Source organism: Anolis carolinensis, unplaced genomic scaffold, assembly GCF_035594765.1.
Source record: "Anolis carolinensis isolate JA03-04 unplaced genomic scaffold, rAnoCar3.1.pri scaffold_21, whole genome shotgun sequence".
Taxonomy (NCBI): Eukaryota; Metazoa; Chordata; class Lepidosauria; order Squamata; family Dactyloidae; genus Anolis; species Anolis carolinensis.
Window position 1 is genome coordinate 140,485 of NW_026943831.1, and position 103,902 is coordinate 244,386.

Sequence of the window (103,902 nt, forward strand, 5' to 3'; positions counted from 1 at the left end):
CACACTTGCTGCTTTGTTCCAAGATTTAGAGGCTCCCAAGATGACTACTGCGAGACGTCTTCGAGAAATTTCAGAGGTTTTTTAAAAGAAACTTAAGATACGAATATGTGAATTATTGTATGAGTTCCATTCCTGGGTTATAGAGGCTGCATGGCCATCTGCGCAGACAAGTTTGGCCATGTTTGAGTGTTGAATGAAAAGTAATGCCCCCCCCCCAAACCAATCACTCGCCACTTCTCTCTTCGTCGAGCCCCCGGCCTCCTCCCTTGCAGCAAGGAAGGAGTCCGGTGCTTTGAGGAGGAGAGAAGCGGTGTTTCACTCTCCAAAGCGCCGGGCTCCTTTCTTGCAAGAAGGAAGGGGGCTGGTGCTTTGGGGAGGAGAGAAGCTGCGTTTCCCTCCCTCTTTTTGCAGCGGGAGTTTGGGCGCCTGAATGCGCCTCAACTGCGCCCCCTAGAGGATGGCGCCTTCCGCAAATGTGCAGTTCGCTTACCGCTTGAGCCGCCCCTGTTGTCAGTAGTTTAGAACTTGTGGACAACATCAAAAAAGTATTGCTATATAATAGACCTTATGACAATCCAAAAGTGTGACAGACAGCAAGCTGTTCACCCACCATGCTCAGCAGAGATGGTGCATAGGGAGTGTGAGATCTGCAATGAAACGCAGAGTCTGGTCACTTTGGGCTCCTTTTCTCAAAGGAAGACGAAGGAATGCATTTTGGAGTCATGATATGTATTGCAAGTAGTCAGGTTCTGCTGTATGCAAAACAGGTGTCTGATCCTTGGCATTGTTCTTAAGGAAAGAAGAACTTTTGGCCTTTTGGCGTTTTGGAACAATGTGTTGGCAGATTTGCAAGGAAAGCAGGGTCTGGCCTAAGCAGGTGCTTCTCCATGGAGGGAGAAAAGGATATGGCAATATTTGGATGTATGAGGATGAATGCATATACATGTGTGTGAATGCTGAGTAAAAATGGCAGATCCTGGGGAATGGTGGTGGATGGACACTTGAAGCATAGGAGAATGTTTTAAATAAAATAATGAATAAATAAATAAGAAGAAGAATCAACATCTGCCAGGAAACTGAGATGAAGCCAGAATGTTTCAGGCTGGCCAAACAATCTGTCAGTCAGAGCCGGCCCTAGGTAATTTTCAAGTGTAAGCAAGCAGTATTTATGCCCCCCCCCAAAACCAATCACTTCTCTCTTCATCAAGCCCCAGCCTCCTCCCTTGCAACAAGGAAGGAGGCCAGCACTTTGGGGAGGAGAGAAGCGGCGTTTCCCTCCCTCTTTTTGCAGCTGGAGTCGGGGCGCCTGAATGCGCCTCAACTGCGCCCCCTAGAGGATGGCGCCTTCCGCAAATGCGTAGTTGGCTTATTGTTGCTCCCTGGATCTGGAATTCCCTTCCGGAGGAGATCCGGCAAGCACCCACCCTGGCTTCCTTCAAAAAGCTGCTTAAAACCTGGCTCTTCCGCTGCGCCTTTGGATAACCGAGCCCATAGCTATAGCAGTTGCACAGGCCATCTCTTTGACTTGAAACATTGCACTATATTCCTCTGCCCCAAAGTATCTTAGAATATAACATTGTATATTAGTTCTAGTGGTCCCTCCAGGCCATCCTCTCCTCCATCCCAGTGGTCTTTTTTCTTTCTTCTTTGCAGATTCATATGTTATTTGAGTGATTATATTCCTTCTGTTTATGTGATTGTTTTAGTCAATTGTTATGTTTTGTTATTGTTTTTAATTCTTATAGCGTTTTATAGGGTTTTCAGTGTTTTATTGTACAATGTTTTATGCTGATTTTATATTGGAAACCGCCCTGAGTCCCTTTCGGGAGAGAGGGCGGGATACAAATAAACTTTTACTTATTTACTTACTTACTTACTTACCGCTTGAGCCGCCCCTAGGTGAGAGTGGGGTTCAGGTGGAGGCCCAAAGCGCCAGGTAACCCTCTCCTTCTCCCTCTGCTTTTGGAGATTCTTTGTGCCCAGCCACACCTTCCAGGTGCAGGTGCAGGTGCGCAACTGCCGCCCGTCCGTCCCAAGTGGGGAGGGCTGCCCGCTGTGGCTGAAGCTGCGTGGCAAGGCCCCCCCGCTGCACAACGCCTCCTCCGCCGTGGACTGCCGGGCCGGGCGCCCCCCCTGCCGCCTCATCCTGGATCTGCCCTTCTGGCAGAGCTGGTACTTCCTGCTCCTGGAGAGGCTCCCCGGCCACACTGCCAACCTCAGCTTCCAGCTCGTGGTCCAGCTCAAAGGTGAGCGAGCGCAAGGGGCAAATTCATGCATGTGTGTCAAGCACCCATGTTTGGATGTGCATGTATGTGCATGCACATGGGCAGAGGCGGTTCAACCACCAGGCCAACTAGGCAGTTGCCTGTGGCGCCATCTTGTTGGGGGCGTCATCGAGGCAACTCCTGTCTCCTGCGGCCTGCCTCCGCAAAGTATTGTACTGCTTTTTCTGTTGATTTGTTGTAAAACATGAGGTTTTAGTGCTTAATTTGTAAAATCTTAATGTAATTGACTGTCAATTATGTAACTATCTCCTCCCGATTTGACACATTCACCTTTCGGCCCAGACTTGTGTTTGATATATCTGTTTTAACATTTTATTGTCCTTTTCGATTGTTTTACCGATATTGCTGATTTATTGTTGTAAATTTGTGTTTTTGTTTTGATTTTATATTGTGATGTTGGGCAAGGCCCCATGTGAGCCGCCCCGAGTCCCTTCGGGGAGATGGGGCGGGGTACAAGAATAAACTATTATTATTATTATTATTATTATTATTATTATTATTAATAATAATAATAATTTGATGTTTAATAGACTTTTCCTTAATCCCTCCTTATTATGAAACATTTTCGCTTATACAACGCTTTTATTTTTCAGTTATTGGTTTTGGGGGGGGGGGGGCGCCAAAATTCTGTTTGCCTACACTTGAAAACCTCCAAGGGCCGGCTCTGCACATGGGGTAACATAGCGGTGATTGCTGTTGTTTTTAGTGAGATGTTGGACACAAAATGCACAGCTTGAAAGCGTGTAGCATCCTCAATTGGGAAAGCCGATGTGATCCATAGGCATCTAGTCTCCAGACTGAGGGAAGTCCTGGTGCCACTCTCTTTTGCTCTTGTCAGGCCTCACCTGGAATCATCTTGTGTCCAGTTCTGGGCAAAATCATCCAAAATATGGATATTGACCAGATGCACCATGACACCAAAATGGTCAAATATTTGGAAACCGTGAATCCCTCTGAAGAGCATCTGAGAATGTTTATCTTGGAGAAAAGGAGCCATAAGAGCAATGTTTCAATATTGGAATATAAGATATGTCCCATTGAGGAGGAATGAGCAAGCTCTGGAAACTAGGGCCTCTTCTACACTGCCATATAATCCAGATTATCAAACACGATAAACCACATTATCTGCTTTGGACTGGATTATATGAGTCTACATTGCCTTGTAGTCCAGCATAAAGCAGATAATCTGGAGCATATCCAGTGTAGAAGGGGACTAGGACACAATGGAGCAATAGATGCTAATTTCAGGAAAGAAGATGCCAGTTGAACATTAGGAAGAACTTCTTGACATTCAGAGCTCTTCAGCTTTAAAATATGCTGATTGCTGGGATTCGGGTAGAGTTTCCATCCCTAGACAATTTTAAACAGATGCTGGATGGTCATCTCTTTGGAGAGATTGGATGGTGTCTTCCTGTGTGGCAGAAGGGGGTTGCATCAGTTTTTGGAGTTCTTTCTAACTCTAGAAGTCTATGACAGTATAGAGTCTGAAGGTACTAGTTGAACATTAGGAAGAACTTCTTGACATTCAGAGCTCTTCAGCTTTAAAAATATGCTGCTGGCTGGGAGTTGGGTGGTGTTTCCGTCCCTAGAGGATTTTAAAAAGATGCTGGATGGTCATCTCTTGGGAGGGCTTGGATTCCTGGCACCTAACATGGGGCTTGAGACCAGACCAAAAAATGGTCTGGCCTCAAGCCCCATGTTAGGCGCCAGAAATGGCCTTTTGGGGGCTCATCCGGGATATTCCTGTGTGACAGAAGGGGGTTGCACTGCATGGCCTTCGAGGTCCCTTCTAACTCTAGGAATCTCTGGCTTATACAGTTTGAAAACATGTCATGGCTGTAGTTGGGATAGCAGAGCGTTTGTGAAGGGCCAAAATGGGGTGGGGGCTATCGGTCCATGTCAGGGAGATCCAGCCATGCTGATGCCCCCTCCGTTCCTTCCCTTCCTGCAGACTGTTCCCGGACGGGGCTGAGCCGGACCCCCTCCCAGTCGCCGGGCTCCAACCTGAACATGCCGCACTCCTTTGGCTCCGTGGGGGGGCTGGCCATTGCGGACACCTTGACCCCCTCCCCCTACAATGGCACGCAGACCCCCCCTCCGGCCGCCCTCTCGGTCCCGGCACCCGGTGAGCGCTGCTGGCCCATCCGGCCCACCTTGCGGAACGAGCTGGACACCTTCTCCGTCCACTTCTACATCTTCTTCGGGCCCAACGTCTCGGTGCCCCCCGACCGTCCGGCCATCTTCGCCATCCACCTCCTGCCGGTGCTGGACAGCGGGGGCATCCTCAACCTGGAGCTCAGGCTGAACGTGGTAGGAAGGCTGACCCACTGACCAGTTGCGGGAGGGTGGCCGGGCTGGGAAGGGTGGAGGTCTGGAGACACCAGGGTTGAGGATGGCTTCCCACTAAACCTCTAGTATCTAGAGATGAGGAGATTCAAAATACAATAGTTTAATCTGCAGAAAACTAAATCTGCAGAAAAACACTAAGAGGTGGGTGTGTCATAGTTGTGTGCCAAGTTTGCGTGTTCTGCATTGTGGGTTTCATAGTTGACCAGAGTGGAGTAAACATGCCCACATTCACAAACCAAACCTTTCTCCCTTTCCTTTTTTCACTTCTCCCTTCTCCAGTTCTGTCCTTCAATTAGATGCCTCTCTCTTCCAAAACAATTATTCTGTGCTTCCCCTCTTTCATCTCTTTCAGGTCATTCTAATCTCTCTGAGATCCCTTCTACACTGCCCTATAATCCAGATTTTCAAAGACAACAATACACATGATCTGCATTGGACTATATGAGTCTACACCAGGCATGGTCCAACTTTCCTACCCGTTGTTAGGAATTGTGGGAGTTGAAGTCCAAAACACCTGGAAGGCCGATATTGGCCCATGCCTGATCTACACTGACATATAATCCAGATTATCAAAGACAACAATTCACATTATCTGCATTGGACTATATGACTCTACATCAGACATGGGCCAACTTTCCTACCCGTTGTTAGGAATGGTGGGAGTTGAAGTCCAAAACACCTGGAGGGCCAACGTTGGCCCATGCCTGATCTACACTGACATATAATCCAGATTATCAAAGACAACAATTCACATGATCTGCATTGAACGGGACTATATGAGTCTACACCAGGCATGGGCCAACTTTCCTACTCGTTGTTAGGAAGGGTGGGAGTTGAAGTCTAAGACACCTGGAGGGCCGAAGTTGGCCCATGCCTGGTCTACAACGTCATATAACTCAATTCAATGCAGATAATCTGTGCCTAGCAACGCTATCCTTGTCACACCTCAGGTTAGCTTCCCCTTGCTAAAGACACCAGGCTGCACACAAGACGTAGTCTTTTGTAGTTTATTAGGAAATAAGCAGAAAAATAGTTCATAAAAGGTAAAAGTTCAGTTCCAAAATATAGTTAAAAAACAAGGCTGTGATCATCAAATCCATAGAAGCATAGGCATGAAACAAGATCCTTTCAAAGGAAGCCAAAGTCCCAGCAACGAGCATATATCCAGGCTACGAGGTAATACAGGAACTCAGCCTTGATACAGGAAAGCAGACCTGGTTCTTGACTCAAGCTAAGAAGTTGCTTTTGACAAAGATCTCTCTCTCAGCAGACTGTTTTAATAGCATAACATGAAGGCATTTCTTTGCCCTTTGACCTCCCTCTTATTTGCTATTCGGAGGCTTCTGCGCAACCCCCGAAATTCCAGCCGACTAGCGTGATCGAGCTCAGTGGCCCCAGTGTCAAGGCCGTCAAGGCCACTGAGCTCGTTAGTGTTATCAGAGCTACTCTCCTCTTCTGCTTCTTGCACCTGAAAACCATCATCAGAAACAACATCATTTCTTCCCATGGAAAAAACTCCCTGCTTGTCGCACCTCAGATTAGTTCACCTTGCTATTGATACCCAGTCAAACTTTTGAAGTTTTTATTCAGCAAAGCAAATATATAAATCAAAACAGGCAGTTGAAAGGGTTTTTCAAAGTTGCAATAAAAGAGTCAATAAGAATCCAAATAGTTCATAAGTCATAAAAAATCCAATAGTCCATAACCATAGCAAAACTAAGAATCCATAAAGCAAGGCTGTAGCTAGTAGATCCCAAAAACAAGGCCCAAAAGTACAAAGATCCAGGAAAACTCTTCCCAAGCATGAAACAGGAACATCCACACAGATGAAGCGAGGATTTGCTTTGACAAAGAGCTATCTGCAACAGACACTTTTAAAAGCACCCAAGAAAAGCATTTCTTTTCCCAGAACTGGCCTCTTTCTTTCCCGCCAGTCTTTCATTCCTTCGGACCTGAGAACCTCTCCAAAACAGACGGTCCTCCCTAGATAAATCAATGCTTGCACTATTGTTATCATGCACCTGAGACGGGACTGAGCTCTCTCGCTCATTAACCAGGACTTGAGAGTTCTCTCGCTCATTATTTCCCATGGGAATGCCAGCCTGTCTGTTATCTATAGTTTCTGGGGTCAACAGTTTATTCTGCTCAAACTGCAATTCTCCAGCCTCTGATTCAGCCTGCATTTCCATGCCATCAACTTCTGACTCTACTGGCTCTTGTATCTGAAACCCAGAATCCCCTTCTTCATCCTGACTCTGGCTAGCCTGTGGCTGAGTCACAACACTGCTCTTCATCTCCCACAGAAGGAACACTCTGCACCTGAATCCCATCATTCCCATTAAAGTCATCTTGAAACTGATCCTGAATCTGAATCCCAACATTATGCACTTGCATCCCAGAATCCTCATTAGAGTCACACAAAGGCAAAGGCTGAGTCACAACAATCCTTCTCACCCCTCCATCCCCTCATCCCTTCTTTCTTTCACTTTCTCAAAACTTAGTTCTTATGACGTTATAATCCCTTTCAGGAGCAAAGCTGGGCTGTTGGGGAGGAAAGGGAAGCCTCCGCAGGACAGGCGAGGGGAGACGGGCAGTGGAGGAAAAGAGCCCTCTTCACTCTTGTTTCAACCTCCCTCTCTGTCCACTCACCCAAATTGCAGCCGTGCCAGGACAAGGCTTCCATCCTTGCAACTCCCTCCACCTTCCAGTTCCAATCAGAACATAAACAGGGTTGTTTTTATGCCCACAGTCCTCTCTGAGAGGGGAGAACGCCACGGTCTTTGCCTGCTTGAACCACGAAGTCCCCTTGGCCTCCGAAGAGAACTCCTCCGTCACCTGCGAGACAGGTAAGGAAGGCCTGGGCCCCTCTCTGCACTCGCACCTCCTGGAAGGGAAGGAGTCAAAGGGCCTCTTGCACTCTAGCACTGATAACACCAGAGTCCAGTAGTTCTATCTAAAAATGTTTCTTGAAGAAAGCAGATAAAAAGGGGGAAAAGGCAATTTCAGAAGGGGTCAGCAGAACAGGGAATGCAAAATAGCAGTAATCCAAAAATACCAAAGTACATAAAATCAGGAGAACCGATATCCACAGCAGTACTTCAAACATAAATTCATAAACCATAAAGCAAGAACTTTTCCGAGGTAAACCCTTCAAGGAAGCAAAGGCATAAACCAGGTAATTTAAGAATACCTGGCATGAACTTGAGAGCAGAGACAGGAGAGCCATCCCTATGGCAGCATTGTCTCCTCTGAAAGGCATGACGCCAGCACTCCTTAATTTAAGCCCGACCAAGTAGCCATATCACGTCGAACACATCTGGGTTTCAAGATCTTCTCACGGAGTCTCTCAGAGCATCTAATTAGTCTACTTTTCACTCCCTCCATTCTCAAGCCTAATCTATCTTCTAGTGAAAACTCCCCATCCGCCAAAGGTCATTTCCCAAGGGACCTGGTTCTTTTACTTTCCAAAACATAGGCCTCATCTGGCTGCAATTCTCTCACATTGAAACAGATTCTTCACATTGAAACACATCAAATCCCTCGTCCTCTAACTTGTCAGAGAAATCAGAAATATCCTCAGCCACTTGCTGAGCTACAACAGGGGCTGCCCTTTCAGCTGGTGGGAGAGGGAGGTAAATAGGCTCCCTAGCAGGCAGGTGTCGGGGGGGGGGTGCCCTTGTGTTCAACACCCTCACCTGCTGACCTTTCTCCGCAGAGCACCTGGCGGGGTTCCTGCTCTCCCTCAACGCCACGGTGCCCCTGGCCCGCCTGCGCATCCCTTACCCACAGACAGGAAGCTGGTACCTGAGCCTCCGCTCCCTCTGCAACACAGACCGGGGGTAAGTCAGACGTACGGGTGAAAAGCAAAGGCAGTCCACCGGAGAGGCCAATTAGGTGGTCGCCTATGGCGCATTATTACCCCACGTTTGCCGGGAGTCCCAGTCTGCCTAGGCTGCTCCGCGCATCGCCAGGCCAAAGCAATCATTCCGCACTGCCTTCCGTGTCCGCATGGTCAATTGGAAGGCCTGCGCACACGCACAGGCCCATCGCCCAAAAAGCATGGTCAATGGGCCTGTGCGCGTGCACAGGTCTTCCAATTGCCCCCGCGGACGGTGTCGCACCTCAGAAGTTGCAAAAAAGAGTTAGTAAATCCAAAAGTCTTTAGTCACAAAGCATGAGTCCATTTCCAAAGAAACATTAATCCATTGGTTGCAAGGATTCAAGAACAGGAGAAATTCCAAGGCATGAAGACACATCCACTCTGATGAAGCAAGAATTTGCTTTGACAAAGAATTGTCTCTAAACACACAGTTTTAAAAGCAACCCAAAAATGCATTTCTCTTCCCTTCAGAGGCCTCCCGTTTTCCAGCTAATCTCAGGCTGCGCCTAGGCATTCCTTTCCCTTGCAAACGATCTGCTCTAGATAGCAATGGCGCTCCTTGATTGTCAAGGTCAACTAATTCATTCTCCTGCACCTGAATAGGAGCCTGAGACAAATCCAGCTCATTATTTCCCATGGGAATGTCTCCCTGGTTGTTATCTATGGCAGGCTGGTTTAGGAGTTCATCCACAGGCTGCGCTTCTTGCCCTTCTGAACCAGCCTGTGTAACTCCATGATTTCTCAGCCCCATGACATCTTGCATCCCATCATCTGGCTCCTGCATCTGAAACCCAAAATCCCCTTCCTCATCTTCTCTCTGGTTCTTCGGGGGGAGGCAAAATTCTGGTCACCTACTCCCCAAAATTACCTCGGGATGGTTCTGGTGAGAAGGAGACCCTGGGACCTCTCAAGGGGGGGCTGAGGTCCTGGCATGTACCTACACCAGGCATGGGCAAACTTGAGCCCTCCAGGTGTTTTGGACTTCAAATCCCATAATGTTTTGTGGGTGCCACAAACTATGTTAAATTGGTTGAGACTCAATGATATATTCATTGAAAAACTAGAGCAAAATGTGCTGCAGGATGATGGTCTTGCTTGGTTTGCAGAGAGGAGGCATAAGACGTGGAGCAACGGCCAAAGGTCAGACTGATGGGCATCCATCTCGTGCAAAGCCTGGGAGCTGGCTGCCCTCCTGGCCATTTTAAGTCCTGTGCTCACTCAGACCTTTCATCCCAGCAGTGATTTGTGTGCTCATTAATTAACTAGGATATTGGCCCTCGGGGAGTGCTTAATGCAATCTCTCTAAATGCAGAGCTGTAAAAAGATTGGCAGCCCACAGGCAGAGCAGACCCACCTACACAACAAAATGAATAGGTTACTTCCGTCCAACTTGGGCCCTCCAGGTGTTTTGGATTGCAACACCCACAATTCCTAACAGGCTGTTAGGGATTGTGGGAACTGAAGTCCAAAACACCTGGAATGCCCAAGCTGGCCTGTGCCTGGTCTACACTGTAGAAGGAATGCAGTTTGACTGACAGGGCTCAATGCATTGAGTCATGCTTGTTACAGTTTGGAGCAATTAGAGACCCTTCCACACTGCCCCTATAACCCAGGATCTGATCCCAGATTATCTGGCAGTGGAGACTCGTATATTCCAGTTCAAACCTGGGATCAGATCCTGGGATACAGGGCAGTGTGGAAGGAAACTCTGACTCAATAGGGCCGTGGTTTCAAATGACAGGAAAGGAGATTCTAGCTGAACTGTAAGGGAGATCTCTTCCACTGTGGTTTTATAAGTTTTTATGGATTTAATATGAATTGTTTTTAATACTAATGACATTTAATATTGTTTCAGTATTCATATATTTTAAATTGTGTTGTAATGCTTTTAATGTTAGCCGCTCTGAGTCTCCTTATGGGGAGAAAAAGCGGGATATAAATAAACATAACAACAGCAACAACAACTCACTGCCTATTTTTCGATCTTGGCCTGAATGGCCTTTGTCCTGATGTCTTGCTCTTGGGCTGCAAGGATCAGGCCTTCTGTCTCCTTCTTCAGGGTCCCATTCGTGAGCCAAAGCCAGGTCTTCTCCTTGTCAGCTTTTCCTTCAATTTTGTCAAGGAACTTTCCATGCAGTGTTTTGTTGTGCCAGCTGTCAGCTCTAGTTTGTAGTGCGGTTTTCTTGTACTGGTTTTTTGTCTGCTGTACTTTGAGGAGTTTCTGATTTTTGACTTCAATCAAAGCAGGTTCTTCACTTTGCTTGACATATTCTGCCAGGGCATGTTCTTCTTCTTTGACTGCTTGTTTTACTTGTAAGAGTCCTCTGCCTCCTGATCTTCTAGGCAGATAGAGCTGGTCAACATCACTGCGAGGGTGCAGTGAATGATGAATGGTCATGAGTTTTTTTGTTTTTCTGTCCAAATTGTCCAGTTCCATCTGTGTCCAGTTTATAATGCCAGCAGTATATCTTATGACAGGTATGGCCCAGGTGTTTATGGCCTTGATGGTGTTGCCTCCATTGAGCTTGCTTTTGAGAATTTTTCTGACCCTTTGTGTGTATTCTTTGCTGACCACAGTTTTCACCTGTTCATGCTTGATGTTGTCCAGCTGTAATATGCCCAAATATTTATAGGCCTCTGGCTGGTGACACTTTATTGTTTGGCCATTGGGCATATTGATGCCCTCACTTTCAATGATTTTTCCCTTCTTCAATGCCACTGTCAAACATTTGTCCAAACCAAACTCCATGCTGATATCAGTGCTAAAAATTCGGACAGTTTTAGTCAGAGACTGGATTTCAGTTTCCATTTTCCCACACAGCTTCAGGTCATCCATGTACATCAGATGTGAAATTTTGTGAGATTTCTTGGAGGTTTGATAGCCGAGGTTTTTTTTTTTTTTGTAAGATTGTTGACAGAGGGATCATGGCAATAATGAAAAGCAGAGGGAACAATGAATATCCCTGGAAAATTCCTCTCCTGATGTTGACAAGTCCATAGCTTTCATTTCCAACAAACAGTTCACTTTTCCAAGGCTCCATCATGTTTTCAGTAAAGGTGCCAGTGTTTTTACTAATCCCGATGGGGTCCAGGCAATTATTATTATTATTATTATTATTATTATTATTATTATTACTACTAGCTGTGCCCAGCCACGCGTTGCTGTGGCTTGTCTGGTGGTGTTGGTGAGAACTTGTTGAGGCTGGATGGCCATTTGTCAGGAGTGCTTGGATTGTGTCCTCCTACATGGTAGAAGGAAGTTGATCTGGATGATCCTTAGGGGTCACTCCAAACCTTAGGACTGTATGATGTTGTTGTTGTTGTTGTTGTTGTTGTTGTTGTTGTTATCAACACAACGACGTTGTATGACACAGCAAACAAGATAGATATGCTGGATTTTGTTTCGCAAAACCACAAGTCAAACACTTCCCAAGTGTCTAGGACTGTGTGATATATTTTCTGATGATGTGTGCAGATCCCAGTAGGGTGGCCTTTTGCAGTTGGCAGATGGTGATTTTGTCAATGTCTATTGTTTCCAAATGCCGGCTGAGATCTTTTGGCACGGCACCCAGTGTGCCCATCACCACCGGGACCACCTGCACTGGTTTCTGCCAGAGTCTCTGAAGTTCAATCTTGAGGTCCTGATAGCGGCTGAGTTTTTCCTGTTGTTTTTCATCTATGCGACTGTCACCTGGGATGGCGACATCAATGATCCAAACCTTGTTCTTTTCCACAACTGTGATGTCTGGTGTGTTGTGTTCCAGAACTTTGTCAGTCTGGATTCGGAAGTCCCACAGTATCTTATTATTATTATTATTATTATTATTATTATTATTATTATTATTATTATTATTATTATTATTGAGAGGCTGGGTGGCCATCTGTTGGGAGTGCTTGGATTGTGTCCTGCATGGCAGAATTGGGTTGGACTGGATGGCCTTTAGGGGTGTCTCCTAACTGTCTGATGCTATGATTTGATGTGTATTATTATTGTGCAAATATTGGATGGCCATCTGTCAGGAGTGGTTGGATTGTGTCCTCCTGCATGATATAAGGAAGTTGAACTGGATGATCCTTAGGGGTATCTGCTAACCTTAGGATTGCATTATTATTATTATTATTATTATTATTATTATTATTATTATTATTATTATGAGGCTGGGTGGCCATCTGTTGGGCTGAGTCGGTTGCTAGGAGACCAAGTGGGCAGAGCTTAGCCTTCTAAGTGGCAGCAATTGGATAAAAACAATTATTCCTCTCCCTGTAATTAGGACTTTATTTTTCTTTTCTTTTTGTTGTATGAACGTAGAGGCATGGATGAGGGGTAGTGTTGCCAAGTTTAGTGTTTCTGGGATGTGTAGTTTTGTTGTTTTGTCCTAGGCCGAAATTTCATTACCCTTTTATATATATAGAAGATTAGTACGGCTGGATGGCCATCTCTTGGGGTGCTTTGATTGATGGTTATGGTGTGTTTTCCAGGCTGTCTGGTCATGTTCCAGAGTATTCTCTCCTGATGTTTCACCCACATCTATGGCAGGCATCCTCAGAGGTTCCAGAATACTTCTGGAACATGGCCATACAGCCCGGAAACACACACAACAACCCTGTGATTCTGGACATGAAAGCCTTTGACAATGCTTTGATTGAGTTTTTCCCGCGTGACAGATTGGGGCTGGTGGAGATGGGCCAGGTGGCCTCTTCCAACCAGAATGGATGGATGCATCAACATGCATCCATTCTGCATTCTTGGAAACCCACAGCAGAAATGTTGCATCCATGTTCCTTGGTTTTCCCCTCACAAAGGGTTTATTGGGCTTCTCTTGGCATTATTTCTCCTCTCTTGCAGCCCCCACTCCCAAGGTAGGATGTACTGGAGGTGGGGGGGGGGCTGTTCCACAGCTGAGATCTTGATGTGTTCAGGATGACCACAGCCCCTTTCTGCCTGCCTGTCGCTATGCGCCTGCTGCGTCCTCCTGCCAAGAGCCGGCCTCTCTCTCTGTCTCTTTTGAGAAGGGAAGCGAGGCTGCAAAAGCGTGGCAGGGAACGTGGGGCTCCATCTGCCCCCTGCCACGGAGGGAATTCTCACTCACTTGCGCTGCAGGCCATGGTTTCCGTGGGCGGAGAAGGCACGAACATGACATGTTCTGCTATGCGTTAAGGCAACGGGGAAGAAGAGGAGAAGAGATTCCTTGGAAGTGGCAGGATGGATCCCCCTCAGTTATCTCATTATTATTATTATTATTATTATTATTTTATTATGTCACAGCAAACAAGATAGATATGCTGGATTTCGTTTCACAAAACCACAAGTCGAACGCTTCCCAAGTGTCTAGGACTGTGTGATGTATTTTCGGATGATGCGTGCAGATCCCAGCAGGGTGGCCTTTTGCAGTTGGCAGATCGTAATTTTGTATATGTCTATTGTTTCCAAATGCCAGCTTTTGGCCCGGCACCCAATGTGCCGATCACCACCGGGACCACCTGCACTGGTTTCTGCCAGAGTCTTTGAAGTTCAATCTTGAGGTCCTGAGAGCGGCTGAGTTTTTCCTGTTGTTTTTTGTCAATGCGACTGTCACCTGGGATGGCGACATCAATGATCCAAACCTTGTTCTTTTCCACAACTGTGATGTCTGGTGTGTTGTGTTCCAGAACTTTGTCAGTCTGGATTCGGAAGTCCCACAGTATCTTTGCATGCTCATTCTCCAATACTTTTGCAGGTTTGTGATCCCACCAGTTCTTTGCTGCTGGCAGGTGGTACTTGAGGCATAAGTTCCAATGGATCATTTGGGCCACAGAGTTGTGCCTCTGTTTGTAGTCTGTCTGTGCGATTTTCTTACAGCAGCTGAGGATATGATCCATGGTTTCATCAGCTTCCTTGCACAGTCTGCATTTTGGGTCATCAGCTGATTTTTCGATCTTGGCCTTAATTGCATTTGTATTATTATTATTATTATTATTATTATTATTATCAACACAACGATGTTGTATGGCACAGCAAACAAGATAGACATGCTGGATTTCGTTTTGCAAAACCACAAGTCGAACACTTCCCAAGTGTCTAGGACTGTGTGATGTATTTTCTGATGATGTGTGCAGATCCCAGTAGGGTGGCCTTTTGCAGTTGGCAGATGGTGATTTTGTCAATGTCTATTGTTTCCAAATGCCGGCTGAGATCTTTTGGCACGGCACCCAATGTGCCGATCACCACCGGGACCACCTGCACTGGTTTCTGCCAGAGTTTCTGCCGCTTCTGTGACTGTTCATTTGGGTTTTGATGATTCCGTAGCCCACTTGTCGATGGATGTCCAGAATCAGCAGCATCCACCGCGGTCCTTTTTATCCTGGGCGACGACCGAGCCAGTATAGACTTCGTTTGGGTTTGATTCTCCATAATGCTAATGGGTTAGGTGCTCTTGGTTGTGCTCCTCAGCTGAGGCCTCTCTGGCTTGGTTGGACCTGCCGGTAGTTACACTACCGCCAGCACAGCCCTCAGTCATCATTGGAGCAGTTAAGCCCCCCCACCACGTCAAGGTGGCACCTGCGGGGGGGATTATTATTATTATTATTATTATTATTATTGCATTTGTATTATTATTATTATTATTATTATTATTATTATTATTATTAGTAGTAGTAGTAGTAGTATCTTAGTGCTGAGCCAAAGCAAAAGGGGAAGCTGCTTCAGGAGCTCCTGGAGCTCTTATTCAAGTTAAAGTGGATTCATTCTACAGCAGGCATGGGCAAACTTGGGCCCTCCCTCCAGGTGTTTTGGACTTCAACTCCCACAATTCCTGGCCCCAAGCCCCTTCCTTTTCCCCCTCAGCCACTTAATCTGTTCCTCTGCGATGTTGAATCCATGGCTCCAAGTCCTGGCCTGCAGAGCAGTGGGATTGGGCAGTAGAAGAGACCCTTCTCCCCAATCTCGCTTTGCACCTGCTGTGCATCCGCACCTTCAACATGTGCTCCTGGCCCCCTTCCCCTCTCCCCCCCCCCAATTGCAGGCTGGAGCCGTGTGGCAACATGACGGCCGAGGTGTACCTGCGCACGTACCTCTCGCCCTGCATCAACGACTGCGGCCCCTTCGGACAGTGCAAGCTCATGCGCACCAACAACTACCTGTATGCGGCCTGCGAGTGCAAAGCCGGTGAGTTGGGAAGGGGGTTTGCGTGTTTCAGGCTGATGGCTACCATGACAGGGCAGTACCAGATGCAAACCTATGGAGCCAGTGGCTATGTGCTTGCTTTCAGGTTGGAGGTTGCTCTGAAGTGTTGGGAATTGACGAGCTGTTAAGCTTTAATCACCCCCTTTATGAGGTAAATTCCCATTAAAATAGCAGAGTAAAATGCAGCAGTGAGACTTACGCGCAGTGTGAGTTTTGGAAGGCCTTTGTGTATTCAGGAAGGCAAAGGAACGCAAAGTTAGCTTTAAAGTTTAAAAGCATTTATTGAGGTAAAAGGAAATCCATTGATGGATAGAAAAGGTTTGGAGCTAACTAGCTAATCTATCTTGTTCTAATACACATAGACGGATCAAAATAACAAAGGTATAGATAGCTACATCTTGCTAGTAGAGGGGACAATATGCGTCCTCTCTGGAACAAAGCAGGAAGCAGGAATGGCGACCAGGCCTTGTGGGTCGCTTCTTCTCTAGGGCCATAAACATTCCAAAAGGCCAAATTGGGGGAAATTACGTCAAATCCCTAGGAGAGATCACATTTCTAAAGCATCAAAGAGTGGGGTTGACCTAAACAGGACATGAGGGAGGAAACAATAGTAAAGCCTAATCAAAGCATGCATGGAACACCTTCCCCTAACTCGTTTCTAGGCTTCCTATCTAACCATAGAGACTTAAGCAGTACAGGATGACATTTTTCCAACATGAAGCCCCCAAGGGCCACTCTTCTACCCTTGGGACCCCTGACGCCTTCACCGACCACCTCATTGGGCTGTGCACTGGACCAATTGTCTCAGGGCTAGCTATAGCAGTCAACTCAAACATTGCAGAGTCTTTTATCAGAAGTCAGACTTAGGGGTTGTTCAAGAGCGATGTGGAAGGATGAGTGTTTTTGTATTGTGCATGTATAATATTTACTGCACAGCCTCTGACCTTGTTGCTACTCACTGTTTTAAGAAAACACTTTGAGTCTGGTTTTCATCCAAACTCACAGTGGAGGCTTTAATCTGGACATGTTGCTTATGTACAGCTATATACACACATCAGGATCCCCTGATCTCCTATCGGTATATACAGAGATATATTCACAATGTTTTGTTGTGCCAGCTGTCAGCTCTAGTTTGTAGTGCAGTTTTCTTGTACTGTTTTTTTGTCTGCTGTGCTTTGAGGAGTTTCTGATTTTTGACTTCAATCAAAGCAAGTTCTTCACTTTGCTTTACATATTCTGCCAGGGAATGTTCTTCTTCTTGACTGATGATGATGATGATGATCCCTCCAGTTCCACATCACCACTTGCTTAACCCTTCAGTGGATGTGTGTGACCACATGTCCATTAGAACTGTATTTTCCAACCAGTAATGCACAATGGGGTTACAGACAATGCATTTCTACTTAACAGTGCATTATCAACCTTTCAGAATCTGTGTGGCGAGGGCTTTGCCTCTCCCCTTTGAGGGGTTCCTACCTGCCTGCCTGGCTGCTTGCCTGGGAGGGCCCCTTGTCTGGGCAGGAGGACCCAGGCCCTGGCCCCTGAAGCCCCCTCCTCTCCTCTGTACCCCTGACTTCTCTGAACATTCCCAGAGGATTAGACTAGGTAATCATATCTCTTCAGCTCTTATTCTTAACACTGGTATGCCTCAAGACTCTGTGTGGCGTCCTCTACTTTATACTCTTTACACATATGACTGCACCCCCGTTTGCCATAGTAGTATCATTGTTAAATCTGCAGATGATACAACAGTGGGGCTTATCTCTGAAGGGAATGAGTCTGCCAATTGGGATGAGGTGAATTAGCTGGTTTCACACAGATGTGGCGTTAGGGGTTGTGCAAGAGCGATTACAATGTGGAAGGAGGAGTGCTTTGTTTGTGTATTGTACATGTATAATATAAAAATGGGGATGGCATTCAATTCTGTTGTACGATGTACAGTGATGATAATTCCAATCTGTCCTTCCCTGGTCCAGGCTGGAGCGGCTGGGGCTGCACGGACAACGCGGACGCCTTCTCCTACGGCTTCCAGCTGCTCTCCACGCTGCTCCTCTGCCTCAGCAACCTCATGTTCGTCCCTCCCGTGGCCATCGCCCTGCGGAGCAACTACCTCTTGGAAGCCGCCGTCTACATCTTCACCATGTTCTTCTCCACGGTGTGTTGGAGGAAAGGGGGTCAGGGCTGTCCTCTATCTCCCAGCATACCCTGGGGTTGGTGTGTTTGTGACAGTGGCCGAAGGGTCACCTGTGTGAGAGGACTGACCTTTTCTGTTGGTCACTCCCCTCCCCCAGTTCTACCATGCCTGCGACCAGCCCGGCATCGTGGTCTTCTGCATCATGGACTACGATGTGCTGCAGTTCTGTGACTTCCTGGGGTCCCTCATGTCCGTCTGGGTGACCGTCATCGCTATGGCCAGACTCCAGCCGGTCATCAAGCAGGTGAGGGAGGGGTGGGGGTGAAAGAGGCAGAGGGGAGGGTCAGCTGAGGAAGTGCTTAAGCGCCAAGATCAAAGAGGAGAGAGGGATGTTCCCCTAAGGCAGGCATGGGTAAACTTTGGCCCTCCTCTAGGTGTTTTGGACTTCAGCTCTTCCGTTGGTAGGCTGTTAGGAATTGTGGGAGTTGGAATCCAAAACAACTGGAGGGAGGGACGAAGTTTGCCCATGCCTGCTCTAAGACTATGGGGACAGAGTCCATCTTCTCCAGCAAGCAAGTCCTGGAGAAGATGATGAGGGTGAGGGCCCTGGGCAAAGCGATGAGCTCCAAGCTACTCCCTGGCACAAAGTGCTGCCATTCTCCTGATGCTGAAACTGCAGCAGGGAAATCTGAGCGGTGCTCCCAATGGCCAGATGCCTTGTAGCCAGAGGCGGTCCAACCGCCAGGCAAATTAGGCTTTTGCCTGTGGCGCCATCGTACCAGGGGCGCTGTTGAGGCCCTGGGAGGATGGTGCCATCCCCGCCTTCTTCTCCTCCTTTCTGGGCCTTCCCGCGGGGGGGGGCATGCAGGGGGCGGGGCTACGGGGAGGCAGGCCACACGGCGGGAAGGCCCAGCCAGGCTGGCTAGGCTTTCCCATTGCGGCCCACTCGGCCTGGCCCCGCCCCCTGCACCGCGCCGCCTACCCCCGCCCCCCACACCGCGCCGTGCAGCCTGGCCCTGCCCCCGCGTGGGCACCAAAATTACCTTTGCCTACTACAGAAAATTACCTAAGGATGGCTCTGCTTGCAGCTCAGAGTTCCTTCAGTTTCGCTTCTCCCTGGGCCCATAACCTATTAAAAAGAAAACAAAAGGTAACATCAGGGCCTGAGCCCGGTGCTTGCTTTGCTCACATACGGTGTTGGTTCCTGGCCAAGGCGAGGGAGGTCTTCCTGGGAAGTCATGTTTATGTATTAATAATAATAATAATAATAATAATAACAACAACAACTTATTTTTGTATCCCGACCCATCTCCCCGGAGGGACTCCGGGCGGCTCACATGAGGAGAAAGCCCGGTACATCATAAAATACAGTATCAATATTTAAAACAAGAACACATAGAACAAGCATATAAAACAAGCATATAAACAGTAAAACGTAATGAACAGTAGACAAAGCACCAGAGGCGGTTCAACCACCAGGCCAACTAGGCAGTTGCCTGTGGCGCCATCTTGTTTGGGGGCGCCATCGAGGCAACTCCTGTCTCCTGCGGCCTGCCTCCGCAAAGTATTGAACTGCTTTTTTGTTGATTTGTTGTAAAACATGATGTTTTGGTGCTTAATTTGTAAAATCTTAGTCTAATTTGATGTTTAATAGGCTTTTCCTTAATCCCTCCTTATTATCAAACATTTTCGCTTATCCAAACGCTTTTATTTTTCAGTGATTGGTTTTTTGGGGGGGCGCGCCAAAATTCTGTTCGCCTACACTTGAAAAATACCTAGGGCCAGCTCTGTAAACACTGTTAGAATATTCAATGGGATCAGGTGATATAATATATACTGTATGTGTGCAGTCATTCCAATCTCTGGAACATAAACATAATCACATTAATAATATTAATGATATTGTAATCCTTCCTTGCCTCTCTCCCCGCTCCCACCTGGGCAGGTGCTGTACCTGTTGGGTGCCATGCTGCTCTCCATGGCGCTGCAGCTGGACCGCCACGGCCTCTGGAACCTGCTGGGACCCAGCCTCTTCGCCTTGGGGATCATGGCCATCGCCTGGGTAAGCGCACAACAAACAAGGAAGGAAACATGCCCTCGTTCCTCACCCCTTTGGGACACCAAAGCAGCTACATTGTGATTGACAGGCTGACAGGAAAGACCCTGTGGCTGGGTCTTTCCGGGGGGTACCTTGGCATCTTGGCCCTGGGCAGCAATGGTGGCTGATCCCCATGGAGTCTTGCAGGCGGAGAGGCATGGACAGGGCCCGTCTCCTTTGCCACTTAATGCCCGCTTTTGCAGACTCCTGTGGGTTGGGAGCGTGCCGTTGGTGAAGTGTCCCCCCCCCCCCCCCGTCCAGATACTAGAACTGCCTCTGCTTGAAGGGGAGAGTAATGAGGTTGTGATGGAGGTCCAACCCTACCATTACACTATGTAACATGATTTTGTTCCTGGGTTATGAATGTCATTTCTTAATTGGTTCTATCATAAGTTGGCCCATGTCTATTATAGAGTCCCAATCAATTCAACCTACTTTGTGTCAGCCACAAAGTAGAACAACTACCGTATATACTCAAGTATAAGCCGAACTGAATATAAGCTGAGTCATCTAATTTTACCACAAAAAAAATTGAAAACTTATTGACTCGAGTATAAGCCGAGGGTGGGAAATGCAGCATCTACTGGGTAATTTCAAAAATAAAAATAGATGCCAAGAAAATTATATAAAATGTAGGCATCAGTGTTAAATGTTTTTGAATATTTACATTAAAATGTAATTTAGGATAATAACAAGACTTCAATAAGATAAGACTGTCCAACCCAGTTTACCTATATCCTCGAGTATAAGCCAACCTGAATATTGTTGGGAATGGATGAGCTGTTAAGCTCTAATCACCCTCTTTATGAGGCAAATTCTCATTAAAATAGCAGAGTAAAAAATTGCAGCAGCGTGAGACTTACGCGGTGTGAGTTTTGGAAGGCCTCTGTGTCATCAGGAAGGCAAAGGGATGCAAAGTCAGCTTTAAAGTTTAAAAACATTTATTGAGGTAAAAAGAAATCCATTGACGGATAGAAAAAGTTTGGACCTAACTATCTAGTCTATCCTGTTCTAACACACATAGAGGGATTAAAATAACAAAGCTCTAGATAGCTACATCTTGACTAATAGAAGACAGAGGTGCGTCCTCTCTGGAACAAAGCAGGAAGCTGGAAGGAATGGCGACCAAACCTCGTGTGTCGCTTCTTCTCTAGGGCCATAAACATTCCAAAGGCCAAATTGGGGAAGTTATGTCAAAGCCCTAGGAGAGATCACATTTCTAGTAACATCAAAGGGAGGGGTTGACCTAACCAGGACATGAGGGAGGAAACAATAGTAAAGCCTAATCAAAGCATGCATGGAACTGGGGAAGGTGTCCCTAACTCTTTTCTAGGCTTCCTATCTAACCAAGACTGTCCAACTCAGTTTACCTATATACTCGAGTATAGGTCGACCCAAATATAAGCTGCCCAGGACCCACACTAGAGTATAAGCCGAGAGGGGCTTTTTCAGCCATAAAAAAGGATGGAAAAACTCGGCTTATACTCGAGTATATAGGTGCTTTCAAAGTAAGGGCCAGACAGTACTTCCGGGGCTCCTTCTCTCCCCGCAGACGGCCCGCAGCATCCGCCGCCGGCACTGCTACCCGCCCACCTGGCAGCGCTGGCTCTTCTACCTGCTTCCCGGCGCCCTGATCGCGGCCTCGGCCGTCCTGCTCTATGCCTTCGTCGAGACCGAGGAGAACTACTTCTACATCCACAGCATCTGGCACATGCTGATCGCCGGCAGCGTGGGCTTCCTGCTCCCCCCGCGGGCCAAGGCCGAGGCCGCCTCGGGTGGGGGTCCCCTGGCCGGCCCGTTGCCCCCTCCCCGCCGGAAGGGCTGCGGCTACCAGCTTTGCATCAACGAACAGGAGGAGCTGGGCCTGGTGGACCCCGGGGCCGGTGTCTCCGTCACCAGCGTCTGCACCAGCTGATGGCCGGCGGAGGGGCTGCGGGGGACTCTGGGCGGATTCTGGCAGGGGCCACGGCCACAAGCCCCTGCGGCCGGAGACACAGCCGCTGCCGGACTCTCCGTGCCCTTCTGCGTAGAAGGCATTCAGATGGAGGGAACAGGGGAGCCCAGATGTGAGGGTTCCTGAGTGAGGCCCACAATCCCGGAGGAGGAGCTCTCGCCCTCTTTCCAGCTGTTCTGTGTCTCAAACACAAACTGATCCTGCAACAGGTGGATCCGCCCCAAGGATGGAGGTGGCCCACTGACCGGTGACCATCCTGGCCCTTGGCTCAAGGGACAAAGCGTTCCCAAACCGGAATGGGACCCAGGACACCAAGGATAGTCCCAGCCTTTGCCGGGTGCGTCAACCTGCTCCCTTGTATTTTGGGAGCAATCTCCCTTCTGTCTTTCCAGACCAGACTCTGGACTGTTTCCCCATTTGCACGATGGATGGAAGGCCTGACCGGCCCTTCCTTCGCCCAGCTCCTGTCTGGGGCAGGAGGCCTGGCTGGGTGGGTAGGGCTGGTGGGCACTTCCAGGCTGAAGCTATGCAAGGCTCCCTGGAGAGGGTTCCGGGAGGCCCTTGGGGTAAAGTGGGGCCTTATCTTCACCCCTCCCTCTTGGTCCCAGGCTCCTTAGCTGCTGGACCCAACCCCTGCTGCACCTGTGTCCGGTGGGGTCTCTGGCCAGTCTCCCTTGACCCCTCTGCCTTGGGTCACCAGGAGCAGCCGAGTGGCCCTTCATGTCCCTGAGGAGGGTCCGGCCAGGGATGTCTGAGAGTGGGTTTCTTCCAGAGGCAGCAAGAGAAGGGATAAGTGTGTGTTTGGGGTGCAAGAGAAAAAGATTTGGGGGAGAAGAAGGGACACCAAGCAGTTCCTGGCTGCAGCGCTGGACGTCCTTCCAAGAGCTCTTCTAAGAGGCATTTGGACACTCCAAAGTGGCCTTTTCCAGGTGCTAGGAGCTGTCATTGGGGTTTCAAGCAACACAGAGATTGTCAGAACAGCCAGCACAAGGGGCACAGCAGGCATTGCGGTAAATGCAGGGGAAATGCCTCCCCATGAAGCAGCAGCCCCATGTGCCCCTGCTCTGGTGCCATCCTTACCACTGAACGTGCCCACAGGACAATGTACAATAAGCCCCAGTATCTATACATATACACATCCACAGATCCTATTTATGCCTTAGATCTGGGCTGGGAATCCTGTGGCGCCTTAGAGCCACCACAGCCCATGCAGAGGGGATGCTGGGAGTTGGAGTCCAGCCACATCTGGAGGGGTGCATAGGATTTACAGCCCAGGAAAAACCATCTAGTAGTGCTTCCCAGACTGCTTTTCCAGCCGTTTTGGACTTCCGCTCCGAAATTCCTGACTGTTAGCTTAAATGACTGGGGCTTCTGGGAGCTGAAGTGCAAAACAGGTGGAGGACCAAGGTGTTAGACCCAGCAGAAATGTTCAATGTATGGTCGGCTTTCACAGCCAGCATCACTGGGGTGTTACAGTAGAGTCTCACTCATCCAACATAAATGGGCTGGCAGAACGGTGGATAAGTGAACATGTTGGATAATAAGGAGGGATTAAGGAAAAGCCTATTAAACATCAAGTTAAAGGTATAGAAGGTAAAGGTTTTCCCCTGACGTTAAGTCCACTCAGGTCTGACTCTGGGAGTTGGTGCTCATCTCCATTTCTAAGCCAAAGAGCCGGCGTTGTCCGTAGACACCTCCAAGGTCATGTGGCCATAGGCATGACTGCATGGAGTGCCATTACCTTCCCACCGGAGTGGTACCTATTGATCTACTCACATTTGCATGTTTTCGAACTGCTAGGTTGGCAGAAGCTGGGGCTAACAGCACTCCCCGGATTCGAACTGTGACCTTTTGGTCCGCAAGTTCAGCAGTTCAGCAGCTCAGTGCTTTGACACACTGCGCTACCAGAGGCCTCTGAACGTCAAGTTACTTTATGATTTTACAAATCAAGTACCAAAACATGTTTTAAGTCTGCCACTTGTTTGGGAGCGTGGCTGCACTTGTGTTGTTGGGTGTGTTGGCCTGCTGAGCATTGCTGCCAAGAGAAGCAGCTGTGGATCTGGACAGGAGGCCGTTGGATAATACAGAATGTTGGATAAGCGAAGGTTGGATAAGTGAGCCTCTACTGTATGTGGTTTCCCAGCTGTATGTACAGCCCAGAAACTACACAACACCCCTGTTAGACCCAGTGATCTCTTCTCCTTTTGGAGGGACCCAGGAATCGAATGCAGCCACTCCAAGGAAGCCTTCACACAGGCAGGCAGTCTCTGGCTGACCCCTTACCTGGGAAAGGGCCGGAGGAGGAAGAAGGTGCAAAGGTACATGCGAAGCCACAAGGGCAAGCAGCCCCTGCCCAGGATGGCAAAGAAGGCTTTGCGGGGCCTCTTTGCCCTTCTTGGGGTTGCTCTGCTGGCAGAGGAAATGTCCAGCTGGAGGAAGTAAGTGTGGGGTTGGCAGACACCCCCAGATGTGTGCAGGCAAACCCACAGTGGCCGAAAAGAGAGGGTTACTCAGAGGCCAGGTAAGAAAGGCCCTTGGGGAGGAAATCCCCTCCCACACTACACTAGAAATCCCAAACCAATGATTTCATATTGTAGCGGAACCTTTGTGCTACGGTCCTTGTTGAGCGCAGTGGAGGGATTGGAGACGGACAACTGGAGTAATTCCAAGAAAGCAGTTTTATTTGGCAAGTGGCCACTAGGGTTCCCCCTCGCACAAAATAAGTGCTATCCCAAGGAGAACCCCAGCGGCGAGCTGAGTAAATATTTATACACACTACAGGGTTCGGGTTATGCCCGCCCACAAGCAAATTCATTGGCTTAGAGTTGTGACGCTGCTTGACTTGGACCCAATCAGCGCTGACCAGCGGTCCGGCCGCACTCTTTCTGTGCCGTGTTCACAATCATTCAGAGCGCCTGCGTGCGCATGCGCTGTTTGTTTATCTTTATCTTTCATTTCTTCAGAAACACATGATTTCCCAGAAATCACATGTTTCTGTGAGTTTATGCACCCGGGTCGCTAGCCGTCGCCATCTCTGCCCATATATGGTATTTCCTGGGGTTCTTTAACCTCCCGCCTCAATATACATATCTCTCTCTCACACGCACACACATGCACAGGCCTCTCTCTCTCTTATGCACAGACACTTGATTTTACACACCCCAGAACTGCCCCCCAGAGCCCTGCCTGATGCTCTTCCACACTACACAGTGAGAATACTTGAATTGCTGCAGCTCCCTCCTTCCCGGGATATACACTTCCATGAGATATCCAGACTTCTCTGCATACAGGGCTCTAGTGCCAACTACAAATCCCAGGACTCTGTCGGATGCTGGAATCGTCACCATCACAAAGCGGCATCTGTGGGGCCACAACCCCCTTTCATTGGCCAGAGGGACGGGTCGGGGCCAGGCTTGTACTCCTCCAGGGAGCCGGCCCAAAGGGCAGCCACGCCACCCAAACACAGAAAGGAAGCGGTTTATTTTTTATTTGAATTTAGATTTGTATCCTGTCTGATCCACAAATAAACTAATAGAAGCTAACACGGACTGCAAATCCATCTGGGTCAAAGGCAGCAAGCCCTGAAGGACCCCAATTTCAAAGGTATCAAACTGCATTCACTGCACAGTGTAGATCAGGCATGGGCCAACTTTGGCCGTCGAGGTGTTTTGGACTTCAATTCTCACCATTCCTAACAGCCTATCGGCTGTTAGGAATGGTGAGAATTGAAGTCCAAAACACCTCGACGGCCAAAGTTGGCCCTTGCCTGTCCTAAGGGGCTCAAAAATGATTGAATTCCACCATAAACATTTATTTTAGCCCACTATGTGTAGGGCCAAATCACGTATTGCACATAATGTTTTCTTAGTGGGACGTTCAGCATCTCCTTTGACCTATTATGGAAGATTCTTGGAAAACACGCCAAACGTTACTTGAAGTGGGAAAAGAAAAATGCAGGTTAATTTTGACCAGCTGGGCCTTCAGGTGGATCATTCCAACTCAAATTCTTGACTGTTCAGTGCAGGACAATAGTAAGGTGCAAGGATAGATTTCAAGTCCTAATTGGAGCCAGGTTATTTAGGGGACTGTCTAGTCAAATGCACAGCTGAACATCCACGTTTTTACGAGGGTTGAATGAAAAGTAATGCCTCCACCTTGGTAACTCCTCAACAGATAGCAGTCCTGGTCTGCGGCAGGTCCTGGCTTGTTCAGGAGACTCTCCTCTACAGTTCCATTTGGCGGACGCCTTAGCATTGAACGGTTGTGTTGTTAAAGTGCGAAGTATGGAACCCTGTGCAGACGGGGAAGCCTTAGTATTGAACGGTTGTGTTGTTAAAGTGCGAAGTATGGACCCTTGCGCAGACGGGGAAGCCTTAGCACTGAACGGTTGTGTTGTTAAAGTATGAAGTATGGAACCCTGTGCAGACGGGGAAGCCTTAGCATTGAACGGTTGTGTTGTTAAAGTGTGAAGTATGGAACCCTACGCAGACGGGGAAGCCTTAGCACTGAACGGTTGTGTTGTTAAAGTATGAAGTATGGAACCCTGTGCAGACGGGGAAGCCTTAGTATTGAACGGTTGTGTTGTTAAAGTGCGAAGTATGGAACCCTACGCAGACGGGGAAGCCTTAGCACTGAACGGTTGTGTTGTTAAAGTGTGAAGTATGGAACCCTGTGCAGACGGGGAAGCCTTAGCATTGAACGGTTGAGTTGTTAAAGTGCGAAGTATGGAACCCTGCGCAGACGGGGAAGCCTTAGCACTGAACGGTTGTGTTGTTAAAGTATGAAGTATGGAACCCTGTGCAGACGGGGAAGCCTTAGCATTGAACGGTTGTGTTGTTAAAGTGCGAAGTATGGAACCCTACGCAGACGGGGAAGCCTTAGCATTGAACGGTTGTGTTGTTAAAGTATGAAGTATGGAACCCTGTGCAGGCGGGGAAGCCTTAGCATTGAACGGTTGTGTTGTTAAAGTATGAAGTATGGAACCCTGCGCAGACGGGGAAGCCTTAGCATTGAACGGTTGTGTTGTTAAAGTGCGAAGTATGGAACCCTGCGCAGACGGGGAAGCCTTAGCTTTGAACGGTTGTGTTGTTAAAGTATGAAGTATGGAACCCTGTGCAGACAGTCGGTCAATGAGACTTAAGCGACGTGCAGTCACTGAATACTTGACCGCAGAAGGTGTCACCCCAAAGGAGATTCATCAGAGAGTGCAAGCTGCTTATGGGGATTATGTTGATGTGAGTCCTGTGCGTTGTTGGGCAAGTTTAAAGCTGTTGAGGTGGAAACATCTGACTTGCGTGGCAAACAAAGAGTTGGACGTCCTGTGACAGCAACCTCTGAGTTTCACAAGCAAAAGGTTGACAGATTGATTCAGGACAGTCGTCGTATCACTCAGACAGAAATTTCAAGCATCATCGGCATTTCACAAGAATGTGTGGGTCACATTATAGCTGCTTGGCTATCGGAAGATCTGTGCACGATGGGGATCCAGGATGCTGATGTCTGAAATGAAAGCGAACAGACTTGAATTTTTCCAGGAACTCCTCTCGCATTACGAGAATGAAGGTGACACCTTTCTCCTTTGGGGTGACACCTTCTGCTGTCAAGAATTCAATGGCTGCACATTGCTTAAGTCGCACTGACCGACGTCTATGCATACCTTGCACTTGAACAACACAACCGTTCAATGCTAAGGCTTCCCCGTCTGCGCAGGGTTCCATGCTTCGCACTTTAACAACACAACCATTCAATGCTAAGGCTTCCCCGTCTGCACAGGGTTCCATACTTCGCACTTTATCTACACAACCGTTCAATGCTAAGGCTTCCCCGTCTGCGCAGGGTTCCATACTTCGCACTTTATCTACACAACCGTTCAATGCTAAGGCTTCCCCGTCTGCACAGGGTTCCATACTTCGCACTTTAACAATACAACCGTTCAATGCTAAGGCTTCCCCGTCTGCGCAGGGTTCCATACTTCGCACTTTAACAATGCAACCGTTCAATGCTAAGGCTTCCCCGTCTGCGCAGGGTTCCATACTTCGCACTTTAACAATACAACCGTTCAATGCTAAGGCTTCCCCGTCTGCGCAGGGTTCCATACTTCGCACTTTATCTACACAACCGCTCAATGCTAAGGCTTCCCCGTCTGCGCAGGGTTCCATACTTGGCACTTTAACAATACAACCGTTCAATGCTAAGGCTTCCCCGTCTGCGCAGGGTTCCATACTTGACACTTTAACAACACAACTGTTCAATGCTAAGGCTTCCCCATCTGCGCAGGGTTCCATACTTCGCACTTTAACAATACAACCGTTCAATGCTAAGGCTTCCCCGTCTGCGCAGGGTTCCATACTTGACACTTTAACAACACAACTGTTCAATGCTAAGGCTTCCCCGTCTGCGCAGGGTTCCATACTTCGCACTTTAACAATACAACCGTTCAATGCTAAGGCTTCCCCGTCTGCGCAGGGTTCCATACTTGGCACTTTAACAACACAACTGTTCAATGCTAAGGCTTCCCCGTCTGCACAGGGTTCCATACTTCGCACTTTAACAACACAACCGCTCAATGCTAAGGCTTCCCCGTCTGCGCAGGGTTCCATACTTCGCACTTTATCTACACAACCGCTCAATGCTAAGGCTTCCCCGTCTGCACAGGGTTCCATACTTCGCACTTTAACAATACAACCGTTCAATGCTAAGGCTTCCCCGTCTGCGCAGGGTTCCATACTTCGCACTTTAACAATACAACCGTTCAATGCTAAGGCTTCCCCGTCTGCGCAGGGTTCCATACTTCGCACTTTAACAATACAACCGTTCAATGCTAAGGCTTCCCCGTCTGCGCAGGGTTCCATACTTCGCACTTTATCTACACAACCGCTCAATGCTAAGGCTTCCCCGTCTGCACAGGGTTCCATACTTCGCACTTTAACAATACAACCGTTCAATGCTAAGGCTTCCCCGTCTGCGCAGGGTTCCATACTTGGCACTTTAACAACACAACTGTTCAATGCTAAGGCTTCCCCGTCTGCACAGGGTTCCATACTTCGCACTTTAACAATACAACCGTTCAATGCTAAGGTTTCCCCGTCTGCGCAGGGTTTCATCCTTCGCACTTTAACAACACAACCGTTCAATGCTCAGGCTTCCCTGTCTGCGCGGGATCCCATACTTGGCACTTTAACAACACAACCGTTCAATGCTCAGGCTTCTCCGTCTGCGCAGGGTTCCATACTTTGCACTTTAACAACACAACCGTTCAATGCTAAGGCTTCCCGGCAAATGGAACTGTAGAGGAGAGTCTACTGAACAAGCCGGGACCTGCCGCAGACCAGGACTGCCATCTGTTGAGGAGTTACCAAGGTGGAGGCATTACTTTTCATTCAACCCTCGTACTTCTTTACGCAAGATGGACAGGGTGGGTGCTAACCTAATCTCCCTGGGGAAGGAATTCCAGAGCTGAGGGGCCACCACCGAGAAGGCCCTCTCTCTCGTCCACACCAGCCGTGCTTGTGACGGAGGCGGGATCTCTCCAGAAGATCTTGGAGATCGTGCAGGTTCGTAGGGGAAGATGCGGACATGAAGACAGGCCGGTCCCGAACCCTTTAGATTTGAACTCATGCGTACCAATAAAATGTGTGATGAATCGCATAGGCAAATTAATCCATTAAACTGCCATGGCTCAATGCAAAACACCTTCGCAGAAGCAGACGAGAAGCTCGGCCTCTCACTGAACATCGAGAAAACCAAAGTGCTCTTCCAACAGGCGCCAGCTCATCCCTCTGCAAAGCCAGGAATAGAGCTTAACGGTGTCACATTAGAAAATGTTGACCACTTCCGCTCTCTTGGCAGCCACCTCTCCACTAAAGTCAACATCGACACTGAAATACAACACCGCCTGAGCTCTGCAAGTGCAGCATTTCTCCGAATGAAGCAGAGAGTGTTTGATGACCGGGACATCCGTAGAGATACCAAGGTGCTTGTTTACAAAGCCATTCCCCTCCCAACCCTGCTCTACGCCTGCAAAACGTGGACGGTCTACAGATGACACTGAAATACAACACCGCCTGAGCTCTGCAAGTGCAGCATTTCTCCGAATGAAGCAGAGAGTGTTTGATGACCGGGACATCCGTAGAGATACCAAGGTGCTTGTTTACAAAGCCATTCCCCTCCCAACCCTGCTCTACGCCTGCAAAACGTGGACGGTCTACAGACGACACTGAAATACAACACCGCCTGAGCTCTGCGAGTGCAGCATTTTTCCGTATGAAGCAGAGAGTGTTTGATGACCGGGACATCCGTAGAGAGACCAAGGTGCTTGTTTACAAAGCCATTCCCCTCCCAACCCTGCTCTACGCCTGCAAAACGTGGACGGTCTACAGACATCACACCCAACTCCTGGAGCGTTTCCATCAGCGTTGCCTCAGGAAAATCCTGCCAATCTCTTGGGAAGACAGGCGGACAAATGTCAGCGTGCTTGAGGAAGCAAAGACCACCAGCATTGAAGCCATGCTCCTATGCCATCAACTCCGCTGGACTGAAGGCCACGTCGTCCGAATGCCCAAAGATCAGTCTCCCAAAGCAGCTCCTCTACTCCGAACTCGAGAATGGGAAACGTAATGTTGTTGGGCAGGAAAAGAGATTGAAAGATGGGCTCAAAGCCAACCTTAAAAACTGTGGCCTAGACACTGAGAACTGGGAAGCCCTGGCCCTTGAGCGCTCTAATTGGAGGTCAGCTGTGACCAGCAGTGCTGCGGAGTTCGAAGAGACACAAATGGAGGGCTCAAGGGAGAAACGTGCCAAGAGGAAGGAGCGTCAAGCCAACCCTGACCGGGACCGCCTTCCTCACTGCGGAAGGAAGAACATGCGGGTCAAGAATAGGTCTCTTCAGCCATCTACGGATCCATCCCCAAGACAACAGAAATGGAGGACCATCATCCTTGAACTACGAGGGATCGCCTAAGTAAGTAAGTAAGTAAGCAATAGTGTCCTGGGAATTGTAGAGTTGGAGAAAAGGCTAAAGAACCTTGAGGAACTACATTTCACAGCATCCCATAGCACTGAGCCAGGGTAGTTGAATAATAATAATAATAATAATAATTTATTCTCTGCTTTCTATCTAAGCCAGGCATGGGCCAACTTGGGCCTTCTTTCCATGTGTTTTGGACTTCAACTCCCAGAATTCCTGGCCTCAGGCCCTTTCCTTTCCCCCCTCAGCCGCTGAGGCCAGGAATTCTGGGAGTTGAAGTCCAAAACACATGGAAAGAAGGCCCAAGTTGTCCCACGCCAGCTCTCAGCAGCTTAACATAGAAACATTAGCATGCAATTTAGAATATATCAGGGGATGATAGGAGTTGCAGTCCCAACTCTATTCAGAAGCCTGAGCGGGGCCTACCTGTCAAATAATAGGACACGGGGCGGGGCTTGTGGTTGCCTCGGAGATGTGTAAAACGGACCAATCGCCGCTCGCTCTGTATAGGGGTGGGATTGCAGTAGCCAATGGGATCTTTCAGAGCCCTTCAGTGGCACCGCCCCTTTTTCCCTGAAGGAAAACAACAGTCTCGCCTCCTATTCATCGGCCCAGCCAATGGCGTCGGGCTTCGGTTTCCCAGGCGACGCAGACGACCAATAGGAGCATCCGTTTCCACAGTCTCACCTCCTATTCGTCAGCAACGGAAACGGTCCAGCCAATAGTGTTGGGCTTCGGTTTCCCAACCGACGTGGACGGCCAATAGGAGCGTCCGTCCCCACAGTCCCCCCTCCTATTCGTCAGCACTGGAAATGGCCCAGCCAATGGCGTTGGGCGTCACTTTCCTAGGCAATGCGCCAGCGGCCAATAAGGGCGTCCTGTCCCATAGCATCGCCTCCTATTCATCGGCCCAGCCAATGGCGTCGGGCTTCGGTTTCCTAGGCGACGCGGATGGCCAATAGGAGCCTCCGTTTCCACTGTCTCGCCTCCTATTCGTCAGCAACGGATACGGTCCAGCCAATGGTGTTGGGCTTCGGTTTCCCAACCGACGTGGACGGCCAATAGGAGCGTTCGTCCCCACAGTCTGTCCTCCTATTCGTCAACAGAGAAAGTGGCCCAGCCAATCGCGGAGAGTCTCGGTTTCCCAGGCAACGCAGGCGGCCAATAGGAGCGTCCTTTATCATGTGACCCGAGATTTCGTCCTACAGTGCAGGAGGCGTCATTCGGAGCGAGATGCGGGCCTTGTGGGCGACGCTGGCGCTGCTCGTGGCTCTGGAGCCGGCCTCGGGCGGCAAATACTCGCGGGAGGCCAACGAGAGCCCCGCTCCCGAAGCCGCCGCCTTCCGCCTGGCCCGCCTCAACCAGGCCTGGGAGAAGGCCCAGCGGGTAAGAGGACGGGGCCCCAAAGGCCATCTAGACTGACGCCTTAAAAGAGTTAGAAACAGGAAGATAGGCCTCTCTGGGTTGCTCGGGCTGCCTGGCCATGTTCCAGCAGCATTCTCTCCTGACGTTTCGTCTGCATCTGTGGCTAATGGCATCCTCAGAGGTCTGTTGGAAGTGAGGCAAGTGGAGCATGTGTATATATATATATCTGTGTTATAATGTCCAGGGTGGGAGAAAGAAGTCATGTCTGTTGGAGGCAAGTGTGAGTATTGCAATTGGCCAGCTTGATTAGCATTGAATAGCCTTGCAGCTTCAAAGCCTTGGTGTTGCTGCCTGGGGGGTGGTGGGGGTCCTTTGTTTGGGAGGTGTTAACTGGCACTTGATTGTTTCTGCAAAGGACATGGGTGACCCTCTCACAACTGCAGAAGTCTATCGTTAAGATAATCTCGGGATCGATGCAAGACAATAATAATAATAATAATAATAAAAATAATAATAATAAAACTTTATCTATACCCCACCACCATCTCCCCGTGGGGACTTGGGACGGCTCACGTTGTTACAAAAGTAACAACACAAATACATTAGCACAATATACAAAGGTTAAAACACAATAAGGTAATAAAACAAAAGTTAAAACAAAAGTTAATACAACAGTAATAATATCAAACAACCACCATTACAATTCAGTCAAACTTCATCGGTGGAGAGACTGCAGCAGCAATATAAAGATAGAATCATTAGATTAAAATACCCAGATAAGAGGGACCTAGTAAAATTCAGAATAGAATTATAATGAGACTGGTCATCCAATGGCTGTCTCTCCAAAGGCCAACCTAAACATCCAAGTTTTCAGTTGTTTCTTAAAGGAGGATAGAGAGGGCGCCAACCTGATCTCCATAAATGCTTTATGTTGTGTTTTGTGATTGTTATTTAGTTTGATAGTAGTAATGGTTTTAATCTATTGTTATATATGGCTAATTTGATATGTGATGTTTTATACATGTTAGGTATTGGATTTTGCCATGGATTATGTTGTGAATTGCTTTGGGTCCACTTAGGGGTGAGAAAAGCGGTACATAAATATAATAAATAAATAAAACATCACCTATCATACAACTGTGGACAAGTCTACATAGGAACCCCCAAACGCAGCATTGCCCAGACACAAATCAAGGAACATGAAGGGCACTGCAGACAGATTCAACCAGAGAAGTCAGCTATAGCAGAATGTTAGATGAACCAACCTGAACACAGAATACTACTTGAGAACACAGAAATGTTGGACTACTCTCACAACCACCATGTCAGATGACACAGAGAAGCCATTGAAATCCCCAAGAAGCAGGTGGTGAATTTCAACAGAGTGGAGGAACTCATGGAAAAGCACACAAACTATCAGTATTTTAAAAAAACTCTAAAATCAGGACAATAAATAAGGAACAACACTCAGAAAACAGAGAAATTCCAGGCAGCAAACCATCAGGGCAAGCTAACACCTCCCAACAAAGGACTCCCCCCAGTTAGGAAGCAGCCAGGCTTCGAAGCTGCAAGGTCATTCAATGCTAATCAAACTGGCCAGTTGCAACATTCGCACTTGCCTCAAACAGACAAGAGTTATTTCTCCCACCTTGGATATTATTCCACAGATATATACTGTATATATACTGTATACACACCACTTGCCTCATTTCCAAAAGACCTCACAACCTCTGAGGATGCCAGCCACAGATGCAGGCAAAACATGAGAAGAGAATGCTACTGGAACATGGCCATACAGCCCGAAAAACTCACTGCAATCCAGCCTGAGAGATAGCTTTTATCCTAGAGCTGTAGCTATATTGAACTCTGGTTTTGCATTGAAGTGGTGTGGGGGACTGTGCCATAGTAATTGGAATGTGAAGGGATGGGGTGTTGTTTTGTGATGTGTGTTATGCTGGGGAAGGCATTTAATTCCGGTGTACAATGTACAGTGACAATAAAGCTAAAAGGAGATAGAGACAGGTAGGTGGAGGCAGGGAGGATAGGTCTCCCTCTCTACCTATCTTTCTTTCTCTATGGAGGGAGGGAGGAAGGAGGGGGAGATGATGCAATCCCAAAGTTGTTGGAGACTCCCAGAAGCCATCCAGTCTGACCCCTGAAAGAACGCGATAGGAAGATAGGCATCTCTCTCTACCCATCTTTGTATCTCTATCTCTATGAAGAGAGAGGTGGTAGAATCCCAAAGTTGGGAGGGGTCCCCCCAAAGGCCATCCAGACTGACTCCCTAAAAACAGGCATGAGCCATGCCTGCCCTAAAAGGAGAAAGAGTCAGGCAGATGTCATGAAAGATGATGTTTGGTTTGCGTGAAAGGGGTATGAATGGGGCCTCATTGGGCTGAAGACACAATTCTGAAGGATTGAAGCCTGGAAAACTACTGAACTCATGAACTGTAATTAAAAGTTGCTGAACTGCTGAGATGACCAGAGACAAATGATTAACTCTGTGGGGGAAACAACATGTTTACATTACCAAAGACAATGGCTCTTTTAAGTCAGGAAGTCAGCACAGTGGCACCTTCTGTATGTTCAAGAATAAAAACCAACGTCACCTGAGGAAGTCAAACAAGGCTCCTTGAGAAGGAAAACCAATTATCACTTAAGGAAAAGTCAACACCTGTCCAAGAACTGATGGAGTCAGCGTATTTTGGCTAGCCCCCACCCTCCAAGCCTTCCGCACACAATTGAGGACATGGCTTTTCCAACAAGCCTTTGACCATATTTAGATTCTTTACGAATATATATGTGGATCTACAGATTCTTTATCAAGCACTTTACAAGAATGAGATCGGTTACTGTTCTTACCTGTAGCATTTGCTGTATTTTACTGCTTTTAATCAGGGGCCAGTGTGAAGTTGTGATTTCTTATGTTGGCTGCTTATTGTTTTGTTATTGTTTTTGCACTTTTTGTATTTTGCACATTTTTCTTACTATTTAGGTGGAATCTCTTTTCCTGCAATTTGAATCCATGGCCCCATTGTGTTCCTTCTCTTCCCCAAGCTAAACACTCCCTCAGACCTTCCTTCAAGGGGTTAATGGCTTCCTGGTCTTTATATGTATATATATTTGTGAGTGTGTACACACACACACATATATCTCAAGAAAAATACAAAATAAAACACACGAATGATATATATAACTCCCTGATCATGTGTCTGTACAGTATCTACTGCTACTACATTGTAGTATTCTTCAGACCTTCTAATATTATTTATTTATTTATGTAAAACATTTATATTCCGCCTTCTCATCCCGAAGGGGACTCAGGATGGAGCACAACATATATAAGCAAATATTGCTTCCTCCATAGAACAACACATTCTAACACTGGTAATTGTAAACCTAATAATAATAATAATGATAAACAACTATATATTATATTTTGGAGAAAACTCCCTGACCCTACTCCAGGATAGTATCATACAACGTGTTATATTATTATCAACACTCTAAACCAACAGTGTATCATACGAAAGCAGATGAAAATGAATATATTTACTTATAGTAAATGAATAACATTTTTGCTGTCTTTACATTTGTATAATATTGTCTTTCTATCAATGTTTTTTAGTGACTAAACAATGCTATAGGCCACTCTTTAAATACCCTACTCATTTTTTCCACAGAGATTCAATTTTTTTAAAAGTCAGTGTGTTGATTTTACTTTAAGAGAATACTTTAATTTGTTCAAATCCTTCCAGTTTCTCTTCTTTCGAAGCGTGTTTGTGATTGCCGTAGAATTCTTTCACTTGGTGCAGTGTTGTAATCCAGAGTCTTCTGTTGTGTAAGAACATTAGAAAAATAGTTCTGTTCCTGAAATAGTTCTGAAAAATAGTATCTGCCCATTTTATAATAGCCTCATTCTTGAGGTGTTGCCAATGTTATTTTGCACTTTATTGTCCATTTCAACCGTGAAATACCTTCCCCATTCCGGCACATTCTGTACTGGGTTTTATGAATTATTCTCCTGTTTTAATATTGTATGCTTCATGTCGATTTTATCGATTGTTTTACTGATAATTGAGGTTTTATTGGTATAATTGTTTTATTGTTGTATCATTGATATTTGATTGTTTTATCGGGCTAGGCCCCATGTAAGCCGCCCCGAGTCCCTTCGGGGAGATGGGGCGGGGTATAAAAATAAAGTTGTTGTTGTTGTTGTTATTATTATTATTATTATTATTATTATTATTATTATTCCTGGTTTAAAAGTGTTATTTCCTGTTTAATGGGGCAGCCCTTACTTTGAAAGTAGCTGTTCTACTCCAGAAATTTTGTTTTCACGGCTGCCACAAACTAGGTTGAATTGGTTGAGATATTCAGGGGAAGAACTAGCAAAATGTGCTACAGCAGGATAATGGCCAGGGTTATTTAGGGGTCGTGCTTGGTTTGTAGAGATGTAGGCATGAGATTCAGAGCAAAGTCCAAAGGTCAGATTGGTGGGCCTCCGTCTCTCCAAAGCCTGGGAGCTGGGTGACCTTCTGGCCATTTGAAGTGCTTCACTCACTCAGACCCTTTCATCCTTGCAATGATTTGTGCGCTCGATAATTAACTAGAATATATTAGCCCTCGGAGAGTGCTCAATAAAATCTCTCTAAAGCGCAAAGCTGTAAGAAGGATTGGGCAAACTTTGTTCCTCCAGGTGTTTTGGACTTCAACTCCCACAATTCCTAACAGCCTACCGGCTGTTAGGAATTGTGGGAGTTGAAGTCCAAAACACCTGGAGGAACAAAGTTTGCCCAGGCCCACTGTAGCTCATTGCCATGAAGGGTCTGGACCCCCTTTTTCTGTGCAAACTGACTTGGCTTTCTTCTCTTTTGGCAGCTCCACCTCTCAGCTGTGAAACTGGCAGAGCTGCACAGCGACCTGAAGATCCAGGAGAAGGATGAGCTGCAGTGGAAGAAGCTGAAGGCCGAGGGCCTGGACGAAGACGGGGAGAAGGAGGCCAAGCTCAGGCGCAACCTGAATGGTAAGAGGACGGGAGGAGGGTTCACAACCATGCCTCCCCCCAAGGCCCTTTGGGGCCCTGCGGTCAGTGGTGTGGGATCATTTAGCCTCCAGGGTTCACAGGGCCTTTGATGGAGGCAGTTTTGGCCACAGGGCCTTGTTGTGAACATTGGCATTGGGTATTTCTCCCAGTTAGCCATTGTTGACTTTCCTCTCTCACAGCTATTGTGCCCCTGGCCTGGGAAGCCCTCCTGTCTTAACTTCATTAACCTGGCCATAATCTCCAAAGGCAAAAGAGGTTTTGTGACCTCTTGCCCAATGATGTGACCCCTCCTGCCTCAGGGAGAGGGCTGCTGCTGCCCCTCCGAAGGAAGGGTGATGTGGGGAGCTCCCTTTGCCATAGTTCCCCTGCTTTTATTCTATTGCTAAAATATTTATTACACTATGTAACACTATGGTTTTTGTTCCTGGGTTATCAATGTCATTTCCTAAATGGCTCTATGATAACAATATGGGGAAAAAGTTTGTTAAACTGCACAAACTTTGTTTTTTGTGGTGGGGGGGACATCATCCTGCAGCACCTTTTGCTCTACTTTTCCAATGAATATTTCATCACGGCTCGGGCTGTGGCGCAGGCTGGAGAGCAGCTGCAATGAATCACTGCAATGAATCACTCTGACCAGGAGGTCATGAGTTCGAGGCCCGCTAGGCCTTTGTTCTATGTTCTATGTTAAAAGGCATTGAATGTTTGCATATATGTGTAATGTGATCCGTCCTGAGTCCCCTTCGGGGTGAGAAGGGCGGAATATAAATGCTGTAAATAATAAATAATAATAAATAATGTCTTAACCAATTCAACATAGTTTGTGCCAGCCACAAAAAGGAAGTTTATGGAATATCACAGCTACTCTCAAAATAAGGTAAAGGCAAAGGTTTCCCCTGACATTAAGTCCAGTCATGTCTGACTCCGGGGGTTGGTGCTCATCTCCATTTCTAGGCCGAAGAGCCGGCATTGTCCGTAGACACCTCCAAGGTCATGTAGCCACTGGCATGACTGCATGGAGCACCGTTACCTTCCCGCTGGAGCGGTACCTATTGATCTACTCACATTGAGCACCAACCCCCAGAGTCAGACATGACTGGACTTAATGTCAGAGGAAACCTTTACCTTTTATCAGATACATTATATCAACATAAAAACCAAACATCAAACAGAAGCATCAATTCCCAGAGCCGACATAATTCATTGGGGGTGAATAAGGGAGGCGGAGTCAGCTATGGCTGGGTAAAGACGTCTTTCCTTTCAGCTCTTGAGAAAACAAAGCGAAAAGCAGTGAAAAAGGGATCGAGGAAGGATCTTTATGGATTAAAAGGGAGATGAGAGTGTTGAGCATACAAGAAACCTGAAAAGGTAATCTATTACCACTTAATTGCTTTGATTTATGAGCTTTGGCAGAAGTGAGGGGAAGCTGGAAGCTGGCCGAAGCAGGCTGAAAGCAGGCTGAAAGCAAAAGCGAAAGTAACATGATGAGTGCGAACGCGTGCGAAGCCGGAGAAGAAAAATAGTCTGTAGCTCAAATAAGCATTAAAATAATTAGCAAGATTGAATATAATCATCTGGAAGCCTCCTTTGAGGAAGGAGTGAGCTTTCCTCATCAGATTAAAAGCGAATCCCCTGGTTCCAAAGGCTCCAAAGGAAATAATGTTACAAGGCCTTGCAAGGCCTTGCAAGGCGTACTAGGGTTGTTTTTTTTTGGACTGCGTCGAAAGGGGGAACTAAGTACTTATAAAAAAAAAAAATTGATAAATACGGAAGGAGCAACTGAAGGGAGGTGAATGAGAAGGAATAAACAAAGTCAGGATATCCCAAAAAATCCTCTTTGGTCACGCACAAGGCCTTCGGACAGATCTTTTTCTAGATTGGAAAGGGTTTCTCAGATCCCCAAGGAAATGAGCATTGTTAAAAGAAGTCCCCCCACCTCAATTAAGGAGGGGAAACAATTAAAACGGACCCCCCCTCAAGCGGAGGGGGCAATAGGAGGAGGAGGCATTTCTACCTCTCTGCCATGTTTATCAGCAGAACTAAAAGGAAGCAGTGAGAGCAGAGAGAGGAAAGAAATGGGGAATGAAATGGGCAGTGGCCAATTGTTAAATAAAATAGCGGAATTGATCAAAGAGGAGAGTGAAAGACAAACAAAGGAAATGAATTTGAATTTGAATTTGATGTTTGATAAAGAAAGAGAAATGAGGAAGAGCGAGATCCAGGTTTTGAAGCAAGAAATTCTGACCAGCAACAAAGAAATAAAAGCACAATTGGAGGCAGAAAGGAAAAGCTCAGATGAAAAATTTCAGACAATAAGAGAAAGTTTGAAAACAGCACATGGAGAGATACAAACAAATAAATCTGAAATCGGGAAAAATAAACAGGAACAACTTGTACTCAAACAACAAACGCAAAAAAATGAAAATAGGCTTTCAGATGTGGAAAGAAAGTTCGTGTATATGCAAGATAATCAAAGAAGAAACAACGCAATAATTAGAAACTACCCAGAAGGGAATAAGAAAGAAGATCTGAAAACCGAGATTTTGAAGTGGTTGCAAAAGATCACGCCGATATTAAACTGGTCAGAATTAGATATCGAGAGAGTTCATCGCCTTCCGAGTGGAAGAAATAAAATAATTCCTAGGAATATAATAATCCGATTTCAAAACTTCGTAAAGAAAGAAAATTTGATGAAAATATTAAAGAAGAACCCAGAATATTTAAAGATGGGCGACTCAAAATTGGAGATATTCAATGACTATTGTACTGAAACTAAGAATTGGAGATATTCAATGAAGCCTATTACGATCCAATTAATGAAGGCCGGAATTTTGTACACTTGGGGATATCCTATCTTTCTCAAATTCCAATGGAAAGGCAAGAGATATAGAATAGACTCATTGGAGCAAGGACATCAACTATTGGAGGAGCTCGGTATAATAAGAAAACAAGAGAGAGATCGAAAGGAGGAGGAGGAGAAGGGTTCGGAAGCAGGAGTAACGGAGGAATTATTTGGCGCCACTGGAGGAATCGGGATGTAAGAAGAAAGCGTAACACTGCAATTAAATTTATTATTGAATTTAAAATGAGCACTCGGGGGGAGGGAGACTCTGGGCCATGGGATGACTTCGCCTTCCCCCTCCCCAATTGGGAAGGCCGGGGGCCATGATTGGGACGAGGAGTCCCGAAGAATGGAAGGGGAGGAAGGGGGGAATGAGGGAAGGGGGGGATCAAGGGGGAGGAGGGGGGAAGGGTGGGCAAGGGTAGGGGAGGGTAAGGGTCAAGGGTTCACATTGGTTCAAGCCACAAAAAAGCTTTTAAAGGGAAATGGAAATGATGTCTCATAAATTAAGAATTTCAACACTTAATGTGAGAGGGTTGGGGACGGTAATTAAGAGAAGGCGGATTGAAGCCCTACTGAAGAAGGACGCGGCGGATGTCATCTTCCTACAGGAAACGCATCAGAATAAACTGGGCTCAAATGAACTAAAGTCGAGCTGGATAAGGAATTATGAGAAATCTTTTGGGTCATCAAAGTCAAGAGGTGTAGCTATAATAATAGCAAAGAAATGCAATTTGGGTATAAATAAGGTATTGAAAGATGAAGAGGGAAGATACATAATAATATATGGTGAAATAGGGGAAGAAAAATATGTATTAGTAAATGTATATGCACCAAATGTTAAACAGCAAGAATTTTACGAAAAAGTATTAGAGCAAATAGAGAATTATCACCAACAGAATGTAATATTTGGAGGAGATTGTAATTGTTATATGGACCCAAAGAAGGATAAAACAATGTTAGCATCAAAAACAAGAAATATCGAAATAACGGACTTAAGTAGAGTAATGAATAAATGGCAACTGAAGGATGTGTGGAGATTGGTAAAAGGGAATGAAAGCAGATATACATATTATTCATCGGTGCATAAGGTGTATACAAGAATAGATTATATTTTTGTCTCCAAAAATATGTTAAGTAAAGTGTTAAATGCTGATATTGGGATAATTAAGATTTCGGATCATGCTCTGGTATCGATTGAGTTGGTGCTGAAATGTGATTATGACAAAATGAAGAGGTGGAGGTTAAATACGAAAATATTGAATTATAAAGAGATAGTAGACAGAATGCAAGTAGAATGGCAAGAAATATGGGGCTTTAATGAAAAGGGGGTGACAAAAGGAGTTCTATGGGACACCATGAAAGCAGTGACTAGAGGGTTATGCATAAAAGAGACAATTAATCTAAAAAAAAGGCAAGAAGAAAGGAAAAGGAATTTAGAAAGAGAAATAGAAGAGATCGAAAAAACATATGTAATAAAGAGAGATATACGAACTTATGCAAGGCTGAGAGCAAAAAAAGAGGAACTGGATAAAATGGAAATAGATGAAGTACAAGAGAATTTAATTTATTTAAGGAGGGAATACTTTGAGTTTAGTGATAGGAACTCCAAGATGCTAGCCAAATCAACACAAAAAAAGAAAATGGAAGGAATGATAAATATGATAAAAGATAAAACAGGTAAATTATGTAGAACTATGAAAGAAAAACTGAAGGTATTTGAAGAATTTTATAAAGAATTATATCAAACTAAAGCTAGCTCTATAGAAGTAATTAGGAAATATGTGGAGGAAAATTGGGAGTGCAAGCTGGAGGAGAGGGATAAAGAGCTATTGGAACAACCCATTAAGAGGATAGAAATAGAGGAAGTTATTAAGAAATTAAAAGTGGGGAAAGCTCCAGGCCTGGATGGTCTAGGGACAGAATATTATAAAAGCTTCAGAGAAGTTTTAACTCCAAAATTATTAAAAATGTATAATGGGATAATGGAGGGAGATAAAATACCAGAATCATGGAGGAAATCACTAATAATATTAATACCCAAACCTGATAAAGATTTAACAGACCCGGGGTCATATAGGCCCATATCGTTAGTTAATCAGGACGCAAAAATTCTGTCTGCGATAATAGCTAATAGAATGAATAAATGCATGTATAAGTATATAAAAAAAGATCAGTGTGGGTTTGTGAAGGGAAGACTAATGTCAAATTTGATAGGGAGAGTACTAAAAAAAATTTATTTGGCTAAAGAGGGGAAGGAAAAAGCAGGGATATTATCACTAGATATTTTTAAAGCGTTTGATTGTGTGGAATGGGAGGCATTAAGGGAAATCCTGAATAAATTCGGAATGGGAAATAGAATAAAAGGAATCTTAGAACAATTTTATTCAAGGAATTCAGCAGAGATAACTATAAATGATGGAGTGACTAAGGAAATAAAAGTGTCCAGAGGAACGAGGCAAGGGTGCCCTTTGTCGCCGATATTATTTGCTATGGTGATAGAAATGTTTGCAAACGGTATAAGGAATGATAAGAATCTAGAGGGGCTAGGAAAAGAGGAGAAACATAAGGTGAGCTTATTTGCTGACGATACATTGCTATTTATAGAAAATATAATAGAGAAAATGGACAAAATAAAAGAACATTTGGAGATATTTGGGAAAACGACAGGATTACAAGTTAATTGGAATAAGTCAGAAATGATGTTAATAAATTATACAAAGGAAGAAGAGAAAGATTTTATAGAGCAGAGTAAAATGGGAATAAGAATTAAGAATGAATTAAAATACTTAGGAATATTAATAACAAAGGATTTAAAAAAAATGGAAGAACTAAATGTAGTAACATTAAGGAAAGAGGTTCAGAAAAAATTAATAGAATATGAAGACATACGCCTATCCTGGTTTGGAAGAATAGCATTAGTAAAAATGAAAATACTTCCAAAGATAAATTTTATATTTAGAATGCTACCACTTCAAATCACAGAAGAAGAACTAAACAGATGGCAACAAATGATTAACAAGTATTGTAATGGAAGTAAAAGAAATAGATTAACTAAACAGTTATGGTATAGATCGCAAAAAGAGGGAGGACTAGCACTACCTAATATTAAAAAATATTATGAAGCAAGCAGATTAAGCTGGGTGATAGAAGGAATGGTTAAAAGAGAGGGAATAGATTGGCTTAGTAATGATTCAGGAAAAGTGGAGGATGAAATTTGGAATATATTTTTTAAACAGTTTACTAAAAAAGAAATGAGGGAAATTAGAAACCCAATGTTGAGCAATATATTAGAAGTGTGGAATAAATATAGGAGGAAGTTAATAGGGGAGGGGTCAATCATAACCCCAATAGTGATGGAAAAAAAATTCCCTAAAAATTTAAAAAAAGTAATGGATAAAAAATTAAGGGAGAAAAAATTAGATAGGATAGAGGATTGGCTGAAGGTGAGAATGAAGAAGGAAATGATGTTGGAAGAGTTTAAAGAAATAAAATTGACATGGTTCCACTGTATACAATTAGAACAATGGTTTAAAAATTGGGAAAAAAACAATAGAAATGGAAGCCAACTTAGTCAATTTGAGCTAACAATACAGAAGGGAAGGGCTGTAGAGGAACAGGAAAACTTGAGAGGTATAATTAGTAGAATTTATAAGATATTAATCGAAACGAAGGAGGGGAAAATAAATAAGAATACCCTTAAGGAGTCTTGGGAAGAAGACTTAGGGATAAAAATAAGCGAAATAGAATGGCAACAGTTATGGGGACAAAGACACTTAAAAAATTTATCAATACGGGTTAAAGAAAATTACTACAAGTTAATATGGAAGTGGTATCTGACACCAGTAAGAATAGCATATATGAATAAAAATAATTCAAAAAATTGCTGGAGAGGGTGCCAAGAACCAGGAACTTATATACACATGTGGTGGCAATGCAAATATGTAAACAAATTTTGGGGGAAAGTTTTTAGGGAAATAGAAGATATAATGAATATGAAAATTGATAAAAGTCCTAGCATAGCATTATTATCATTATATAATAATAAACAATGGAAAAAGGAGGAGAAAGATGCGATAACAAATCTAGTAACAATAGCAAGATTACTTATAGCAAGGAATTGGAAAAAAGAAATGAACATACAAATAGAGGAGTGGTATAAAGAAGCATGGAAATTAGCAATAAATGATAAACTAACATGTATATTAAAGGTTAAAAAAGGTATATGGAAACAAAGCGATTATGATGCTGTGTGGGGAAAATTTGTTGTAAAAGGTTTAAAAAACAAGGAAGGAAAGTTACCGTCACAAGAGGAAATGAGGTTTTGGACAGATGATATGTAAGAATTGTGGCTTGAGACGGGGGGAGGGGAGCACCGTGGTGGGGTGAAAATGTTTAAGCAAACTATAAAAGAGTGTGCTGTATAAAATGTAATAGAACCAATAATTGTATAATAATAAAAAAACATTTATAAAAAAAAAAAAAAAAAAAAAAAAAAAGAAATCCCCAAGAAGCAGGTGGTGAATTTCAACAGAGTGGAGGAACTCATGGAAAAGCACACAAACTATCAGTATTTTAAAAAAACTCTAAAATCAGGACAATAAATAAGGAACAACACTCAGAAAACAGAGAAATTCCAGGCAGCAAACCATCAGGGCAAGCTAACACCTCCCAACAAAGGACTCCCCCCAGTTAGGAAGCAGCCAGGCTTCGAAGCTGCAAGGTCATTCAATGCTAATCAAACTGGCCAGTTGCAACATTCGCACTTGCCTCAAACAGACAAGAGTTATTTCTCCCACCTTGGATATTATTCCACAGATATATACTGTATATATACTGTATACACACCACTTGCCTCATTTCCAAAAGACCTCACAACCTCTGAGGATGCCAGCCACAGATGCAGGCAAAACATGAGAAGAGAATGCTACTGGAACATGGCCATACAGCCCGAAAAACTCACTGCAATCCAGCCTGAGAGATAGCTTTTATCCTAGAGCTGTAGCTATATTGAACTCTGGTTTTGCATTGAAGTGGTGTGGGGGACTGTGCCATAGTAATTGGAATGTGAAGGGATGGGGTGTTGTTTTGTGATGTGTGTTATGCTGGGGAAGGCATTTAATTCCGGTGTACAATGTACAGTGACAATAAAGCTAAAAGGAGATAGAGACAGGTAGGTGGAGGCAGGGAGGATAGGTCTCCCTCTCTACCTATCTTTCTTTCTCTATGGAGGGAGGGAGGAAGGAGGGGGAGATGATGCAATCCCAAAGTTGTTGGAGACTCCCAGAAGCCATCCAGTCTGACCCCTGAAAGAACGCGATAGGAAGATAGGCATCTCTCTCTACCCATCTTTGTATCTCTATCTCTATGAAGAGAGAGGTGGTAGAATCCCAAAGTTGGGAGGGGTCCCCCCAAAGGCCATCCAGACTGACTCCCTAAAAACAGGCATGAGCCATGCCTGCCCTAAAAGGAGAAAGAGTCAGGCAGATGTCATGAAAGATGATGTTTGGTTTGCGTGAAAGGGGTATGAATGGGGCCTCATTGGGCTGAAGACACAATTCTGAAGGATTGAAGCCTGGAAAACTACTGAACTCATGAACTGTAATTAAAAGTTGCTGAACTGCTGAGATGACCAGAGACAAATGATTAACTCTGTGGGGGAAACAACATGTTTACATTACCAAAGACAATGGCTCTTTTAAGTCAGGAAGTCAGCACAGTGGCACCTTCTGTATGTTCAAGAATAAAAACCAACGTCACCTGAGGAAGTCAAACAAGGCTCCTTGAGAAGGAAAACCAATTATCACTTAAGGAAAAGTCAACACCTGTCCAAGAACTGATGGAGTCAGCGTATTTTGGCTAGCCCCCACCCTCCAAGCCTTCCGCACACAATTGAGGACATGGCTTTTCCAACAAGCCTTTGACCATATTTAGATTCTTTACGAATATATATGTGGATCTACAGATTCTTTATCAAGCACTTTACAAGAATGAGATCGGTTACTGTTCTTACCTGTAGCATTTGCTGTATTTTACTGCTTTTAATCAGGGGCCAGTGTGAAGTTGTGATTTCTTATGTTGGCTGCTTATTGTTTTGTTATTGTTTTTGCACTTTTTGTATTTTGCACATTTTTCTTACTATTTAGGTGGAATCTCTTTTCCTGCAATTTGAATCCATGGCCCCATTGTGTTCCTTCTCTTCCCCAAGCTAAACACTCCCTCAGACCTTCCTTCAAGGGGTTAATGGCTTCCTGGTCTTTATATGTATATATATTTGTGAGTGTGTACACACACACACATATATCTCAAGAAAAATACAAAATAAAACACACGAATGATATATATAACTCCCTGATCATGTGTCTGTACAGTATCTACTGCTACTACATTGTAGTATTCTTCAGACCTTCTAATATTATTTATTTATTTATGTAAAACATTTATATTCCGCCTTCTCATCCCGAAGGGGACTCAGGATGGAGCACAACATATATAAGCAAATATTGCTTCCTCCATAGAACAACACATTCTAACACTGGTAATTGTAAACCTAATAATAATAATAATGATAAACAACTATATATTATATTTTGGAGAAAACTCCCTGACCCTACTCCAGGATAGTATCATACAACGTGTTATATTATTATCAACACTCTAAACCAACAGTGTATCATACGAAAGCAGATGAAAATGAATATATTTACTTATAGTAAATGAATAACATTTTTGCTGTCTTTACATTTGTATAATATTGTCTTTCTATCAATGTTTTTTAGTGACTAAACAATGCTATAGGCCACTCTTTAAATACCCTACTCATTTTTTCCACAGAGATTCAATTTTTTTAAAAGTCAGTGTGTTGATTTTACTTTAAGAGAATACTTTAATTTGTTCAAATCCTTCCAGTTTCTCTTCTTTCGAAGCGTGTTTGTGATTGCCGTAGAATTCTTTCACTTGGTGCAGTGTTGTAATCCAGAGTCTTCTGTTGTGTAAGAACATTAGAAAAATAGTTCTGTTCCTGAAATAGTTCTGAAAAATAGTATCTGCCCATTTTATAATAGCCTCATTCTTGAGGTGTTGCCAATGTTATTTTGCACTTTATTGTCCATTTCAACCGTGAAATACCTTCCCCATTCCGGCACATTCTGTACTGGGTTTTATGAATTATTCTCCTGTTTTAATATTGTATGCTTCATGTCGATTTTATCGATTGTTTTACTGATAATTGAGGTTTTATTGGTATAATTGTTTTATTGTTGTATCATTGATATTTGATTGTTTTATCGGGCTAGGCCCCATGTAAGCCGCCCCGAGTCCCTTCGGGGAGATGGGGCGGGGTATAAAAATAAAGTTGTTGTTGTTGTTGTTATTATTATTATTATTATTATTATTATTATTATTATTCCTGGTTTAAAAGTGTTATTTCCTGTTTAATGGGGCAGCCCTTACTTTGAAAGTAGCTGTTCTACTCCAGAAATTTTGTTTTCACGGCTGCCACAAACTAGGTTGAATTGGTTGAGATATTCAGGGGAAGAACTAGCAAAATGTGCTACAGCAGGATAATGGCCAGGGTTATTTAGGGGTCGTGCTTGGTTTGTAGAGATGTAGGCATGAGATTCAGAGCAAAGTCCAAAGGTCAGATTGGTGGGCCTCCGTCTCTCCAAAGCCTGGGAGCTGGGTGACCTTCTGGCCATTTGAAGTGCTTCACTCACTCAGACCCTTTCATCCTTGCAATGATTTGTGCGCTCGATAATTAACTAGAATATATTAGCCCTCGGAGAGTGCTCAATAAAATCTCTCTAAAGCGCAAAGCTGTAAGAAGGATTGGGCAAACTTTGTTCCTCCAGGTGTTTTGGACTTCAACTCCCACAATTCCTAACAGCCTACCGGCTGTTAGGAATTGTGGGAGTTGAAGTCCAAAACACCTGGAGGAACAAAGTTTGCCCAGGCCCACTGTAGCTCATTGCCATGAAGGGTCTGGACCCCCTTTTTCTGTGCAAACTGACTTGGCTTTCTTCTCTTTTGGCAGCTCCACCTCTCAGCTGTGAAACTGGCAGAGCTGCACAGCGACCTGAAGATCCAGGAGAAGGATGAGCTGCAGTGGAAGAAGCTGAAGGCCGAGGGCCTGGACGAAGACGGGGAGAAGGAGGCCAAGCTCAGGCGCAACCTGAATGGTAAGAGGACGGGAGGAGGGTTCACAACCATGCCTCCCCCCAAGGCCCTTTGGGGCCCTGCGGTCAGTGGTGTGGGATCATTTAGCCTCCAGGGTTCACAGGGCCTTTGATGGAGGCAGTTTTGGCCACAGGGCCTTGTTGTGAACATTGGCATTGGGTATTTCTCCCAGTTAGCCATTGTTGACTTTCCTCTCTCACAGCTATTGTGCCCCTGGCCTGGGAAGCCCTCCTGTCTTAACTTCATTAACCTGGCCATAATCTCCAAAGGCAAAAGAGGTTTTGTGACCTCTTGCCCAATGATGTGACCCCTCCTGCCTCAGGGAGAGGGCTGCTGCTGCCCCTCCGAAGGAAGGGTGATGTGGGGAGCTCCCTTTGCCATAGTTCCCCTGCTTTTATTCTATTGCTAAAATATTTATTACACTATGTAACACTATGGTTTTTGTTCCTGGGTTATCAATGTCATTTCCTAAATGGCTCTATGATAACAATATGGGGAAAAAGTTTGTTAAACTGCACAAACTTTGTTTTTTGTGGTGGGGGGGACATCATCCTGCAGCACCTTTTGCTCTACTTTTCCAATGAATATTTCATCACGGCTCGGGCTGTGGCGCAGGCTGGAGAGCAGCTGCAATGAATCACTGCAATGAATCACTCTGACCAGGAGGTCATGAGTTCGAGGCCCGCTAGGCCTTTGTTCTATGTTCTATGTTAAAAGGCATTGAATGTTTGCATATATGTGTAATGTGATCCGTCCTGAGTCCCCTTCGGGGTGAGAAGGGCGGAATATAAATGCTGTAAATAATAAATAATAATAAATAATGTCTTAACCAATTCAACATAGTTTGTGCCAGCCACAAAAAGGAAGTTTATGGAATATCACAGCTACTCTCAAAATAAGGTAAAGGCAAAGGTTTCCCCTGACATTAAGTCCAGTCATGTCTGACTCCGGGGGTTGGTGCTCATCTCCATTTCTAGGCCGAAGAGCCGGCATTGTCCGTAGACACCTCCAAGGTCATGTAGCCACTGGCATGACTGCATGGAGCACCGTTACCTTCCCGCTGGAGCGGTACCTATTGATCTACTCACATTGAGCACCAACCCCCAGAGTCAGACATGACTGGACTTAATGTCAGAGGAAACCTTTACCTTTTATCAGATACATTATATCAACATAAAAACCAAACATCAAACAGAAGCATCAATTCCCAGAGCCGACATAATTCATTGGGGGTGAATAAGTTGACTAATGCCAAATACTATTAGGAAGTTCTTCCTCATGCTTAGGTGGTGGGATCTCTTTCCCTGCCGTTTTCCAGTCAACCTGACATCGATACCAGGAATGTTTCTGGAGCAGATCATTAAGCAGACAACGTGTCAGCTCCTAGAAAGGAATGCCATGCTTGCTAATGATCAACAGGCACATATTTCCCTTGCAGGAGGGGGCCGGGAGGGCTTCTTCGGAGGCCTGGTCCTGGCTTCTGCCGTGAAGGAAGGCTGCCTGGGGTCCATCCTCCAAAGACTTTGTGTTCTGTGTCCCTGTGCCGTCCTATAGCAGTGGGGTGTTTGCCTTTTGTCAGCACCAAGCAAAGTCTTGCGGAGCCTGGAATTGCGGGCATTTGGCAAATAAATAAAGTGTGTGTCTGCATGTGTGTGTATATACAGTACAGTAAGTACAGTAGAGTCCCACTTATCCAACATAAATGGGCCAGCAGAACGTTGGATAAGTGAATATGTTGGATAATAAGGAGAGATGAAGAAAAAGCCTATTAAACATCAAAATAGGTTATGCTTTTACAAATTAAGCACCAAAACATCATGTTATATTTATTTATTTACAGTATTTATATTCCGCCCTTCTTTCTCACCCCGAAGGGGACTCAGGGCGGATTACAATGAACACATATATGGCAAACATTCAATGCCAACAGACAAACAACATACATTAGACAGACTCAGAGGCATTTTTAACATTTTTCCAGCTTCACGATTCCGGCCACAGGGGGAGCTGTTGCTTCACCGTCCAGTAGTGGCTGTACTTCCTCATTCCTTTCCTCGTGTTTTGCTGGCAGTTTTATGGTGTTGTAAATTAGCCTCCTGCATAAAGCGTCCCTAAATTTCCCTAATTGACAGGTGCAACTGTCTTTCGGGGCTGCCTAGGTCAACAGCAAGCCGGGGCTATTAATGGTCGGAGGCTTAACCCGACCCGGGCTTCGAACTCATGACCTCTTGGTCAGTAGTGATTTATAGCAGCTGGTTACTAGCCAGCTGCGCCACAACAAATTTAACAGAAAAAGTAGTTCATTACACATTAATGCTATGTAGTAATTACTGTATTTATGAATTTAGCACCAAAATATCATGATATATTGAAAACATTGACTACAAAAATGTGTTGGATAATCCAGAACGTTGGATAAGTGAGACTCTACTGTAAGTAAATAAGTAACTTTATTTTTCTATCCCGCCACCATCTCCCGGCTGGGACTCGGGGCGGCTAATACAGGACAAAGGCCCGAAAACAATAACCAAAGTACAACAATTAAAACATTACAAAGAGTAAAACCACAATAAAACGACATTATGCAGAACAATACATCAATCCATAAAAGCTTATTTAAAACATAAAATGAGTAACAATATAATAAAATAAGATGGACCACCAATTTGGTGGAGGGGGGATAGCATGGAGAGGCCATTTAGACTAAAGTGCAATAGTATGGTTATAAAGTGCTTTGGGGCAAGAGCACAAAGTGCAAACATATCTCACTTATCCAACGTAAACAGGCCAACAGAACGTTGGGTAAGGGAAAATGTTGGATAATAAAGAGGGGTTAAGGGAAAGCCTATGAAACATCAAATTACATTATGATTTTACAAATTAAGCGCCAAAGCGTCATGTTTTACAACAAATCGACAGAAAAAACAGTTCAATACCCGGTAACATTATGTAGTAATTACTGTATTTACGAATTTAGCACCAAAATATCACGATATATATTAAAAACACTGACTACAAAACATTGACTATTAAAAGGCAGATTGCGTTGGATAATACAGAACATTGGGTAAGTGAAGGTTGGATAAGCGAGAGACTACAGTATGTGTGTGTGTGTATATATATATATATACTAGCTGTGCCCGGCCACGCATTGCTGTGGCGAAGTATGAGGCCCACAGCTGTATAAAATGCACACTGAAGTGGATTATATGGCTGTGTGGAGTCAAGATAATCCAGTTCAAAGCAGATAATATAAGATTCTAAATGGGTTATATAGCTGTGTGGAAGGGCTTTGAGTCTACACTGCCATATAATCCAGTTCAAATCAGATAATCTGTATTTTATAGGCAGTGTGGAAGAGGCCTAAGTGAGGCCTAACTCTGCCTGTCCCCTGGGACGAGTGGGTTGCTAGGAGACCAAGTGGGCGGAGCTTAGCCTTCTAACTGGCAGCAATCGGATAAAAACAATTATTCCTCTCCCTCTAATTAGGACTTTATTTTTTTTTTCTTTTTGTTGTATGAACGTAGAGGCATGGATGAGGGGTTGTGCTGCCAAGTTTAGTGTTTCTGGGATGTGTAGTTTTGTTGTTTTGTCCTAGCCGAAATTTCATTACCCTTTTATATATATAGATATACATATACAAGGCAGACTTAACAGCAGCGTCTTTTTGGCAATCTTTGCTCAGAGGAGGGTTGCATTTGCCTTCCTCTGAGGCTGTGAGAGTGTGACTTTCCCAAGATCACCCGGTGGGTCTCCATAGCCAAGTGAGACTTCCAACCACAGTCTCCTAGAGACTGGGATCGCTTACACCATGCTCTTCGGGGCACGGCCCTTGCTTAACCTGTCGTCCTGGGCTTGCCCTTGGATACAGACTCCTCTGAACCAGCCCAAAGTCCATGAATAGTGCAGGTGGGTGGGTTTGCCCAGAAACTGGCCATTGGCCCACGGCTGGTCCTTGCGTGGCCTCTTGCCGTGTTCTGATTCCAGTAAGGAGGCTGCGGAGGCATCAATAGGCACCATCAGGGCTGAAAGGCCCACTGGGAACCCCTTGTTCTTGCTTGTGTTTCCTCCCCAGTGATCCTGGCCAAATACGGGATGAACGGGAAGAGGGACGCTCCCCCCGGGGCCACCAACTTCATCAAGGACGGCCTGGAGGAGGAGGACCTGCTGGACGACCCCCGGCTGGCCAAGCTCTGGAACAAGGTCTGGGTGGATCTGAATGGGGGGCAAGAAGGGAAAGAAGGGCGGGGTTCTGGGTCTTCTCTTATTTCTACGACTGGGAGCTGCTTCTTGAGAAGCTGACCGAGTAGAAATTAATGAAATGAAACCCAATAGAAGCAATTGCTGATGGCGGAATTGAGCCACAAAACCCAAATGTGTTGTCGATCACAAATGCACAAGAATCTGATCAGTGGGTGACATATTGTTTAGTTGAATGAGGTGGGAAAAGCTATTACTATATATGCATGTATGTGACTAAGTTTCTGTGGGATCACTACTTGTGTAAGTGTGTGTTAAGAGAAAAACACCTGGTCAATTACAAATCATGGTTGAGTAATTGGAACAATCAGGGCTAACAGGCTTGAGCCACTCCCTGAATGGGGGATATCTGGGAAATGTTTGCAATGTCTTTTGGGGACTTACTGAATGCTTGCTGAGAGCCTACTATGAAGATGCATGAATTTAATGCAAGAGACTATGTGAGTTTTTGTTGCTGGAAGTTTTATTATGATTTTTGACTCTGCTACTTAAGAGTAAATTTTGATTTTCTCTTCCATTTTCGTGGCTTGTTTTTATTTTGCTCATTGTGGATACAACAAAGGACTGGATAAGTCTGGAAAGGACTGCATGCAGTTTGTTTTTCTACAAACCCGTAACAAAAGCTTCTACCACAATCCTGTACAGAATTAAGCCTGAATGGTAGATAGGGGGAAATGTTAAGAAAATATAACCAGGAAAATAGTTCCTGCACTTACTTTTATTGAGTTTGTTGGAAGGCTTAAGATTGATATATACAATACAATACAATATAATAAGAGCAAGTAAGGCAAGTATGGACAAACGTTGGCCCTCCCTCCAGTTGTTTTGGATTTCAGCTCCCACAGTTGTGGGAGTTGAAGTCCAAAACTCCTGGAGGGAGGGCCAAAGTCTGCCCATGCTTGTAAAGTCTCCAGGATTGAGGAAGGGATTGTAGTGTGCAAGTTGAACATGAGCCAGCAGTGCATTGCTGCAGCATTAATAGAAGCATATTTCCCAAGTCAAGGAAAGTCATCCTTCCACTATATTCTATGCTGGTTGCTCTTCTCTTGTGCATTTCTTTCCTGAAATGCGGAGCTTAGAACTGAACACAGATTATTATTCCAGGTGAAGAGCGATTTTCCTGCTTTTTGGAAGCGGGTTGGACTGGTTGAGGTCTCTTCCGACTCTAGGATTCTATGACTAAAGCAAAAGAGAGTGGGACTGGGGCTTCCCTTTATCTGACACTCTCCTCCCATTGATGCAGCCTAGAAGTGCAGTGGCCTTGTGAGTTCCCGCATCATCCTCTTGGCTCATGTTCAGCTTGGACTCCTAGATCCCTTTTCTTTCTTTTCACACTCTGAGGCAGTGAGTTCCACTGTTTTTTTATTATTATTTCCAAATTGTACACATTATAACGTAACTATTGGTGTATTAAGCCACCAATTAACAGTAGCAATTTTACATTTTCTAATAATGGTAAAACATATGTATTTTTTTGGAAAGAAAACTTCCTGACCCAACACCGAGATAGAGTCTAATACAGTAGAGTCTCACTTATCCAAGCTAAACGGGCCGGCAGAAGCTTGGATAACCGAATATCTTGGATAATAAGGAGACATTAAGGAAAAGCCTATTAAACATCAAATTAGGTTATGATTTTACAAATTAAGCACCAAAACATGTTTTACAACAAATTTGACAGAAAACGTAGTTCAATACACAGTAATGTTATGTTGTAATTACTGTATTTACAAATTTAGCACCAAAATATCACGATATATTGAAAACATTGACTACAAAAATGGCTTGGATTATCCAGAGGCTTGGATAAGCGAGGCTTAGATAAGTGAGACTCTACTTATTTGTCCTGTGTATGTGTGTGTGTGTATGTAAATTTTACATAAAGTATTTAAAGGTAACCTAATTGTACATTTATCATAATCTTGTTCTTCTTTCTGTATTTTTAGTCACTCAATGCTGTTAAGAACCAGTCTTTAAATGTTCTACCTATATATTCTGCAAAAAAGGCTTCCAATTATTTAAAAAATATTGTATTGTTCTATTTCTAAGAAGACAACGTAGTTTATCAAATTCTGCCAAAGTTTAACAGTTTGGTCAACCATTTGTTTACAGATGGAATAATGCTTTCTTTCCAGTATCTGGCATGAAACTATTCAGACAGCTGTTGTATAGCATTTTGAAAGAAAGCAATACTTTTCTTATTGATGATATCATTTGCCAGTCCCAACAAAAATATTTCTGATGAAAACGATATATTCTGTTGGAAAATTCTTTGGATTGTTTCTTTAAAAGCTCTCTAATATGCATAATGGGCTTTATGACTGTTTCCAAGCCAAGTCTCCCTGGTGCTATATTTGTGCATTTCAGTTTTACTGCCAAAGTGCCATGGGGTGTATTTCTCCCTGCTGAAGTTCACCTTGTTCACTTTGTTACTGGCCATTTTGGGTCCCCCCCCCCCCCCCAATCTGCAGGCCAAGACCTCGGGCAAGTTCTCTGAGGAGGAGCTGGAGAAGCTCTGGAGGGAGTTCAAGCATCACAAAGAGAAGGTCCGGGAGTACGACATCCTCCTGGAGACCGTGAGCCGCACCGAAGGTACCTGGGCTTTTGTGGGTGGGCTCAAGAGGGTTTGAGGTGGGCGGGGGGTGTCCCATTGGGCATTTTCCCCATATTTTTTATTGTTATTATTATTTAACATATAAATTTTAGGCAACACCAAGAAACAATCAGACTGTTCAAAATAAGAGAGTAGCAAGTATACCATTAGTTTGTACCATTAACAGATGAAAGATTGAAGTAGAATACAGTAGAGTCTCACTTATCCAACATAAACGGGCCGGCAGAACGTTGGATAAGCGAATATGTTGGATAATAAGGAGAGATTAAGGAAAAGCCTATTAAACATCAAATTAGGTTATGATTTTATAAATTAAGCACCAAAACATCATGTTATACAACAAATTTGACAGAAAAAGTAGTTCATTACACAGTAATGCTATGTAGTAATTACTGTATTTAAGAATTTAGCACCAAAATATCACAATGCATTGAAAACATTGATGACAAAAATGCGTTGGATAATCCAGAATGTTGGATAAGCGAGTGTTGGATAAGTGAGACTCTACTGTACATTGAAACACTAAATGCTACCCCTGTAACGCTAAGTTAAATAAGCATTAAGTGAGATGTTACTTTGAATTAGTATACTATATCTTCTCTTTTTAAAATTAATAATTCTAAATTTGACTTTGAATACTGTATTATTTCTACATAACTACTTGAGTACGTAGAACAAATCTGATTAATATATCTCATCTCATTTAGAGACTATAAGAATAATGAATCAAAAAACAAGCCTTGATACTGAAGTAACTAATAAGACAACACTAGAGCAACCAGGACTATAGATGATAAAAATTTATAAATTTTGTGGTTCCTGTGAGGGAAGAATGGAAGTACAAAAAAGTCTACTTATATTTTTAGTATTTGTATTTAGAGATTTTCTTTTTTTTCCCTTTTTTTTCTTTTCTTTGATTTCATGTTGTAGACGTTGGTGTTATGTGTTGTGAAAAACTCTAATAAAAATTATTTAAAAATATATATATCTCATCCACTGCCTTTGTCATAAGTTTTTGAAATGGCAAAGAGACCTTACGGACACCCTGTATTTCTATTGCTGGCACAATTAAATGCCTTCTCGAAATGAGATGGGTTTTTTTTTTTCCGTCTCCTCGCTCATGTATTGCTCTGGCTTTTCCTTGTGTGCAGACAGCCACAAGAACATGATCCCGCAGGAGGACGAGGCGGAGGAGGACGACGACAGGAGCCCCTTCCGGGAGGAGCGCCTGCACCGGAAGCACTCGGAGCTCAAGGAGAAGCTGCACAGCATCAGCCAGGGCTTCGAGCGCCTGCGCCGTGTCACCCACCAGGGATACGACCCCTCCAGTGGTACGCACGGACGGACAGACAGACTTCCGCTGAGTGTGCTTTGGACTCCAACTCCCACCATTCCTAACAGCCTCAGGCCCTTTCCTTTCCCCCTTCAGCCGCTTAAGCGGCTGAGGGGGGAAAGGAAGGGGCCTGAGGCTGTTAGGAATGGTGGGAGTTGGAGTCCAAAACACCTGGAGGGCCCAAGTTTTGGGATCATAACAACTCCTTTCAAAGTACGTGCTGTACCATTAAGCAGGAAATAACGCTTGCAAACCAGAATAGGATTTTTTGCAGATGTTATATAGTGTTATCTCATTCCCGCATGTCCCATCTTTCACAGGAGAACTGTTTTGGCTATTGGGGTTCTCAAAGCTCATTTGCTGCTTATCCTGACCATTGTCAGCCAGTGCCCGTTTATGCAATTGGCTGCACCAGCCTCCAGCTGGGTAATGAGCTTCACCTGGCAGCTTCTGGAATCTAGTTCCAATTCCTATATAATAATGTGTAAATAATATGGCAGAATATGTAAAGCAAAGTGAAGAACCTGCTTTGATTGAAGTCAAAAATCAGAAACTCTTCAAAGCACAGCAGACAAAATATCAGTACAAGAAAACCACACTACAAACTAGAGCTGACAGCTGGCACAACAAAACACTGCATGGGAAGTTCCTTGACAAAATTGAAGGAAAAGCTGATAAGGAGAAGACCTGGCTGTGGCTCACGAATGGGACCCTGAAGAAGGAGACAGAAGGCCTGATCCTTGCAGCCCAGGAGCAAGACATCAGGACAAAGGCAATTAATAATAATAATAATAATAATAATAATAATAATAATAATAATAAAAGACCTGGCTCTGGCTCACGAATGGGACCCTGAAGGAGGAGACAGAAGGCCTGATCCTTGCAGCCCAGGAGCAAGCCATCAGAACAAAGGCTATTAATAATAATAATAATAATAATAGAAGACCTGGCTCTGGCTCACGAATGGGACCCTGAAGAAGGAGACAGAAGGCCTGATCCTTGCAGCCCAGGAGCAAGACATCAGAACAAAGGCAATTAAGGCCAAGATAGAAAAATCAGCTGATGACCCAAAGTGCAGACTGTGCAAGGAAGCTGATGAAACCATGGATCATATCCTCAGCTGCTGTAAGAAAATAGCACAGACAGACTACAAACAGAGGCACAACTATGTGGCCCAAAGGATTCATTGGAACTTATGCCTCAAGTACCACCTGCCAGCAGCAAAGAACTGGTGGGATCACAAACCTGCAAAAGTCTTGGAGAATGAGCACGCAAAGATACTGTGGGACGTCCGAATCCAGACTGACAAAGTTCTGGAACACAACACACCAGACATCACAGTTGTGGAAAAGAAAAAGGTTTGGATCATTGATGTTGCCATCCCAGGTGACAGTCGCATTGACGGAAAACAACAGGAAAAACTCAGCCGCTCTCAGGACCTCAAGATTGAACTTCAGAGACTCTGGCAGAACCAGTGCAGGTGGTCCCGGTGGTGATGGGCACACTGGGTGCTGTGCCAAAAGATCTCAGCCGGCATTTGGAAACAATCGACATTGAAAAAATTACGATCTGCCAACTGCAAAAGGCCACCCGACTGGGATCTGCGCGCATCATCCGAAAATACATCACACAGTCCTAGACACTTGTGATTTTGTGATACGAAATCCAGCATATCTATCTTGTGTGCTGTGTCATAATAAAATAATAATAATTTTTCTATTCCACCTCCATCTCCACGAAGGGACTCGGGGCACGTAACACGGGGCCAAGTCCAAAGAACAAAACATAAACATAATTAAAAACATAAGTAAACACTATCAACAAAACAGATAAAATAAAACAGATTAAAACACAATGATACAGTATAACACAATAAAAGTAAAATAAAATGATAATATAATATAAAGCAGACATCACCACTAATGGATATTGGTGCCCTTACATTAAAAGCACATAGCTGTACAACTATTCTTCTATAAGGAAACTTATAGAAGAACTCATGTATTACAATGCATACATGAAGTAATACTATGATGTAATAGTATAAATAGGTAAAGCATGGCAGATCCTAAAGCCAGGTTCTGTACTGACTTCAGGGAAACATGCCCTCATCCAGGCCCCTGCACTGTCTGGCTTCCGCTGAACGGTCGTGTTTTTCTTTCCAGAATTTCAGGAGCCCCGAGTGATTGACCTGTGGGACATGGCCAAGTCCACCAACTTCACAGAGAAAGAGCTGGATTCGCTTCGGGTGAGTCGCCTTAAGGTTCATCTGGACAGTTTTACTAAGGGGATCTTGGGGTGCACCTACACTATAGAAGTAATGCAGTCGGGCACCTCTTGAACTGCTATGGAATCGTGGAGTTATGTCCTGTTTTGTCTTTCAAGAGCAGCCTTAAAACATTGTGGGAAGTAAATGAAAACTGCTTTACTTCAGCAAAACATAAAGTACGGCACACTCAGTGAAATAATGCAAAAAGAAGCAAGGAAGTCTTAGGGTAAATACAGTTCTTAATATCTGATAAATTCCCAAATCAAATAGCAGTCTTACTTCAGACAGAGAAACAGCAATAAATCCTTAGGAGCAGTTTCCCAGATGCAGACTTGGAGCAGGCACAAGGGGAGCAAAGAGTCAATTTGTTACCAGCAAGAGCTGTCTGCACCTGCTTCTGCTTTATAGCCCTGAGTCCCCTCCCAGCTGCTAGGGCAGTTCCTAATTATTCAGCTGCATTTCTGGCAGCTATTCTAGCTGAATAACGTCTCTGCTCTGTTTCCTTTCGCCTCTACTGAAAAGTGGGTACTTGCAAAGTCTCCTCCTCAGATTCCAACTCACCCTCAGATTCATGAACACTTTCCTGCTCCCCTTCCTCTTCTTCAGAGGATGAATCCCTAACAGGTTATACCTGTATTGATTCAAATTTCATATGCCATCAAATCTATGTGCACCTCAATTTTCAAAACTCTGAAACAAAAAAAGTATTTGCTGACAAATGTAATGCCCAGCAACAAAAGGTGCACTCTCTGTAATTTGGCCATTACAGTTGCTTTCTGCTTGGAATTTCCTCTTTAAAAACAGAAATATTAGAGCACCAAAGCTTCCAGCAAGGGGAAAGAAAACATTGGGGTGTGTCTATGCTGCAGAATGAATCCACTTTAATTGCCTTGGCTCAATCCTATGGAGTCGTGGGGGCTTGAGCCTTCTCTGCCAAAGTATGCAGGTGTCTCACCAAACTACAAATCCCAGGATTACATAGCATTGATCTATGACACTTAAATTAGGGATGGCATCCCTCAAATAGGAGCTTCAGATTCTTCTGAAGCAACTTCCCCTTTGGCTTTGGCTCAGCACTAAGATGACCATGTTACGCAGAGCACCTGAAATTGATGATATAGCACACATATTGATTGTAAATTGTATCAAAAGGTGAGAAACGTGTACCTTGGTTCATATATCAAATAAACAGTGTATTGAAAATCTCACATCAAAATAACATATTTTATGTGTGGGCAAGACCCAAAAATAACATATAAACAAGCTCTGTATGTGTCAAGGACAGAACGCCACAAGATTCAAAGTAACAGAGTTTATTAGATTACAGAACTCAAAAAATGCCCGTAAAACACAAGGGCCAGGCAGTTTTTGCCTTTAGGAGCAAAAAGGGGCAAAAGTAAATGTTCAAAAGATAAACCGGATTAAACCGGAGTTTAATCCGGGTAAAAACAAACTGCTTGCGTCAGCCTGGGTATAAACGAAACGAAAGCCAAGGAACAAAAGATACAAAGAATGCAACTAATTGGCAGCAGATTCCTCTCTGCTGCCAACACTGTGCTTAGAGTAACTTGCGTCGCTCCCCCACACACACAGCAGACAGGATCTCCAACACGAGTAAATCAGCCAAGGATTGTAGCAGTTGAGTAGACCAGTTCCGTTCCGTAGATCAAAGCCAGAAGCAGACGTTTGTAGTTTTTCCAAGTCCAAGAAGGGGGGAAGACAAGCCGTAGTCAGTTCAGTCCGAGTTCTCAAAGCAGGAGATGGCGTCCGTCAAGAAGACGACGGAGGGTCAAGCTAATAAGAGTAAGCACAGGTTTGCACAAACAAATGCCCACACAATCCCTCCCGCCGTCTGACCCTGGATTCCAATCAACTTACGTCACAGCACAGGAAAGCACACAAGTCTTCAGGGAAGCGTCCCACACACACACGGATCCCAAGCGTTTGCCCAGATTACCTTGCCCAACGCAATTTGCAATTGCTCCCAAGCCCCATTTTATGCCAGTTACAAATCTTCATCACTGTCAGCTGTCCTCCTTAACCCGGGCGTTTCCTCATCACTTTCCTCGTCAGAGCTGGAACACCTCTGACTACGCCCAACAGCATCTCCAGCTGTGGATCCCGTCCCATCCCTCCAGCTAAACCATGGGTCTAATCCTGAAGGTCCCCATTCATCTTCTGTCCCATCATGGCCAGTGGCACCCACTTCCTCCCTTACCCGAGTCCAATCCATCTCATCCTCCTCTGAGCTAACCAGCCCCTCCTCCATTCTCTCCGTAAACCCTTCGAAAGACTCCTCGTCAGAAGGTGCTGCAAATATGTCTCGCAGTCTTTTTCTCTCTCGCTCCTCGAGAGTATCTGACTCTCGAGGAGTCTTACGCCCACGTCTGTCAGTAACAGAGCCATGAGGCTCAATCATAACACTATCCCCTCTCACAAAGGCCTCCTCCCCCGATGGCGGAGAAGTGGCAGTGATACCCTCCGCTATAGCACCACGACGACTAGAGGTATCAAGTTTCAACAGTGAACGATGAAAGACTGGATGGACCTTTAAACTAGACGGTAAACGCAAACGAAACGCAACAGAAGAAATCTTTTTAACAATAGGAAAGGGACCCAAATACCGAGGCGCAAACTTTCCCCCAGCCTGTTTAATATGTTTGGAAGATAACCACACCAAATCCCCTTCTTCCAACTCCTCCCCTGCCTGCCTGTGGCGGTCAGCCTGAGTCTTCTGCGTTGCCTTAGCTTCCAACAGTAAGCGACGGGCAACATCATGCAATGCAGCCATTTCCGAAGAGCGGTACACAGGGTCCGAAGAGACCACATTGGTCGACGGCGCCACACCTCCCCGTGGGTGAAAACCATAAGTTAGCTCAAATGGCGTATGCTGACTAGACGTGTGCACCGCATTGTTGTAAGCAAATTCCGCCACCGGTAACCACTTTACCCAAGCCGTGGGTTGATCTAAACAAAAACAACGCAGATACTGCTCTAAGAGCCCATTAACCCGTTCCGACTGTCCATCCGTTTGCGGATGGAAAGCTGAAGACACGTTTAACTTAGTCCCCAAACACTCATGGAAATGTTTCCAAAAGCGTGACACAAATTGCGGAGCCCTATCTGAAATAATCACCTCGGGTGCTCCGTGCAAACGATAGATGTGCTTTGTAAATAGTAAGGCCAACGTAGGGGCCGCCGGAATGGTTGAACAAGGAATAAAATGAGCCAGTTTACTAAATAAATCCACCACCACCCAAATACAAGTATAACCCCCAGACTTAGGCAAATCTGAAATAAAATCCATGGAAATGATTTGCCATGGCCTCTCCGGAACAGGTAAAGACGATAACAACCCTCTAGGGCGCCCAACAGGCGTCTTACTCTGCTGACAAACGGCGCAGCTGTCACAAAAGCGCAGAATGTCTTGCCGCATCTTTGGCCACCAGTAGCTCCTGGTGATAAGCTGTACGGTCTTGAACCTGCCAAAGTGCCCAGCCATGGGTTCGTCATGGTGGGCTCTAATCACCTCCAACCTGAGGGTCCCTACTGGTACGTAAACCTGCCCCCTACGCACCAATACCCCGTCTTGATCCTGGAGATGCGGCAGTATGGTACGGTTACCTGCAGAGAGCAGCATCAGTTGCTCCTGAGTCCACACATCATCCTTCTGAGCCTCAAGGATCTGGTCATGTAACCCAAGCTCATTATCTACAACACACAGAGAGGCAGTAGGCAAGATGGTCTGACATACTACCTGCTCATTGGTCTTAAATTCCGGCTTGCGGGATAAAGCATCGGCCCGCAAGTTTGCCTTCCCCTCCACGAACTGCACCTTGAAGTTAAACCTGGAGAAAAACAAAGCCCAGCGGATTTGACGCTGGTTTAACTTCTTTGCTGTTTGCAAGTGCTCTAAGTTCTTGTGATCAGATCTGACCACGATCTGGTGCCGTGCCCCTTCAAGCCAGTGCCGCCACACCTCAAACGCCACCTTAATCGCCAACAACTCCTTCTCCCATATGGTATAGTTCTGCTCGAAGGGTGTTAGTTGCCGCGAGTAAAATCCACAGGGACGCAAGGTCCCTGAGGAATCCTTCTGAGACAATACAGCCCCCAACGCGTAGCTAGAAGCGTCCGCTTCTACCACGAACGGTCTGTCAACATCAGGATGGGTTAGTATGTTGTCCGATTGAAAACTAGACTTTAGTTGTAGAAACGCCTCGTGAGCTTCCCGCCCCCACACAAATGGCTGTTTCTTGCGCAGAAGCTGCGTCAAAGGTACCGTGAGCTTTGCAAAATTCGGAATAAACTCCCGGTAGTAATTAGCGAAACCCAAGAACCTTTGTACATCCTTCTTAGTCTTCAGCTCCTGCCATGAGTTGACGGCGTCAACCTTATGTGGGTCCATTTTAAGTTCCCTACCTGACACTACATGACCTAGGAACTCCACTTCAGGCACATGAAAGACGCACTTGGAAGCCTTGGCGAAAAGCCCATTAGCCCGCAGTCGGTGCAGAACCTGCTTGACATGTTGACGATGTTCTTTCTCGTCCTTAGAAAAAATCAAGATATCATCCAAATAAATCACTAAAAATTGATCAATTAGGTCCCTGAACACATCGTTCATGAACCTCTGGAATACCGCAGGAGCATTACAAAGCCCAAAAGGCATGACTCGGAACTCGTGGCATCCGAAACACGTGTTAAATGCCGTCTTCCATTCATCCCCTTCCCGTATACGGATTAAGTTATAGGCCCCCCGCAGGTCAAGCTTGGTAAAGACCTTAGCCCCTTGCACCCTTGATAACAGTTCCGAGATTAAAGGGAGCGGGTACCTATCCCGAATGGTGTATTTGTTTAGGATCCGATAGTCACAGACCAGCCTAAGTTCCCCAGTCTTTTTGGCTACAAAGAATACTGGTGCCGCAGTTGGAGAACTAGATGGGCGAATAAACCCCTTGGCTAAATTTTCATCTAGAAACTCCCGCAAAGCTTGCCTTTCCGGTACAGTCAAGGCATACAGCCTCCCTGCTGGCAGTTTCGCACCTTCTGCCAACTTGATGGCGCAATCATATGGCCTGTGCGGTGGTAATTTGTCCGCTTCTCTTTTACAAAATACATCCGAGAACTCCCCATACTCAGCAGGCACTCCCTCCATATCAGAATGAGTAACATTTAGAGTGCAACAATCCTGCCTCTTTAAGATCACTTTACGTGTTGCCCAATCTACTTGTGGGTTTACTACAGCTAGCCAATCCATCCCCAGGATCACATCATATCTAGGCAAGCTCGTAATATCCCACACAAACGTTCCCGTTACTCCCTGCACCTCCCACGTTACTGCTGAGGTTTCATGGTTAACCACCCCAGTCTCCAGCAGTCTCCCATCTGCTCCTTCCACCCACACGTCGCATGCCTTGCGCACTCTAGGAATGCCATGCTTCTTAGCAAACTCAATATCTACATAGGAGACCGTAGCTCCTGAGTCCAGCAGTGCCAAAGTAGAAACAAGTTCCCTTCCCCCAACAGATAATGTAATGGGTACGAAAACATGCTTCCTCCCCTCAGTTGACTGCTTGAGGAGCCCTAGTGCGTTGGACTCACGTCGCACTAGGGCTGGCCTTTTCCCGAAAGCTGGGAAGGTTTCACATTACAATTTTTGGCAAAATGCCCAGCATTCCCACAGTACAAACACAAGCCCAGCTGCCTCCTACGGCTCTTTTCCTCTGTAGACAGCTTTTTAAAGACCCCAAGCTCCATGGGCTCTTCCCCCATCACCACAGGTGTCCTGGTTACATGCATGGGTGGCGCACACATTGCTTTTGAGTGTTTACGAGCCTCGAACCTTGCGTCTAAACGCAGCACCTTAGCTACTAAGGCGTCCCAGCTTTCAGCCGGCTCCAAGCGTGCTAATTCATCCTGGAGCATATCACTTAACCCGGCAGTAAATAAAAGCATGAATGCATTTTCCCCCCAATCCAGCTGGTGGCGATACAGGTTAAACTTATTTAAGTAATCCAAAACAGTCCCCTTTCCCTGTTTCAACCGATACAGAGCCCACCCAGCGTTCTCCGTGCGGAGAGGATCCCCAAAAGTATCAGTTAACAACTTTTTGAAATTATTCAAATTGTCCTTGACTGGGTCATTTCCCAAAATTAAATTAGTGGCCCATTGTCCTGCGGGACCGGTCAACAAACTCAAAATAAAGGCCACCTTGCTAGTGTCTGTAGGAAAAGCATGAGCACTGAGCTGAGAAAAATAAAGCTCCACTTGTGCCAAAAAGGTTGGCAACTTGCACCTGGTTCCGTCAAAGCGTTCAGGAGTCAAAACATGTCCTTTCACAGCCTGAGCTGTTTGGCTAACGGTAAAAGCCGTTTGCAATTGGTCTACTTTGGCCCGTAACTCATCCATCGTCTTCCTGACGGGTTTATTGCTGCAATAAACTTTTTATGGGCGTTGGGCAATCTGTCAAGGACAGAACGCCACAAGATTCAAAGTAACAGAGTTTATTAGATTACAGAACTCAAAAAATGCCCGTAAAACACAAGGGCCAGGCAGTTTTTGCCTTTAGGAGCAAAAAGGGGCAAAAGTAAATGTTCAAAAGATAAACCGGATTAAACCGGAGTTTAATCCGGGTAAAAACAAACTGCTTGCGTCAGCCTGGGTATAAACGAAACGAAAGCCAAGGAACAAAAGATACAAAGAATGCAACTAATTGGCAGCAGATTCCTCTCTGCTGCCAACACTGTGCTTAGAGTAACTTGCGTCGCTCCCCCACACACACAGCAGACAGGATCTCCAACACGAGTAAATCAGCCAAGGATTGTAGCAGTTGAGTAGACCAGTTCCGTTCCGTAGATCAAAGCCAGAAGCAGACGTTTGTAGTTTTTCCAAGTCCAAGAAGGGGGGAAGACAAGCCGTAGTCAGTTCAGTCCGAGTTCTCAAAGCAGGAGATGGCGTCCGTCAAGAAGACGACGGAGGGTCAAGCTAATAAGAGTAAGCACAGGTTTGCACAAACAAATGCCCACACAATCCCTCCCGCCGTCTGACCCTGGATTCCAATCAACTTACGTCACAGCACAGGAAAGCACACAAGTCTTCAGGGAAGCGTCCCACACACACACGGATCCCAAGCGTTTGCCCAGATTACCTTGCCCAACGCAATTTGCAATTGCTCCCAAGCCCCATTTTATGCCAGTTACAAATCTTCATCACTGTCAGCTGTCCTCCTTAACCCGGGCGTTTCCTCATCACTTTCCTCGTCAGAGCTGGAACACCTCTGACTACGCCCAACAGCATCTCCAGCTGTGGATCCCGTCCCATCCCTCCAGCTAAACCATGGGTCTAATCCTGAAGGTCCCCATTCATCTTCTGTCCCATCATGGCCAGTGGCACCCACTTCCTCCCTTACCCGAGTCCAATCCATCTCATCCTCCTCTGAGCTAACCAGCCCCTCCTCCATTCTCTCCGTAAACCCTTCGAAAGACTCCTCGTCAGAAGGTGCTGCAAATATGTCTCGCAGTCTTTTTCTCTCTCGCTCCTCGAGAGTATCTGACTCCCGAGGAGTCTTACGCCCACGTCTGTCAGTAACAGAGCCATGAGGCTCAATCATAACACTATGTAATCAAAGTTCGAGAACCACATATGTGGGGCTGATTGGGACAAATTGTAGGGGTGATAAGGAAATAAGATGTATATATTCAGTTTTATCATATTTATTTACTGTATTGTTATAAGTGTCTTATTTTAACTTACTACATAGAGTGTGATCAATTCCTATCTAGCCTTGTTGTTTGGTTTGGTATTGTGATATAGCCTAAGGGCTAATCCATAAAATATTATTACTATTATTAGTATTATATTATGTGAACCTAACACACACCCTAATTTTGTCAAGGTGATTTAGCCAAAAAAGGTGAGCGTTAGATTCGAGAAAATACAGTAGTTTTGTAAAGTCTTTAGCCAAATTGCAATGCCCAGAGTATCCTAGAATCCTAGAGTTGAAAGAGACCCCATGGGCCATCCAGTCCAACCCTAGCCTGCCATTCAGGAAAAGCACAAAGCACCCCCAACAGATGGCCATCCAGCCTCTGTTTCAAAGTCAACAAAAAAGGAGCTTCCACCACATACCCATATGGGTGCAAGTGATGTCCGACTGCATTGACTCCACGGCTAAGTGAAATGCAGCCCAAACAAACAGTCTTTGTGGAGGGTCCTTCTTGGGCCTGTCCAGCAGGGAAGGGCATGGAGCGGAAGGGAGGGTTCTAACTGTGTCTGACCACCTCCCCCCCCCCTCGAAAAAAGGAGGAGCTGAAGCACTTTGAGGCCAAGGTGGAGAAGCACCTGCACTTCCAGAAGCAGCTGGAGATCTCGCACCAGAAGCTGAAGCACGTGGAAGGGATGGGCGACGAGGAGCACCTCAGCCGCCACCAGGAGAAGCACACCATGCTCCAGGAGAAGACCAAGGACCTGGGATACAAGGTGCGGGCGGGGGGGGGGGGGGGTCCCCTCAAATTGCTTCCTTGGGTGAACGGTCAGTGGAAGTGAGGGGCAGCCTGGGCAGAAGGGCTTGGCATCCCATCCCATCCTGGAGAGGGGAGGGACCTCTGAAGGCCATCCAGTCCAGCCCCCTTCTGCCAGGCAGGAAGACACAACCCAAGCCCTCCCGACAGACAACCAGACAGTTCAAAGACACCTCTATTCCTCTGGGATATCTGTAAAATGGTACTTTTGAGATGCACAGAGAGAACCAACATGGGAGCATCAGCTTTCCTATCTGCATCTGCACTGTAGAATGAATATAGTTTGATGTCACTGGCTCAATACTAAAGGAATCATGGGAATTGTAGTTTCACAAGTTCTTTCTCAACCTAAGTGTTCTGGGGCCTCACCAAACTACAACCCCATAGCATTGAGCCAGGGAAGTCAAACTGCATCCGTTTGGCAGTGTAGATGCACCCCTCTGCTGCCCACTTCATTTATTTTATTTATTTCTCACATTTATATCCCGCCCTTCTCATCCAAAGGGACTCAGGGCGGCTTACAGAAATGGCAGCAGTTCGATGCCCATGCAAAAACAATATCAAAACAATGCATAAACAATTAAAAACTATTAAAATACAATATAAGTTACATAAAATCAGATCCGTTCATCCTAAAAAAACCTCATGCTTTGTCCGTAGTTCAGTCCATTTCATCTTTGCCGTTTATTGATTGAAAGCCTGGGCGCACAGCCATGTTTGTAGGGCTTTTCCGAAGCCCAACAAAGTTGGAATTTGCCGCATATCTCTGGGGAGGGTGTTCCACAGCCATTGTCTTTGCTCGTGGTTCTCAATCTGTGGGTCTTCAGGTGTTTTGGCCTACAACTCCCAGAAATCCCGGCCAGTTTACCAGCTGTTAGGATTTGTGGGAGTTGAAGGCCAAAACATCTCGGGACCCACAGGTTGAGAACTTAGGGTCTCAGGTGCTACAAGATCCCTTTGTGTCCTAAAGCAAGCAAGTATACAATGTTCATGTTAAGTCTTCACATCACCTTTTAAAGCCCATGATGCGAAAGACGTGCTCGGCTGCTCCAGTGGTGCCTCTTCCTTAGACAACAGTGGATAGGAACGTATGGAATAACATGGGGTTTCCTCTCTGCTCTCAGGTCAAGAAGCACCTCCAGGACATCTCCGGAAGGATCTCACGAGGCCTTCAGCACAATGAACTGTGAGGTGGCCTTCCTGCCTTTGGATGTTTGTACATTGGTCGAAACCTGATGTGGAGCCTCTCCTGAGATTAAGGTCATGAAGCAGAATCTTGATGCTTTCTCCCGTTGGGCGTTTGGTCTTCCTCCTCCTCCTCCGTCCCTGTTGAGACTTTTGAACACTGGAAGAAGGACCACTCAGTTGGTTTCTCTCTGTACTGGGCCAGATGTGCTGCCTTTGAAATGGGGCAACTGGGAGGAACTGGGAGGGGGCAGCTGGGTGGGCTTTGAACTGTTTTGCAGGCAAAAAGAGGATTTTTGAATGCGTTGATCATGAGTGTTCAACCACTCAGTTTGAATAAAGGACACAAGTGGGACCAGACTGACATAGAATATCTGAATTATAAAATTGGAAGAGACCCCCAGAGGCCACCCGGTCCCTTCCTCCTGGCAGAAATGCTCAGTCAAACCCTCTTGACCCTCTGCCTTGAAACCTCCAGAGAAGGAAGGAGGCTCCACCGACAGCATATTCCGCTCCTAAACACCGTCAGGAAGTTCTTCCTTATGTTCAGGAGGAATCCCTTTCATCCGTGGCTCCATTGTGTCCCAGTCTCTGGAGCAGCAAAAAAACAACCTTGCTCTTGGGTTGCTGTGAGTGTTCCGGGCTGTATGCCCATGTTCCAGAAGCATTCTCTCCTGACATTTCCTCAGAGGTTGTGAGGTCTGTTGAAAACTAGGCAAGAGGGGTTTATATATCTGCCAAAAGTCCAGGGTGGAAGAAAGTCTGTTGGAGGAAAGTATTGATGTAGCAATTGATCACCTTGATTAGCATCAAATACAGAACAACGCAGAAGAAAACAGGAGAATTCCAGACAGAAAGCAATCAGGACCAGCTAACACCTCCTAACAAAGGATTCCCCCAGGCAGTAAGCAGCCAGTCCTTGAAGCTGCAAAGCCATTCAGTGCTAATCAAGCTGGCTAATTGCAACATTCCCACTTGCCTCCAACAGACAAGAGTTCTTTCTCCCACGTTCAGCATTATTACACAGATACAGTAGTCTCACTTATCCAAGCTAAACGGGCTGGCAGAACCTTGGATAAGTGAATATGTTGGATAATAAGGAGGGATTAAGGAAAAGCCTATTAAACATCAAATTAGGTTATGATTTTACAAATTAAGCACCAAAACATGTTATACAACATATTTGACAGAAAAAGTAGTTCAGTGCACAGTGATGCTATGTTGTAATTACTGTATTTACGAATTTAGCACCAAAATATCACAATGTATTGGAAACATTGACTACAAAAATGCCTTGGATAATCCAGAACCTTGGATAAGCAAGTCTTGGATAAGTGAGACTCTACTGTATATAAACCCCACTTGCCTCGTTTTCAACAGACCTCACAACCTCAGAGGAAATGTCAGGAGAGAATGCTTCCGGAACATAGCCATCCAGCCTGGAGAACTCACAGCAACCCAGTGATTCTGGCCATGAAAGCCTTCAACAACACAAGCTTGCTTTTCCTCCTCAGTGGGCCCTCCTTTGCGATATGTCAACCTGGCTCCCGTGCCCCCTTCTTTCAGCCTCCTCTTCTCCAGGTTAAACAGACCCCTCTCCCTCAGCCATTCCTTGCTTTCCAGACCTTTGGCCAATTCAGTCACCCTTCTCTGACCCCGTCCATCTTGTCCATCTCCTTGAATGGTTCTGCCCAGAACTGGACACAGGGTTGTTATTCCGGGTGAGAAGGTCTTGGAAAATTAACTGTACCCAGTCTCTGGGCACATATTTGTTTGGCAAATGCGAATCTCCATGAACATGTGGAGACCACCTTTTGAAAACCTCTAGTCAAAGAAAGGCATGACCTTGTTAGAAGCCAACTCTTTGAACAAGTGATATTCACAAGCATTCATGTAATGGCACACAGGGAACTCAACTGTTAGAAATTGCCCAAAAGATATACACTCCCTTGAAACCTTTTAGTTTAAGATATGCACTCAGAGATAAAAAACAAAATCTTCTTTGAAAAATATAATATCTTGTTTACTCTTAAACATCTTGTATTAATTCACCATACAGGCACATTTCTTATTTAAGTTTAGTTACAGATAGGATGGTAGCTTCTCTGTGTTCACAAGGTATCATTTTTAATCAATAGTCTGCAGTCTTTAGGTATAATTGTATGCACTGAAGTCCATAAGCATACTTCTATATTAAAATCCAAATAGCAACATGCATCCATCTCCACTGAGGTGTAAAGCAGACTGACTACAAAATGGAGTCCTGAGTCTGAACATGCTCGGTACAATCACACGTCTATAATCCCACACCAAAGAGGTACAATCAAACTGGTAAATCAATATACACATAGAATACTGGTTAGCAAATATATGCATTAACAAATAGAGACATAGGAGGTTGCTATTTCTAACAAAGTCTCACCAAAGCATAATAAAGTGGGACCGTTCCTTCCCATGATCTATTCCAGGCATGGGCAAACTTGGGCTCGCCCTCCAGGTGTTTTTGGAATTCAACTTCTACCATTCCTAACAGCCTCAAGAGTCAACAAACAGCCTCAGGCCGCATGTGGCCCACCTCTGACCTGGAATTGCACTTTCGTCCTCCATGGTCCTTGTCAGAGTATTTGCAGCGCAGCAGTAGTTGGATGGGAGCAGTGGAGCGCAGAACGAAAAGACACTCAGAGACGTTGGTAAAACTATTTACAAAGTTTTACTGTATCAACACAAACAGACTTACAGTCAACAGATGGACACAGGACTTGACTCAAACTCTGGGCAGACAGAACTCGACAGAACTGACACAATCAGTTTGCACACACACTTATGTCTGGATACTCCCTAGTTCCAGCCACACATCAAGGTCATCATAGCTTCTTAGCAATTAACTCTTTCCACACTATGGTACATTCTGAATGAGGCAATCAGTAGCAATACAAGCATGGCACAAATTGCATTTAAACACTATCAGTACACAAATCCCACATTAACAGTCCTCACCATTAGACATTCAGTACAACCACTGCATAGGAAGGGCCTTTTTAAGGACAGGTCGTTACAATTGTTCCTCTAATAAGAACCACCGAATGAAGTACAATCGTAGAATTCACAGTCATAGATTTGGAAGAGACCCCAAAGGCCATCCAGTCCAACCCCCTTCTGCCATAAAGGAAAAACACAATCAAAGCACTCCTTTTAGATGGCCATCCAGCCTCTTTAAAAGCCTCCAAATGAGGAACCTTCATCAAACTCCGAGGGAGAGGTTTCTGCGAGTGAACAGCTCTTCTTGCAGCCGGGAAGTTCTTCCGAATGAATGTTCAGGGGGAATCTCCTCTCCTGCCATTTGAACCCATGGCTCCATGGAGTCCTATTTATTTTTTTATTTTATTTACAGTATTTATATTCTGCCCTTTTTTCTCACCCCGAAGGGGACTCAGGGCGGATTACAATGAACACATATATGGCAAACATTCAATGCCAACAGACAAACAACATACATTAGACAGACTCAGAGGCATTTTTAACATTTTTCCAGCTTCACGATTCCGGCCACAGGGGGAGCTGTTGCTTCACCGTCCCGTAGTGGCTGTACTTCCTCATTCCTTTCCTTGTGTTTTGCTGGCAGTTTTATGGTGTTGTAAATTAGTTAAATTAGCCTCCCGCATAAAGCGTCCCTAAATTTCCCTAATTGACAGATGCAACTGTCTTTCGGGGCTGCATAGGTCAACAGCAAGCTGGGGCTATTAATGGTCGGAGGCTTAACCCTACCCGGGCTTCGAACTCATGACCTCTCGGTCAGTAGTGATTTATAGCAGCTGGTTACTAGCCAGCTGCGCCACAGCCCGGCCCGGCTACCTCTGGCGTCTATCTATTTGCATAATAAACGATGATTGGATGGATGTAATGTTTCTAAGAAGCATAACATATATGGATGTGCATGTCCTATCAAAAATCCTACAGTAACAAAAGACATTTATACCTCATTATTCAAAAGGATGCCCCTGTCCCTAATGGTTAATGAATATTATAATGGAGCAGAAGGGACACTCCTGTATTTCTAGTGCAAAAACATGCCTTAGTTTGAATATGGATTGCACTGCAGAGCCCAGGCAGCGCAGGCAGCTGTTCTTGCATCATTGACCCAACAACAACAACTGCAGTTTCTGAAAAGTGCCAACAATGTCTAAAGCCACACTCGTTTCCCATCACCAGGGCTGGGGATCCCTTGGTGGCCCAATCTTCTTAGAATCATAGAATCGTGGAATCCTGAGTGGGAAGAGACCTTGTGGGCCATCCAGTCCAACCCTGTTCTGCCAAGAAGCAGGAAAATCACATTCGAAGCACCCCCGACAGATGGCCATCCAGCCTCTGCTTCAAAGCCTCCAAAGAAGGATGTCGTTTTCCTGCTTCTTGGCAGAACAGGGTTGGACTGGATGGCCCATGAGGTCTCTGTGATTCTAAGGAGCCTCCACCACAGTCCTTGGCAGAGAGTTCCACTGGTGAACAGCCCTTCTCACAGTGAGGAAGTTCTTCCTGATGTCCAGACGGAATCTCCTTCCTTTCCTGTAGTTTGAAGCCCTTGTTCCCTTGTGTCCTAGTCTCCAGGGCAGCAGAAAACAAGCTTGCTCCCTCCTCCCTATGACTTCCCCTCACATATTTGTACATGGCTATCATGTCTCCTCTCCGCCTTCTCTTCCGCAGGCTAAACATGCCCAGCTCTTTCAGCCGCTCCTCATAGGGCTTGTTCTCCAGACCTTTGATCATTTTAGTCGCCCTCCTCTGGACAGATTCCAGCTTGTCAACATCTCCCTTCAACTGTGGTGCCCAGAATTGGACACAGTGTGATTCCAGGTAAAGTGGTTTGACCAAGGCAGAATAGAGGGTTCTGTTCAACATCTTTATAAACGACTTAGACGAAGGGTCAGAAGGCACGATCATCAAGTTTGCAGACGACACCAAACTGGGAGGGAGAGCCAACACTCCAGAAGACAGGAGCAGAATTCAAAACGATCTTGACAGACTAGAGAGATGATTGGCCGAAACTAACAAAATGAAGTTCAATAGGGACAAATGCAAGATACTTCATTTTGGCAGAAAAAATGGAAATCAAAGATACAGAATGGGGGACGAGGCCTGGCTTGACAGCAGTGTGTGCGAAAAAGACCTTGGAGTCCTCGTGGGGAGGAAGGGGAACATGAGCCAGGAATGTGATGCAGCAGCTAAAAAAGCCAATGGGATTCTGGCCTGCATCAATAGGGGAATAGCGTCTAGATCCAGGGAAGTCCTGCTCCCCCTTATTCTATTCTGCCTTGGTCAGACCACACCTGGAATCACACTGTGTCCAATTTTGGGCACCGCAGTTGAAGGGAGATGTTGACAAGCTGGAAAGCGTCCAGAGGAGGGCAACTAAAATGATCAAGTTTAGCCTGCAGAAGAGAAGGCTGAGACATGATAGCCATGTACAAATACGTGAAGGGAAGTCATAGGGAGGAGGCAGGGCCGTAGCCAGAAAAACATTTCGGGAGGAGTTTTGAAAATTTCGGGGGGGGGGGGGGGGTTGAACCCCTAGCACACACCCCTCCCCACTACAAACCTGTCAATATCTGCTTGAAATAGTGCCTGGAGGGACTCTTAATGTTTTGTGTCTCATAGACTTAGCATGGGGATTTGGTTAACCAGTTAAAATTCATGAGTAAACCAGGTTTTTTTAATAACCTGAAAAATTTGGGGGGGGGGGGGGGGGGGTTGAACTCCTAAACTCCCCCCCCCCCTCTACAGGCCTGGGAGGAGGGAACAAGATTGTTTTCTGTTGCCCTGGAGACTAGGACGCAAGGGAACAATGGCTTCAAACTACAGAAAAGGAGATTCCACCTGAACCTCAGGAAGAACTTCCTCACTGTGAGAAGGGCTGTTCAGCAGTGGAACTCTCTGCCCTGGGCTGTGGTGGAGGCTCCTTCTTTGGAAGCTTTTAAACAGGCTGGATGGCCATCTGTTGGGGGTGCTTTGAATGCGATTTCCTGCTTCTTGGCAGAATGGGGTTGGACTGGATGGCCCACGAGGTCTCTTCCAACTCTACTATTCTATGATTCTAGGGGCAGCATGGCTTCTCTGGCTCTAATTGGAGATGTGGCCAAAGGCGGGGCTTTTGTGCAAATGATGCAAAATATATTGCAAAACTTTGGCACAAAACTTTGGTGATTCCCCATTTCAGAGGCTGGTAGTAAACAAAGCTGAAAGAACGTGATGCCGGATATTTGAGGTTTCTCAAAGACCCGCGGATGCCGAGGGACTCCTGCCTGGCAAGCTTCGCTAACCGCCGATGTTTCGGATCAGGAATCGGGACTGTCACCAGGTTGAAGGCAAAAGACTGGCACTTATTCAGTCTGCACAGAAGGGACACTTGTACAGCAAAAAAAGCAGTAAATTATTGTAAAATGGTCCATGCAACCTGTCAACAGATTATTAAAACCAAAATACAATTAAAACGGGAGTACTTTCTGCTAAGTATGACTGAAGAAGAAGAAGAGCAGTGGGATAGAAATAAAGATAATCTATTCGTTTATCTAACTACGGCAGCGAGAATGGCATATGCTAAATTATGGAAACAAGCAAAAATCCCAACTCAGGATGATTGGCTAGATAAAGTAATTGAAATTATGGATATGGATAGGCTAACATGCCTATTGGGAAAAAAAACACAGGAGGATATATTAAAACCACAGACTGGAGACCTTTTATAGAATACATGAAAATGTAAAGGAAGAAGAAAGACTTCTTTCTTCTTCTTTCTTCTTGGAGGCGGCAATGACAAGGCCAGGGAGTATCTGGAATGACTCAAGAGGTTGCCCAAGAGGTTATAAGTTCATGTAATAATCATAATGCTTTATTTACGGCCCACCCTATCTCCCCGAAGAGACTCAGGGCGGCTTACAGCAAAGTAAAACACATTGGCAGACATTTAATGCCGAAGTTACAAATAACAAGTCAAAAAACAGCCTAAATAACAAGACATAATACATTCACACCTTTAACAATCGGTGGTTCTCAACTTGTAGGTCCCTCCCCAGGTGTTTTGACCTACAACTCCCAGAAATCCCAGCCAGTTGACCAGCTCTTAGGATTTTTGGGAGCTGGAGGCCAAAAACATCTGGGGACCCACAGGTTGAGAACGACTGCTTTAAATCCTTTAAAACTCTTAAAATTCGACTAAAATTGTTGGGGCTAAGCTGGTACGGAGCCTCCGGTGGCTCAGTGTGTTAAAGCGCTGAGCTGCTGAACTTGCAGACCGAAAGATCCCAGGTTCAAATCCGGGAAGCGGAGTGAGCGCCTGCTGTTAGCTCCAGTTTCCGCCAACCTAGGAGTTCGAAAACATGCCAATGTGAGTAGATCAATAGGAAGGTAAGGTAACGGCGCTCCACGCACTCTTGCCAGCCACATGACCTTGGAGATATCTACGGACAACGCCGGCTCTTCGGCTTAGAAATGGAGATGAGCACCAACCCCCGGAATCAAACATGACTGGACTTAACGTCAGAGGAAAACCTTTACCTACCTTTACCTCTCACCTGGAACAATTATCCTGAGTCCAGTTCTGGGCAAGTCGAGTCAAGAAGGAAGCGGACAAGATGGAAGAGGAGGGCAACCAAAATGATCCAAGGCTTGGAAGGCCAAGAATCCCTCTGAGGGATCTGGAGATGTTTAGCCTGGAGACGAAGAGGCTGAGAGAAGGGACATGAGCCAAGTTGAAATGCTTGAAGGAAGGATCAAGCTTGTTTTCTGCTGCTCCGGAGAATGGGGCTCAACCGAGCAAGGGGTTCAAGCTCTGCAAGAAAATAGATTCCACCTGAACAAGAAGAAGAAGAAGAAGAAGAAGAAGAAGAAGAAGAAGAAGGAAGAAGAAGAAGGAAGAAGAAGAAGGAAGAAGAAGAAGAAGAAGAAGAAGAAGAAGAAGAAGAAGAAGAAGAAGAAGAAGAAGGGGAGGAGGAGGAGGAGGCTGCGTGGCTCAGAGCGGGGCCAGCTGCCCCCGTCCCACACCCTTTCCTCGGTCTGCAGAGAAGAGGAAGCCCTTCAGAAGGAGAAGCAGCAGCCAGAGGAAGAAAGAAAGAAAGACAGAGTGCTTCCTCCTTCTCTTCTGGTTGGAGGGAGGCTGCAGGAGGCAAGATGGGTCCGGTTCTGGCTCCGTCCGCCCTCCTGGCCCTTGTCCTGATGCTGCTGGTGCCAGGCTCAGCCAGGGGAGAGCCAGGCCAGGAAGAGCCCTTCCCAGGTAGGGGCCCAGGGATGGGCTGGGTGGTGATGATGATGATGTTGGGAGGGCCTTGCTGGGTTTGCATTTGGGAGCCTGACATCGGAGCAGTTCTGCTCTGGAGACCCATTTGTGTCCACTTCGGAGTGGAGAGCATGATCTCTCTCATGCAGGTCCCTCAGAACCTCAGGGAGGTGAAAACACCACGACCGTTGCCTTATTTATGCCCAGAAGGAGGCAGGAAGAAAAAGGGAAACTGTTCTGTGCCTGCCTTGGGGTCGCAAGGTGGGGCTGAGGACCCCAGTTTCCATCCAACCTGGCCCCATGGCCACAGAGTATGCCTCCATCAAGCATTCCTGACAGAGGGCCACCCACCCTCTGCTTGAAGGCCTCCTGGGCGGTCTGTTGCCTTGTCCTCCTTGTCCTCCTTCTTCCTAACCTTTGGGTGGAATCTCTTCTCTTTCCATTGGGATCTTCTCCTCCGGAGCAGCAGAAGGCAAGGCAGGCCTTTGTGGTCTCCGTCCGAGGTGCCTCTTCTCCAGGCCAGAAACACCCGCCTCCTTCAGCCACGTGAATCCCTGTAACTGGGTCTGGAAGGGATTCGCCCTCAACCAGGGGCAGTTTTGAGGCCTGGTCTGAGAAGGGGGAGGGGGGACCCTTTGGTGGGGCTTTGTGCTCCTGAATTGGAACCTGAATTGGAGCCCACCACTTCTGTACTGCCTCAGGGAGAAGGTCGTTCTTCCCTGGATGATAGGAATGGCTTTACAGACAGACAGATCTGCTTTCAGTGAGGATGTTTCACACGAAACGCTGCCAGAGGCTCTGCTTCCAGAGGGTCTTCCTGACCCTGGGAAAGATGTGCAGGAGGTGGAAGGTGTTGGATTGTTGCCCATCACTCAGCGTTTTCAGTTATGGCGACTTGGCGAGATAATGCCAGGCAGAGGCAATGAAGGTTTTCTCAGTGTCTGAAAGATAAACAGAGAGATTCCAGGTAGATAGCTAGTGTCTCCATGGGAATGAGTTTGGTTTCCTAAGCTTGCTCCTTGGGTTGCTCTGTGTGAGAGCAACCTTGCATTTTCTGAAGAAAGTCACCTTTTCCTTGCGTTCCGTGAACATAGATTCTGGCCTTGCCTTTATGTCCTGTTTTCCTGCTTGGAACTGGGGAATCTTGTTTGGATACAGTTCTTGGTCAAAGTTTTGTGGATTTTGGCTTTCCTGTCAGTGCAGGACTTTCTTTATTGCTGCCCCAAGAATACTCTGTCACCTAGATTTTGGAGTGACTTTTGAAGCTTATACTTTGGATGTACTTTTGCTTTTGCCTTTGACGTATACCTTAGAAATACTTTTATACTCTTTGCCTTGGAATGTATTTTTGAACTTGTTTTTGCTATAGAACCCTCTTTTCTTTAATACACATTTATTTATTTATTTACATTATTTATATTCCGCCCTTCTTTCTCACATTGAAGGGGACTCAGGGTGGGTACACATATAAGGCAAACATTCAATGCCATATAATTTAGAACAGAGACAGAGACAGACGCAGAGGCAATTTAAACCTTCTCCAGCTTCCAGCTTACTGAGGGTATGCTTGATTCCGGTCATAGGGGGAGCAGCGGCTTCATCATCTACTGCGATGGCGCTTCCTCATTCCAACAGCGGCTGGATGATTTTTATGGTGGTGTAAATTAGCCTCCCCACATATAAGTGGTACCTAAATTTCCTACTTGATAGATGCAACTATATTTTGGGTTGCATAGGTCAGCAACGAGCAGGGGCTATATTTTATTTTTAATTGTCGGGTGCTCACCCTGACACGGGCTGGCCTCGAACTCATGACCTCTTGGTCAGAGTGATTTATTGCAGCTGGCAGCTAACCAGCCTGCGCCACAGCCCGGCCCTGGATGTGTTACAATCTTCCTGGGAAGCTTCTCTCATGTCCCTGCAAGCTAGAGCTGACAGAAGGGAGCTCACCCAGTCTCACGGATTTGAACCAGCAACCTTCAGGTCAGCCACCCAACCTTATTGTCAGCAGTTCAGCCAGCTTCCTGCCCATTCCTGGCAAGGATGGGGCATCTCCCATCACCAAAGGGATGATGACCATTGCATTGGCTTGGCTGGCTGGCTGGAACAGGACCTGATAGTTTTGTGATCGCATAGGAGTAGATTTTGTTGTGGCAAAAATAGTCCGGCTTTTATTTCCAAAATATCCGACCGCCTAAACGTCCCAGCATATGGTTGCTCTGGGTAAAGGCTTCCGGGTGTTTCCTCATTGATAGAGAAATGCTGAGTGGGCATTGAGGTTTCTCAGTGTGGTTTGTTGGGGCTTTTGGGCTCGCTTTCTTCTGGGAGGAACAAGCGTTGGTTTCCTTGGTGGCGAAACAACTAAATACACACTTCCTTGTTCGGATGTTTGCAGACAAAAGTGCAGCTGTGGAGAGTTTCCAAGAGAAGATGCAGCAATTTGGGGAACAACCCTTTCCTATTCATAAGATGGGATTTCAACAATTACCATCATGTCGATACCAGGCAAGATCATTAAGGAAATGGTCTGCAAACCCTTAGAAAGGAATGCAGTCATTGCTAATAGTCAACACGGATTTATCAAAAACAAGTGATGCCAGACTCATCTGATTTTTTTTTGATAGAGTTACAATCTGGGTTGATGCAGGAAACGCCATGGATGGAGCGTGTCTGGATTTCAGGAAGGCCTTCCTTTGACAAGGTCCCCCATCACCTTCTGGCAAGGAAACTAGTCCAAGGTGGGCCAGGCAAAACTATGCTTAGGTGGATCTGGAAATGGCTAAGTGAACAAACCCAGAGGGTGATTCTCCCCAATGGTTCCTTTTCTTCATCCTGGAAAGAAGTGACGAGTGGAGGGCCATCAGCAGGGTCTCGTCCTGGGCCCGGGTCTGTTCAGGATCTTTATTAATGACTTAGATGAAGGGCTAGAAGGCAGGATCAAAGGAAGGCTTTACTGGAATCCAGATACACTCCATCCCTGGCATTCCCTGCATCAACCCAGCTTGTAACTCTATCAAAAAAAGAGATCAGATGGGTCTGGCATGGCTTATTTTCACATAATCAGTGTGAATCAATGTGAAATGAGCACCAGTGTGCCATGTGCACTACTCAGGTCTAAATGTAGTCAGATAGATGATAGAGTTAGATTGAGGGAATCCTTTCCGCATTTCCAAAGCATGCCTAGATAGGCTTCACCATTGTTTCCTGCTTCCTGTCCTGTTTAGGTCAGCCCACCCTTTGATGTTTCTAGAAATGTGATCTCTCCTAGGGCTTTAACGTAACTTCCCCAATTTGGTCCTTTGGAATGTTTATATCCCTAGAGAAGAAGCGACCCATGAGGCTTGGTCGCCATTCCAGCTTCCTGCTTTGTTCCAGAGAGGACGCACCTCTGTCCTCTATTAGTCAAGATGTAGCTATCTAGACCTTTGTTATTTTAATCCGTCTATGTGTATTACAACAGGATAGATTAGATAGTTAGGTCCAAACCTTTTATATCCATCAAGGGATTTATTTTTACCTCAATAAATGCTTTTAAACTTTAAAGCTAACTTTGCATCCCTTTGCCTTCCTGATGACACAGAGGCCTTCCAAAATTCACACCGCGTAAGTCTCTCACCGCTGCTGCAATTTTTACTCTGCTATTTTAATGGGAATTTACCTCATAAAGAGGGTGATTAGAGCTTAACGGCTCGTCCATTCCCAACAAGAAGGACAACCAAAAATGGTCCAAGGTCCGGAAACTATGGATCCCTCTGAGGGATCTGAGTAGGTATACATGGAGAAGAGAAGACCAAGAGAAGGTGACACGAGGACCATGTTGAGATATTGGAAAGGACGTCCTAAGGAAGAGGAAGGAGGTTTGTTTTTTGCTCCTCTGGACACTAGGGCACGATGAGCCATTGATTAAAATTGAAGGAAAGGAGATTCTGCCTGCACATTGGAAAGAACTTCTGGATGGTAGGAGCTGTTTGGAAGTGGAGTGTGGAATCCGGTGGCATCTCCTTCTCTGGGGGCTTTGAAGCAGGGGCTGGATGTCCATCTGTTGGGAGAGCTCTGGTTGTGTCTTCCTGCCTGGCAGAAGGGGTTGGACTGGGCAGCCTTTTGGAGTCCCTCCCAACTTTAGCATTCTGTGAGGAGGCAACAAAGGAGGTGCAGGAAAGAGGATTGGGGGCTCCTTTGTAGGAGCAGATGGGGAGGTGGGGATGAGGTCCAGGTGCCATGTTGTGGTTCAGTCTGATGATGAAGGAGGTTTGGGTTTATGCAGGCTGACCAAGGCAATGTTAATGAGGGAAATGTCGAAGGCTCTGATGAGAGAAATGTTGAAGGCTCTGAATTGTTAGAGAGGCCACAGGCTAGCAGGGAAACAGGAACTAGTGATAAGGGTGACCTTTCACAGGATTTGGAACATCAACAGAGTTCACAACATCAACAAGTCCAAGGTGTCTCTGGCAGTGAGTTAGAGGAGTCTTCTTTAGATAGAGATACAAGGTTAAGGTTAAAGGTTCATCTTCCCAGATGTTCCCTTAGGATAGCTGGTAAACACGTGGGAACTCAAGGACTGAGAAATGCTTTCTTGGCTTGTAAGCAAGCATGGGTAAATAAGGGAGAAACAGGGAAAGATTTCAGATGAAGCAACGTTGATTTTGGAAGCACAGCTCCTGCCTTGTCTAAGCTCATGGAAAAGTATTCTTGCTTTTGGTTCATGCCTGGAACCTGTGTTTTGGATTATACTTTGAAGCTCATGTTGTCTTGTTTTCAGGACTGATTTCCTATATCAGAGACTTTGAACTATATTGTGCAGATTGCCTTTATCTTTGGATTATTGCCTTTTTACTGAGTGTCTTTGAATTTGGATTATCGCTTTTTACTGACTGCCATTGCATTTGGATGTTTGCCTTCTTTACTACTTTTGATTCAGACTTTGCTATCTTTTATCAATAAACTGTTTAAACCTAGTCTGCTGTGGCGGAGTGTGTGTTGAGAGCAAGGTGAACCAGTGCTGAGGTGCAACACATCAGGCTCTGGCTCCTGCTCTTGGACCACCTTAAATCCCTTGGGGGGCTCCATAAGGCCTACAGGATTAATGTTGTGCAGGTGCGTCCAGAGAAGGTTGGGCCTTGGCCAACTACTGTATTCCAGCCGCTACAGCTCCAATGCACAATTTTTCAGAAATTATCTCTTCATGAGATCTTAGCTGGTCAACCAGGCATTTGACCTCTTGCAGATAAAGAATTAGATCTGCCTCTGATTGCATTCTTAGAGTAAATAATTTTTGATATGCCAAAATTAAATCGGCACTCGATCCTCTCACAAAATTAGAGTCTAGATTCGAAAGTATATACTTCGCAGTCTTACTCCCTTTAATTAATTGGAAAATCTTATCTGGTAGTGCATTTGCAACCATGGATCTCACCGCTCTGTCGTCCTGAAGCCACTGGAGGTGCTGTTCCGGTTCTTCTGGTGGTGATTCCTGCATGGAAACCTCTAATTGTCTTGGAGTCAAAGCCAGTTCAATTCTCATCCTCCATGCTGAGTAATTCTGTCCATCATCCTGAAGCCGAGGGACTGAAACAAAAGGATCCTGTCTTCTTTCCATTTTCAGCTTCCAAAAAAATAAGATGCTCCAAACAAGAATATTCCAAAATCCAGGAAAAAGAATCCAAAAATCCAAAAATTAACCTCCAAATATCTTTTCTCCTTTTTCATGCCAATCCTTTTAAAAATAGGCTTTTCTTCCTTACTCAGCACTTTCGCGTCCTGGGCATTAAAACCCTTTGTCTTCTCACACGTATTCTGGGCCTGTGACCCTTTGTTGGGAATGGACGAGCTGTTAAGCTCTAATCACCCTCTTTATGAGGCAAATTCCCATTAAAATAGCAGAGTAAAAATTGCAGCAGCGGTGAGACTTACGCGGTGTGAGTTTTGGAAGGCCTCTGTGTCATCAGGAAGGCAAAGGGATGCAAAGTTAGCTTTAAAGTTTAAAAGCATTTATTGAGGTAAAAATAAATCCATTGATGGATAGAAAAGGTTTGGACCTAACTATCTAATCTATCCTGTTCTAATACACATAGACGGATTAAAATAAAAAAGCTCTAGATAGCTACATCTTGGCTATTAGAGGACAGAGGTGCGTCCTCTCTGGAACAAGGAAGGAAGCTGGAATGGCGACCAAGCCTCGTGGGTCTGTTCTTCTCTAGGGCCATAAACATTCCAAAGGACCAAATTGGGGAAGTTACGTCAAAGCCCTAGGAGAGATCACATTTCTAGGAACATCAAAGGGTGGGTTGACCTAAATAGGACAGGAAGCAGGAAACAATGGTGAATCCTATCTAGGCATGCTTTGGAAACGGGGAAAGGATTCCCTCAATCTAACTTTATCACCTATCTGACTACATTTAGACTGGAGTGGTCCAGGGTGATTCCCAACAAGAATGACCTTGAGCCGCGTCCCCTGCCTGCATGAGTGTATTTAAGGAAGGGGACCCCAGTAGAGTGGTGCTCTTGTCCTGGAGAGGGGTTGTGGGTTCTTGAAATTGGGGCTCCTCCTGGGCAAGGCTGGGCCAAATGCTACACAAAGGTGGAAGAAGAGACAATGAGAAGCAGGGAGATGCTCTCCTTCTGCCTCTTCTGGGATGCATCTACACTGTAGAATTAATGCGGTTTGACCCTTCCGAACCACCATGGCTCCATGCTGTGGAAAACTGCATTCATTCTAGAGTGCCAATGCACCCTGGGTTTCAGCCAATGCTCGCATTGGTTCTTCATGAAAGATGTCAGACTCATCAAGGATCTCCCTTGTCTTTGTGGAAAGAAGATCCTGATAAACCTCCCATTCTTCCTTTGTCATTTGTCAGAAGATATTCGGGGAAAATATCTTGCTGGTCTGTTAAAAAGAGGTCATGGCCAGTTCCTTTGCTGGAAGACGTATTTTTTGGTTTCTAGCAAAGGTCCATGAGATCACCAAAACAGCTGTTACAAGCTCCAAGATGGACAAAAGCCAAAGGAGGGATCCCTTGTTAGTTCTTTGTTTTGCTTCTGACTTGGTTAGTGGCCATCTCCCAAAACGAGAGCCGTGATGTCGGGTATTATGTCAAGGGGAGCCTCTACACTCTAGAGTTAATGCAGTCGGACAGGCCTTTGGGCTTCATGGCTCAATGCTGCAGCACCCTGGGAGTTGTAGTTTGCAAAAAGTGTGAGTCCCTCACCAAACTACAAACCCCACGATTCCACAGTAGGGATCTCTGGCAGCTCAAGTGGGGTCCGGCTGCATTCTTCCTTCAGTGGGGATGCACCATCAACCAGGTGGTGAACCTTCCCTGGGGACTCTGTAGTTTCCTATGCTTTATTGAGTTATTGATTTATTTACAGTATTTATATTCCGCCCTTCTTTCTCACCTCAAAGGGGACTCAGGGCGGATCACAATGCACATAGATATGGCAAACATTCAATGCCATTAGACAAACAACACACAGACAGACACAGAGGCAATTTAACATTTTCCAGCTTCTGGCTTTGTAAGGGTATGCTTGATTCCAGCCACAGGATGAGCTGCTGCTTCATCATCCACTGTGACGATGAGTCCTTTTGATGGAGTACTTCCTCATCCAGCACACATGCTGGATGTTTTTATGGTGTTGTAAGCGGTCCCTAAATTTTCCTACTTGACAGATGCAACTGTCTTTCAGATTGCTTAGTTAAACAACGAGCTGGGGCTATTTAACTGTCAGGCACTCAATCCACTCGGGCTTTGAACTCACGACCTCGTGGTCAGTAGTGATTTATTGCAGCAGGCTACTAACCAGCTGCGCCACAGCCATGATCCCCCCTGCTCTCCCCTTCCCAAAACTTTTGAACCCGGAACACTAACCCTAAGCCTAGCGCTGAGGATCCTTCCTTTGGAGCGAGAGCCAGACTGACAGGAGCCCTCCTCCGCTTGCTTCCCCAAAGGATGCCAAGAGATCAAGACCTGGGACGGCCGCCTGGACTGGACACCTCGGGCCTTGACCTTTGCCCTCGGAGAGACCCTGAGCCTGACCTGCGCAGAAGGGTTCCGTCCTGTTCCGGAGAGTGTCCGTTGTGTTGAAAAGACTAACAGGTTTGGCTGGAACGTCACACCCGTTTGCCAGGCAGAAGAGGGGTCAAGTGTCCCCCCTCCTTGGACCAGCCCTGAGCCAGGCCCCCCACTGACCACTCCGGGAGGGTCTTGCTCGAGGGCAGAGTGGCCCCCCTCCATCTCTGCTGTCGAACCATATAACAAAGAGACCTTTGCCATTGGTGAATGGGTCTGGGTGAGCTGTCGCTCAGAGCAATACGCTGGACGCAGAAGCTGGATCGTGTGCCTCAAGAAGGACGGCCACCCCGAATGGGACACCAGTGGCCTCCAATGCGTTGGTGAGTTGGGGGTCATAGCATCATGGAACCATAGAGTTGGGAGGGGTCTCTACAGGCCATCCAGTCCAGCCCCCTTCTGCCAGGCAGGAAGACACCACCCAAGCCCTCTCGGCAGATGGCCCTCCAGCCTCTGCTTCACAACCTCCAGAGAAGGAAGGGGACTCCACCGGACTCCAGGGAAGCCCATTCCACCGCCAAGCAGCTCTTCCGACCTCCAGGAAGTCCTTCCTCCTGTTGGGACGGGATCTCTTTCCCGGTCATTTGCACCCATGACTCCGTTGTGTCCCAGTCTCCAGAGCATCAGAACCCAAGCCTTGCCCCCCCTCCTCCTCCTCCTCCTCAGGACGGCACCCCACCCACCCTGTAAACATGGCCCTCTCCCCCTTCTCCCGGCCTCCTTTTCTCAGGCTAAACATCCCCCGCTGCCCCCTCGGCCGATCCTCAGAGGATCCGTGGCTTCACCCTTGGACCACATTGGTCTCCCTTCCAGCTGGTCAGTGGCCCCTTTTTGCAAGGCCTTCACCCTCTGGGCCTCACCCAACCACACACCCCAGGGTCCCCAGTTTTGTTTTGTTTTTTTGTGTCAGGAGTGACTTGAGAAACTGCAAGTCGCTTCTGGAGTGAGAGAATTGGCCGTCTGCAAGGACGTTGCCCAGGGGACATTGCCCGGATGTTTTGATGTTTTTCCCATCCTTGTGGGAGGCTTCTCTCCTGTCCCCGCATGGAGCTGGAGCTGAGAGAGGGAGCTCATCCGCGCTCTCCCCGGGTGGGATTCGAACCTGGCAGCCTTCAGGTCAGCAGCCCAACCTTCAAGTCACAAGGCTTTAATCCACTACTCCATCGGGGGCTCAGCATTCCCAGGGTAGATGCTCCATTCTGGGTTTTATTCCCGGGTCTCAGGGAGCTGTCCAAGGTCCTGAACATTAACCCCTGCACCCCAAATCCGCTCAGTTCCTTGCACAGAGGAATGGAAGCCAGGAAGGGAGCCTGGAGTGGGTTCTCTGCAGCCCGGACCCCAAGGGACCCCAGTGCCCAGCTTGGCCTCCTGATGGAGAGGACCTTGGAGGCTGGTTTCTCCATCTTCAGGTGGACATGGAAACCTTCCTGTAATAATCAGGTCCTTGTTGGAGGTTCTGGGCTGAGAGGCAAGTGGAAGGGCCTGCTTTCTGCTGACCATCCCTCCTGTGTTTGCTCCTCAGAGAAGCCCCGGGTTTCCAAGGAAGATCTCCAGGCCTCGGCCTCCAGCATCAGGCTCAGATGGGGCTGCAGCCCCCCAGGACCCTGTCCGGGATGGACCTTCCAGGGCTCCTGCCGACTGACCAGACGACCACATGAGTCCTGCAAGAGACACGGAGGGAGACGGCTGAGCACAAGCACACAGAACCAGACCTTACACTGTGATGGCTTGGATCCTTCTTCTTCATATCACGTCATTGTCTATGGAGTCCATGCAAAGGAAGGCAGACAACTCTTGTATGAGGAAGACATCCTGATGCAAGACGGAGGTAAACAAGGTCCGGGGGGGGGGGGGGTTTGGTGGAACAGCCCTCTGCTCAAAGCATTCACCCCATGAAAGCCCACCCACTCACCTGGAGGCATGTTGGGACCCACTTCTGCGTCCCTTATTAAAAGGCAACCCCCAAACCTCTAGGGTTTCTTTCCAATGAGGTGAGGAGATCAGACACAACAGATGTATTTGATCAAAGCTTTCTGTCTGTCGGCAAAGGAAAAGTGCCAGACTTCTGAGGTGCAGCTGGGGGTATTCCATAGTCAGAGGTTTAAAGCGTGTGCACACAAAGTGTTCCATTCACACCTCTCTTTCCCTTTGGTTCTGTTGGGAGTCACCCTGGAGGACTCAAGCCTAGATGTAGTCAGATAGATGATAGAGTTAGATTGAGGGAATCCTTTCCCTGTTTCCAAAGCATGCCTAGACAGGCTTTACTGTCTTTCACTCTATCCTGTGTACATCACATCCCTTACTTTGAAGTTAGTAGAAATGTGAATCTCCAGGGACACTAACTTCCCATTGGTGAGAATGTCTTTTATGGCCCCAATAAACTGGACCGTGAGGTTGGAACCACTTTGGTTCTCTCTTCTCCCTTTGTTCTTCTAGCTAACAAGAAGCATCTCACCATCTCTCCTGGCAAGATGTAACTATTTAGATGTTTGTTATTTTTCCTTTCTTATTTTTCCTTAGAAACCAGTCTAGAGTAGACTAGACAGCTCCCAAGCCTTTCTATCTACAATGGAGTTCTTTTTACCTGAATAAATACTTTTTGAACTTTTATTGAGACTCTGCACTCCATTGCCATCCTAACTGATTAAAGGCTTCTCTTGCTCACCCCGTGTAAGTAACTGTTGCATTTGAAAGCTTTTGCTTTTGCTACTCTGCTGATTTTTGGTGGAATCTCCCCCAGAGAGGGTTGAATTGAGTCTAACCGCTCAGAGATTACCACAACAGGTTCCCCTCTCGTGCCTCCTTACTATCAATTCACAGCAGCCATTTCCCCTCTTCCTTGCTTGCAGGTCATCCAGCTCCGGCCCTTGAACCTTCTCCTCTTTCACTTCACTCCTTCCCTTCTTGCTTTCACTTGAAAGTTTCTATTTCCCGCTCAGCCCCCCCCCCCCCCCAATCTAAACCTTTTCCTGGCTTGGTAATTTGCCATTTCCTTCATGTCTCTTTTCCCTGTGCTCAGAAGCACCGGGGTCCATGGGGTCTCAGGGGAACCCCCTTGGTCCATCCTCTGCCCTCCCACATTCCCAACAACCTTTGAAAGGTTCCTCTTTCTCTCTCCTCCTCCTCCTCCTCCCCCTTTGCCCTCAGCTTATTTTCATTGCTGCAAACTGAGTTCCTAGGATCAGAAGGGGTTTGACCTCTTCCTCATGCAGCCAAGGGAAAAGGAGAGGAGAGGAGGGCACAAAACCACACGCCTGCTGCCTGTCCTGGCTTCTCTTTTCTGTCAGAGTAATTTCAGCGCAGCAGTAGTTGGATGGAATCAGTGGAACGCAGAACGAAGAGACATCAGAGCCGATGGTAAAACTATATACAAGTTTTACTGAAAGCAGTAATAATCAAGACAAACAGACTTGTAGACAATGGACACAGGACTTGACTCTCAGCAGACAGCACTCGACTCAGAACAGAACAGAACAGAACAGAACTGAACTGATCTGAGGCAATCAGCAATGCACACACTTGTGTCTGGACACTCCCCGGTTACAGCCACACATCAAGGACATCACAGCTTCTCAGTAATTAACTCTTCCCAGACTATGTTACATTCTGGATGATGCAATCAGTATGCAATACAGGCAAGACACAAATTTCATTTAAACACTACAATACACAAATCCCACATTAACAATTTCTTCTTAATCTGCAACCTTTGTCCTCCTGACCAGGCCCTGACGTGTCTCCCTGCCTCGTCTTCCTCTCTGAAGAGTAGGAACAGGGCTCCCCAGCATGAACCTTATCAGGGGCCTGGTGTAAATAGAGTCTTGTGTCCATTGGGGAGGAGTCCAGAACCACTTTGATTGACAGATCTCCCTTCCTGCCTTCCTTCCTTCCAGTCCCAGATGCGCCAGAGAGAGAATCCCTGGACCTGTCTTCCAGGGTCCTGAGGTGGAGGCCTCCCTCTCCCTGCAAAGGGGCCATTCTGGGCTACCAGGTAGGAGGGCACTGCCGGCCCCACACCCCCGAAGCCCAGCCCTGGCCACGGAGACCCCAACACTGGCCTCGTGTGGCATGGCGTTGCCCCTGCCCCCTCCCCTTGCCCAACCTGTCTCTCCAAGGTGGAAAGGTGACTCCTGATTCCCGCAGGTGAACATCACCGGGAGGAGAGCCTACAACACCACGTTCCTGGAGGAGGAGCAAGTGCACGTCAATGCTTCCAGGACGGAGTTCCAGAAGGAGCCCTGGAGGCCCGGCACCAACTACACAGTCACCGTCCAGGCCTTGACCGCTGCGGGGCCCGGACAGGAGCTGCGCTGGGAGATGGAGACTGGCATCGCAGGTGCGGGGAAGCCATACTTACCTCATATTTTCAAAATATGCCATTGATTGTTCTAGTTGTATTTTGCTTTCACCTCTACGGTAAGCTGCCCGTGGGCCAAACCCCTTGCTGCCAGCCACCAAAACAACGTGCCCAGGCCTCTTCTGAGATTCTTGACAGAAGGAGCCCAAACAGAGCCGGAAGGGGCTCAAAGGGTCATCTAGTCCAATAAATTGTTCTATTTGATATGTTAATTGGGTATTTTATGTCAGGATATGATGTTTTAACTGATTATGTATTGTGCTCGGATGTATTTCTATGAATTTTATATGCTGGACGACACTTTCAATCCCACCCATAGGAGAAGAGTGGGATAGAAATGAATTAATAATAACAACAAATAACAATAACAACAACTAGTGGCCATGCATTCTCTGCTCCCCCGACCCCCACAGAGCCGTTCATTCCCCCCGGCGCCAGGGCCCTGGAGGTGCACAACATCTCAGCCTCGGACGGGACCGTCTTCCTGCGCCTGGAGCCCCTCCCGGACCTCCACGGACCCATCAGGTGAGCACGAAGGGGGGGAGGGAGCGATGGGAGTTTGGGAGAAGAGCATGGAAGCCCTGACACCAAATGCAACGTGGGGCCAAGACCTCACGCGTGTCCTTCTCAAGCACGAGTCCTCCATTGCGGCTGAGGGGACTCTTTGCCCAATGCCAAACTTCTGAGTCCCACTTAAGGGCGCAGCAGCAGAGTTGCCATTTCCTCTGCAGATGGCTGGGTTGGGAATCCCCCTGGACTACTCAAGTCTAGATGTAGTTAGATAGATGATAGAGTTAGATTGAGGGAATCCTTTCCCTGTTTCCAAAGCATCCCTAGACAGGCTTTTCTGTGTTTCCCTCTATCCTGTGTACGTCACATCCTTTACTTTGAAGTTAGTAGAAATGTGAATCTCCAGGGACACTAACTTCCCATTGGTCAGAATGTCTTTTACGGCCCCAATAAACTGGACCATGAGGTTGGAACCATTTTGGTTCTCTCTTCTCCTTTTGTTCTTCAAGCTAACAACACGTCCTGCCATCTCTCCTGGCAAGATGTAACTATGTAGATGTTTGCTATTTTTCCTTTCTTATTTTTCCTTAGAAACCAGTCTAGAGTAGACTAGACAGCTCCCAAGCCTTTCTATCTACAATGGAGTTCTTTTTACCTGAATAAATACTTTTTGAACTTTTATTGAGACTCTGCAGTCCATTGCAATCCTAAATGCTCAAAGGCAGTTCTCTTTGTTTGCCCCGTGTAAGTAATTGTTGCATTTGAAATCTTTTGCTTTTGCTACTCTTCTGATTTTTGGTGGAATCTCCCTCAGAGAGGGTAAATTGAGTCTAACCGCTCAGAGATGACCACAACAGGCTGCGTATGAATTTGGCATCCCAATGGCCTCCCCAGTTTGGTGTCAGGATCCTAGAATCAGGAAAGACCCCAAGGGCCATCCAGCCCGGGCTCTGCTATACAAGGACACACCACCCAAGCCCTCCCGACAGATGGCCACCCAGCCTCTGATTAAAGGCACCCCGAGAAGGCCATGGCCAAATAGCACTTACTGTTAGGAGGATCTTCCTCAGGTTTAGGTGGAATTTTTGTGTCCTGCTCTTTGACTCCATGGTGCCATTGCTTCCCAGTCTCTGGAGTAGTGCAAACCCAGCTCTCCTCCTCCTCCTCCTCCTCGCCCATGGCACAGCCTTTCCAGCTTTCAGACATGGCCTCCACGTCCCCTTCTCTCCCTCAGCCCCCTTCTCTCCAGGCTAAATATCCCCTGCAGCTCCCTCAGCCGCCCCTCAGAGGGATTTGCATCTTCCTAACCGTTGACCATCTAGGTGGCCCTTCTCTGGGCATCATGAGAGAATCTGTGTCCAAAGTTTGGTCCGTGTCTGTCATTAGTGGGGGTCGCCGTGATCTGTAGAAGCAGGTGAAGGTACCTGGACCAAACCTGGGACACAGACCCCATGACCTACTTCATTTATTTATTTGGGAAATTTCTATATTGCCTTTCTCCAAGGACTTTATGCCCTGGTGAGGTTAGGGAGAGGATGGATCATGGATGATGGGATTTGCAGTGCCTTCTCCCACTTCCAGAAACTACTGCAAACCCCACTAACCATATGGACCAAACTTGGGACACAGACCCCCCCCCCCCCCACCTCATGCCCCACTTTAAGTCCCAGTGTGGCTTGGGGAAGATGGATCATGGATGATGGGATTTGCAGTGCCTTCTCCCACTTCCAGAAACTACTGCAAACCCCACTAACCATATGGACCAAACTTGGGGCACAGACTCCCCAGTCCCAGTGTGGCTTGGGGAAGATGGACCATGGATGATGGGATTTGCAGTACCTTCACCTGCTTCCACACAACTCTGTGACCCCCGCCAATGATGGATGTGGACCAAACTTTGGACACAGATCCCCCATGACCCACTTTACGTCCTGGTGAGCTTTGGGGGAGGATGGACCATGGATGATGGGATTTGCAGTTGACTCACGTTCAGCATGTCATCTACTCAGACTCCTTGGTCCCTTTAAAAAATGGACCGCTTCCAAGCCATGCCACCTCTGAGCCTCTCATTTTTACTGCCAAAGCGTCGTTCTGTGCATTTCTCCCTGTTGAGATCCATTTGGTGGGTCTTGACCACTCAGCTCTCTCCCCTGTGGAGGTCACTTTGGGCCCTGACCCCGTCCTCTGGGGCCTGGCCCCTGTTTCCCAGCGTGGCCCCATCTGCTCCCTTTCTCCTTGCAGGGAGTACCAGCTCTTTGTGGCCCCCCACCCGGAGCCGGCCCCCAACGCCAGCGCCTGCCCCTCCCTGCAGCTCCGGCCCTTTGACCCCATGGACAACGAGACCTATGCTGCCGCCGTGATCCCGGCTTCCAACCTGACGAGGCCGATGGGCTTTGTGGTCGGAGACGGGCAGGACCGGCACGGCCTCTTCAATGCTCCTCTGCACGAGGGCAGGAACTACACCGTCCTCCTCCGAGTGGTCAGTCGCTGGAACCAGGTAGGACCGCCCCTTCCCCTTCAGCCAAGCCGGGCTCAGAGGTCACTGGGCACAAGGAAGCCCTTCTTCCTCCAATAGCTTTGCACGGTCACTCCATGGGAGTCTTCTGGGTTTGGCTGCCTTCTCATCACTAAGGCCCCATCTGCACTGGCCATTCAATGCAGTTCCAAGTCAGCTTCAATCTGCAACTAGGCAACCAACACCCATGAAGGTACACCAATGAAAGCCCTTAATGTGCATGAGTTTTCTTTGTGGTTTGTGCAACCACCATCTGGACTTCCAACTGCTTTTCCTACATATATAATCACCTGCACTTTCTTCAACACTGGTTTGAACACTAAATGGTCAGTGTAGATGTGCCTTAAGTGGCAGCGGAAGAGGAGGAGGAGGATCACTTGGTCCCAGTGCTGGCTCATGGCGCTTCCTTCCTTGCAGAGGGGGAGGCTTTGGTGAAAACAGGGCTATTACTGGCCAGCATGAATTAATTACTTTTTGACATTGGGACCCTAACGATAATCAGTTACCATTACTGGTGGCCCCTTTGTTTTTCCTGGAGTGGGGAGCAGTGAAGAGCTTCTGGTCCCACTTGTCCATCCTTGAAGAGCAGGATGAGGGGAGCTTGACTCAGGCCATCCAGAGGCATCTCTGGATGGACAGGGCCAGAGGTCAAGAGATCAGAGGGAGGGAGGTCCAAGAGGAGGAGAGGGAGGCCAACTGACTCATCACCACCATCATCTTTTGCATTTCCACAGGAGGAGACCTCCAGCTGCGTTGCCTATGACTTCACCATGAGTAAGCAGCACAGTACCCTCCCCCCCCCCCCAACTCTTCATAGTTTTATTATTTGGTGTTAAAAGCATTGCACAATAAATAAGTTTAAAACTGATAAAATAAAATAAAGTGATCACAAGTAGCTAAAAAGTTTTAGACCAAAAACAGGCAACAGTGACTGCATTGTCTGTAGCCGTAAACAATTCTTCCTCTGTGCATGAGGCAGGGCATGGTGGGCAAACATACAGATGCAGAGTTTGTTGGGAATAGATGAGCCGTTAAGCTCTAATCACCCTCTTTATGAGGTAAATTCCTATTAAAATAGCAGAGTAAAAATTGCAGCAGCGGTGAGACTTACGCACAGTGTGTGTTTTGGAAGGCCTCTGTGTCTTCAGGAAGGCAAAGGGATGCAAAGTTAGCTTTAAAGTTTAAAAGCATTTATTGAGGTAAAATGAAATCCATTGATGGATCGAAAAGGTTTGGAGCTAACTATCTAATCTATCCTGTTCTAATACACATAGACGGATTAAAATAACAAAGTTCTAGATAGCTACATCTTGACTAATACAGGACAGAGGTGCGTCCTCTCTGGAACAAAGCAGGAAGCTGGAATGGCAACCAAGCCTTGTGGGTTGCTTCTTCTCTAGGGCCATAAACATTCCAAAGGCCAAATTGGGGAAGTTACGTCAAAGCCCTAGGAGAGATCACATTTCTAGAAACATCAAAGGGTGGGTTGACCTAAATAGGATGGGAAGCAGGAAACAATGGTGAGTGTAGATGGCCTAATAAAAGCATACAAGGAACTGGGGAAGGTGTCCCTTATTCTTTTCTAGGCTTCCTATCTAACCATAGAGACTTAAGCAGTGCAGGATGACATTTTTTTTTTCCAACAGAGTTGTCTGTTGCACAAGAACCCTTCTAGGCAGTACCATTTGGCCAGGTTGTCTTTTGATCTGCCCACTCCGCTTCCGAGTCTGTTCAGGGGCCTCCAAGTTGCCCATTCTTGGTTTGCCCATGGAGAAAGGAAGACCCTCATGGGGGGCCAATTAGGTGGGATTTCCTAGTTTAGCCCAGAGGAACACTCATGCTGTTTCTGGAGGAACATCAAGAGGAGAGGTGGTTCTCATTAAGTTTTTCCTTGATTTGAGTCTGGTGGGAGGAGGCTGATAGTCATGCAGTGGGTGGCTTTCACAGTGTTCAACCTTATTTCTCTCACCGATAGCAGCAACTTCCCATCGCACGTCAGGAGGGGCAATGCCAGCTAACTTTAGAGTTTATCAACAGGTGTAGGTTTAAGGCATCCCGTGATGATTCTGCATGTTTCATTCAGTGCTATGTCCACTTGCTTCGCATGGACAGATTTGTGCCAGACAGGACAGGCATACTCAGCAGTTGAGTCAGACAAGGCCGGGGCTGATGTTCTTCTTATGGCTGTAGTAGCATTTAAGAAATGTTTTGCCACACCTTTGTCTCACTTTCTCCTCCCTCAGAGGGGTGTGACCAGGCCTGTAGCGGGGGGGGGGGGGGGTTAAGGGTTCAACCCCCCCCCCCCCCCGAAATTTTTCAAGTTTTAAAAAAACACCTGGTTTACTCATGAATTTTAACTGGTTAACCAAATCCCCATGCTAAGTCTATGAGACACAAAAAATTAAGAGTCCCTCCAGGCACTATCTCAAGTAGATATTGACAGGTCTGAACCTGGGGGGTGGGTGGGTCAGGGGTTCAACCCCCCCCCCAAATTTTTAACCCCCCCCCCCCCAAAAAAAAAATTCTGGCTATGGCCCTGGGTGTAACTGCTTGCATGAGTGCCTTGCTTGCATTGCCTTTTCTATTGTTGCTCCCCGGATCTGGAATTCCCTTCCGGAGGAGATCCGGCAAGCACCCACCCTGGCTTCCTTCAAAAAGCTGCTTAAAACCTGGCTCTTCCGCTGCGCCTTTGGATAACCGAGCCCATAGCTATAGCAGTTGCACAGGCCACCTCTTTGACTTGAAACACTGCACTTTATTCCTCCCAAAGCATCTTAGAATACCACACTGCACTTTAGTTCTAGTAGCCCCTCCAGGCCATCCTCTCCTCCATCCCAGTGGTCTTTCTTCTTCTTCCTCTTCTTCTTCTGTGATTCATATGTTATTTGAGTGATTATATTGCTTCTGTTTATGTGACTGTCTTAGTCAATTAGGGGCCGGGCTGTGGTGCAGCTGGCTAGTAACCAGCTGCTATAAATCACTACTGACCGAGAGGTCATGAGTTCAAAGCCCGGGTCGGGTTAAGCCTCCGACCATTAATAGCCCCGGCTTGCTGTTGACCTATGCAGCCCCGAAAGACAGTTGCACCTGTCAATTAGGGAAATTTAGGGACGCTTTATGCGGGAGGCTAATTTACAACACCATAAAGAACTGCCAGCAAAACACGAGGAAAGGAATGAGGAAGTACAGCCACAACTGGACGGTGAAGCAACAGCTCCCCCTGTGGCCAGAATCGTGAAGCTGGAAAAATGTTAAAAATGCCTCTGAGTCTGTCTAATGTATGTTGTTTGTCTGTTGGCATGGAATGTTTGCCATATATGTGTTCATTGTAATCCGCCCTGAGTCCCCTTCGGGGTGAGAAAGAAGGGCGGAATATAAATACTGTAAATAATTGTTTTGTTTTGTTTTTGTATTCTTATAGCGTTTTATAGTGTTTTCAGTGTTTTCTTGTACAATGTTTTATGCTGATTTTATATTGGAAACCGCCCTGAGTCCCTTTTGGGAGAGAGGACGGTATACAAATAAACTTTTACTTACTTACTTACTTACTTACTTACTTACTTACTTGGGGAGGCAGGATGCTCAACTTGGGGCCCTTTGAGCTGGTTGCTATGCCATCTCTCAGCCTCTGGCAAGAGATTGGGGAAGGGGCTGTGGATTCTGCCTGAAGACCCCTCCCCCCATGGCCTGCTTGGGGGTGGCCCCTTGGGAGAGCGCAGTCCCCCTGCCAAGGTTGCCCTTTCCTCCGTTTATTCCGGTTTGGCTCAGCACCCCCCCCCCGCTGTGTCTTGGGGTCCCATAGAGCTTCCTCTGACGCCTGCCTTGCCTTTCAGAAGATGCCCAGCCGGACAGGGGAGAAGTGCCCCTCATTGTGATCTCCGTCCAGCTGGCCCTGGTCCTGGCCGCACTGCTGCTGCTGCTACTCGACCTCCTGGTGACCAGGTCAGTGGTGGGGTGCAGGGGCGGGGGGGGGGGGTCCCAAAGGTCCATTCAGGCCGCCACCCCCCACCCGAGGCCAGCACAGGAGATTTGCATTGATGCCCTTGAGAGACTCCCCCACCTTCTTATGCCTCTCTTTTTATTTTTTATTTAGACAAACTAATACAAAACCTTTATAGTAAAGGTAAAGGGTTTTTCCCTGATGTCAAGTCTAGTCTTCAACAAACTAACAAACAAATTAAAGTTTTCAATACTTTTTCAAGAATAATAGAAATTGTAAAGAATTTATAATGACTGCCACGAATTTGTAAAGGACTAAGAATGACTAAGTTTCTTTCAGGCAGGGGGAATCTTTTTATCCCACCGTTGCCACCAATTTGCGAAGATGCAACCACCAAAGACTCAGAAAGGAGACATTTTAATATTTTTCCCCTTTCTTCTTCTTAGTTACTTTAGATGGCAACGCAACTTGGTTTATAATATATGCGATAGAGGCTTAGATGTTGGAGGAACAATAACAAGTTTATTCAGGCACAGAGCTTAGTGGTTACAATTGTTGTTTCTCACTTAGAGGCACTTTTATTAACAGTTACAATACTAGAATGAGGTGAGTCAAACTCCCTAAAGTGTCACTTCTTTTGCTTAAAGTAGTTAGAACTTCTTCCTCTACCACTTTAAAACCACAGTCACCCTGTGATATACGATCACAGATTCTCTGTTCCTTACCAGGACACAGACTACATTAAATAAGTCACCGAACTTATTTTAAACCGACTCAAAAATGAACAATTGAGTCTCCTTGATCCCCTCAACCTAGGATCAATCTTCCCTGTGCCTCATCAGAGCACAGACTGAATCTTTTTTTAAACTCTGCACTTCTTCAACAAAACTCCGCCTACTTCTCCATGGCAACCAGCCTCTGAGTGCTGAGATGCAATAACTGTAATACTTGCCCTTTTAAAACACAAACACACAATTAAACATAACATCTGTAAACCAACAATTCATACCTCAATACAGAAATCATGTTACTACTATGTTCTAAATGTTTCATGGTGGGCTGTAGGGGAGATGCTGGGCTTCCCAACCAGAGGGTCCTCAGGGTGTCATCTAGGTCAGCCTCCCTTTCACCTGCCATGATTCCCATGTACTCTTGATACAAGCTGGGCACTGGCTTTTCTTGGCCTTAGGGATTGCCTTGCCTTACTAGGCTGCAGCCAAGGAGTACTCTGCCCCCTTGTGGCCTGGTGGTTACCTTGACCATGGTCCACTGGCCAGGCTGACCAAAGGCTCTGAGGGCCGGCCAGCTGGGCAGGACCTTTGGTCCCATCACACTCACCCAAGACTGTCTGAACGCCTAGTAGTGTTTGGCCTTTTCCAGAGTTGACTTGCTGGACGTAGAGAAGCAGGTTGGGATGGAAGTTTAGAGACGGGGCCAGAAGCACCCCAAATTGCCTACTCTTTCCTCCTTTTCTCCCATTTCAGGACTCCAAGCATCTTATGAGAGTATGACCGGGCAAAGCACATACGGAGAAAGGGACTTCAGGGCAGAGCCAAAGAATGAAAGAAGCAATTTAGAGAAAATATGCCTTCTGGGAACAGAAGGACGTGAAGGATCATCCCCTAAATCCAATATTTGTCTTGGAGAACCGTGAAGCTGTAGTTGTCCTTCAGCTCCATGCATTCTTGGAGGACACTTGCTTCCTTGACCCATTTCAAACCAGCTTCAGAGCAGGATACGGAGTTGAGACTGCTCTGGTCACCTTTGTGAGTGATCTTCATCTTAACACTGACAAGGGGTGTGTGCATCTAGACCACTCAGTAGCTTTTGATGCCATCAACCAGGGTCTCCTTCTGGAACACCTGAAAGGGTGTTGGGAATCGGAAACGCTGTGCTGCCGTGGTTCTGACATGGATAACTAGGACTGCGGATAAAGAGGATCCATGCCCGGCAAGCACAAGCTAAACCAAATGGGCCAGGACAAAGAAACCCTCACCTGGTTGAATGGCTAAAAAGGAGAGAAGCATAAGTGAATGCTTCAAAATGAACAAGCATAAACATACAAATGATACTTCTTATACACATGACAGCTCTTCAAAACTCCCGCTCCCTTCCCTGATTGGTTGAGAGAGGGGGGCCGGTCTGGATCCGTGCCCTGATTGGCTGAGGGTGCTGCTGACATTGACAGCTCCAGACGGGGATTCCCTTTCACAGAGAAATGTCAATAGTCAAATATTCACCGGCCGGGAACCAATCAGTTGAAATAATATTGAGCCTTGATGAGGTCCGCTGTCCAGTTCTGACCTTATCAAAGGTGCAAGGCTCTGGAGACAAAAGGTGATGATCTCGGAGATCAAGGGTTGGGTTTTAAATAAAAAGGTTTCACAAATGTGCATGCTCTGAACCTCTGTTTCTACAGTCAGCAATCTCTCAGCCCAAGTGGACTATTTAATTAAGCAAATATCTGCTGGCTTATCTGGGCTGACACGGGAAACGGTCTATCTCTGCATACATAAACAATGGATTATGTTGATTTACTGGCTGGTTTGAGGCAGGTTACAACATTGCTAAAACACATAATCTAAGTACATAATCATTTTTAAAAACTCAGTAGAATAATAAATAATAATACAGGAGAGTCTCACTTATCCAAGCTAAACGGGCCGGCAGAAGCTTGGATAAGCGAATAACTTGGATAATAAGGAGGGATTAAGGAAAAGCCTATTAAACATCAAATTAGGTTCTGATTTTACAAATTAAGTGCCAAAACATCATGTTATACAACAAATTTGACAGAAAAAGCAGTTCAATACACAGTAATGTTATGTTATAATTACAGTAGAGTCTCACTTATCCAACATTCACTTATCCAACGTTCTGGATTATCCAATGCATTTTTGTAGTCAATGTTTTCAATACATCATGATATTTTGGTGCTAAATTCGTAAATACAGTAATTACTACGTAGAATTACTGCATATTGAACTACTTTTTCTGTCAAATTTGTTGTGTAACGTGATGTTTTGGTGCTTAATTTGTAAAATCATAACCAAATTTGATGTTTAATAGGCTTCTCCTTGATCTCTCCTTATTATCCAACATATTTGCTTATCCAACATTCTGCCGGCCCGTTTATGTTGGATAAGTGAGACTCTACTGTACTGTATTTACGAATTTAGCACCAAAATATCACGATATATTGAAAACATTGACTACAAAAATGGCTTGGATAATCCAGAAACTTGGATAAGCGAGGCTTGGATAAGTGGGACTCTACTGTAATACACTTTCTTTATATTCCACTTTATCTCCCCCGAGGGAATCAGAGCAGAATATAGGAACACATATAAGGCAGCCATTCAATGCCTTTTACACAACGACATTCAATACACAGACAAAGGTAAAGGTCTTCCTCACTTTTTCATCTCCGGCGTCTGGAGGTGATGCTCAATTCTGGCCATGGGAGGATCTCTTGTTCCATTTTTCCATCCAGGAGACTGTGATCTGTCGATATCTCCAATCATGTTGCCAGCGTGTTTGCATATCTGCAGGTGAGACGATACCTATTGATCTATTCACATTGCATGCTTTCGAACTGCTAGGTTGGCAAAAGCTGGGGCTGACAGTGGGAGCTCACTCTGACTTGTGGCTTTGAACTGACAACCCTCCAGTCAGCAGATTTTCCGCAGCTAGCGGTTTAACCCACTGCACTACTGCTACATATTAAAACATATTTCCATAAAATACATATTAAAATACACAAAATAAAAATTAGACATAGAATGGAAGCTTAAAGTTCATCATTAAAACTGCCTGGGTTCTATAATATGGAGTGTATTAAATTGCACTCATTCTGCAGCGTAGGTGCAGCCTCAGTCATTGATAAAAGTATTGATAAGTGTTAATTCCAAATCAGGACTTCCCAGGATTTAATCCAATTCCCGTTTGAAGCGCAACTTTAGCACAAACTGCTAGGCTTTAGCACAGAAGGTAAACCCCCCGCTGCAATAAATCTTCTCAATTGGGAGGTTGACAGTTGGAAGCCTGGGTCAGGGTGAGATCCTGGCCTTTAGCCCAGCTTCCACCTACCTAGCGATTCGAAAGCAAAAAGTGAGTAGATAAATAGGAACTGCTTAAAAGCTGGAAGGCATTTTAAAGGCAATTGATAAAAAAGGAGGAAGTTTATGAACAAATCTCTTTGGGAGGGAGATGGAGGGACAGCACCCACCATGGCCAGATCGAAGCACAAGCCTCCAGGATGCCGAAGATTGGAAAACAGCCTATATACTTCTGTCTATGTAGAATTGACTGTCTTATCAAGTGTATAAATGGCATTGAATGTTTGCTGCATATGTATGTTCTGTGATCTGCCCTGAGTTCCCTTTGGAGTGAGAAGGGTGGAATATAAATACTGTCAAAAAATAAATGGGGCCCCTGGTAGCACAGTGTGTTAAAGCGCTGAGCTGCTGAACTTGTGGACCAAAAGGTCCCAGGTTCAAATCCTGGGAGCGGAATGAGCGCCCGCTGTTAGCCCCAGCTCCTGCCAACCTAGCAGTTTGAAAACATGCCAATGTGAGTAGATCAATAGGTACCGCTCCGGCGGGAAGGTAATGGCGCTCCATGCACTCATGCCAGTGGCCACATGATCTTGGAGGTGTCTATGGACAACGCCGGCTCTTCGGCTTAGAAATGGAGATGAGCTCCAACCCCCAGAGTGTGAGTAGATCAATAGGTACCTCTCCAGCGGGAAGGTAACGGCGCTCCATGCACTCATGCCAGTGGCCACATGACCTTGGAGGTGTCTACGGACAACGCCGGCTCTTCGGCTTAGAAATGGAGATGAGCTCCAACCCCCAGAGTGTGAGTAGATCAATAGGTACCGCTCCGGCGGGAAGGTAATGGAGCTCCATGCAGTCATGCCAGTGGCCACATGACCTTGGAGGTGTCTGCGGACAACGCCGGCTCTTCGGCTTAGAAATGGAGATGAGCTCCAACCCCCAGAGTGTGAGTAGATCAATAGGTACCTCTCCAGCGGGAAGGTAATGGCGCTCCATGCACTCATGCCAGTGGCCACATGACCTTGGAGGTGTCTACGGACAACGCCGGCTCTTGGGCTTAGAAATGGAGATGAGCTCCAACCCCCAGAGTGTGAGTAGATCAATAGGTACCGCTCCGGCGGGAAGGTAATGGCGCTCCATGCACTCATGCCAGTGGCCACATGACCTTGGAGGTGTCTACGGACAACGCCGGCTCTTCGGCTTAGAAATGGAGATGAGCACCAACCCCCAGAGTGTGAGTAGATCAATAGGTACCGCTCCAGCGGGAAGGTAAGGGCGCTCCATGCACTCATGCCAGTGGCCACATGACCTTGGAGGTGTCTACGGACAACGCCGGCTCTTCGGCTTAGAAATGGAGATGAGCACCAACCCCCAGAGTCATTGGACACGACTGGACTTAACGTCAGGGGAAACCTTTACCTTTACTAATAAATAAATAAAAACTATTGATACTGAGTGCATGGTTTTCCGATCAATGATTGGTCGATATGGCAGTGTTTGGATCTTTAATGATTCACATAATTTAATAGCATGCTTGGACTGACTGTATTTGATTCTTTATGAAGTCAATGGAGAGTAACATTGCTCTCCCCAATGTTTACCTTCCAGGATAGGCAAGTGATCTACCAACAGTGCCTCTGGTGTGTCTCAATTGAATTTCACCCAGTCTTTTTATTGTTCCCAAATATTATTGCAACACTTCTGACTCAGGTGGCAAAGATAACCTGCTGTTAGCATATTGAAAATACCTAATTCCCAAACCTTCATCATGAACTTTATGTAAATACTAGCTTTGCCCGGCCACGCATTCCTGTGGCTTATGGGAATCCTTTGTTGGCCAGGTGGAATAGCAGTGAATAGCCTTGCAGTCTCAAAGCCTGGCCGTTTTCTGGAGTAGCTGGAGCTTTTTGTTGTATGAACGTAGAGGCATGGATGAGGGGTTGTGCTGCCAAGTTTAGTGTTTCTGGGATGTGTAGTTTTGTTGTTTTGTCCTAGGCCGAAATTTCATTACCCTTTTATATATGTAAATATTGCTTGTAACATGTTTATGTTTGATGGTTTATAGTTTTAATGGTTTAATTTATAGTCCTATGTTTTTGTTTTAGATGTGTGATAATACTGTTTATAATCGTACGTGAGGCATTGAATTTTTGCCATTTATTTGATGTGAACTGCTTTGAGTCCCCCCAGGGGTGAGAAAAGCGGTATATAAATGAAATAAATAAATAAATAAATAAATAAATAAATAAATAAATAAATAATATTCCACATTTGATCAGTTTGCTAATCAAAACATCATGGGTGACCTTATCAAATGCTTGGCTGAAACACAGGTAAGTGACATATACAGCAGTCCCACTCTCCACTAAACCAGAGACCTGGTGAAAGACTGATATAAGATTAATGTGTTGTCAAAGGCTTTCATGGCCGGGATCACAGGGTTGTTGTATGTCTTTCGGGCTGTCTGGTCATGTTCCAGAAGTATTCTCTCCTGACGTATATATTTTTACCTTCCTTGCCTAGTTTCTCCATACCTCACAACCTCTGAGGATGCCTGCCATAGATGTGGGCAAAACATCAGGAGAGAATACTTCTGGAACATGGCCACACAGCCCGAAAGACATACAACAACTCTGATATAAGATTAGTTTGGCAAGTTTTTTCCTTGGCAAACCCATGCCAGCCCCACGGCACTGTCCTCAATTCCTTTCAGACAGACTCCTGCACAATCCGCCGGGCTGTGGCGCAGGCTGGTAAGCAGCTGCTGCAATAAATCACTCTGAACATGAGGTCATGAGTTCGAGGCCAGCCCGTGGCGGGGTGAGCACCTGTCAATTAAAAATAAAAAATAGCCCCTGCTCGTTGCTGACCTAGCAACCCGAAAGATAGTTGCATCTATCAAGTAGAAAATAAGGTACCACTTATAAAAGTGGGGAGGTGTCAGGACCCAGGCTGCAGAACACCAATAACCATGCGCAGAGACCAGAATCTATCTAATATCTTTATTAAGGAAATATATAAAGTCAATAAAAACAAGTGTAGAATATAGTTCAGAAGTAGTCCTTTCAGGAAAGGTCAAATATAGTCCAGTAAAACAATGTCCAATATGTGATATTAAAGTTATAATCCACTTCACCGAAACACACACTATTTGGCAAGCAATAGTGTGGGGAACTGTCCATAGTCTTTGAGGCTTAAGGTAAATCCGAAGGAAACTGGAAAACAAGGCTTGAATCAGAGAAGCAAGGTCCGTGGTTTAAAACGCAAGACGAGGCAAGACTTGAAACTTGGCAAGATCAAACTTAAAGCAAGGCAAACATGAATCAAGAACTGAGTCCATAGAAGTCCATGGTACAAGGCTGGGCAGGAAACTTGATCCGGGAACTGGGAACTGGAGTACGTAGTCTACACACGATCTCACTCCTCAAGCCGACGAATTGACTCCGCAAGGATTTCTTTGCGGGCAAACACCTATATAGGATCTTGTTTTCCCGCCAAGGAACACTTTCTCTGGGGAACAAGAAACGAAACCTATACTGTGTCCAGATGCATGACTCCTTAAAGTTTCCCAAGGGAAACAGACTTAATCAGCTAATTGTCTGGCAGCTATCCTGGCGCTCCGGTGAGTCGCCTCTCGAGCGCCTCTATTTTGATTATAATAATCCCGGCGAGAAAATGGGGGAGATTTCTGCTCAAGGCTTGTTTGGCTGACTTCTGGTGGGCAAACATCTTGCAGGTGCAAGGGCTCCAA

At 46.0% G+C, this 103,902-nt stretch overlaps 3 protein-coding genes across 3 annotated transcripts in view; all 3 read left to right on the forward strand.

The window, feature by feature from the left end:
* tmem8b (transmembrane protein 8B) overlaps positions 1 to 21,932 on the forward strand; it is a 43,873-nt gene extending 21,941 nt beyond the window's left edge. Inside the window, exons 5-13 of the mRNA XM_062966488.1 lie at positions 1,969 to 2,246; positions 4,237 to 4,595; positions 7,384 to 7,480; positions 8,350 to 8,473; positions 15,516 to 15,658; positions 17,653 to 17,831; positions 17,968 to 18,114; positions 19,756 to 19,872; positions 21,461 to 21,932. Of these exons, the coding sequence (XP_062822558.1) occupies positions 1,969 to 2,246; positions 4,237 to 4,595; positions 7,384 to 7,480; positions 8,350 to 8,473; positions 15,516 to 15,658; positions 17,653 to 17,831; positions 17,968 to 18,114; positions 19,756 to 19,872; positions 21,461 to 21,823 (1,807 nt within the window). The 3' untranslated portion in view covers positions 21,824 to 21,932. The remainder of the gene's footprint in view (positions 1 to 1,968; positions 2,247 to 4,236; positions 4,596 to 7,383; positions 7,481 to 8,349; positions 8,474 to 15,515; positions 15,659 to 17,652; positions 17,832 to 17,967; positions 18,115 to 19,755; positions 19,873 to 21,460) is intronic.
* A 10,071-nt stretch (positions 21,933 to 32,003) lies between these two features.
* Positions 32,004 to 68,799, forward strand: lrpap1 (LDL receptor related protein associated protein 1). The gene is made up of 8 exons (XM_062966498.1): positions 32,004 to 32,213; positions 37,074 to 37,218; positions 52,332 to 52,459; positions 54,988 to 55,108; positions 56,282 to 56,461; positions 58,629 to 58,711; positions 67,037 to 67,213; positions 68,379 to 68,799. Exons 1-8 carry the CDS (start codon positions 32,061 to 32,063, stop codon positions 68,442 to 68,444), a joined length of 1,053 nt encoding a protein of 350 aa, XP_062822568.1. The 5' UTR covers positions 32,004 to 32,060; the 3' UTR covers positions 68,445 to 68,799.
* Positions 68,800 to 68,940: 141 nt separating this feature from the next.
* Positions 68,941 to 98,482, forward strand: LOC103281039 (uncharacterized). The gene is made up of 10 exons (XM_008121700.3): positions 68,941 to 76,699; positions 84,651 to 85,094; positions 86,294 to 86,599; positions 88,665 to 88,762; positions 88,915 to 89,107; positions 89,542 to 89,653; positions 91,880 to 92,135; positions 92,888 to 92,927; positions 95,987 to 96,095; positions 97,578 to 98,482. Exons 1-10 carry the CDS (start codon positions 76,597 to 76,599, stop codon positions 97,594 to 97,596), a joined length of 1,680 nt encoding a protein of 559 aa, XP_008119907.2. The 5' UTR covers positions 68,941 to 76,596; the 3' UTR covers positions 97,597 to 98,482.
* Positions 98,483 to 103,902: the final 5,420 nt, after the last annotated feature.

Coding starts and splice junctions, on each gene's coding strand:
- lrpap1 (XM_062966498.1), top strand. CDS start 32,061: ATGCGGGCCTTGTGGGCGACGCTGGCGCTGCTCGTGGCTCTGGAGCCG. Junction 37,219..52,331: donor GCTCAGGCGCAACCTGAATG/GTAAGAGGACGG, acceptor TTTCCTCCCCAG/TGATCCTGGCCAAATACGGG. Junction 56,462..58,628: donor GGGATACGACCCCTCCAGTG/GTACGCACGGAC, acceptor TTTTCTTTCCAG/AATTTCAGGAGCCCCGAGTG.
- LOC103281039 (XM_008121700.3), top strand. CDS start 76,597: ATGGGTCCGGTTCTGGCTCCGTCCGCCCTCCTGGCCCTTGTCCTGATG. Junction 86,600..88,664: donor CATCCTGATGCAAGACGGAG/GTAAACAAGGTC, acceptor CCTTCCTTCCAG/TCCCAGATGCGCCAGAGAGA. Junction 92,136..92,887: donor TGGTCAGTCGCTGGAACCAG/GTAGGACCGCCC, acceptor GCATTTCCACAG/GAGGAGACCTCCAGCTGCGT.